This window comes from Ictidomys tridecemlineatus, chromosome 2 (genome assembly GCF_052094955.1).
Source record: "Ictidomys tridecemlineatus isolate mIctTri1 chromosome 2, mIctTri1.hap1, whole genome shotgun sequence".
In the NCBI taxonomy this organism is placed as follows: Eukaryota; Metazoa; Chordata; class Mammalia; order Rodentia; family Sciuridae; genus Ictidomys; species Ictidomys tridecemlineatus.
Genome location: NC_135478.1, coordinates 153,593,895 through 153,738,073, shown reverse-complemented (window position 1 = coordinate 153,738,073; position 144,179 = coordinate 153,593,895). Strand labels below are relative to the sequence as shown.

Below are 144,179 nucleotides of genomic sequence, written 5' to 3'. Positions count from 1 at the left end.
GCATCAATAAAAGCACAAAGGCAAGCCAAAATGGAAAGGTTTTCTCTCTGTTTGGGACTGTTTTTCCAACTATCTACAAGTGACTCAAAAGCTTCATGCCTCATAACAATAGTGATTTTGCTCATGAACCTGAAATTTGGACAGGACTTGGTAAACTAGATCATCTATGCTTTGGCTGGCATCATCTGGGATAGCTTTAAGGCTGGGGGTAAGAATCCACTGAAAACCCTGTGTGTGTGAGCTGATATTGGCGGCACGCTGAGACCTTAGCTGATCTGTAGCTGATAAACCTTCTTCTGGCCTGTCCATGTGGCTTGGGCTTACTCACATCATGGTGGCTGGGTCCCAAGAGCGAGCATCCTGAGAAAGAATAAACTGGGTAAGAGCTATAATACATTTTTGACTTAGCTTTGTATGTCATGAAATGACACTTACACCACGTTCTGTTTGTTTAGATAGCCACAAAATGCCACCCAATTTCAAGGGGAGGAGGAAAGACCTCATGCCCTGAGGAAATATGACAGTGTTTTAAAAGAGCCTGTGGTAGAACATGGAACTGGAACGATAGTTTTTTGATCATTTTTGAAATATATAACATAACTCTAAACATGAAAAAAATATATAGAATGCAAAAAGAGCCATTTCTCATAACTACATTGTCTGTGCTGTTCTAGTTACACTATTAGCTGCACAAGATCTTCAATTGACTCTTTGCTCACTCGAAGGTGGTTACCAGCACAAAGCCAAGAAAGGAATGTTATTCACAAGACTTCAACATGAGTTCAACCCATACAGTAGGCAAGGTACAGGGAGATGCTGTCATCACTGCACAAAATTCTTTTTGTGCTATCTTGGCCACATAGCAAACAACACGTTCGTAGTCGATAGCAAAGACTTAACTAGAAATTTCACCCAAAGACATGAATTCGATCCCTACAATTGAAAGAGTATTTCAGGCTGCCATAGGGACCTCTTTTTCTACATGTTAATGAGCTTTGACCAAGAACCTCTGATGATTTTACAGAGCCATTTCAAGAAAGGTTCTTATTTATTTGTGGAAATATCCTCAGACTAGTTTGAATTCCTTCAGCTTCAATTATCCAGGTATGACAATCATAATTCCATGACATTTCATTGTAACTGACTGTAAGACGCTACTGTTTCACCTCCTACAAGGACCAGAATGGGAGTAGCTCAGTGTTGCACATCCTGCCAATGAACACATAGGTGCTTCTCTTGGGCAACTTGGAGCAACATTAACATGACAGAAATCCTCTCAGCTAGAGTTATTTTACTTTGAATTTTCAGCTACTTCACCATCTCCCCTCCTCTTCAAGGGATCATCAGAGACACAGAGTAGAAAAGCAATGATTCTCTTCTGTCTCTCATTTCTCTGATGAGAAAGAAGCAATGGAGAGCAAATACAAATGTGAGCCCTGTTACCACAGAAGATGTAGTAGGAGTGATAGAGGTTAATTGATCACATAAATATAGATAACATTGAAAAGGGTTAAGTCCTATGAAAGAAAAGCACCTGATTCTATGAGAATGCTGTGACTTACATTTGGTGCCCCTTCAGGTTTCAGGAGTTGCATCTTTGGTCAGTTGAGTAGCAGTTGATGTGAAACTTTACCAGGTGGAACCTAGTGGGAGGTCCTTTGGTGAACTAAGGGTCCTGCCCTCTCCCCTACAGCCCTGGGTAGTTCTTGAGAGAAGGGTGTTATGAACGCCTGACCTGGCTCTACCCAGCCTCTCTCTGACTTCCTCTGCTTAAGCTGTGATCACGCCCTCATGCATGTGTTCCCACCACTGCCATCTTGCCATGATGTGACCCAGGTAAGAGGACCCTCACCAGAGCTGAGCCACTGCCAGCTCCGTGTCCTTGAACTCCAAAACTGGGAGCTAAAAGCTAGTTTTTTTTCTCCATAAGTAGCTGTTGTGGTTTGAATATGAGGTGTCCCACAAGATCTCTTGTTAATGCAGGAATATTCAGAGGTAAAATGATAGATGAAGAGAGCTATTACCTAATCAGTCCAATTCAGTTTGAGTCACTGGGTACAAGTAACTGTAAGCAGATGGGGCATGACTGGAGGAGGAAGGTCACTGGAGGAGTGCTCCCCAAAAGGCACATCTTCTCTGCACCTCTTTACCCTCCTCTCTGCTCTTTACCCTCCTCTCTGCTTCCTGACCCCATCATAAGCTGAGCAGCTTTCCTCTGCTGGGCTTCCCCCATGATGTGCTAACTCACCAAGACTCAGCCATCTACCGACTGAGACCCCTGAAACTGGAAATCCCAAATACACTTTTCCTCCTCAAAGTTCTTGAGGGTTATTTTGCTCATAGCAATGCAAAAGCTGATTAAAAGAGTATCCTGCTCCAAATATTTCATTATAGTGGCAAAAACGGATTAATAGAGCTCATTATAAAGAAGCTAGCATATACATAGAAAGGGCTTCCCTGCGGAAGTGACAGAGTGTGAGTTCGTCTGGGGTCACAGGGAGAGAGGAGAGAGTGAGGAGATTTCTAGACGGAAGATAACATGAGCAAGGGTTGGGAAGCAGGAGGTGACACCATGAACTCAAAGAACTGAAAACAGGAGAGAGGGCACAACACACAAGGTGCTTAGAAGTGTGGCACCTGGCAATCTGGAGGTCCTTGTCCTGAGAACAATAAAGAGCCATCAATGAGTTGTTTTTTTTTTTAAGTGCATCAACTTTTATTGAGAGTTAAAATGATGATTAAGAGAACATTAAGTGAAAAGCTCTTAGTTTGCTAACTGAAACGCATAAAGCCTAATTAATACCATCAATTAGTTTTAAGCCTCTAGGTTCCGAAGTTCCTTCCTCCGGGAGCATGAGACTGTCAACTAGAGAACTTTGAGCCAGAGTGGTATCTCTGCTGTGACAGTGTCACTTGGACACTACAGCTGATCTCTCTTTAGCCAGACAGGTTCTCCCTGTCATGATTCCATCTCCAAGACCCTTCCATCTGCCACTAACAGTTAATCATCCTGAAGAGCAATTTCAACCACATCGATGTTCTCAAACACTTTTATAAACAGATCCAGCATAGAAGGTTAGTTTGAAGGTTCCCCTGACTTTTGTGGTCCTCTACAGTGCCTCCCACTCTTTCTCAGATATATGTCTTCCACTTCATCCAAACTACATTTACATCCACCTCTATCCTAAGGTCACGCCTCCTTCTTAGATGAATTTGATCTTTTCCTACCCTACTCTTACTTTTTCATTAAAACATCAAACAAGTCTCATTCTGTTGAAGATTCTGTGGTCACTGTAGTTTAAATGTGTTTTTTCTCTCTTAGACCTTAGAGAGATTTGCAACTTGTCATAAATTAAGGCACTCTAGTGATGTGCTATTACTGCTCATACAGATTTATCTTGCTTGGGGAAAATACAAGTTTCTTGTGGAGAGGAGCCATGAATTTTACTTCTTTTATATCACTTATATCACTTACAGCTGTCAAAGGTAAACTTCAGAGACCAGGACAGAATCATTCATCAGAAACACCCGAGTTAGCAGGAGACTGACCAGTTCTATTTCCTAAGCAACAGTGACATCCAGTGGTTCGATGTTTGCACAGATTCTAACAGTTGAATAAATAAGGCCATTTATAGAGTTGCAGACGATTTAATGAACCCAGATTATTCCCATTAACTATGCTCTCTTATGAAGGGATTTCAAGTATGGATTTATGTTCTCTGCCACTCCAGTGGCTTACCCACCCTCCTGTGGTCCAACGGTCCACAAACTCCTGCTTGTGCTTCTTGCAAACCACAACTTCCCTTTCCTGTAGGAAGATCACCAGAAGCTTTTGTGGTAATTATGTGACTTTTAACTTTGTGCTTCCTGTGAAGATAGAAGTTTATGGGAATAAATATTTATCTTGGAAATAAAATATGTAATTGAGGAAGAAACTTGAGATGGTAAATATGATAGCCAGAGTAGAAGCTCCTTTCAAAGCCAAATGTGAGAAAAGCAGGGATGCAGAGGGAGACTCGTGCACTTTGGCATTTGAGGGACTTAGGATTAGATGGCAGCTCTTCCCACTAAAGTCATCATGTGGAATTTATGATAGACTAATATCTCTGGGGCTCGGTTTTCTCATCCTCATTTCAGTGAGGATGATATACAGCTTCCCAGGCTGCTGTGGTAAGAATTGAATAGAACCCGTACAATGAAAGTCTGGCCTGGAGCAGGCCGTCAATATAGATTGCTATTATTGTTATTTTACATTTTATTAGAGATAATTAACCACATCTTTCCAATCTGATATTTTAAAAGGCGAAACCCCTTGTTTTTAAACTTGGAATTTTCACTGTTTCTGCTCCTAATTTAAATTACCTTATCTCTCCTTGTTTCAGATGTTTATGCTGCAAAATAATGAGTTTGGGGAAACCACCTAAAAATCTCTGAAAATGAAATAGGAATTCTAACCTGCTGTAGACCTCAAAATGTGAATAATAAGGAAGGGTTTAGAAGAACTGGAATAAACTACAAATGTCTTTATAGAGCAGCTGTAAAATGAGCTTTTAAATGCAAGAAACCTAGATTTGAGGAAGAAGAAAACAAGGCTAAGAAAAAATAAATAGTAAACCAGTTTACACAAGAAAACCTGTGAAGTGCTGTGTTGATTTGTGTTGCCCCCCTGTGGGTTAAATGTGAATCACAGTCACCCTTTCAAAATGTATATATTACAAAACATCTGAATCTTTTACGTTTTATCCAAAAGCAAGAGCTTGTTTCCAAAGTTTGCCTTTTTTCCTTTTTAACCTGTAACTTAGCAAGCTTCCTTTTCATAGAAGGAATATTAGATACAGATTAATGTTATTGATGGGTCTCAACTCTATCACTCCACAAATAGCACTACAATAGAGGTAACAAACCATTTTAACAGAATAATATAATTATTCTATGATAATGTCAAGGAATAATATAATTTGGGGGCTACAAAAATTTTGAGATCTTTATTCTAGATTTCAGCTGAGTATAGTTAAATCACCTTCCCCATTATCAGCTCCAACAATAAGATAATGATCCTCTCCCCACCTAAGACAAATTCAGTGGTCTTGCTCTCTTGATGAGTGATATTATAGAAAAAGCAGGGCATGAGGGGGAAGACCTGGATTCTGACTCTCATTTTTTCATTTATTATCCAAGGTTTTAGCCAGACGAAAATTTCAGGAGATTAATAAGTCAACACAAGCCTACCTTATGCTCACATGAATGATCATGGCAGGTTGGTTGCAGCTAAAGTCCAAGTCCTCTTCATTCTGGGATCCAGGCTGAAGAAGCAATTGCCACTGGGGACATGCTAGTCCAATGATGAGATAAAACTAATGGACAGATGAGAAACTCTTAATGCCTCTTGCTTGGCAGTGACACAGGCCTGATGCACACATACTGAGCAGACAACGCAAGTTACAGGGCTACACAGATGACAATGGCACAATACATACCCTCTGGTCACGGAGAGGGGCTCTAGATAAGGGCAGGAGGAGCAGCAAATATTTTGAACAAGTAATGAATGATGCCATATTTTGTGAACTTAAGCAGATCATTTAGGATCTCTCAGTTTAAGACTCAGAGATAATCAACCTCTCCAGTCTCAGCTCAGGTCTGCAGTAGAGTCAATTATGATGACTTAGGCCACCTCTCCAGGAGATCCTGTCCTTAGTCTTGTGAAGTACCCTGTGCCTGTATTTTTTAAATGCTCCAGGTTGAAGAGGCTCTCTGATGAAGTTCTGGTCAATGGTCTTCAAACATGGCCACATCTCTCATCAAACAAAAAATCTCTTAGAAAATGCCTGTTCTGGGCCTCATCCCAAAGATTTCTGATTCAGCAGAGCTGGGATGACATTCCAGATTCTGTATTTTAAAAAGTTCCCCAAGAGATTCTGATTCACAACTAAATAGGGGATCCCTGAACCCTACAGTCCTTTCGGGCAGTGACATTCTACAGCCAAAAGTCAACAACTTCCCTTTTTTGTAGAGAAGGAGGAATTTTTGTTCCATCGCTTGTGAAATTTTGTTTGAAACTTTCTTATCTATGTCCGAAGCTAGTGAAAATTTCACTGGCTGTAATAGAAGGGAAAAATAAAATAAAAAACAGGTACTGCCTTGCTCAACTTGTTTGAGTAATAATGAAAGTTTGTCCTGCTAGAGAAAGAGATGATAGAAAACTAAAGGGCAAAGATGCTTAAGGTGACTATACCATACAGACCGCAGTAACAATGACATGGTAATGAGCAAAGCTCCTGTTTATTCTGTGATCATGTGTTTAATGTGAAATACCATTTTGAGTCCTCAGGACAGCTTTATGAAGTAGAATATTGTACCCAGATTAATGATGAAGGAGCCGAGTTCCAGTAAAGTGAAGTCACAGACAGCCAAGAGATAAAGCAAGATTCAAACTTCCATCTGTCTATCTTTAAAGCTCAAGGTCTCAGCCCAGACATTAGTGCCCCCTGTGCTTTCCATGAAGGTCCATCGTCAAGGTCACAGGAAAAAGAGAAAAGAAAAGGATGATAGTAATGACAGTGTCAGCAGCATTTCACTCTTCACAACAACTCCCAGTTGGTGATATGTCACTGTGTCCTCACCCCCATTGCTGTGACTCAGCCAACTCTGCCCCCTTGCAGACTTCCCTCTCTGCTGTCCTCCCTGCAAAGGCAAAATCTGGATCAATGACCACAAATGTCACCATACTTTGTCACTTCTTGTGCATTCACAGCTCATCTACTAGCTGAAACAAACAATACTCTCATTTAACTAGTAGAGAGGCCAACCAACATAAAATTCAGGTGATTTGTCTAAATTAGGGCTCCCCAACCTAGATATTATTGGGCTGGATAATTCTTTTTTGTAGGGTTCTGCCCTGTGAAACATGAAAGAGCATCTGGGGATTCTGCCCACTAGATCCACCTTCCCACACTCTCCCCCCTGCCAATCGTAACAACCAAAAACACCTCCAGACATTGTCAAGTGTCCTCTGAAGGACAAAATAATCCTTAGTTGAGAACTACTAATCTAAAGTGATGTATAAACAAGTAGAAAGTGTGATTTTCTGACTATAAACTAGACTGCACACCATTACACCCCTGAAGTCAACCTAGAATCAGCATTTTAAGTGTCCAGGGTCATCTAGGCAATGACTTTATTTTGCTGATGAGCAAACCAAAGCCTAGAGAGGTGACTATGTGAGGTGACTATAACAATTTCATGGTTCAAAATTCCTTAAAACTAATTACAAGCATTCCTAAGATTTTTTTTGAAAAAGTCTTGTGGTTGATAACCATCATGTTAGGTACGGGCACATCTTGTCTTGTGGTCACACCTATTATCCATCACATCTCTCAAGAGAATGCTTCTGAAAAATGCCAGGTTTTGAATTATGAATCATTTTCACCCACCTATCTCCAAACTCTTTGTAAAGTCTGTAGAAGTACGGATTGAGTTATTAAATTAGAATATCAATTTCTATGAATGACCTTTCATAAACTGAGTTATTTTTTAATCAACTGTTAAATAGACCATTTCATAACAACAAAATAAAACAGCAAAAAAAAAACAGTTAGAGAATGTCTTTACGAAACCCAGGGATCTCTATTGGGCTTGTGAACACCAATGTGTTTTAACAGTTGAGAAGTCAGGGTCATTCTCAAAGGGGGAAAGTTCCACCGGGAGAGCAGACTAGTGCCAAGAGACGTTATCCTGTTCCCACCGTCATTGCCACGCTCAGGGAGTGCCTGCCGTGAAAGGTCATCTAGCCACTCTGTGCCCTTAGAATCACTTTTGGCTCTCTGCCAAGGTCAAGATGCGTTCTCTTCATTTTAATATCTAATGTGGTCTTTATGAGCCTTGGAGCAACTTGGGGGCACTTTCCCTTGTCGTTCTCTTCATTTTAATATCTAATGTGGTCTTTATGAGCCTTGGAGCAACTTGGGGGCACTTTCCCTCGTTTGCACAGTACCATATATATCCTCAGTGAATCCCACAAATTAGATGACCCATTAATAGTTATTAACTGAAAAGCAGGTGGAAGTTGGGGATCCCTGGTTGAGTTCCAGGATCCCAAGGTCCACCAAGAAGTGTTTAACTCCTCTAGTCAGCTATCAGAGTCCTACCCTGTTGTGTGCCCAGAAGAACCTGTAGGGGAGGCTATCCCAATGCCAAGAGTGCCTTAGGACTTCCGGCAAGTGCCTTCACCCCCTAGAGCTTGGCATCCTCCAGCAGGTAGTGGGAGACGTGGACAAGTGTAACTCCAGCCTCCACATCTGGCTGTGTCCAAAGCCGGCAGGCTTCTAAGATTTTGTGTTTTACTTAAGCAAGCCTGCGTTGAAATTCTGTCACTTAGGAGCTTCAAAAGTCCTAGCTAATACACTCTCCTCAGAAATACTCAATTTCCTTGTTGTTGTTTAAAATATTAAAAAGTTGAAGGGTAAGCTAGCCTGGAAATCTTGTATAGACTACCAATGCTAAAACCTTCCTTGCCATATCACCACTACCCTTCGTCTTGAAGCCTTCCAGTCACTCACAAAAGCTTCTGCGGTTCTAGAAGCCAGACTTCCAAAAAGACATCAAATCTCCCTAGGTATTTCAGGAAGTTAAATGGAAAACCACTGATCTGACCCGATGAGGCCATTTGGAAAATGAAGTAATTCTGTGCTCAAAGAGCTTTCCTTCTAGGCATTCTGTGACTGCCCCTCCAGTGTCTGGAGAAAGGATCACTCCTTACCCTGTGATCACTCCTTACCCTACCCAGCCATCTTTTCTCAGGAGTTCCTCAGACAGCTTTAGATCTGTATGCAAATGTATCTCTTTCATCAAGAAAGCAACAAAACCTCCGCTAAACCCTCATCCCCAGGACTACATTGGCAAAGGTTGAGATGCAGCTCTTGTTCGGATTGGCACTTCGGTTCCTCCATCCCTGACTCAAGCCATCCCAGTGGTTGGTGCTCCAGGGAGGAAAAGCAGTTACACTTCTCTTTGGCCACTCACACAGAATTTCAGACCACATGGACTTGGATGCCAAATGTTGCTACAGAGTTTAATGCTTTCTCCCTCAACATGAAAAGTGTCATGATAATACTGAGTCTGTTAAGTATTTAAAGCTGCTATTTTAGAATGCTCTTGAACTCTTAGAGAAGTGATGGAACATGAACATCTTACATCAGAATAGACCTGGTATGTAAGAAACCACATCTACACATGCAAAAAGTCAAACTTATGCAAGCTTGTGCCTTGTTTTTTTAGTGATAGTAATAAAAAAATAAATAAAACTTCCCCTGTATTAACTATATTTTTAGTTTTTGTATTTTCTGAGTGTCCTGTAGGGGCTCAGCTCCTGGGAAACAGGTTCAGGATACCAAAACGTGAAAGAAGATGAGAGTCACATTGGGATAGTAGACAGACTTTATTCAGAGGCAGCAGCAGCCCCCTGAGTCTTTCCTTAGGCCTTTTTATACGCAGGCCAAACAAAGCAGGCACATTGTCAACAGGTTATATAATTAGGCACCTGCTCACAAGCAAATGTTTATGACTTTGAATACATTTGCTGAATCAGGGTGTTTATGACTTTCACTATGTACTAAAAACATAGCTGGATAGAAATCTTGGTCAGGGAACTTAACTAATAGCAACTTGGGCCTGCCCTAAACTGCGGCTTTGACATCTTGGGAACTTGCTGATACTGAAGGGACTGCCTTTACCAGGGTAGGCTAATTCCTAGAGATTGGAAACAACTCACTCCTCAGGAAACACAGCTTTGTATTCAAGCCAGGCACTCCAAAGCCCATGTGCTTAACCACCTTCTTAACCAGGTGCTAACCCTATTCCCCTTCCCTAATCACCCAGGGCCAGGTGCCAGACCTCTAGAAACAATCCTATACCTCAGAGCCCACTGAAATTGTTCAGATTAGCCATTCCTACACCTGCTTACCCTACCTGTCTTGCCTTGCTTTCTTTTCTTTTTTATTTATATATGACAGCAGAATGCATTACGATTCTTATTGCACATATAGAGCACAATTTTTCATATCTCTGGTTGTATACAAAGCATATTCACACCAATCCATGTCTTCATACATGTACTTGGATAATGATGTTCATCACATCCCACCATCATTTATAACCCCCTGCCTCCTCCCTTCCCCTCCCACCCCTCTGCCCTATCTAGAGTTTGTCTATCTATTCCCCCCTAGGCTCCCTCTCCCTATCCCACTATGAATCAGCCTCCTTATATCAGAGAAAACATTCGTCATTTGTTTTTTTGGGATTGGCTAACTTCACTTAGCACTATCTTCTCTAACTCCATCCGTTTACCTGTAAGTGCCATGATTTTATTCTCTTTTATTGCTGAGTAATATTCCATTGTGTATATACACGACACATTTTTTTTTATCCATTCATCTATTGAAGGGCATCTAGGTTGGTTCCACAGTTTAGCTTTTTTGAATTGTGCTGCTATAAACATTGATATGGCTATGTCCCTGTAGTATGCTGTTTTTAAGTCCTTTCTTAATGAAACACTCAATAAAGGTTCTTGTCTAAGTTTTCCGCATTTCCTCTGCCTTTAACTAACCACGCAGCTTCCTAGCATAGATCTATTTCTAAAGATCTTTGAGTATAAACTTCTGTATTCATGACAGTCATTTTGTGTCTGTGTCCCTTACCATACCTACTTATAATAAATACTGGGTTCATTTTAAAATATCCCCTAATCCTATTATTTACTTAGTAAAACAATAGTTTCTATTAGTAAGTATATTACCACTCTAATATTTTTTTTTACAATATTGAAAGGTATCCTCAAGACAAAATACATCTTTCTTTAAGTAGCTCTTCAGGAGAGGAGGAAAAAACTCCATTAAAACTTTTTTAAAATGAACCACTTTCATATTCTTGTGGAAAGACTTAGTAATAATCAAAGTTTAATCCATGGTGTGCAGACATCTCTATAATGTTTTAAATACAGACAAAATATGTCAATCAGCTAAGGAACAGTAACTTTCCCTCTTGTATATTAGAAATTATTTCAGAAACTCAAATAGGAAGTGTTTTGCTTCTAAAAACTTGCTTAATTGCTCAGGTAGATTCAATGGTTCAACCTTAAAATTTATTTACAGAAGACTCTATTCACAAGCAAAGGACCCCTGCATGTAACTAGCTAATGTTTCCTCACCTGGATGAAATTAATTTTGTGACCAATTATAACTTTTTTTTAACTGTTTAATTGAGAATAAAGTTGGTGACCTCTGAGTGTACAAAATATGTCTACGAATGCCTGGCTGGCTGGGAGATTTTACACACTATAGCTATATTAATGTAATTCTTTACAATTCATTTTATGAAATAAAAAACATCACAGTCCCTGAAAAGTTATATTTTTTCCTCTGAGTATAAGAGGAACTTATTAATGACAATAGAAAAATTCATGTTTAGAGGCAGAGTGCCTACTACCTTTAGCAATGGATTTCAATAAAATCACTTGCAGAACTTGTTTTTATTTATTTATTTTTTAAAAATAGAATCTTTGAGATGATTTTCATGGAATTCTTTTTTCCAAAGACTTTTTAAAATATTTTTATTTATTTTATTGTGGTGCTGAGGATCGAACGCAGAGCCTCACACATGCGAGGCAAGCACTCTACCACTGAACCACAGCCCCAGCCCCAGAACTTGTTTTTGAAATACGTACCTGTGGACAAACTCTCCAAAGATTTTGTTTCAATAGTCTGACAAGGACTCAAGAAATTAATATTTTTTCATGCATCTTGATAAAGCTACAAATTAATAACACAGATAAAGAAACAACAGGCCAATTTGACCTATTCTTATAGACTCACAGATTCTAGCCCTAAAGTAGCTCCTACTTCAGTAGCAGCTTTCTCTAAACCTTGGGCTGACGAAATGAATTTTAAATATATATGTATATAGTATACATGTATACTGACATTTACATATAGACACACACTTAAATATCTATATTTCTATAGCTGTTTATCCATCTGTGATTAATGACCCCTCTTTCCATTCAGATATACATGGATAAAAAAGTTCAGCTTGGTTACATACTGACTACCCAAGTTAGGGTAAATGAAAAACTGGAATCCAGTTCCTCATCTTTAAGATGGGGCTACTTGCCACTTCATGAAATCATGAAGACAATTGATTGAACAGGTCTATGTGATGTACTTAGCCCAGTCCAAGGAAACAGTAAGGGTCCTGTACTATTAGTAAGGAATGGGGTGGGGCTGGGGAAACCCCTTGATGTGTTACATTTGTGAAGAAATTGCTATACAGTTTCCAGAGCTCTTTCACACACATCATTTCGTTACAATCTCACAATATTCCTTTGAGGTAGATGATACAGGACATTGTTCTAATTTACAATGAGGTTCAGCCTCAGCCTGTGACCATGAGCCTTTGGCTACAAACTCAGTGGGAATAACAAAACCTCAAAGCAGCTGGAAGGGCGAGTGTTTCCTCTGCCTTTGAAATCCAGGAATGTGTGCCCCTAGAATTCTCCCTTAAATTTAGGAGCTTGTGGTGAGTTTCAAGTTTGTAGAAAGGCAGCAGATCACAGTGGCAAAGAGCTCAGATTTTAGAATAAATGACTTTGGCTCTGCTGTTTTAATGGCTGTGTTAACTAGGCAAAGTCACTTGTATCCTCTAAGTCTCAATTGCCTGTTTAAAAAAAAATGGGGCTAATGAATCAGTGATTAATCACTTTATTAAATATTTATTGAAAATTTCATGAATTTTTTCACAGTGCACAGTCTAAGCACTCATAGTGGGAGCCGTTATTACCAGTGCTAACTCTAATAAGAGTAAAGCAGTGAACTTTTTCCTAATATAAACATATAGCTAATGGATAAAGGATTAGTCTCCAACATAATTGCTTACTTTATTAGGAAACAGAGTAAACATGAAGAGACTATGTAGCTAAGCCCACATCACAAAATGACTCCATGGCAGGGTCAGATTTCTGTCCTATCCAAGACCCAACCCTTCTCTAGAGATCACTGAGATTCTTTCATTTCACTTGAAAAAAAAAAATTTTTTTTAATTTTCATTTGGGGAATTCCCTTGTACTTTCATGGTTTTGTCCCAAATTCTCATGGGTATGGAAAATTACTTTGTGTTCTTATGTTTAACATTCTGAGTTTCGGTTAAAGATGGCTTTTTGCTGAGTTCAAGGCCCACACAGGTTCCAGTTTGGAACCAACCCTCGTCTTCTGTGGTTTTGAGTTAGTCTTGGCAGAAAACTTCCAGGGTGGGAGGATTTTTAATGGACTGCTTTAAAGAGATTCTTTAAAGAGTTCATTTAGGCTCAAACCAAAGTAAACTGACCATTCTATTCCCATGGATTTTGAGAGAGACCAGGGTTAGAATTCTGGGGAAATGTGGTAAGTAAAGCCTGCTGAGAATTTGGTTGACAGTGTGGCCCATGAACTTGTGGCAAGATTACAGTGTCACTAAAAGAAACTTTCTCACAAATACTTTTTTTTTCCCTTTTTGGAACTGGTGGTTGAACCCAGGGCACTTTGTCACTGAGCTACATCCCCACACCTGGTTCTTTTTCTTATATTCTTATACATAATCTTATATTCTTTTCTTATTTTTTTTTCTTAGTTGTAGATGGACACACCACCTTTGTTTCATTTTATTATTTATTTTATGTGTTGCTGAGGATCAAACCCAGTGCCTCACACATGCTAGGTAAGCGCTCTACCACTGAACCAACAACCCCCCAACCCCTGGTTATTATTCATGTTGAGATAAAGTCTCTTTAAGTTGTCCACGCTGGCTTCCAGCTTGCTATGCTCCTGCCTCAGCCTCCCAACTTACTGAGATTACAGGTATGGGCCACCAAGCCTGGCACAGACTCTTTTAAAACCTTTTATTCCTCTATGCTCCCATGATTTCAGAGGTGTTTTGAACACAGCACATAAACACACGGAATAAAATTGATATTGTACTGAATATCAGATCATAAAGATAACTTTCTATATGAAAGCATATCTGTATACTCTTACTGAAATGGTAGAAAAAGTTAAAATTCTAAAATAGAATGAAGAGTCTCAATTTTCCACACACTGTCAGCTGATAATAGCTCCTATAGTCACTGCAGTACATCTCTGTCTTAAATAGACATTTATCTGAGATAAGTGGAAGAGAAAAATAGTTACTCTGATATTTTCTCCTCTTCTTCATAGTTTTTATATTTGTTATTGTGTCTGAAAATGTATATAATTGGGGATGTTTTCATCCTCTGGAATATTTGAAGTAGCAAACTTATACTCTGCTCTTAAGTATTTCTCATAATTGTGAAAAATTCCAAATAGAATTTTTTTCTTGAATGAACACTCATGGCGCAAATACAGTTTAAAAATTTAAAATAAAGTATTTTTTTTATTATGGTGAGATAGTTTACTATCATTTAACCAATGAGTCTATACAAAATAAAATATCTGTTTTTATTATATTTTATCTTTCTAATTATGTAACAATTATTTTTAACAATTTTTGTAAATCAACGTGGCTAAAGTAACCTGTTCTCTATTTATACTCTATTTTCTATTTATACTCTAATTCATTTGAGCCCTTTTGAATCATTTAAATGCTTTGTATTGAGAATCACTGTCCTTCATAATCATCACTACTTCAGCCTTCTCTGTTCCAATAACAGATTTTAACTGACATAAAAATGGTATAACTACTTTGAAAACACTTTGGTAACTTCTTCTCAGTATTTACCCATGAAAAATGAAAATGTGCACTCAACCTGTACTGCCATGTTCATTGTGGTACTACTCACAAAAGCCAAGATATGGAATCAATCTAATTGTTCATCAGTGGACAAATGGATAAAGAAAATCTGCTGCATATATACAATGGAATACTATTCAGCCATGAAAAACTTGAAATTCTGCCATTTGTAACAATTTGGATAAACCTACAGGATATTGAGTGAAATAAACCAGGTACAGAAAGAGAAACACTATAAGACCATATAATCTAAAAATTTGATATCAGAGAAATTAGAAGTAGAACAGTGGTTCCCAAAGATAGGGGAGAGTGGGGTATGGAGTGTAGGGGGGAAGACAGTGAGACAATAATCAGTGGGTACAACTTTACTAGAAAGGGAGAATGAATTCAAGAGTTCTATGGGACAAAAAGGTGAAATAATTCACTATATATGTCAAAAGAGAAGAGAGAAATTCAAATGTACTTACTGTAAAGAAATGACAAAATTTAAGGGGATAAATATGCTAATTAAAGTGGCTAGATCATTATCTAATATATATATGAATCAAAACATCCCACGGTTCCTCATAAATGTCTATAAGTATATGTTGATCTAAAAATAAAAGGAAAAAAAGAACACAATGTACTAAAAAAAAAAAAAAAAAAAAAAAGTATACAGGAACTGCACATGATTGCAATCACAGAGACCCAGGAGCCTGAGGACAGAGAATCGCAAATTTGAGGAAACCTCAGGAACTTAGCAAGACCCTATTTCAAAATAAAAATGTAAAAGGGACTAGAGATATTGCTTAGTGCTGGTTTCAATATCCAGAAGTGCCCCCCCAAAAAAATTGTACAAAAACATTCAGAGTAGCTTTTATTTATAATAGGAAAAAATAGAAATAACCCAAATGTTCAATAATAGATGATTAAACAAAGTTCAGTAATATTTTACATAAAGGGATATTATTCATCACTAGAAAGGAATGGACTGCTAATACATGCATCAACATAGTGAGCAAACTGCAAGATAAAAAGAGAATACACACTAGCCAGGCACAGGGGTACACACCTGTAATCCCAGTGGTCAGGGAAGCTGAGGCAGAAGGACCGTGAGTTCAATATCAGCCTCAGAAAAAGTTGATCTCTGATCTCTCCATACCCAGACACACCTCAAGTCTCCTAAAAAGGTTGGTTCCTTTGATTCTCTTATCCCTCTACTTTGCTCCTGGGGCTATGCTGTGGCTGGCGCTGGTGGTAGTGGCAGTGAGGCATGGGATTTATTCGTTATTTTATTTCATTCAATCTCTTCAGTGCTGGATATGTTTTTAATGTCCAGTATTAATTCCCAGTAGAGTCTCCTCCTTTTTTTACCTTACTCAGAGGTGCCTATCTGCTTTCTTGGTTTCATGCCATACAGAAGCCAAGAAAGTGACCTTCTGTTCCAACATCTTGGTCTCCCTCCTTTATGAAATTATTAAAATACCACCCTGTATATTATTATAAAAAGCAGGGCAGCAGTTGTCTAGCGCTAAGGGTGAAAGGGTCTGACTGGAAAAAAAATCACAAGAGGAGTCCTAGGATTGATAAAAGTGCTCCATATCTTAAATATGGTGACAATATGGAGATGCATGCTTTTCCCAAAACTCAGTAAATAATAGAATTAAAATTGATGTATTTTGTAATATATAGTGTACACGATATTTCAAAGGAACTGATACAAAAAATATTTAATTTTTCCTCTTGAAAAATTAGAATACAATCTAATGAAGGTAGAAGAGAGAAAAGGAAAAGAAAAAATAATGAAACAGGGAAAAGATGGTAAAGATGAAAGTGGACTCATTAAAAATCAAATAGACTTTGCTTGAAAAGTACTCCTAATTGAGACCGAAAAAGAGACAAAGAATAAGTCATCAATGTCAGAGATAGAATGTGTCCTTCATACTTTAAAAACATAAAAATGGTTATTATCAATAATTTTAGGTAATAAAATTGAAAATTTGGAAGAAATGCACAAATTTCTTTTGAAATGCAACTCACCAAAATTGACACAAGAAGAAAAAAAAATTGAAATAGCCAATGTTATAGAAGAGCTATATTCCATAATTGAAACTTCCACAAAACAAGTCCAGACCAACAGGGCTTTATTAATACATTCTTCCCAATATTTAAGAAAGATTGCTCTGCTTTTCTATAATCTATTTCAAGAAGTTTCTTTAAACTTTTTCAATGAAACAGTGAACAATTCCCAATTCTTTTGTGAAACCACTATAATTTGACAAAAACCTTACAAGAAAAAGACACATAAATCTCTTTCATTAGCAAAAATTATAAACAAAATAATAGAAAATCAAACATAGCCATATATAAAAAGAATAAATATTTTGACCATGAACAATTTATTTTAGAAATGCAGGAATAAGTTTATACTCCAAATCAATTGCCCTGATGTTAGATGTTAATAATAGGAAACTGGATAAAGGTTGGTCAGAGTCTAAATTAGTACGACCTTCATGGAAATCAGTATGGAATTTCCTTTTTTAATTAATTAATTTATTTATTTTAATTAGGTATATATGAGAGCAGAATGCATTTTGATTCATTGTACACAATTGCAGCACAACTTTTCATTTCTCTTGTTGTGCATGATGTAGCTTTGCACCATGTATGCCATCATACATGTACCTAGAATAATGTAATCCATCTCGTTCCACCATCTTTCCTGCCCCCATGCCCCTTCCCACCCCACCCTCTCCTTTGCCCCATCAAAGTTCCAGTATGGAGGTTCTTCAAAACACTAAAAACAGAACTACCTACCATATGATTCAGCAATCTCACCACTGGGTATATATTGTAAGGACTTTAAATTAGTATGTCAAGAAGATATCTGCACCCCCCACAGTCATTACAGCATTATTCACAATAGCCAAAATAAGGAATCAACCTGAATGTTCATCAATCGATGAATGAATTAAAAAATGTATAAATGAATAGTGAAATGCTGTTCAGCTTTTAAAGAAGGAAAACAACATGGATGAATTTGGAGAACATTATGCTCAATAAAACAAACCAGATGCAGAAAGCCAAAAACCTCATGTCTTCACATATGGAATCTGAAAAAAATAAACTCATAGTAGTAGAATGGTGGTCACCAAAGACTGGCAAGGGCAGGGGATAGGAGGATGGTCAGTGAATACAATGTTGTATTTAGAGAAGAACAAGAAATTCTGGTATTCTGTTATAGGGTAACTATAGATAACAATTTTACACTAGATATTTTTTAAAGCTAGAACATAGGATTATGAATATTTTCACCATAAAGAGATGATAGTGTTTGAGGAAATAGAAAATATGTTTACCCTGATTTGAGCATTACACAATGTGTGTGTGTGTGTGTGTGTGTGTGTGTGTGGATCTCAAAACCTCACATTGGCACTCCCAAAATATGTACAATTTTCATATATTAGTTAAAAATTTCTAAATAAAATAATTCAAATTAAGAAAAAATTAAAAATAGAACAACTGTGTGATCCAGAAACCCACTTCTGGGAATACATCCAAAGGAAACTAACGCAGTATCTCTGTACAAGAAGACTCTGTACTCCCATGTTCATGGCAGCATTGTTCATAATAGCCAAGATATGGAAACAGGTAACCTAAGTGTGTGTCAACAGATGAATGGGCAGAGAAATTGTGGTATGTGTTGATGTAGAGGAACCCTAAGGGCACTATCTTAAGTTAAATTATTTCACTTATATGTAGAACCTAAAAACATCAAACTCAGAAAAGCAGAGCAGAATGGTGGCTGCCAAGGACTGGAAAGTGGAGGAAAGGGAATGCGGTTGGTCAACCTGTACAAACTCTCAGTTATAAGGTGAATAAGTCCTACCGTATTTTCTATTTGCTAAGAGAGTGGATCTTAAGTATTCTCAAGACACACACATACATAAAAGGTAACTATGTTAAGTGACAGATGTGTTAACTAACATAATTGTGGTGATCATTTCATAATGTGTGTGTATCAAATCATCTTGTTGTATATCTTAAACTTACACAATTGTGTCTGTCAATTATATATCAATAAAGATAGAAATTAAATCAATGTTATATAAAAATTCAAAAACAAGTACCACATCTGTGGAAGCTAAAAAGTTTACTCTTACAGAAGAAGAAAATAGAATAGTGATCTATAAAGGCTAGGAAGGGTAGGAAGGAGATGGGGAAGACAGGGTGGATGATAGGTACCAAAATATAGTTAGATAGGAAGAACAAGAACTATAATGTTTTATAGTACATTAAAGTGAGTCACTCCAGTTTTCAACAATTTATTACATATTTCAAAATAAGTAGAAGAGAAGTTTTTGAGGGCTGGGGATGTGGCTCAAGCGGTGGCGCGCTTGCCTGGCATGCGTACGGCCCGGGTTCGATCCTCAGCATCACATACCAACAAAGATGTTGTGTCTGCCGAGAACTAAAAAATAAATATTAAAAAAAATTCTCTCTCTCTTTCTCTCTCTCTCTCTCCTCTCTCACTCTCTCTCTAAAAAAAAAGAGAAGTTTTTGAAGGTTCCCAACACAACAAAATGCTAATTATCCTGATTTGATCATTATATGCTATATACATATATGGAAGGATCACACTGTATCCTATAAATATGAATAATTATTGTGTCAATTTAAAAACAAAACTAGATATTCAATTCTTGGAAGGCACATTGCAAGTGGTTAATAGGCTCATATGCCCAGTGGCTACAATATAGGCCAGTTCAGAGAATATCTCCCCTAATGCAGAAAGTTCTCCTGCTGCTCTAGAAGTAACACCCTCAACCATGTGTTACATTACTCCCCTGTGCTTTACATAGCAGCATCCGATTAGCAAACAAGTTCAGATTTTCCTTATGCACAGATGACCACTGCAAGAATATCTCTAAGTTGGCAATTTTCCTGATTATCAATGCTACATTTCCATCTACATAGTAGATATTTTCACCTTGATGTTAATATCAACCCAAACAAGAATATTTCAACCAAATGTCACCTTTTCCCCAAAATGAATTCTCTTTCCTAATTCCCCATTTTTATCTTTGCTATTCTGTTATTCCAAGTTTCTAAAGTTTAATCATTGAACTTTTTACCTTTTATTCTTTCTTGTCCTCTAAATCTATCCTGTCAGCCTTCCCTTAAAATCTCTCTCAGATATGTCCATCTCACTGCTATTAAACTAGACCATAATGAGTCTACTTGAATCCTATCTTTCCTCTTGTTCTTCAGTCTGCCACTAACATCAGGTTAATTATACCAAATACCAATGGCTCTATCCCTCTCGTTCTCAGAAATTATAATAGTTGCTCTAAAAACTGGATCAATGCTTTCTACAATCTTAATTCATCTGTTTCTGCACGAACTGTTCACTCTAAACAGATGAAGCTCATTCTTCTGCTGTGAGATAATTCACCTTGCATTCCTGAAACTATGCCTCTGTTCCTCTTCCATGAATTTCCACTTCTTGAAACCTTAACCATCCTTCAAGGATTAATGTGAGGGCCATCCTCATCTGTAGGCAAAACCATTTTAGGTCTTAATGTTCTTGCTCAGTGTTCTCAGAAGCTAGAATAGTCACTCTTTGTACTATTCATCTCATTATTTCATTTCTTGCCAGGTATATTAGTTAGGTTTCTTTAGAGAAACATAATCAATAGAATGTGAAAGGGGTGGTATTTTAAAGAACTGGCTGATATAATTGTGGTGGCTGACAAGTTGACACTCGACTTTGAAGGCTAGAAGTCTGGAAATACTAGTCTTAATATCTTGAACTTGAAAGTAGTCTGGAGGCAGTATCTCTCTCTCTGGGAGACCTCAGACTTTTTTTGTATTTTATTTAGAGATACAGTCTCACTGCGTTGCTTAGTGCCTCGATTTTGATGAGGCTTTGATCTCGTGATCCTTCTTCCTCAGTCTCCCAAGCTGCTAGTATTACAGGTATGCCCCACCATACCTTGCCTTACCACAGACTCAACTTAAACCTCTAAAATCATGGGCCAATATATAAATATTGCTCATCTCAAGTCATTTGGATGATATATTTATGCAAAAATGCTCAATGGAATACTAGCAAACCATAAGCAACATATTAACATGATTAAATACCACTACCAGGTGGAATTTAATTATAAGATTACAGATATAGTTCAACAAATGAAAATCAATGTGATAAACCACACTGATATAAAAATGATCATATCAATTGATGGGAAAGGACATTTGACAACATTTAACAAAATTTCTTGATTTTAAAAAAAATCCTCAACTATGTACAAAAGGAAAAATATGAAAGAATATGAAAAACTTATAGCAAATATGTCACTAAAAATGTAAAGATTTGGCCTTAAGATTAGTAACCAAAAAAAGATGCCGTCTCACCTCTGCTACTCAACATAGTGTTTGAGATTGAAAATGAGAGTACTTGGTCAAGAAAAAGAAATTAAGAGTAGACAAATTGGAAAAATATGTAAAACTATCTCTCTTCACAGACAACATTATATTCAGAAAATCCTACAGAAAAAAATGCAGACACACAACTGTTAGCACTAATGAACAAATGTCAGAGTTGCAGGATAGAAAATCAACAAGTAAAAATCATTTGCCTCTCTAAACAATAACAATGAAAGATTAAGAAAGTAAACTAAGGGGTAAAGTCCATTTATAATAACATCAAAAGGAATAAAATTCACAAAGAAGGCAAACACTTGCACACTGAAAACACTGATGAAAGAAATTAGACAAGAAATAAATGAAACGCCTTCCTATGTTCATGGACTGAAGACTTAATATTGTTAAGATAGTAATATTACCAAAAGAGGTCTATGATCCAATGGAATCTCTGTCAAAATCCCAATGACATTGTGTGTGTGTGTGTGTGTGTGTGTGTGTGTGTGTGTGTGTGTGTAAGGGAGAGGGGGGATACTTGAATTGAACCCTGGGGTGTTTTACCACTAAGCTATGCCTCCAATCCTTTTTATTTTCTATTTTGAGTCAGGATCTCATTAAGTTATCCAGCCTGGCCTTGAATGCCATCCTCCTATCCCAAACTCCCGAGCCACTGAGATTACAGGCATGTACCACCACACCTGGCTCAAATGACTGTTTTTTCTTTTGACTTAAATGTAAAAATCTATCCTAAAATTCATATGGAATCTCAGGGGAGCCATAAGAATAAACAAAGAAATTTAGTAAAAGAACAAAATCGAAGAACTCAAACTTTATGATTTCCAACTCAATACAAAGCTGTGGTAATCAAAACAATATGGTATGGGCATTAGGGCAGACCAGCCAAAGGAACAGATTAGAGAGTACTGAAATAAATTCTTCCACATATGGTAAATGACATTTAATATGGAAGCCGAGACAACACAGTGGAGAAAAGATAGTCTAGTCAACCAATAATAATGGTAAAAACTGGATATTTACACAAAAAAGAATGAAGTTGTACCCTTACCTTATACCCTATATAAATATCAAATCAAAATGGATCAAAAGCCTAATCAGATTTGTCTTCTTGAGTTTGTCTTATTTCACCTTACATGATATTCTTCAGTTCCACCTGTTTTCCTGCAAAGGACATAATTTCATTCCTCTTTAGGGATTGATAGTACTCCATTGTGTATATATATATCACATATTCTTTATCCACTCATTCACTGATGGGATTCTAGGCTGGTTCCTTAACTTAGCTATTGTGAAGAGTGTTGCAGTAAACACTGGTATGCAGGTATCTGACTTTTGTTCCTTCTGGGATAGAACCAAGCAGGGAAAAGCTGGATCCTGGATCTATAGTAATTCTATTTTTAGTTTTTTGAGCCAAACACAGACAAGTCTCACATATTTACTCTCCAATGTGGAATGAAAAAAAAAACTACATGAAAATAAAAGGGCAGTATTTAGGGAGCGGGAAGGAGTTGGGACATGGGAGGGTGGTATGAGAGAGTGTTAGGGAGGGTGAACACAATCAAAGTATATATCACAACAAAACCCATTCATTTGTATCAATATGCACTACTAAATAAATTAAAATGTAAATTCTAAAAAACCCTAAAAATAAATGTGAAAACTATCAAGCACTTAAAATAACACTAGGGGATTAAGAAATGACTTCTGAAATAAGATACCCAAAATATAAACTGCAAAAAAAGTTTCATTTTTCCCTCAAAATGAAAACATCTGTGCATCAATGGACACATTCTAGAGAATGAAGAGATAACCCATAAAATGGGAAAAAATTGTATTGATCCCTTATCTCACCTCTGAGAGAAGAGATTAATATCCAGAATACATAAAAAAAACTTCTAAAATTCAACTACAAAATAAAACACAATTAAAAATAGGCAGTGGACTTGAATAGACATTTCTTCAAATAAATCATTTAAATGGTCAATAAGCATGTAAAAGATGCCCAAAGTCACTATTTATTATGAAAATGTGAATCACAGTCACAATGAGATAGCACTTCACACCTACTAGGATTACTGCTATCAATTAACCAGAAAATAAAAAGTGTTAATTTATGGAGATTTTGAAACCCTTCTTGTTGGCCATGAGCATATAAAATGGTCAGCTGCAGTACAAAACTGAATGGTGAAGCTGGGCCTGGTGGTGCATACTTAATCCCAGAAGCTTGGGAGGCTGAGGCAGGAGAATCTTGAGTTCAAAACTAGCCTCAGCAAAAGCAAGGTGCTAAGTAACTTAGTGAGATCCTGTCTCTAGATAAAATACAAAATAGGGCTGGGAAAGTGGCTCAGTGGTCAAGTGCTCCTGAGTTCAATCTCTGGTACCAAAAAAAACTTAGAACAACCAAATGATATAGTGATTCTGCTTATAGATATATAACAAGAATTAAATATTACTCAGATACTTATATACCAATATTCACTGCAGCACTATTCACAATTTCCCAAAAGTAGAAACATCTAACAATAGGTTAATGGATATACAAAAATGTCATATATATATATATATATATGTATATATATATATATATATATATATATATATAGAGAGAGAGAGAGAGAGAGAGAGAGAGAGAGAGAGAGAGAATAGAATTCAGCCTTAGCAAAGAATTAAATTGTGATAAGTGGCTGAACCTTTGAAAATGTGAAGTAAAAAAAGACACAAAAGGACAAATATTTTATAACTCCAGTTACATGAGGTACCTAAAATAGTCAAATTTGTAGGGACAGAAAATATGATAAAGGTTACAAAGGCTGAAACTGGAATGAGAAATTACTGTTTAGTGGATACAGAATTTCACCTTGGAATGGTGTAAAATTCTGGACATGAATAGTTGTAATGGCTGCACAACTTTGTGTTTTAACTTAATGCCACTGCATTATGGACTTAAAATGATTAAAACTCTTAAGTTTCATATTATAAACATTTTGACAAAATTAAGATACTTTTAAAAAAAAATCTTGCATTTCTATTAATGACCGGTATAATGACTATGCAGGTGACCCTGAGACCATACTGAATAGTAAGACTGTAGCATAGAGAAGAAAAATAAGATGTAAGTTCCTTAAGAAAAATAAACATAACTTTTGATTGCTATAAACTAATAATTGGTATATCATATAACTCAATACTTTCTCAATTCAAGAAGTGAAGAAATATAGGCAAGTAGGATCTGTAATACAAAGCAGAATGTGTTATAGATGTAGGAAAACAACAAAAGTAAATCAGAGAAAGATGATTTTTTTCCAGAGAACAATAATGAAGCAGTAGAATCAGTGCCTTGCAGAAAATATTTCTCAATAAATATTTGCTGTGCAAATGTCCCATTGACCTATTAAAGGCATTTATTTTACCCATCTTAATTACTAAGTCAGCTAACCAAAAAGATTTTATGGGACTGAACAATAGAAAACTAGCTATAGAGACACTACCAATTTTTGCAAAAAAGAATGTTTATTTGGTTCAGTGCATTTTCTTTGCTGGTGTTGTTTCCCAAGTTCAGTTTGATGTGAAGAACACGGTGTGCTTCACGAGGTAACTCATCAGTGGTTATAATCAGATATGACACCGGTGTGATCAGAAACCAAGTTTGGTAAACCACTGTTACAGAAGTACAGTTGGTTCTTTGTTGAAAGAAAAACTACACATGACTTGATGTAAGTGAAAAAAAGATCATGCACTTTCCAAGGTAAGTCTTGTTTTGATTTCTTTTTATAAATTTATGTTGTATTGTAGCATTGATAATTACTATAAGATGCAAATGATTGATATTTACCAATTGTTTTATGACTTCTCCATTTTTTCACTTTTCTTACATATATGTCAAATTACTGAGATGGTATAATATCAAATAGTAATAAGAAGTACTTCCTTCCAAAAAAGCAAGAATAAACTGATGGGTAATTATTTGTATCATGCCTTCATTCTGGGCGCTGAAAGCATTTCTGATCCACTGAAATCCTTCATTAAGAAGTTTAGTTCTTGAAAACTGAAATCCACATCTTTAGAATCATCTCAGCATAGGGTAATATATGGCCTAACGAGTGAAGTCAAGTCATAGACATTTGTATACATCCACAACAAACTAATAATGTCTGAACATAATGGTGATTCTAATATAAACCAATATCCTGAAGTATCATCCAAAGGATGAATGTATTGTGCATAATACAGTTTTAATGATAATAGATTTTCAAATTATTCTGGTTTGTAACTACCCATGTATCATGAGAATTTTTAACTTGCTTATACTTGATAAACAAGAAAGCTCTACTTCCTCAATCTGCTAGTTAACAGAAACTTACAACATCACTTTATTATTTTATAGAGAAAACTAAATCAGAGGTAGCTGAAAGTTTTTTGTTAATTATAATCAAATCAGTGGCAGAAGAGAGGTACAATACAACATCCTAGAAAACCACATAGTTTTCACTTTCATTTTTCTCCTTTTGTTTCCATGCCAAAAATTTTATTAACTCGAATCTAAACCAAGAATGAAGTGAAGAAATTAAAAATTTCAATGAAAAATTTCAATTCTTTTAGAGATATACCTAACTAGAGGAAACTGCCTAACCAGAAACATGGGTTAGAGTGAAAGTGTAGGTAGGTCTTAATTCTGAGCAGCTTGCTTTTTCAGAAACTGGTAGGGATGTTAAGAATGTTGTATATCAACCAAGAGAAAAAAATTCCCATGGTCATGCTACATTTGACAATATTTTATTTCAGAACAACTAAATTGTAGATAAGATGGCAAATTATCAAAGAACTGAAGAGATGCAAGAAAATTTCCAGAGAAATGGGTAAGCTGTCCTTAAATCCTACAAAAAAAAGTGTTAGTGTGCAACTAAAACTACACTTTATTCTTTTCACATCCATAGCAAGAGTGTCATAATTTTTTCAAATATAGTAATGCTGCTTACATTTTGCAGTACTTTAATATGGTCAGTATTAAAACTGGTTTAATAGTGATTTTAGGACAGGTAGCAGCAACAGAAATAGCAGATTTATTAAGTAAATGCACAGGAAAGATGCCTGCAAATTTTCATTTCAATTTCTGCCATCCTTCCTTCCATGGGGTGCATTAATTTTCTACTGTGTATATGTATTTATACATTCTTGTGCACACATAACTTATTTATAGATGTAAAATGAAAATAGTTTAAATCTACTTTGTTTTAACTTTCACAATTACAAGTGTTACAATATATATACAATTATATATTGGATATACAATCTATAAAACTGGAGAGGACTCCTCTATGTCACCTGGTTTATTAATGTAGGAAATAGCCCCCCAGAAAGTTCTCCCTGCATACCATTTTCCTATGGGTCAGAATAACTGTATCAGAAAACTTTTTTAAATTATTATTTGTTCTTTTTATATATACATGACAGTATAGTGCATTTGAGCATGTTGTACAACATGATGCCTAACTTGTTCTAAGTAGGAACCTATTCTTGTGGTTATACATGATGTGGAGTTACCCTGATCATGTATCATATACAAGAATAGAAAAGTTATGTCCAATTAATTCTATAGTCTTTCCTATACCCATCTCCCCCTCCCTTCCCTTCACTCCCCTTTGTGTAATCCAATGGACTTCTATTCTTCCCCTCCCCACCCTCCTTTGTTGTGGGTTAGATTTCACATATCAGAAAGATATGGTTTATTGGGACTGGCTTATTTCACTTAGCACAATATTCTCCAGTTTCATTCATTCACCAACACATGCCATAATTTCATTCTTCTTTAAGGCCGAGTAATATTGCATTGTGTATATATGTCACATTTTCTTTATCCATTCATCAGTTGAAAGATACCTATGTTGGTTCCACACCTTGGCTATTGTGAATTGAGCTACTATGAACATTGATGTGGCTACAACACTGTAGTATGCTGCTTTTAAGTCCTTTGGGTATAAGCCAAGGAGTAGGATAACTAGAACAAATGATGGTGCTAATCCAAGTTTTCTAAGGAATCTCCATACTGCTTTCCATAGTGGTGGCACCAATTTGCAATCCCACCATCAATGTATGAGTTTGCCTTTTCCCCCACATCCTTCCCAATATTTATTGTTGCTTATATTCTTTTTGTTAGAGCTCCCTCATTTGTTTATTTTTTATTTTTATTTCTTACATACATGACAATAGTGGAATGCATTACAATCATAATTATCCATTCACAACACCATTTTTTGTAACTCTGTCTGTAAAGTATGTTCTCGCCAAATTATGCCGTTATACATGAGGTCTCTTATTATTATCATCTTTTTTGCATCAAAATTCTTTTTTTTATTTTTATTTTTTATTTATTTATTTTTATTGGTTGTTCACAACATTACAAAGCTCTTGACATATCATATTTCATACATTAGATTGAAATGGGTTATGAACTCCCAATTTTACCCCAAATGCAGATTGCAGAATCACATCGGTTACACATCCACAATTTTACATAATAAAATTCTTAATACACCTTTGTACTACAATTTATCATATCTTTGATTGTATATAAGGTATGTTGACACCAAATTCACATCTTCATACATGTATTTTGTATAATGATGAGAGTCTCCTTTCACCATCCATGCTATTCCCCTCCTCCCTCATTTTCCCTCCCACCCCTATTCCTTATCTAGAGGTAATCTTTCTCTCCTACTCTCCCTCCCAACCTCCTTTTGAGTCGCCTCCCCTTATCTCAGAGAAGACATTCGGCATTTGGGTTTTTTTTCCAGGGTGGGGCAGGGGGAGGATTGGCTAATTCACTTAGCATAATCTGCTCTAATGCCATATATTTCCCTGCAAATGCCATTATCTTATTCTTTTTTATTGCTGAGTAATATTCCATTGTGTATAAATGCCACATTTTTTTTTAATCCATTCATTCACTGAAGGACATCTAGGTTGGCTCCACAGTTTAGCTATAGTGAATTGTGCTGCTATAAACATTGATGTGACTGTGTCCCTGTAGTATGCTGTTTTTAGGTCCTTTGGGCATAGTCCCAGAAGAGGAATAGCTGGGTCAAATGGTGGCTTCATTCCCAGCTTTCCACGAAATCTCCATACTGCTTTCCAAACTGGCTGCACCAATTTGCAGTCCCACCAGCAGTGTATGAGTGTACCTTTTTGCTCCGCATCCTTGCCAGCACTTGTTGTTGTTTGTCTTCATAATGGCTGCCACTCTTACTGAAGTGAGATGGTGTCTTAGTGTAGTTTTAATTTGCATTTCTCTGACTGCTAGAGATGAAGAGCATTTTTTCGTATATTTTTTGATTGATTGATTGATTGTATATCCTCTTCTGAGAAGTGCTTTTCAGGTCTGTGGCCCATTTATTGATTGGATTATTTGTATTTTTTTGGTGCTTATCTTGTTGAGTTCTTTATATACCCTAGAGATTAGAGGTCTATCTGATGTGTGAGGGGTAAAAATTTGTTCCCAGGATGAAGGCTTCCTATTCACCTCACATATTATTTCTTTTGCTGAAAAAAAAAAAAACTTTTTAGTTTGGATCCATCCCATTTGTTGATTCTTGGTATTAGTTCTTGTGCTATAGGAGTCTTATTAAGGAAGATGGGGCCTAGCCCCACGTGATGGAGATTAGGGCCTATTTTTTCTTCTATTAAACACAGAGTGTCATTCTGACTGGAGTGAGATAAAATCTTAGAGTAGTTTTGATTTGCATTTCTCTAGTTGCTAGAGATGTTGAACATTTTTTCATATATTTGTTGATTGACTGTATTTCTTCTTCTGTGAAGTGTCTGTTCAGTTATTGTGCCCATTTATTGTTTTGTTTGTTCTTTTGGTGTTAAATTTTTTGAGTTCTTTATATATCCTGGACATTAATGCTTTACCATAATGATGTTGGCCTTAAGGTTATCATATATAGCTTTTATAATGTTGAAGTATGTTCCTACTACTCCTAGTTTTTTTAGTGTTTTAAATATGAATGGATGCTGTATTTTGTCAAATGCTTTTTCTGCATCCATTGACATAATCATGTGATTCTTGTCTTTAAGTCTATTGATGTTTATGTTTATTTATTTCCTTATGTTGAATAAATCTTGCATCCCTGGGAAGAACCCTACTTGATCTTGCTGCATTTTTTAATATTTTCATATGTGATTTGCCAATATTTAATTAAGAATGCTCATCGGGAATATTGGTCTGAAGTTTTCTTTCCTTGATGTGTCTTTGCCTAGTTTTGGTATCAGGGTGATACTAGCTTCATAGAATGAAAGGTTCCATTCTTTTACTATTTCATGAAATAATTTGAGGCATATTGGTGTTAGTTCTTTTTTGAAGGTCTGGCAAAACTCAGATGAGAATCTATCCGATCCTGGGCTTCTTTTTCTTGGTAGGCTTTTGATGGCATCTTCAATTTCATTGTTTAAAATTGATCTGTTTAAATTTTCTATGTCTTCCTGATTCAATTTGGGCAGGTCACACGTCTCTAGAAATTTGTCAAGGTGTTCAAGATTTTCTATTTTTTTAGAATACAAATTTTCAAAACAGGTTCTTATTTTGTCTGAATTTTACAACTGTCCATTGTAGTATTTCCATTTTCATCACACATTTTAGTAATTTGAGTTTTGTCTCTCTTTCTCTCTTTTAGCTTGGCTAAATGTTCATCTGTTTTATTGATTTTTTTAGAAAACCAATTTTTGTTTTGTTGATTTAATTTTTTTTTCTTTTGTTTCAATTTCATTGATTTCAGCTCTGATTTTAATTATTTCCTGTCTTCTATTGCTTTTGGTGTTGATTCATTCTTCTTTTTCCAGGGCTTTGAGATGTGAAAGTTTACTTGGTGGCTTTCTATTTTTTCAATGAGTGATCTCAATGCAATGAACTTTCCTCTTAGAACCTCCTTCATAGTTTCCTAGAGATTTTGATATGTTGTATTACTATTCTCATTTACCTATAAGTTGTTTTTTTTTAAATTTCACCCCTATTTCTTCAGCTCTTCATTGGTCATTCAATGGCAATTGCATATTATTTAGTCTTCATGTGTTAGAGGGGCTTCTACTTTTTATTTTTATTTTATTATTGATTTCTAATTTCACTCCATTATAGTACGATAAAATGCAACATATTATCTCTATTTTTTTTTTTTTTGTATTTGCTAACAGTTGCTTTATGGCCCGATATGGTCTATTTTAGAGAATGATCCATTTGTTGCTGAGAAAAAAAGTGTATTTGGTCATTTGATGAAATATTCTATATATATTTGTTAAGTCTAAATTATTAACTGTATTTTTAGTTCTATAGCTTCCATATTTAGTTTTGTTTTGAAGATCTATCAATTGGTAAGAGAGGGGTGTTGAAGTCACCAAGTATTATTATTGTGATCTATTTGATTCTTGAGATTGTGAGGAGTTTATTTCATGCCTATAAATGGTAGAACTCAGCTTCATTGTTTGGGGCATAAATATTTAAGATTGTTATGTCTTGCTCATATATAGTTCCCTTAAGCAGTATGAAATGACATTCTTTGTACCTTCTGATTAATTTGAACTTGAAGTCCACTTTATCAGATGTGAGGATATAAATCCCTGTTTGTTTATGAGATCCATGTGAATGGTAAGTTTTTTCCACATCCTTCAGTCTGTGAATGTATTTGTCTAAGAGGTGAGTCTCTTGGAGACACTATATTTTGGTTTTTGTTTTTAAATTCAATCTGCCAGTCTATGTCTTTTAGTTGAAGAGTCTAAGGTATTTACATACAATGTTTATAATTCCCTGTCATTTTGAATTATTCCTGGTTTTTAATTTAAATTAGTTTCCCTTTGATTGACTATTCTGTTAGTGTAGTTCCTCCATTTACTGGTTTTCAGGTTTTTTTTTATTTTTTTCATGAAATACTTTGTTGATAAATTTTTGTAGTGCAGATCTTCTCATGAATTCTTTTAACTTTTGTTTATTATGGAAGGTTTTTATTTCATCATCAACCCTGAAGCTTAATTTTGCTGTGTATAGTATTCTTGGTTAGCATTCATTTTCCTGCACAGTTTGGTATATATTATGCCAAAACCTCATAGCTTGAAGGGTCTGGGTTGAAAAATCAACTGAGATCCAAGTTGGTTTCTCTCTAAATGTGGTTTTTTGATTTTTTTTTTTTTTGGCAGCCTTTAGATTCTAAACTTATTCTGTATGTTAGGCATTTTCATCATAATGTGCCTTGGTGTGTGTCAATTGATATTTTGTATATTTGAGTCCTATATGCTTCTTGTATTTGATTTTCCATTTCATTCTTAAGGTATGGAAAATTTTCAGATATTATTTCATTAAAAAAATATGCATTCCTTTGTTTGGTATTCTGAATCTTTATCTGTCTCAATAAATCTTAAGTTTGATCTTTTCATGTTATCCTATATTTCTTAGAAGTTTCTGTTCATGGTCTCTTAACATCTTTTCTCCATAGTCAACTTTATTTTGAAGATTATGAATCTGACTTAATTGTCTGAAACTCTGCCTTCCCACTGGTCTAGTCTGCTGGTGATACTTCCCAATAATTTTTTAATTTGATTTATGGATTTCTTCATTTCAAGAATTTTTTCTCATTTTTTTTAAACTCTCTCTTTATTGAGGTGGTATTTCACTTCCTGTATTTTCTCTTTGATTTCACTCCTTACATTATCCTTTACCTAACAGATTAGTTTAACTGTGAACTTTTTAAACTTCTCTGACACTTTTTTCATGGTGGTATTATGGATTCTCTTTTTGATGTACTTTGGTTTCTTTGGGGTGGATTGTTCCCTTGCTTTTTCGTGTTGTTTATGTGTCTACACATCTAAGAGTTGGTTTTGAGGAAGTAGAGTTTCTACACTGTTGACTTATAGTGTCCCTAAAGGTTTCTCATACCTTACAAAGTTTAGGGGGAGACAGATAATAACAACAACTGATGCAAACAACTTATATCATTAGACCAAATAGCCCTTGCTATAAAATCTACAATGTTTATTGTCACAATAACCAAAAATTATATGACCAGTTATTGTCCACCGTAAAAACAATAAATTTACAAAAGGTTTTACAATTTCAGTTGGTGACCAGGGATTGAACAGAAGTGATATAGGGTGTGATGATTGTGAGGGAGGAAGAGAAAAAAAGAAATAAAAATTTAAAGGAAGAGTGTAAGAACAATAGAGAGTGGATATTAGCAGAAAAGAGAGAAAGACAAAATCATGGAATTTGCAGGGAAATGGATGGCATTAGAGCAGATTATGCTAAGTGAAGCTAGCCAATCCCTAAAAAACAAATGCCAAATGTCTTCTTTGATATAATGAGAGCAACTAAGAACAGAGCAAGGAGGAAGAGCAGGAGGAAAAGAATAACATTAAACAGAGACATGAGGTGGGAGGGAAAGGGAGAGAAAAGGGTAATTGCATGGAAATGGAAGGAGACCCTCATTGTTATACAAAATTACATATAAGAGGTTGTGAGGGGAATGGGTAAAAAAACAAGGAGAGAAATGAATTACAATAGATAGGGTAGAGAGAGAAGATGGCATTATGTAAAAATGTGGATGTGTAACCGATGTGATTCTGCAATCTGTATTTGGGGTAAAAATGGGAGTTCATAACCCACTTGAATCTAATGTATGAAATATGATATGTCAAGAGCTTTGTAATGTTTTAAACAACCAATAAAAAAATTAAAAAAAAAAGAAAAGAGAGAAAGAGTTGAGGGAAACTGAGAAGTGAGAGAGAAACATATATAAAATAAAAAGTGAAAAAATATTAAAAATAACTACAAAAAGAAATAAAAGATACAAGAATGTAACCAATATATACTAATCAAACACCTTAGTCTTCAAAGTATTGATCCAAAAAAAACCATCTTGAAATAAAATGGTAAAAATGAAAAAAATAATGATATATGAATAAGTATCCAGTTAAAATAGAATTCTTTTAAAAGAAAAGAAGAGATAAGGTAGTAAAAATGGGTTTGTAGATTCAATAAGTGAATAGGACAAATGAAGAGGCAATGTAGGATATGTTTATAAGGGGAGAGAACAAAAAATATGGAAGTAAAAGAGTTAGAGGAAAAGAGAGAGAGACAAAGAGAGAAAGAGAGAGAGAAGCACACAATAGGTTTAGCTGTTAGAAACAAAGAGAAATAGAAACAAAGGAAAACAGAGTTGTGAAAGAGACAACAGAAAATCAATCCAAAATATACTAATCAAAAATTCTAATCCTCAAAACACAGAGCACAAAACACAGCTACCTTCAAGAAATGCTAAAACCGATAAATCAGAAACAAATATGTCTGCGTACAAAGGTCCACCATGGATCAGTCATTAGTCATTCAAACAAAAACAAAAACAGAACAGTTAGTGAGAGTATTTGCCCACTGTCTGTACCAAACTGTCTTTCTGTTTCTCAACTTTTCTTCTCACTGGGATTGTGTGAGGGGCTGTGGAAGATGCTTTAGGCTTCACTTTCTGGGTGTAGCTGCCTTTGTGTTCTGTGAGATGAATTCCTGCAAGTGAAGCTCCCAGTGGCCGGGGTTCAGTCTGGTATGGCCTCAGGTGTTTTATCATGTGGGGGGTTTTTAGCCACTAATGAATCAAGCACTTTAGGATTGTACCTCACTTCTCTCCTTAGGGCACCACTTGTGGGAAGTGGGAGTGGGTCCTTCACTGTTCTGTGGTTCAGAGATACTGCCTTTGTTTGGCTTCTGAAGCACTCTTTCCCAGCTCTGAGCTCAGGCCCTCCACCCTGTTCAGTTTCTCCCTGCCCTTGTTCAATGGAGTAGGGAAGAGGAGGAGCCAGCTTTCTCAGGCCTCTCTAATCTGTATTTCCCTCAGGCAAAATGGTCTCCCCATGCCAGAAATTCTCTGTGCCAGAGATTCTCCTGATGTGCTTGGTTTACTTAAATCTCACAGTTGGGGTCTGCTGGTCATGTATTGGTTTCATTCCTGAACTCAAGGATCTAAGTTCCCAGTCTGAGTTCCCAGTCTCATGGAGGTATTAAAATGTTTCCACCTTGGCCTCCCTGTACCCAGCTGGCAGACCATGACTTTCAAGTACTAGTTTATTGGACTAAATAGCTTCTGGGTTGGCCCAGGCCAGGCTGCCCCTTCAATCCTGAGATTCCCCATTCCAAGATCTTCCCACCACTTTTTGATCTTTTTCTGACTTTGTGTATTTTCTGTGCTCCAATTCTATTCCTTAGCTCAGCTCCAATTCTATTCCTATAACCTTAGTCTGATATACCCCAAATTTCCCAGTATCCAAGGCTCTCTGTCCAATATTGAGTATCAGTAGATCAATGGAGTGTTTTATTTTGTTTCTTTTTTTTCTTTTTTTACTCACTTTCCAGAGAAGTAATTTTCTTGTTGTTTGAGTCCTGAGTCACCCAGTGGTGAGAAAAGCCACTTCCCACTAATCCGCAATCTCGCCTTCAGAAAACTCTTGAAAATAAAGAAAATTTCTCTTTGGAATTGTTGTTGTTGTTCCACAGGGATTTTTTTTGCTGTTGTTTTATTATTTTATTTTGAATTGGCTAATAATTATGTATATTTATGAGGTACAGTATGATGCTTGATACATGTGTACATTGTGGAATTAGTAAATCAGGCTAATTAACTTATCTGTCACTTCATGTTCTTATCATTTCATTGTGGTGACAAAGTATAAAATCCTATGTTTTAGCAATTTTGAAGTATATCATATTATTAATTAAAGTCACTATGCTGTGCAAAAGAACATTGAAACTTACTCCTCCTACCTAACTGAAAATATGCTCCTTTTGTTCAGCATCTCTCTTTCCTCAAATTATCCACCTCCTCAGCCTCTGGTAATCACCCTTTTTCTACTCTATACTCTTGAGAGTTTAACTTCTAAGATTTGAAAAGAAATAAGATCATATAATATTTGTCTTTTGGTGCATTGTTTTTTTTAATTTGTTTTTTTTTCCAGTTGGCTAAGTTTTCTTTTTTTAAAAGGCTGAACAGTATCCCATTGTATATTCACATCATGTCATCAATTCATCCATTATTGGGCAATAAGGATGTCCCCCTATCTTGGCTATTATGAGTAATGCTGAAATAAACATGAAAATGCAAACAACTCATCAACATATTGATTTCAATTCCTTTGTATATATAACTAGTAGAGGGATTGCTGGATCATATAATTCTATTTCTAGTTTTTTAAGGAATCTCCAAATTATTTCCCACAGTGGCTGCACCTGTGACTATATAAAAAAAAAATCAAATATTGGGAACAGAGCTACATTTCACACCCTGTACTGCTTCAATTTTGGTTTTGTTGCTTATTATTATTTTCCAAAGGTAAACTAAACTTTCCTATAACTTTTTGCCATACAGTCTAAGCACCATTACCTCAAAAATTCAAAGCAGATTCTTTAAATTCTATGCCCTAGAGTGATGGTCGGAGGGAGAGATGAGGAGAAAAATTTATTTTAGAATTCATTTGTACATTTGAACATTATTTTTGGACTGAAATTATACCATCAGTATGTATTTCACAAGCAGCATTATAACTCTGTAGTTGAGTTTAAGCTCTCGGGCTGGGCAGGTTGGCACAGGCCTGTATCCGGGCAACTCCAGGCTAAGGCAGAAAGATTGTAAGTTCAAGACCAGTCTCAGCACCTTAGCAAGAACCTGTCTCAAAAATAAAAATTTAAAAAGGACTGGAGATGTGGTTAGGTGGTTTATCACCCCTGGATTCAATCCCTAATACCAATAGATAGATAGATAGATAGATAGATAGATAGATAGATAGATAGATAGAGGAAGGAAGTTCAAGCTGTGGATTCAGACCTAAGTTTAATCACACTTTGTAGACTTGGGTGGTTTACTCTGTGACTAGTTTTCTCATTTTTAAAGTGGTCTACTAGCAACTTCATTATGTTTGTTTAGATACAGTGGTGGACTCCTACCCCCACCCCCCAAAAAAGCTAATAGATCAGTGGGAACACAACTGCCACATCTGCCTTCCCACAGAAAACTAGACTGGGAAGTGGGTAATTTTGCTAGTTACCACGAGGAATTGGGGAAGTACATGCCTGATTTCATTTGAATGATAGAAAAAGACTAAAGAGGGGATGACTACCATCCAAAAAGAAAGAAAAGAACAAGTGTTGGTGAGGAGGTTGAAAAACTGGAATTTTTATACACTGTTGGTGGGAATGTTAAATGAAGTCGATGCTGTGGAAAAGTGTGGTGGTTCCTCAAAAATTACTAGAAATACCATAAGGTTTCACAATTATGCTTCTGGGTATATACTCAAAAGACTTGAAAGCAGGGCTGGGGTTGTGGCTCAGTGGTATAGTGCTTGCCTAACATGCATGAGGCACTGAGTTTGATCCCCAGCACCATATAAAAATAAACAAATAAAATAAAGGTATTGTGTCCATTTGCAACTAAAAAAATATTTAAAAGAAAGAATTGAAAGCAAGGAGTCAAAGAAATACTTGTATGCCTATATTCGTAGCAGCATTATTGGCAGTGGCCAAAATATGGAAGAAATCCTAGTGTCCATCAATTGATGAATGGATCAACAAAATGTGGCATTATATATGCAATGGAATAGTATTCAGCCTTGAGAACGGGGAAATTTCAACATGATACAATGTGAATGAAAATTGCAGACAATTTGTTAAGTGAATAATTCAAGAATGATCCTTGAAAACATTAAGCCAGTTGCAAAAGGAAAACTATTGTATGATTCCACTTATATGAGATACCTATCATAGTCAGGTTCATGGAGACAGAAAGTAGAATGGTGGCTTCCAGGGGCTGGGGAAGGGGACAATACAGAGTAGCTTAATAGATATAGGGTTTCAGTTTTGCAAGAGGAAAAAAGTGTTGTGGATGAAAATGATAATACAACAATGTGAAGATATTCAGTGCTCTGGTTGTACACTTTAAAGTGATTAAGTAGATAAAGTCTGCTGTTATAGTTTGGATGTATGGTATCCCCCAAAACCTAACATGTGAGACAGTGCAAGAAGGTTCAGAGGACAAAAGATTGGGTTGTAAGAGTCTTAACTCAATCAGTGACCTAATTTCCTGATGGGAATTATCTGGTGCGTGGAGTGATAGGTATGGCTGGAGGAGATGGGAACAGGGGCGTGGCTTTGGGTATATACTTGTATCTGGCCAGTGGAGTATCTCTCTCTGCTTCTGGATCATACGTGAGCTGCTTTCCTCTGCTACACTGCTCCTCCATGATGTCCTGCCTCACCTCGAGCCCTGAAGAATGGAGCCAGCCTTCTATGGACTAAGACCTCTGAACTGTGAGCCCTCAAATAAACATTTTCTCCTCTACAGTTGTTCTGGTCTAATTTTTTAGTCAGAGCAGTGAAAAAGCTGACTAAAACATCTGTTATATAGTTTCGTCACAGTTTTAAAAATTTTTACTACAGATGCATGTCTTTGTCTTTATTTCTACTTAGTTAACAAAGTTAGAGACAGCCAGTGACGACTTCCTTTCCTTTTCAAGAAATATTTGTACTCTATTGTTAAATTTGGTTTTGAAACTTCAGTGTTTGTAAGTGTCTAAAGTTACCACCAAGGGCAATATTTGACATTTAGCAAAATGCTAATTGGAAAATTTTGCAAATTATGTTCATACTGTAACTTTTCTATTTTCTAGAACACTACAAGAACAACTTCCTAAAACAAGAAAGCAAGCTGTTGGAGCTATTGAGATAGTAAGTGATATCAAGTAGAAAGTGCACATATCAGAACATTTTAGGGAATTGTCAGTGGTGCAGAGATTATATCTGGTGGTTTACATCCATTGGTTAGGGGAAAGAAGAGTTTACAGAGGAATTTATCAGAGTGTTAATTCCAATAAGAAAAATATAAACAAACATTAAGTCCCACATTAAAGGATAAGAAAAAAATAGCACAATATCTACACATTTATGAAGATGAAAGATTATGAGAGACTTTTAATTTATTTACATTTAAATATTTCCCAATAATCCCACTTTGATAATGTGAGTTGCAGTTATCATCTCAAAAATGTTATAAATCTTTTTTAAATAAAAAATAATTATCTTAGTATTTCATAAAGCTTACATATCAGAAAATGTATCCGCACATTTCTTCGGAATATGTGCAAGAAACATTTTCATGCATACATTCTCAGACATTCCCCTTTACCAACTCTCATCTCTAGGCCTGGCTGTCAATGTTATTAGAAATATATAGGAAACAGTTGTTTTGAAAGTTAATTTTTTTAAATATGGGAAGTAGCAGAATATGATAACCTTTATCAAGGAGATAGCATACTATTCTGGGGGACAGCAAGGGAGCAATACCCTGTTATCATAGGTAATATTGACTAAAATGCTGCAGAAGCCACTCATAAATCCTGATTAACTATTGCATGAATGAACAGAAAAACACAACATTTTTTTCAACTCCACCCAAAATAAGAACTAAGTTCCTCTTATTGTTGTTCCAATATAATTACACTACTATGCTCTTTTATATTCCATTTGATCTCTCACTAAGATAAATAATCCATGTTTCCAAATTTTGTTCCCGGTTTGGTTTTGGAATGGTGTTGTAGGAACCAGTACAGAATAGAATATAATGCTTTGAATACTTATCTAAGCTTTCAGGCATTTCTTTTTTATTCTAGTCATGCAAATTATTATAGATCCTTACTCACAGGCTAGACACTGTTCTAGTTACAATGAATCTCAGGAACTCAAAAAAGTTAGAAATATAATTTCTTACATTTTCACTAATTGGTTTCTGTTTACTGCATCTAGTGGTGACAATGCTGTCATCCTGATGAGTCTAGGGAATTAGAAATTCCTCAGTTAACTTTTCATAGACTAAAATATTTTCACTGCAGTCTTTGAAAATATCTTAACCTATTCCAATATTAACTAAGTAGAAAAAAGCTTCTGATTCATGTCCACATCTTATCTGACTTATGCAATCACCTACAGTTTATACAGATTTAAATGCTGTATTTTTTCAAAGAGTTCCTCAAAATCTATTGTAAAGTCTTAATATTGGATTTTGGGTTTGGTTTGGTTTGGTTTATATATAAATGCATATTCCTGATTTTATAACTTTTTAATTTCAATCAATTTGTAAAGTTGCATTCACTTGCTGGCAAAAGCTCTGGGTTGTGATGTTTGTTTTACAGCCATCACAGTACCTTGCCTTGTTTTCCTCAGTTCCGCTTTGCTGATGGACTGGACATCGTGCTCATGGTCCTGGGAATATTGGCATCACTGGTAAATGGAGCCTGTCTTCCTTTAATGTCTCTGGTTTTAGGAGAAGTGAGTGATCACCTTACTAGTGAATGTCTAGTCCAAACCAACACAAGTGAGTACAAGATTTATTTTTCGGGATTCCTGGGGACCCAAAATCATATAATAAATAAAACAGGAATTAAGCTCATAGTGCAGATTATTGCATTATAAACAATAACTGTATAATATGTACTTAAATCATTTATTCTTCTATATCACTAGATACTAAAGAACCTAATAGTTCTTGCTAAGTTCTCCAGAGAAACACAATCAATAAGTGTGCATGTGTGTAGATACATCTCTGTGTGTATGTATATGTATACAAAGAGAGAGAGATAGGCCAATGTGCATATGTATACATATGTAGCTACTTGGGGTACTTTAATAGACATAGACAAGCTTGGCACTGTAGAACACACTTCAACAAGGAAACAGCAAAGAATACGCAGAAAATAATAGTACAAGAGACAATATCCTCAATAAAGATAAGGGGGAAACCTACCAATTGAGTATACAAAAAAGGTCTCATTCTACTCACTTATAGGCATTTTAAATATTACTCATATTTGTAGGAATCTTTCTGTGTGTGTGTGTGTGTGTGTGTGCGCGCGCGCGCGCGTGTGTATGTGTAAAGAGAAAGAGATTTTAAGAAATTTACTTACGGGCTGAGGATGTGGCTCAAGCGGTAGCGTGCTCACCTGGCATGCGTGCGGCCTGGGTTCGATCCTCAGCACCACATACCAACAAAGATGTTGTGTCCACCAAGAACTAAAAAATAAATATTAAAAAAAATTCTCTCTCTCTCTCTCTCCTCTCTCACTTTCTCTTAATAAAAAAAAAAAAGAAATTTACTTACATGATTATGGAGTTAGGCAAGTCTAAAATATGCCAGATACTGGCCAGTCTGAGCCCCAGGAGAGAGCTAGTGCCACAGGTCAAGTCCAAAGGCTTGTTGATGGTGCACAAGAATCCTCAGAAACCCACTATGGTTAGGCTTGTTTTTCTGAAAATTCAAATATTGCTCTATCAGAATTTGTGATTATAGCAGGATTTAATCAAAAGTTTGGGCCATTCCATTCCACTTATCAATAAAAAGAAGAAATCAAGAAAGTAAGAATGGCTAAATCTTTCTGGCTTCTTGGAGTTATTCAATAGACATGACTTGTGTGGCACTATAGGGCATAATTCAGACAGGAAGCAGCAAGGAACATGCAAAAACTTACAGTACTATAGACCAATATCTTGATAAAAGATAAGGAGGGAAATTTAGCAATTGAGTGTGCAAAACTCTTTTCATATCACCCGTAGACATTTGCTCCTATTTCCTGTGCTTGAAGGCATCTTTCATGCATCCTTTCTACTGTCCTACTTCACAGCCATGTCCTACAAGGTCACATTATTCCTTAAAATGTAAATTCTAGTGATTCTCCTATATACAGTCTCTTTTATCAAGTATATATTATAAATTTAAGTAATTTCCTGATTTACTTACATATTTGTCGCCAAACTCCACACTAGGAAGTATCCTTACAGCTATTTTTAAAAACTGGGGCAAGTAACACATTAAAACCTAAATGTCTTGTAGATACTGGTCTAGCTTTGTGTACTTTTGTCAGTGCCCTATACTAATTTAAGCCTTTTTGTTTCTCACCTAAAGGTTAATAATCTTTCAGGTGTCCACTTTTATTTGAATGAAATACATCTACTGCTTCCATCTCTATATCCATCCAGATGATAGTTGCCTGCCTAATTGTTAAAAGATTTTAATAATATAAGTAAAATTGAGGATATAAGTGAAATTAAAATTTTATATTTTAATAATGTAAGCTAAGTTAATTGTCATTTGGAAGGACCCAGCAGTTCATTAAGAAAAATGTATTGATTGCCAACTATATGAATCAGTGAGTGGTAAACCTAGCAACAGAAGGTAGTCGCTTGAGGGTGCTCCTTTTGTTAGAGATATTCTATAATTGATTGCCTTACAAGTCTTGGACAGCAATTGTCAATGCATCTCTGACTGATATTGCTTCGGTGAATTTTAGCAAATATCATAATCATAAAAGCAGTTTTGATAAGGATTTATATACATTTGTGATATTATTGGTATATTATAACAGATTATTAAAACCCTTTAATAATAACTTTATTATTTATTAACATTGATTTCCTAGGAGAATAATATGATTATTTTCTCCTACAAATAAAACATGTATAATAACCATCATTCATTGGGTGCTCATTTTGGTGCCAGAGCTGAATTTCTTTACATATTATCTCTATTAATACAATATCCAAAATTAGATTTTGTTATTTTGATGTCATTGTGATACCATTTTAGAAATAATGTTTATTCTATTCATTAGCTCAGTTAAATCTCATTAAAATTTTTTACTAGGTTTTAAAATCTTCACTTCTACCATGTCAATTCTGTTATTTTTGGAAAGCCTGCTCCAAAAATTTTCCTTCCCACAATTCCACAAACAGAATAAGGGAGAAATAATAATTTCCATATAAATAAATTCATAGACATTATTATAGAGAGTGGTGTTATGATTATATAAGATATGAAAAGTCATGATGCCTTTATAATGTTGATTATAGAGTTTTAAACACTAAAATTATGGCAGTGAATATTGACCACATTTGTGTTGTTGGTAAAGTCAGGACCATGGTATAACATTATTGTACAATGAATTTTTTACAATATATATGAAGTATTTTCTACTAGAATATTTTACTAGAACTATATTTTACTAAAAATTTACATGAAAGACTTGTAACCGAAGGATTATTTGAAACATGGGTTTATTATGTGACTATTCTGGTTGTAACCCCACATATTTCAGTGAGTTTCCTTTCAGCATTTTCCATGACTACTAGTTTTAGAACTTCCACATGAGTTCTGGCTTTTCTTGAACTTTCTAAATCATTTGGGGTGTATCACACTGAATTCTAAATGTATGATCTCAATACTTTAGAGGAGTCCTAAAGAATTCTTCCTGAATATGAGCTACATTGTTAGTGTTTCCTTGTATTTTTACCCATTGCATGAATATTTCTTGAGAGCAGAAATAATTATTTCAACTACTAGTTTGAAGAATAGAAAATAAGATGATCCTAGGCCTGTGTTAGGCATGAAGTCCATTTTTTCTAGAAAGTTCTATGTTTAGTTTGGAGGAATACCTATGAAACAGTATGGCTAATTGAAAATTGATTTCTTTTATAATTAAAAAAAAAACCTTTTTTTACAGCAATTTCTCAGAACTGTACTCAGTTTCAAGAGAAGCTGAATGAAGACGTGACTATGTAAGTCCAAATGGAGTGTTGATATCATACTGCATGCCCTCTCTGCACGCCATTCTATTCCACACCTACAATAAAACATAGTAAAAAAATTAGTCTGATTATTAATTTTATATAATAGCAATTAAAGTAAATATGTTCTTCTCTTTTGTTTGGTATTTATAACATAATTAGTGAATAATTCTTCCTCTATTTGAAAAGCATGCATATCATATGTGTCTTTGAGAAAATTGTCATCAGTAGAAAAGTTATGACAATTTGCATTTTTATAGCAATTTTGCCTTCTAGAACTGAAGGATCATGTCCTCAAACATAAAGGACTTGTCTTTCTTTAAAAAAAAAAAAAAAACTATTTTCTTTCAAAGTCTTGTAGGAAATGCTCTTTATATAAATTGAAAAGATTTCTATAAATTTAAAAATTGAAAAGCTATATGCTATAAATAAATAGTTAAAAAAAGTAAGGAGTAAGGTTTTGTTCAGTCCAATTTTAGAAACTAATTATTTAGGTTATTATAATAAATTATATCCAGAATAAAAATAGTAAAATCTGAATAAAAATAACTTATAAAGACATTCTGTTTTTATTCACATTTATTCACTCTGTCCCATATTGCATTGGTTAAGAAGATGCTTTTTTACTGAGCATGTTTGCTGCCCCGGACCCATGTGGGCAGCTGAACTTAAGGTTGCTCGTGTGAATTTCCAGAGACACCAAGTAAAACAGACACACCCTGCACCTCTAAACAAGTTTCAGGATGGCTTCTCCATTCTTGGCCTCAGGCTCCCCAAATGGGAGAGCAAGACAAAGTCATGAGAGCTTGATGAGAGAGAACAAGCAAATTCGGAAGTGGGCTTTTATTGGGGGGACACTTGTTCTTAGAAAGTTCCATCCAAAAAAGGCCAGAAGGGGCAAGGTTACAAGGGACAGGTGAGGGTAGTTCAACCCAAGGGGCAACATGCCTACATCTGAGGACACACCTTCAACTTCCTGAACCAGGACAACACCCAGATCACTACAAAATGTAGTGATGGTCAAAGCCTCTTGCTTCAGGATGGAAGGCGCAAGTTATTCAGAGTGGCTCCCTACATATTTCCCCTTCTTTCTTTGAAAAAGAAGGTGATGGGTTACTATTTCGGGTCCCGAAATCACTGTTTTGAAGTCTCACCATCCTGCAATTACAATTCAAGAGAGAATTAGTAGCAAAGAGAACAATATAAGGATATATCATGAAGAATGTTTAAGAATGTTTCCAGGGTTAAAGCCATTCAATTTTTTAAGTATTTGATTGGCTAAAGAAGTAGGACCCAAAAAATCAATCTTACTTTTTGTATATCTTGAATATGATGATGGAGCTCCAAAAGATCCGAGATGTTATTATTATTTTGCCAAATACCCAATAAATGGTTTTTAATCTTCTCCCAATCCCATTGGGAAGCATTGTATTTGGCAGCAGTAACATGCACATATTTATAGCTAGCATGACATTTAAGTCTTTCCTTGAATTTTATAGACACTTTTAGACAGCCAAAGTTCATTACCAATATTTATGACAGTAGCCTCTAAGGCATTTAGCTTCATCTCAATCCTCTCATCAATATTTATTTGATGATGAAGAGCCTTGAAAGTATTCTGAGCCAGATTATTAATAAAATTTGTGTGTTGAATATTTTGAGATACAGCTGTGACTGTTGAAGCAATAAAGGAAACTAAGGCAACAACTCCCACTATTAAGAGACCAAGAGCACTTTTAGGTCTTGATAGCTGGGCATGTATTTGTTGTAAGACTTGAAAACCAGCATCAGCATATCATGGCTCTGAAATAATATTAGCTGACAATAAGACAAAAGAGGGCTGATAAAGTATCAGCGTTCCTTTCCCTCTATTATATCTGGTGATACAGGTAGTTAAATTCCATTTATTACATGTTACAAGATATCTATCATCTTTCCTTTTAACTTTTACATTTCCAGTAATTAAAATGTAAGGAGATTGAACGCAGGCCCATAAGCCATAACAAGAACCTTCTTACAGTTTTTGTCTACAAAGTCTGGTAAAGGTGTATCAGTAAAATGTAAGAATTCTGAGGCAGCAATTGAGCACCAAACATCTTTCTGAATGCCACCTTCGCTGAAGGTCAAGAAGTTACTAACAAATCCTCCAGGAGTCATGGAAGTACCCTTGAGCAATTGCCTTTTGTCAATTTTAGGAGACCAGTCCAAAATATACCCACTATTTCTAGACACCTTATGTTGTACTGGAAAAGTATTTATACAATCTATCTACATAGTAAAGGTGTCAATTTCTATCGCAGAATGGTTAGGACAATGAAGTATTCATGGACGTTCTGCTGAGATGACTGGTTGGTTATGAGAAAGTCCCATTTTAATAATTGATCTGATATAAGGTTTTGAGTCACCAGGAATTGTACCATTAGTTGATCTAGGTCTCCCAACTACCGTCTTTTCCTTAAATGACACTTTTAGACAGACAGCCTGTTTATTGTGGGACCAACACAAGATAATTGAGCACTATAGCCAGAATAATTAAATCCAGTCACATGGTTGGGAGTAATGTGGGTCTTGTAAATAATCCCATCATATATAAGTCATTAGAAATACTGGGATAGATTCTCTAGTCCACACTGCTGAGTGTACTAAAGGTAGATCTTGTGTCCAATAAGTTTCTCCCTGATTCCCATTTACCTGACAGCTCAATAGAGCTAATATTGCAGCAAGCATCCTTGTTAAAGATTTAACTTTTCCTTGCTGTCGAATCATTTGTGCACCTGCAGCATCAATTTCCTCAGATCCTTCCATGAGCGTAGCTTTCTCATTCAATCTCTCTGAGCCCTTTTTCTTCTTCTCTTCCTTCAAGAGTTCCTCTTTTTGAAGGAGGTCAGGTCTGGCATCTCTGGGTCAATCTTCAGTCACTTGAATCTTGGTTCTATGTCCTCCATGCCTGATGGAGGTACCAAAATAGGACGAAAAGCACCTTCTGGGAAAATACAAGCATGACCTCTTCCCCACATAATCACTGGATCTGGTCCTTTCCATTGACAGGTCTGCAAGTCTTTCCACCAAACTCAGCCTTAAAGGGCCTGTTGCTATGGAAGACATGTGTCACTCAGCTGCAGTGCAACCTTCTGAGTCACAATTTAGAAAATTTAAAATGAACAGAGCATGATTAAGGTTATATTGGGGAGTCCTAGTCCTATCTTCCCCTTTTAGTTCTTGTAATTGTAGCTTAATAGATAAATGAGCTCATTACCATGGCTTGACCTTGAGGGTTGTAAGGAAGACTTGTTTCATGGTCAATATGAAACTCTTGGCAAAATTGTTGAAAAGAACGGCTTACACAAGCTGGTGCATTATCAGTTTTAATCTGTAAAGGACATCCTAATACTGCAAAGGCACTAAACAATGAGAAATAACATGTTGAGTATTTTCTTTTGCATGGGCTATAACAAAGTAAATCTAGAATAAGTATCTACAATCACATGTACATAACATTGTTTACCAAATTGAGAAATGTGAGTTACATCCATTTGCCATAATTGATTTGGTTTTAATCCACGGGAATACCCCATGGTAAAGATGGAGTGTGTATAACACATTGGGGGCAGTGACGTACAATTTGACAAGCCTGTTCTTTAGTAATATTAATTTTTTATGTAAACTAGAAGCATTTTGATGATGCAAAGAATATGAAGCTAGTGCACAGTCATACAAAGACATTTTCTGACAAACAGCAACCAATTTATCAATCTTATCATTACCTGATGTTAGAGGCCCTGGAAGATTAGTATGGGCCCATATGTGGCCTATAAAATATGGGTGCTTTCAGATTTGTACTGTCCTTTGTGGGATATAAAATAAATTGAATAACTCTTGTGATGATGTATACCCAATAATTGAAGTTTCAATATTTTTTGTAACTCCAGCTGCATATAAGCTGTCAGAATAAATATTAATGGGCTCATTTGCAAAATCACTTAAAGCACAAATGAGAGCTTATAGTTCTGCTCCTTGGGCAGAAGCATATGAAGTTTGTATTATCTATGTATGAGCATGACTATAAAAACCTGCTGTACCTGAGCCTGAGCCATCAGTGAATACTGTTAGTGCACCATCTATTGGTTGTGCACGTACAATCCTGTAAATATGAATGGAGTTACCAATACAAATTGAATAATTTTATCACAATGATAATGACTATCTGACCAGGAAAATTAGCAAAAGCTACTTTCCCAGTATTAGAAGTTTGAAAAAGCCAATCATTCTGTTGAGCAGAAAATGGAATGATTATAATATTAGGTACTGATCCAAATAGCTGTAAAACTCTTGTTCTGCTCTTTATCACTAATTGAGCAATAAAATAATGAAAAGGAGTTAATGACTTTTGAGGAGAGTGGGCTAAATGAATTCACTCAATAACTCCCTATGTCTGCCACATAACCCCTGTAGGGACGTAAGCAGTTGGAAATATTAATAAATATATAGGCTCTTTGGATTAATTCTAGTAAGCTGAGCATTCTTAATAGCAATTTCAACTTTCCTCATAGCTGTTCTCGCTTCTACTTTGAGCTGATGAGAAGAAGTTGGAGAAGGACCTCCCTGTAATATCTGGAATAAAGGACTTAAATCTGAAAGTAGTTAGCTTTAAAGATGGCCTCAGCCAATTAATATTTCCTAATAATTTTTGAAAATCATTAAGGGTGTGCAGCTCCTTGATTCTTATTTGTAAGTTTTGAGGACAGATTGTATGTCCTTCAATCACATAACCTAGATATTGAAAAGGAGATGTCTTGCACCTTCTCAGGTGCAATGCAGAAACCCATTGCTGTGAGTGAAGTCTATAATTGGGCAAAAAAAAAAATGTAAGAGTACATCTGAATTAGCATGAGCTAAAAGTATGTTATCCATAAAATGAATAATATATGCATCAGGGAATTTTTCCCTTATAGGTATGGTAGCCTGTGGCATAAAATTTTGACATAGGGTAGGACTGTTACCAATTCCCTGAGGCAACACTTTCCAGCAATATCTTTTAACTGATTCTTTAAAATTAATTGCTGGGACACTCACTAAAGGCAAACTTTTTACAGTCATCTGGGTGAAAAGGTTTAGAGAAAAAAGAATCTTTTAGATCTACTACTATTAAATAATAATCTAAAGGAATAGCTGTAGGTGAAGAATGCCCAGATTGTAACACTCCTCTATGGGCTCTATAATACGATTAATAGCTCTAAGGTCTTGTAATAATCTCCAACTACCAGATTTTTTTAAGTACAAAGACCAGTGTATTCCAAGGGCTGAGCATAGGCTCTAAATGACCAGCCTGAAGTTATTCCTCAACTAACATGTGGGTTATTTTAAGTTTTTCCCCTCTTAGAGGCCACTAAATAACCCAAATTGGCTCTTCTGTGAGCCAATCAACTTTTTCTGCTGTACTTTGGGTCAGGGAAAAGGTCAGGGCCCCTACCAAAAATTTTGGTTGGGTGCATTAATTAATCTCTGTTGGGAAGATTGGGTTATAGGTAGGTACCCCTTCTGTAAATTTCCCTAGGAGTAAGTCCTTGATTAAGTCCTTCAAATAACATGATAGAATTTGTAGTTGCTAATAATAATCCTAAGCTTCTTAAAATATCTCTACCCCATACCAGGCACTCTGAGCAGGTTGAAATATCTGTTCTATGCCTTCTAAATTGGCAGGCGCAATATGTAAAGGCCAGCTTTTAGGCCAAAATCTATAAGATAAAACAGATTTATCTGCCCCAGTATCTTGAAATTTTTTAAGATTTATTTTAAGTTCCAGTAAGGGGCACTCCTGCCAGATTAACTGAGCCCAGTACACTCAGCCCAGGGACCCAGAAGTTGAAGTCTAAAGCGGGCTGTCTGCGTAACAACAAGGCAGAACTAACAGTCCTGACTGTGCCAGTACGTCTTTGGTAGAGAGCTGAATGGCATTTTCTGATTACACAGTGATTTTAATCTCTAAAATCTGAATCAATACCCCTGGTATTACCTGAATTCCCTCTTTTAAATTATTTTGTCCCAAAATTAGGTGTATGGTACCTGGGGGTAATGGCCCACAGATTCCAGTAGAAATTTGCTGTGGTCCCATTTCAGATGTTAAATTTTCTACCATGGCTGGTCATAAAACTATCCTCTGGAAGGAGCTGACTGGTAATAATGACAATCCGCCATGGCCGCCTGAGATGATGTCAAAACCTGCAACTCTGACTCCTCTTTCTGCGCAAACTGCAGAGCCCCCATGGTTTTTAGGGCCTGGGCTTGGCCACAGCCTGAAGGAGGTGGGCCAACACCATACCTGTCCCCATCCCCCTTTACCATGCAGCTTTTTGGAGTGCCACCGGCGCAAACTGGGTGAGGTCTCTGCACTACTGTGTGGAGATTAGCAGTCCTGTGCCAAATGACCAGTCCTACCACAATTGAAACACTGCCCTGGAGAACGAAGTCTCTGTGATTGGGGCTGGAGTACCTGTTTTAAAGCCACAGCAAGTGTAAAACCTTGTGATTGTGTTAGACCAACACCCACAAGAAACAAATAAATTCAGAAACCGTCCCTTTCTTCCCATGGGGTTGGAGGATGTCCTGACAAACTTTATTGGCATTTTCAAATACTAGCTGTTTGACTATGAACCCAGAGGACTTTGAGTCTCTGATCAATCTGTTCACTGCCTGGTAACAGGCACACTACGAAATCAGAGAATTGTTCTTCTGATCCCTGTTTAATTTAATCAGATGAAGACTAACTGCAATTTAGACTGATCCCAGGAAGATATCTCGTGCCACGTCCTTTTGGCACATGCAGTGATCTGATCACAAATGGCTAGATCATAGTTTGTCTCCAAAGGTCTACAAATTCCCCAGTTCCCGTTAACATCTCCAAAGGGGCATCAAAGCCTTGCCTTCTGTTCCTCTCAACCTGTTTGGTGCAATAATCAGTCTAGTGAGATCACCAAAGGATATAATCACCCCGGAAAGGCAAGATTTTGCCATAGAAATCCAGTTATTTGGGGGTAAAGGCTCATGGCATAATGAATCAAGTAGGCTTTGCAGAAAGGGTGAGTTTGGACCATAGCTATAGCAAGAATTTTTGAGCTCCTTTAGAGTCTTAAAAGAAACTGCAACGTGAACGTGGACATGCTGGTTTTGTTTGTTAATCTGCCCAAAGACTGGGAAAAGCTGAAAACGTGTAATGTCTTCCCCCACTTCTTGCACTCTTCTAAGGCCACATTATAGAGGTATTAGCATAGCGACCACCAGTTCAGAGTAATTATTGAACTCCATTCTCCCAGGAAAGAGCATCCGAATTTTAATGGGATGTGCCGGGACAGCTAGATGTAATTTAGCAAAACCCTCCTCCAGGTCTTCCTCATCCTCTGACTGAATCCCCTAAGATTGTGACTCTTTTGTCTGTATCTTCCTGTCCATTTTGTTCCTCTCTATTTTGAATCTGCATCACAGAAATCCTATCAGGGATAGTTTCCACTCTTCAATACACCCCTTAGTGGTCCTCTAAACAGCTGCGTCTGTCTGGCTCAGAGGAAACTGAACTTTTGGTCCTAGGTCTTGCCCCAGGCCGTCTGTTCCTGGTTTGCAAGATGAAGACTGATGGAAAATTGACTCCACCCTCAGTCCTGCCACAGAAAGAGAAAACCACTTGGAAGCAGCCTCAGGCCATTTCTCTTGCTCCAAATTCCTAATGGCTCTCTGAAGCCCTTTCAACAGGTGCTTGGGGGACCACTGGTCCTATTCTAGATCATCAAAAAGACACATTTCTAAAGCAGTCCAGACCTTCTGGATCCTCTCTATTGTACTTTTAGATAGCTTGACAGAGAGGCAGCCTTTATATGATTTTCTACCTAGCCTCTCCCAAGTACATAAATCTGGTGATTCTTGTTCACAAAACCACGAGCATATGTCTCTAATAGTTTTCAGAAATTGAGCCAGCTGGGCTCTACTGACGACTTGTTTTCCTCTCAGGTTGATTATCATCTCCAGAATTATTAAATACATTTCATTATCTGAAGACATGGAACTTCCCATGATAATTCTTTAACATCCCTGGCTCTGAAACTGCCTGCTTCCTCTGTGACCCCCCAAAACATGGTTCACTAAATTTCTATAGCTCGCTCTCTCATTCAACCTTTAAATTCACCCCAAGTGGTCCCTGGTTCCAGACACCACCGACCCCCTGCGGGCAGCTGAACTTAAGGTCACTCGTGTAAATTTCTAGGGACACCAAATAACACACAGACACACACTGTACCTTTAAATAAGCTTCAGGACGGCTTCTCCATTCTTAGCCTCAGGCTCCCCAAATGGGAGAGCAAGCAAAAGTCCTTAGAGCCTGTCGAGAGACAGCAAGCATGTTTGGAAGTAGGCTTTTATTGGGGGGGGGGGAGGAACACTCTTGTTCTTAGAAAGTTCCATCCAAAAAGGACCAGAAGGGGCAGGGTTACAAGGAACAGGTGAGTGGAGGTCTTTAATATTTTGTGTTAGATTGATTCCCAAATATTTTATTTTCTTTGAGGCTATTGTGAATGGGCTAGTTTTCCTAATTTCTTTTTCAGTTGATTCACCACTGATGTATAAGAATGCTATTGATTTATGGGAGTTGATTTTAAATCCTGCTATTTTGCTGAATTTGTGCTAAAAGTTTTCTGGTGGAGTTTTTTGGGTCTTATAAATATAGAATCATGTCATCAGGCAATAAGTATAGCTTGAGTTCTTCTTTTCTTATTTATATCCCTTTAATTTCTTTTTTCTCTGTAATTGTTCTGGCTATAGTTTCTAGGACTATGTTGCATGGAAGTGGTGAAAGAGGCATCTCTGTCCTGTTCCAGATTTTAGAGGGAAAGCTTTCAATTTTTCTCCATTTAGAAAAATGTTGGCCTCGGTCTTAGCATATAGAACTTTTACAATATTGAAGTATATTTCTACTATCCCTAGTTTTTTTAGTGTTTTGAACATGAATGGATGCTGTGTTGTGTCAGATGCTTTCTCTGCATATATTGATGTAATCAGTTGATTCTTGTCTTTAACTTTCTTGATGTGATGAATTACATTTATTGATTTCCATATGCTGAGCCAACCGTGCATCCCTGGGATGAACCCCACTTGATCATGATACACTATCTTTTAAATATGTTTTTGTACGTGATATGTCAGTATATAATTGAGAATTTTTGCACTTATGTTCATCAGGGATATTCATTTGAAGTTTTCTTTCTTTGATATGTCTTTTTCTGGTTATAGTATCATGGTGATACTAACTTCATAGAATGAGTTTGGAGGGTTTCCTCCTTTTCTATTTCATGGAATAATTTGAGGAGGATTAGTGTTAGTTCTTCTTTGTAGGTCTTGTAGAACTCAGGTGAGAATCCATCCAGTCCTGGACTTTTCATTCTTGGTAGGCTTTTGATGTTATCTTGAATTACATTGCTTGAAATTGATCTGTTTAAATCAATGTCCTCTTGATTCAATTTGAGTAGGTCATATGTCTCTAGAAATTTATCGATGTTTTCATGGTTTTCTATTTTATTGGCTATAAATTTTGTAAAATAGGTTCTGATTATGATTTATATTTCAGTACTTTCATTATAATATTGTCTTTTTATCATGTATTTTAGTAATTTGAGTTTTTTCTTTCTTTCTCTTTGTTGACTTTTATTGATAATTTTCAAAGATCCAACTTTTTGTTTTGTCAATTTTTTGGATTTTTTTGTTTCAATTTCATTGATATCAGCTCTGATTTTAATTATTTCCTGCCTTCTACTGATTTTGGTGTACATTTGTTCTTGTTCTAGGGCTTTGCAATGTAATGTTAGGTTACTTATTTGTTTACTTTCTATTCTTTTAATGAATGAGCTCAATGCAGTGAACTTTCCCCTTGGCACGGCCAGGAATTGGCTCCCTCAGCTTCTGGCCCCCACACCATGACTGCAAAATGGTTCCTTCCTTTGTCCTCTACATATCGCCTGAAGAGATGGTGACTTATTTCCCACACAAGGATATTGTGCAGGGCGCCTTTCATTTTATTCCAGAATGTCCTTGATCTCTGAGGGATCCAAACCCAGAAATGTCTCGGGCCTCCTAAAAATGCAGGTTCCTTTAGTTCCCTTATCCTTCTACTTTCCTCACAGAGGGATCACTCTGGCTGGTACTTCTGGCTTGGCCATGATAGCAACTGTACTACTGGGAATTTCTTCCTTATTTTATTATATCCAACCTCCTGAGTCCCATTATGCTTTGGATATCCAATATTAGATTCCAACAAAGTCCCTCCCCTTGCTTTTTTTTTTTTTTCTGTATGTGAGTATGTGGTGTTGGGGATTGAACCCAGGGCATGTGAGGCAAGCACTCTACCAACTGAGCTATATCCCCAGCCTCCCTTGCTTTTGTTGTTGTTGTTGCTAAGAGGCTGCCTGTCTGCTTTCTTGGTTTCATGCCACAGAGTAGCCAGGAAAGCAACCTCCTCTAGTCCACCATCTTGAAAGCCTGCTTTTCATCTTCTTAAAAGTTTCTTTTGCGACACAAAAGTCTTAAATTTTGATGAATTCTAATTCATCAAGTTTTTCCTTTTTATGGATTTGGTTTTAGATTTAAAAATACTTTGCCTAACCCAAAGTCATAAAGATTTTCTATTACTTTCTTCTAGAAGTTATACATACATCTGTGATCCATTTCAAGTTAATTTTTGTGAAAGGTGTGAAGTAAGGGTCTAACTTCATCTTTTTCACATGTGACTATCCAGTTGTTTCAGCACCATTTCTTGAAAAAGATATTCCTTCTCCACCATATTGCCTTGGTACCTTTGCTAAAAATCAACGGTCCAATAAATATAAAGGTTAGTTTCTATTATCTCATTTCTGTTGCCTTTATTAATGTGTATATCATTATGTCAGTACCATACTATTTTGATTACCATACTTTTACAGTTTAAATAAATAAGTAAAATCAGAAAGTAGAAGTTTCCCAACTTTGTTCTTTTTGAAAATTATTCTCGCTCTTCTGAATAAAGGTATCTTACCCTTATTTCTACAGAACTTTTAGAATCACCTTGTCAATGTTTACCAAAAAACTACTAGGGTTTTTTTTTTCTTTGCAGAATTGCATTGAATTTATAGATCAATTTAGAGAGAATTGTCATTTTGACCATATTCCGTTTTCCAATCCATGAACATAGATGTGTCTCCTCTTTGATTTAGATCTTTCGAAATTTTCACAGTAATGCATTACAGTTTTCAGTACACAAATTTTGTATTTCTTCTTTTTATTTGACTTTAAACCCAATGTTCTTCTTCACTTTTTATTAAACTTGTACTGCTCTATACTATCCTTGAACAGTGATTCTTATTAGAAAGTACTTATAGTTGATTCTTATTATTTGCAATAGTTGTGTTCTAACAAACTCACTAGGAACATTGAATTTGCAAATACTAGACATTATTACTCTTTGAAAAAATATAGGCTAGGTCCTGTGAGCCTTTGGTCACATATGTTTCATCAACTAATCAATTAGTAACCTAATTTTATGTATGTCTTTGTTTAAAGACACCTTAGAGATTCAGTGACCTTGAACTCACAGTCAACAGCACTGCAACCCATGCCTGGATGAAGCCTATCTAACACACTTTTTCTCCACAGGGCACCTCACGACCTTCTTGCACTTTGGAACACTAGACAGCACTTCATCCTGATTCTTGGAGTCATTACAAACAGCAAAATCACCAGCAAAAAGCACAAAAATTAGAAAAGCCTGAAAATTGACCTTATTCTTAGAAATAGACCATGAAAATTATACTTTTTTATAGTAATAGAGCTGAAACAAAAATGCAGAATATTACTCTATGGACCTCAGCTCTGAAGATGTGCATTGGGCAAATCAATTTTTTTTAACTTTGGACTTACCAATTAATTTTAATGCCTAGTACTAAATACATAATCGTCAAATAATAAGCATCAATTTTATTTCTTCTTGTGTCTTGTTTGGTACTTCACTCTCCTAGTTTTCAATCACTCATTGGCCACTTCTCAGTCATTTCTTTGGAGGCTCTTTCTCTTCACCCAAAATTCAGCATGTTTGCAGGGTCCTTGAGATCAATCTTTGGCCCTTTTCTCTTTTTTACATTTCATTACCTTTTTCAAATGTAACTTTCTTTACATTTCATTCTCCCTCTCCTTGGGTAGGTAGTCTCATCCTGGCTCTTTGTTTTATTTTTTTATTTTATTTTATTGTTGAGGGAGGGTACCAGGGATTGAACTCAGGAGCATTGGCCACTAAGCCACATCCCCAGCCCTATTATATATTTTATTTAGAGACAGGGTCTCACCGAGTTGCTTAGTGTCTCGCTTTTGCTGAGGCTGGCATTGAACTCATGATCCTCCTGCCTCAGCCTCCGGAGCCATTGAGATTAGAGGCATGCACCACCATGCCCAGTGGCTCTTTGTTTTAATAACTGCCTGTAAGCTACTATTTTTCAAATTCTAGTCTAGACCCTTCCCTAGTCCTTCTGACTCCCATTTTCAACTTAATTACCATTTTGAGGTTTAATAGCCATCTCAGACTTGGACATCTCATGCCCAAGTCCAGCCAGAATTCTTGAATTCTCTCCTCCTTCCTCAGTCTCCTACATCTGTAAATAGCACCCCACTCACCCTGCTGCCCAACCAAAACCTAAGGAGTTATCCCCAATTTTGCCCATTTCTTTATTCTTTATATCCTCTATATCAGTAATTATTTTTAGGATGAGTGTGTTGAATAAAGAAGTGCTTTATTATTACAATCATAATCTACAGAGCGCTAAGAGACGTAAATATCTGTGTCATAGCAAATGAATATGGCAATTCAACATTCAGGGTCAGTAAAATACCTAAAGATTAGACTCCCATGGTGAACAGGACCCTTTGGGCCAGCTGTAACAGATTTTCAAGTTCTCTCTCCCCACCAAGGATCTCAGAAGATACTCTAATCAAGGGGAAGCATGTAATGGGGTGCTCTTCAAGCAGCTTAAAAACTTACATCAAGGGGACAGAATGGGAAGAAATTTTTCAAAACTTTTATTGGCAGATAATCATATAAAACAATGGGATTCATTGTGACATATTTGTACATGTACATAACAGAATTTAGTCAGTTTCATTCCCCAGCATCTCCCTTTGCCCTCCCCTTGATCCACAGCCTTTACCTTTTGGCTTTCCTTCTGTTTTCATGAGATCCTCCGGTTTCTTTCTCTTTGTCGCTCTCTCTCTCTTTCTCTCTCCAACTTCCACATGTGAGAAACAACATATGACTCTTGACTTTCTCAGTCTTGCTTATTTTGCTTAGCATGATGTTCCCTAGTTCCATCCATCTTACTGCAAATGACAAAATTTTATTCTTCTTTATGATTGAATAAAACTCTGTTGTGTTTCCTTTACGCATTTACCTAGGCTGGTTTCATCACTTGGCTATTGTAAAATGTGCTGCTATAACTAAGGTATGCTTGTATCACTAGAGTGTCACCAAAGGCAGGAAAAAAGGTTTTTGCGCTAACGGTCTTCTCAGTTATCTTTTTGGCATAGAAGGTTGGCTGATTTGGTTTGAGGGGTTCAATAGCTGACAATTTTTGTTTCTTGGAATAACATGTGAACAATGCACTGTAACTGCAAGCCACATGACATGCTGCATTTATCCAGCCTCAACATTTCACACCACTTTAAACTCCTTCAGTTCCTGGAACATGTTGAACTTTTTTTCTGCCTCACTGTCTCCTGGGAGAGAACTTTTCTCCCTCCCTTGAATGCTTTTCATGCTTTTTATGGATGACCCTATGTCACATTTTGGATGCCAGCATAATATCACTTCCTCAAAGAAACTTTTCTTAACCACTGTATTTATCTGCATTTAATCTTCCAACCCACATTTACCCACTAATTATTCTATGACCTATCACCCAGCCTATTTCCTTCATGGAACAACTTGAAACTCTTCCTCATTGTATATTATCTGTGTCCTCCCATGAGAATGAAAGGATTCATTATCTTGCTCATGGTTGTATCTCTAGAACCTCATGCATGCTGGGCACCCAGTATGCATCTGTTAAATGACCACATTTTTTATCTGATATTCCACTTGCTATATATTTAGACTGTTTTCATCTTTTCTGTATTATTACAAATACCACAGTGACCTTCCATATAGATTAATTTTTGCATATATTACCTTAGTTAAATTCCTTAAAGTTGAATTTTGGATTTAGCAATACATATATGTTTAAAGCTTTTTATCAAATGCTTGTGATTATTAACATTTTCTTTACCCTTCTGTTCCATATACACCTATTTTAATCACCCCAATGTAACTTTTTTCCATGAAAGTATTAAAAATACTAAAGAAGATAAAAATAGCAAGTAAGTTTTAAGATGCTAATTTCTAATGTAAAAAGAGACAAACATACTCCAGATGTTTTACCAAGGAAATACAGATTATTCATTACATTCCATGTATATACTTTATTATTTTAAGTTAATTTTAGTTATTTTCTAGATCTAATATAAATTCTCTCAAATATTATGACAGATGTCCTTCCTTCCTTCCTTCCTTCCTTCCCTTCCCTTCCTCCCCTCTCCCTTCTTTCTTTCTTTCAGAAGCAAGGAAAACAAGTTATGCTTCAGTCTAACATTTCCAATAATCTTTCTTCAGGTTGACTATGTATTATGTTGGAATAGGAGCTACTGCCTTGATTTTTGGCTACATGCAGATTTCCTTTTGGGTGATAGCTGCAGCACGGCAGACCAAGAGAATTCGAAAACAGTTTTTTCATTCGGTTTTGGCGCAGGACATCGGTTGGTTCGATGGTTGTGACGTCGGGGAACTGAACACTCGCATGACTGAGTAAGAGAATGGACAGATGGATGTGCAGTGCGTCAACTTTGTTTTCACATGTGACATGGACACAACTCAACTATATTTGTTTGTTTCAGTGACATCAACAAAATCAGCGATGGCATTGGAGACAAGATTGCTCTGTTGTTTCAAAATATGTCTACTTTTTCCATTGGCCTGGTAATTGGCTTCGTGAAGGGCTGGAAACTGACCCTGGTGACTCTGTCCACATCGCCTCTTATCATGGCTTCGGCAGCAATGTGCTCTTGGGTAAGCAGCATGGCTCGAAGCTGAGGTTTGAACTTAAAGCCTTACTGAGTTGGTCAAAAATGATGTTTCTATTCATTTTCCACAACCCAAACTATGAAGGGTGCTGTCATCCACAAATTCTTCTCATTTTGTTCATTGTGGATCACTTTCCTGTCTTCAAAAGTTATCTGACTAAATTGAAGTTTGTTTTAACATCTTACTAACATTAAAAAATATCCCTTGCTATTGTGCAGCCTAGTGCAGCTTCCCAGGATATAGCATGGGGAGGTGTGAGACATTACACACAGGCTGCTTAGTTGCTGCTACTAGAGGATCATGAGTTCTGAATTCCCAGATAAATGTGTGCTGCTTTATTTCACTGGGTAGAACCAAAGGAAAAATTCCAAAAAGGATAAACTCCTAAAACATTTTTTTATGTCAGCCTCTTCAATCTTATATTTTTAATACATAATTTGAATAAAATTTAAAAGGTCTGCTACTGCCTTTTTTTGTATTATATAAATGTGTTTCTGTTTTTCAGCAGTGTACACCACTAGATGTTAATCTTGTCTACAGCCTGGTTTTGAAACCAGTGCTCTTTGTGAAGTTCAAAAACAAGTATAATGCTACTATCCCTCTCCAAATTGAGCCTTTGGTAATTCTACCAGTGTATATACCCAACCACCAGATTGGAGGGATAGTGCTTTTAATTTTGAAATACTAGTTATTCTCTTGGGAAATCAACTCCATAAGACTTCAGAAGTTTATTTGCTAATATGGAATTAACCAAAAAAGAATTTTTGGCAATAAAAGTATTCTGTGACTGATTCCTTAAGAATAGGCATGGCTGTTTAGACAAAAAAAAAATCTATATTTAGTGTGACTTCTAGTGTTAACCTTGTAATCTTGACAAACTCTGTATCCCCATCTTATTTGAAATGAGGATCTCTTGGTGGGAAGATTGCTTACAATGTGTTACTATGATCAGAGTTTTCACTGCCCAGGGAAGAGAGATGAGTTAGAAACAGCAGAGGGCAATCTAAGTTTTATAACTGTATGAACTGAAGAGGAAGCCACTGAGGACCTGTGTTCCCCAAATGACTAGAGCTACCAGGGTGGGTGGTTTCTATCTCTTTTCAGTTCAGTTTAATTTGGCAAGCATTCATTAAATACTATGTCCAAGGCTTTGCATGAGGATGTGTTTTCCCCTAAGTGATGTATTATAGAAATAACTGTCTTTATTCAGTGAACTCGGAAAACAATGAATACTACTCAGCTCATTCTACCCTGAATTTAACAGCCACCCAAGCATGACATACAGAAAATCAGCCCTAGTCCTTATAGAATGCACTTTGAAACTGGGTAGATTTGTTAGGAGAGGAGGCAATATTGCAAATTCACAGTTCTGAAGACAGTGTTCCTGCTGTTCCCTTTCACTGAAACTGTTGTGCTGGTTGCTAAACTAGAAAGGATTAATAAGGAAAAAGGCACATCTGTTGTCAAATTTTGAGAAATCAAGTATACCTGCCTACTCATATTAACACTGCTATTCTCCCCTTTTGCTCCAAATATCACCTCTTGGAGTTCAAATACAAAGCATTTCCTGGGCAGCCTACACTATGCAGTACAGTTCCAAAGGACAGACCCCACACATATGCAGGATCATGTTCTCTTTCTGCCACAATCCTGTGACCTGGAAGTCTTGCTTTGTACATAATAGTAATTAATCATACCGAGTCAAATCAGGCTCACCAGTTTCCAGAGTACCTTAAAAGAGCAGTGTCCCTAATATCCTTCTATGAATCAAATCTTTTCAAATTATACCAACATCTAAAATAGTTTTTTTTAAAACCACAGAGAGAAAACAGTGAAGTTCCACTAGTAGACGAAAACAGACTAGATAGATACTAGATACTTGGCAACTAGATACCTGGTAACGTTAACCTACCTAGAATTCTGATTCCACCTGAATTAAATGTTTTGCATACTATTACTATCTCAGATCCACTCTTTGTGGTTAATTTATTACAGATGGTCATCTCACTGACCAGTAAGGAATTGAATGCCTATTCCAAAGCTGGGGCTGTAGCAGAAGAAGTCTTGTCATCCATCCGAACAGTCATAGCTTTTGGAGGCCAGGAGAAAGAAATCCAAAGGTCTGACCCTTTAATTATGACAAAATATTCTTGATTTTATTTTCCACAAAGGCTGTTACATTGTGTTTTATCTTTGTAAGGTATACACAGAATCTAAAAGATGCAAAAGATGTTGGCATCAAAAAGGCTATAGCTTCGAAACTCTCTCTCGGAGCTGTGTACTTCTTTATGAATGGGACCTATGGACTGGCTTTTTGGTATGGAACCTCCTTGATTTTTAGTGGAGAACCTGGTTATACCATCGGGACCATTCTTGCTGTAAGTCTTGTTTGGGAACAAAGGAAAATGACCTTTTCTTACTTAGTATTAAATGAAAATTCCAGTTTGAAGATGAAAATTCCAAGATGTTTTTGATAAACAAGTATTGGTCTTGCTCACAAGATTTGTTAGATATTTTCACAGTTTTAAGCTGATGGGGTTTATTCATCCAACATGCTTTGGTGTCCTCATGTGCCAAGCATTATGCTTTTGTCTGAATTACCCACTAAGAGGGACGTGGTTTTCTTGGTTAGTCTCTAGGGGCACCTGACCTTTTATGCTTATTGACATAAGATGGCTCTCAACATTCACTAAACGTCCTTCCTCTGGGCATACTCTGTCCATGGGAGTCACCTGCTCTTCCCCTCTCATTTAAATATACAGGAATTTCAAAAACAAACTATTATAAAGCTCTGTTCAACATTGAAATTTTGAGTCTTTTAAATTCCTAGGGGTTATTAATTTTAATTTTTTTCTGTTATCCTCTCAAGTTTCAACAAAGAACAATTCAAGATCCACAAACATTTGTCATAGTGAACCAAATTGTTCTGCTCTGCATACTTCAGTTCTCATTTGGCCTTCCCATTGTGTACAGATTTCTCCCTTCTCAACTACAATCATCTTTTGGATTTGAGACTTTCACACTTAAGACTCTAAGCTCTTTATCTCATATAATGTGAAACGTGAGCATGAATTTGGGGCTAGTCCTTTTTCTTCTAGCTTCCTCATCTGTTTGATAGGGAAAATAGTACCTAACTTAGGAGTTTTTTTCCTTATTTGGCTTTTTATTCAGAGTTATGTTGGCCTGAAAACAGGCAGCTGACAATGATAAAATAATTCAAACAATGGGAGAATGGAAATAGTATACCGTCTCTTATCGAGTGACATCTATTACCACTCCTCCTGTTAAAGCACAGGAGGTGAGCTACAAGGAGAGGAGTGGGACGGGAGACTCACTTTACCTCTTACCCAGAAGACCATGAACAGCCAGAAAGGTTCTATTAGCAGATGATGCTGCACAGTTCTCCCAGTAGGTAACCACCACAAAACTATGGGACAATCAAAAGTTGTTCTGTATTAGGAAAGGGCCAAAGATACTTGGATTAAACTTGCATTTCCTGTTTATTTGATCACATCTTCCACTCTGAACTGCTAATTCCTGTAATATTTCTCTATGAACCTAAACTGACTATATACTTCATCCTTTTGTCTGAATAACTGCAATGTGTAACTATGATTTTTGTGGTTGTTGTTCCTATAGGTGTTCTTTAGTGTAATCCACAGTAGTTACTGCATTGGAGCAGCAGCCCCTCACTTTGAAACCTTCTCTATAGCCAGAGGAGCTGCCTTTAATGTTTTCCAGGTGATTGATAAGGTAAGAACTCCTTGCTTTGAAAGCTAGCTATCATTACTACAGGAAGGAGACCAAAACTCATGCACATTCATTTCACTAAAGCCAAAGAATGGCAAAATCCACATTAACCAGCTGCCTAATAGAAATAAAGACTGCTTTCAACTCTTTTTTTATGAGGGGATTGTGTTTTATTGAAACCTCTGTGTCCACATCTAAAGCAGAAAGAAAAACATTGTAAAAGAAAACCATCTTTAAACTATTTTTAGGATATAAAGGGTATTGTCTTATTCCTTTGAAGATTTATAACATTCTCTTTGTTTTTCTAAGAAACCCAGTATAGATAACTTTTCAACAATTGGGTATAAACCTGAATGCATAGAAGGAACTGTGGAATTTAAAAATGTTTCTTTCAATTATCCATCAAGACCATCTGTCAAGGTAAGTTAAATGAAGTAGTATTCTACCATTTTATGATAATATCTTTTTTTGAGATTATTTAGGATAATTTTGACTGATTTTGACTACTTTGCTTACAGTCTTGAGTAGGCAGACAGATAAGTTATGGACAAATAACTCAGAACGACTATTTATATTTTTCAGGCTCTTTATTCTATAGGTAACTGTGGGTCTCACATTGTGGGTCTCTGGGACATATTTTCAACTCCCTAGATTTCCTCCACTCCAGATTTGGGAGCACACCAGCATGCCTTGGGTTGATGGTGCCACCTACTGGTGGTCCCTGGACATCATCCCTGCACTCCCCCCCCCCTCCCCGCCAGCATAGTAACTCACTTTAACCTTACAATTTCTAACTTGGGACACTATGCACCTCTTGTTCAGTAACTTCCCTGCACTTTACATGTACACACAAGCATGTGCACACGTACACACACACACATACACACACACACACACACACACACATATACACATTTCTTTACAAATGATCAGCAATAGAGTCTAAGAAAAAAATCCCATTGTTTGGGCTGAATATATTATAGTTTGCAAACATAGGTAGGTGAGGGGTACTCAACATGATTGCCACTGTCATTTGGAGAGGGTTATAATTGTGAGGCTGCTCTCACATTGTGGGTCTCTGGGACACTAAACACTGGAAGCTTGGGGCTGGGGCTGCACTCGGTGATAAAGCACTCGCCTCACAATATGAGGTACTGGGTTCGATTCTCCGCACCACATAAAAGTAAATAAATAAAGATATTGTGTCCATCTACAACTAAAAAGAAAAAAAAAGCAATACTGGGAGTGAACCCCAGTCATTGAGAAAAAAATTTAAATGTTGCCCCATGTTAAAATGTCCACCTGTGATCCATCACCAGAGAGGGACAGTTTCTAATGGTGAAATCTCATTTGTGGGGGTTGCTGAGGAGCCTTGCCAGTTGTTCTTTGGAATATGCTTTACAATAATATTAAGTATATTCTAAGGAAGAACTTCCTTAGCAAATTTAAAAAGGTATCTGGCAAGATTTCATTGACTTTTTGAAAATTAAAATTTTTACTAACTGGGTAGTCATGAACTTCATATAAGATATTTTAGCTCACTATGGGAACAGTTTGATGTGGTCGTTGATATCCTATGAGTACTCTTAACTTAGATCTCTTCTTTAGAGGGATAATGAGAAATTCTTTTATTTTCCAAAACTATGTGGATTATTGTTATACATGCACATGAAACAAACATAAGGTCTAAATTTGTTTTTAAGTGCCATAGAAGAATTTGCTTTCTGTTCATAATTACACATTAAATTTCTGAAAGCAAGTACATTATATTCTAGCTTTTTATAACTTTATGATTTTCTCCCATATGTTCCAATAGATTCTGAAAGGTCTGAATCTCAAAATTAAGTCTGGAGAGACAGTAGCCTTGGTTGGCCCCAGCGGCAGTGGGAAGAGCACAGCAGTCCGGCTTCTGCAGAGGTTATATGATCCTGGTGATGGCTCTGTAAGTTGAGGTTTCTAAGAGAACCACCCACAGTTCATATGACAGGACAAGAAAGTGCCACCAGCACACACAGCTGACAGCAATGTCAGCTTTCAGTTTTCAACCAGAGAACTGAGAGAGAAGCCATGCTGTTTTCCTTCTGTGTATTTATTCATTCCACAAATATTTATTTAGTGCCTGCTATGTGTCAGGCATTGTTCTAGGCTCTAAGAATTCCTTCAGGAACAAAACAGATAAGATTCTCTGCTTTCAGAGAGTTCACATTCTAATGACTAGACACAGATAACAAAATATGTAAATTATGTCATATGTTAAAAGTGAATAGATGTTTTATAACAAAATATGTAAATTATGTCATATGTTAAAAGTGAATAGATGTTTTAGAGAAAAATAACAGAGCTGTTTGTAGTGCCCAGAACTTATCAAGAATTTCATCACAGAAGAATGATGTCCATAGACATCCTCACTTTCTTTGTTTTCTATACCTGTAATGTTGCACTTAACTTTCTCATCCTTATAAATGGCTCAGAGAATGAGACTATAATAATCCCAAATGAGTAATTCTTCGTGCTTCTACTCAAACTTTCCATTGTTATTTTTAAAAGAAAATCTATTATACTGAAGCCTGATTTTACTTTAATTTTACTTCTTAGTCTTTGCAGTGTCTTCAATCCATGTGTCTATGATACTATTTACTAAACAGATTACTAGGAGAGCATTCATGTATAGTGCAGATGCAGAGAATATCCACTTGTGGACAGAGCACCAGGTTGATGAGAAACACAGATATGATCCCATATCTGGGCTTCTGTCACTAGAATATGTGGAGTAATGCAAGCATGTGTGGGGAAGACAGGGTTCATTTACTGTTGTTTATAGCAGTGAATAGAAGACATATTTGTATTTTATGGTTAAGTGAGACATTAAAGAGAAGTAAAGAAGGCGATTTCCTAAAAGAAAAGTCTCATCAGTCTTAAAACAACAAAATTGATGTCCATTACCAGAGTCTACTTAATAACATCAGTGGCACCCAGAGTATGTATCTTATTAATACCTAATTTGTGGATTTTTGAACAAAAATATCCAAGTAGCTTGGCAAGATTTTAAGCCAGTTTTTTGAAGTTTTGTTGGTTCCCATCAACCAGGAAAAAAAAAAGTCTATTGAAAATATGTATGTCATAAATATTTCATCAAAATTTAGTTATAATCTTTGATTCCTAAAATATACTACTTCTCAGTTTGTATTTCACACTAGGAGGTAAAACTAAAAACCAATACTGCCCAAGGCGACATAACATGGTTCAATCTTTGGACTGCAGATCACGGTGGATGAGAATGACCTCAGAGCCCTAAATGTGCGGCATTACCGAGAGCACATTGGAGTGGTCAGCCAGGAGCCTGTGCTGTTTGGAACCACCATTGGGAACAATATTAGGTATGGACGAGACGGTGTGACTGACAAAGAGATTGAGAAAGCAGCAAAGGAAGCAAATGCTTATGACTTCATCATGGAGTTTCCTAATGTAAGTATGCATTGCCTGTGTCCTCAGGGTGGGGTTATAGCACTGCAGGACTCCTGAATAAGATATGAAATCATAACTTCCAAAGAATAGTGGGAGTATGGTAATGAAATATCTGTAGAGAAAAGTGCCTGATATGTCACAAGGAAGAAATGAATCACAGGATGACCAGTTTGAGGAGAGTCATATTTAGTTCTTATTGGTTCTCACTGAAAATGGAAGGAAAAAAGAGACAAAAATGTGTTAAATTATAGCAAAAAAGAATGAAACAAAAATCATCAGCTCAAACTGAGAAAAACATGTATCTGTGAAAATGTTGATTTGTGAGGCCATCTTGTGGCTGAGACAGGTGACTGTCGCACACGCCACGTTCAAGTTGGTTCTCTCAGTGCAGAAGGGAGACTGGTCACTTTCAAAAGCTCAGGAAGCTAATGTGGAATAAGAAATGTGAAATCATGCTTATAAATATATATATATAACAAATTTAAAATTTTTGCTAATAGAACATATCTGATCCCAGTGGATATTTATAATTGTCAGAGTTATAAATCTTTTATTTACATTACCTAAAGTTTTAGTTTATCAGTTTTACCTTTTGCTATGTGGAGCACCTTGTGAAATATAAAAGAATGATATTTGAAATTAAAATATGTATAAAATTTAATTGTTCCAGAAAATCACTTAGGAAAAATTTCCTTTTAATGGACCTATTTTACAAACCACACTCAATGGGTATTAATAATTTTCTTTGGATTTTTAAATAAAAAATTGCATTATGCCAATAATTACCTCTTACCCCCTTATAAGTATTTTTCCAAAAGAAATGAAAGCATAACCACAAAAATATCTTTTATATGAATATTCATAGTAACTTTATTTGTAATAGTCAAAAATTGGAAACAAGCAGCTGAATGTCTAAACAAACTGTTTCCAAATGAAATACAAGTATTCTAAGTGAAGTCTGAACTTCAGAAAAACAACTTTTTTTTTTTAGTATAAGTATGTACCATATATAGGACACACTTAGGTTGAAAATAAAATTAGTTGTTTTTCTGAAGTTCAGATTTAACTGAGCTCTGTGAGATTATTTTGCATGTTTTCATTTGGTTTTACTAAATCCAGCAATGCAAGGTAGATTCACATTGAGTGGAACACTACTCAGTAAATGGAAGCAAACTTTTGACAGATCATAGATGAATCTCCAAAACGTTTTTCTAGAAACAGGAAGCCAGCTCCCACAGAGTATATACTGTATGAGTCCACTAATAGGAAGTTCTAGAATCAGTAAAATTGATTTATAGTGATAAAAATCCAATCAGGTCAGGGCTGGGGGATATAGCTCAGTGGTAGAGTGCTTGCCTCATATGCACAAGGCTCTGGGTTCAATCCCCAGCACTACAAAATAAAACAAAAAAAACTCCAATCAGTACTCCGGAGGCAGGTCTCAGACTGGAGAGAAATGGAGCATGAGAAAACTTTCCAGATAACAGCTGTGTTTTATCTCTTTATTGAGGTGGTAGTAATATGAGTGTACTCATTTGTCAAAATTCATAGACATGTTATCCTTAAAGTAAGTGCATTTTATTGTGTATAAACTTTTCTATGATAAAGTTTATATTTTAAAAAAACATATGAAGCCTCTAGAAATAAAGGTTTAGAAAGAATCCTTAACTTTGTATCCTTGAAAAAATAAACTTTGCATCAGGGATGTCAACAACAGAAGATTATCAACACTGCTTTATTGGTTCTACAGGTTTATCTAACCATAAATATGTAACAGTATCATCTTTGTTCAAGATGCAATTAACAAGAATAAAATATTTTAAAAGACAGAAAAAGTCTCCCAAGACTGAAAAAAGTTTTAGGGAAAAGTTGGCTTTTGCAATAATCTTTTTTTTTATACTCTTTTTTCATAATATCCAGAAAGAAAATTGAAAATAACATCAAGTTGCTCATAAGCATTTCAAATGATACTTACATATGTGCATTACAATGATTCTTTTAAAGATTTTAAAGCATTCTAAGAAAGTGTAAAAGAAATTTGAAAATTAGTTCCAATTATTAATTTTTCTAAAGCCCATGTTTGTTGTGTGTTCTAATCTGTTTTAGTCCTGAGTATTTCTTATCCTCTTTTCACCAGACTCCACCTTTTTAATTATTGTTTGTTTTTACAAGGAAAAAAAATCAAAGGTTGAAATCAGCCAGCCTAAAGTAGTGCTTAATCTGGTATTAAAACACAACTGTGTCTGTCATTTCCTATTCTAAAGTTATTCTGCCTTCTACTTCTGTGCTTTTTTTTCTTTTTTTGGTATGTCTATTTCATAGAAATTTAACACATTGGTAGGAGAAAAAGGAGCCCAGATGAGTGGAGGACAGAAACAGAGAATCGCGATTGCCCGAGCTTTAGTTCGAAACCCTAAAATTCTGATCTTAGATGAGGCTACATCTGCCCTGGATACAGAAAGTGAATCGATTGTTCAAGCTGCACTGGAGAAAGTAAGTGAACAGAAGCATTGCTTATTTCATATTCCTGGTTCACTGTTGATCTTAAGTACAAGAAAGTGCACATCTGTGGTGGATTACTAAATTCAGAGCTCTTCTTAAGATTTGGATGCAAGGTATGATTTGGAGGGAGAAGTAAATGCTACAGGTGTTGCTAAGTATACATACACACATGGATGTATACTTACACACACACACATACACACACACACACATACGCACTGATATGCCGTCATCCCATTAATCCCTCCATTCCAATGAGTATGTACTTTGTAATTCCCCATAGTCACCCCCACACCACCATCAATCACAACAGTCCATACACACCAGTGCAATTCTCTGCTTTGACCACTTTTCTTCTTTAGAACAGCCCTAGATTAACATGATTAGTACAATTTCACATGGAGTGAAAAGCACTGACCTTGACCTACTCTCCTCCAGCAGTCCCAGCCCTCACACCGCACACTGACCTCTGGCTCACCACAGATGCACAAACTGAAAGCCTAAGTGCAGCGGTGGTCCTGCACCAAATTACACTGCAGCTGGAGGGCAGTTGAAAAATCTTTGAGTGGCCAAATACTCCTTTAAATTATGGTCTTCAGATCCCTCAGAAGGCTAATGGCACATTCTATTTTACACTTGCTTGGAAATGTATTAAGTGTTTTTCTCTAAGAATATAGCAGGCTTCTCTTTCAATACTGACTTTATGGGTTAAGAAATGGCAGCCAGAATGCCTACTGCTTATTAAAAAATCTATTAGTTACTATTATTTACTCACCAATGAGGTTAGAGGGTTTTGCCCTCCTTTTCCTACCATGATGACAGTCCACATGTTGCTTATATGATATGGAAATCCATGTTTATTGCAGACACTTTGCCAGTTGAGGACATCTTGGTAGAAAAGCAATAAGGGCCAGGCTGAAGATTTATTCATTTATTTATACTTAATAATTAGGACAGGGGTCTCTATTTGATAACTTGTTTTTAATACCAGTGATGTTTGGATAATTAGGGCTTGAATGTACTAAAGAATAATTACACTTAACATACCTGTCTCTTAATTTACTTACGATATTTTAAAATGAAATAGATGCTCTAGCAGTTTTGAGATTAAATGTTGTGCCCATTGTCTTTTCATCTGTTAGTCATTTCAGGCAATGAAAACAAGTTCAGACTTTTAAAATAAATGGTTGCTTGACAACATGATAAATTAATAAATATTCTTTTTTTAGTGGCTGAAGTAAAATCTCTGTCCTAAGAGAAAGAAGGATGCAAACCATTTGTAAACTGTGATTCCAATTACATAAAATAGATGTATGTACTTGTGAACAAACATGATGGCAACGTATATATAAACAGTCAAGAATTGCTTAACAATGGGGGTATGTTCTAAGAAATGTGACATTAGGTGATTTCATCCTGTGGGAGCATCATAGAGAGTATAGTTGGTATAACCTGCTACCCACCTGGGCTATATGATATAGTATGTTGCCTCTTGGCTATGAACAATATAACTGTGCTGAAAATTGTGGCCATTGTAACATAATGTATATCTAAACATAGAAAAGTACAGTAAAAGCTATGATATAAAAAAATTTTAAGTGGTACACCTGTATAGGGCACTTACCATGAATGAAGGTTGCAGTGGGTGACTTTGCTCTGGGTGAATCTGAGAGTGAGCAGGGAGTGAATAAAAAGGCCCAGGACACTATGCACACTGCTGGAGACGTTATGAACACTATGCACCTAGGCTTCACTACATTTATATTTAAAACCTTTCTTAAACAATAAATTAACACGAGCTTACTGTAGCTTCCACTTTATAAACTTGAATTGTTTTTAACTTTCTACTCTGGTAATAACAGTCAGCTTAAAAACACAAACACAGGGCACAGCTGTACAAAAAATATTTTCTCTTCATATTCTTATTGTATAAGCTCTTTTTCATTTTAAAAATTTTTTACTTTTTAAACTTTTTGTTCAGAACTAAGACACAAATACACATGTTGACCGAGGCCTCTGTGTGGTCAATATTCCCAATGTCACTGTCTTACACCTGTGCATTCGCTCTGGAGGTCTTCAGGGGCAGCAACAAATGGAACTGCCATCTCCCATGACAATAGTGCTTCTTCCAGAATCTCTCTTGAAGAAACTACCTGACCATTTAATAGTTAACTTTTTTTTCTATAAGTAGAAAAGTAGCCTTTCAAATAATGATTAAAAAAAATAGAGTTAGGTTAACTTATGAACCAGTAACAATCAATCACTCATTATCACATATTGTATGTTGTACATACCTGTGTGAGCTTTGCTTTGGTACAACTGGCAGTCTAGTAGACAATGTTAACACCAGCATCACAAAAGAACACATGAGTAACACTTTGCACTGTGACATTACAGTGGCTGCAACATCACTTGGGGACGAGAATTTTTCAGCTCCATTATAACCTTATGGGACCACCATCATATATTCAGCATGTTTTTGACCAAAACTTCTTTATGTGGAACATGTTGGTGTGGGAGAATTATGGAAGAATTTGATTCATTTTTTAAAAATTATTTTTAAATAATTATGTAAATGTTAATTTACATATATTTAAATATAAATTTAAATAATTATTTTTTTTAATTATGTATTGTTTTTCAGTTCTTCAAGGGGGATATTAAATCAGTGCTGTAGTAATGGGTGTAGAACTGTTTTATGTAGGGACTTCTTGGCCTTTTGTGAGGTAAAGAGAAGGATAAGCAATGGGATAAAAGGCAACATTTGGAATTGAATTGATTATATACTCCAGTTTAGTGGAAAATGGCTTATGGCTGAGGGGAGAGTTCAAGTCAGGCACAGAGATCAAAGCTCTAGTGCCACCAGCATCCTGTCCACCTGCTGCTGTGGAGGTTGTGGAGTCTCGTCCTTGGAGAAGTCTCTGCCTAGAAAGGACAAGTCATCTAGCAGATCTCATTTCTGCTTATCTAAGAGCCCCCAGACCCTGCTACTGATTCAGCCTAGCTCACAACAGGTAGCAGAATTTTGCAGCTCTAAATGCTATCCAAGCCACCAAACAAGAAAGCAAATACAGTGAAATGCATCCCTTCTCCCAAGTGAAGGCTACAGCACCTTCCTCCACAGCCTCACATAGCCTCCCATCCCAGTCCCCTCATTACCCTAGTAACTTTCATTTATCTGAAGTTCTAGAACCAGTGAAACTCATCAGTGGCTATGAAAATAAAATTAGTAATTTCTTAACACTAAGGTGAGCTTGAAGGAACTATCGTTCTTGTCCTTGATCAGATTATTACTGTAGCTAACTCCTGGCTTTAGCCTCTCTTTAGTCTGGTCCCTGCACAGCAGCCTTGTATTGCTGTTACCTTGTAAATTTGATGATGTCACACTTCTATTGGAATGCTCCAGTGGCTCCTCAATTCACTCCTAAGTAAAAGCCAAATTCCTTATATTAAACTACAACGCTCTGTGGAGTTGTGTCCTTTGGAACTCTACTTCCCTTCACCCTCCCTCACTTAGGCTGCTCCTTAGACACGTCATGTTTTCACTGGCTGACACACTCTGTTATTTGGTTACTATCTCTCCTCTGGAATGTAAACTCTTTGGTGGCAAAGGCTTTGCCTGATTAACTTCAGCATCCCCACCCCCAGCAGTGGAGCAAGACCAGGCACTTAACAGACAGCTAAGAAATACTAGTTGCATGGATTTTGGATGAATGTGATACAGGATAATTTTGAGACCTGAAGTGCTCTTTTCTGGACTTCTTGATTTAGGATTAATGAAAACTAGTTTTACATGGTTAATCTTGTTCAAGGAAAGATCTAGGATTTGTAGATAAGGATTTATGCCACAGGGAAAGTGCTACTGCTCTGTGATTAGTTTGGACCTGACATGCCACTACTCAGGTTTCCAAGCCATCCCTTACCCGACTCCTGGGTTGATGGCATAGCAGTGAGCATTTGCAGTTCCCTGGGGAAGTCACATTGCTCTTGTGATAAAAAAAAAAAAGCCTAGGAAAACCCTTTGAAATATTAAATGCAGTATATAAATCTAAGGAATGTTAGTATTAAGGAATGTTCAGCTTTCAAATCAGTGCAGAACCTCTAAAAAAGACTGTTTGCTAATTTTGAAGGAAAGGATTCCACCAGTTTTATTATTTGAATAGACAAAGTTGCTTTGTTGCCATCCTCAGGGACATCTCTGCACATCCTCATGGCCACATGTACACATCTCTGTACATGTGCATCTATGATACAACCTATTGGTCTTCCTCCAAGCCCTCTTACATTATATGGGTACTACTTAGAGAGCTGAAAAATAGGGGAATTGCATTAGACTGTGGCCTATTTTATTAAATTAAGCTCCAAGAAGTAGTTAACAAAAGTCAAAGTGAAGCCAGAGTCATTTTTACCCATACACCACACACACACACACACACACACACACACACACACACACACACACACACGTGTGTCTGGTCTGCATCAGCTAAATATCTTACTCTGTATTTATATATGGAATTGGAAGTTTTTAAAATTTATTTTTAGTCATTAGTAGCAACACTTCAATAATTGGAAACAGAAAGGGGATTTCTGCAAGGGGGTTTTCTTGACTGGAACTTAGCCAGAAGAGCAAAGGTAACACACAAAATACCTCACGCTAAAAACCTCATGGGACATTTTGGAAGCCTGCTTAATCAAGCTCACATTTGTAAGGCTTGGTGTTAAACATTAAGCCATTTGCTTCTTTTAGGGTAGTAGTTCTCCGCTTTGTTCCATAAAGAGTTGCATTTAAAAAGGAAAAAATAAAATAGTGTAATTCTTTAGCAAAAATGTATACATACACATGTACAAGATTTATTTGTAATAATGAGAGATTCAGAGAAACCCTGAAGCCATTCATGGGTCATTATTTTAGACATAACAAAGATAATAGAATGCATAAGAACTCTGGAGATATTTATTCTCTTATTTAACAAAGCACACTCTGAAGAAGCAAGAGGTTAATTCACAGCTGGGCAGTACTGAAGCCAAAGCCAGACCCTAGACAGTGGGCTTCTACCTCATTCATGTAACCACCATACTACCTTGCCTCAAGTTTAGACATCAGAGTCAAGACGGAATCCATATTAGGCTTCCTATAAAAAAACAGAATTACCATATGATACAGCAATTCCACATCTGGGTATATGCCACAAGTAATTGAAAGCAGGATCTCAAAGAAATTGTGTTCACAGTAGCATCATTCACAACAGCTAAAAGATAAGAACAACCCTAATGTCTGTCAACAGATGATAAACAAAACATGGTAGAGACATACACTAGAATAGCACCAGTCTTCAAAAGGAATGAAAACTGATACATGCTACAACAATCGTGCCCACTGAAGACATTACATTAAGCAAAATACACCAGAGAAAAAAGGACAAACATTGCATGATGTCACTCATATGAAGACCTAAAATAGTTAGATTAACAGAGACAGAAGTAGACCAATGGTTACCAGGGGTGGAAGAGAAAGAAACATTGGGAGTTACTGTTTAAAGGGTACAGTAACAGTTTCAATTATGGAATGATGATTCAATTATGGAATAGTAGTGATGGTTGCACAATAATGAACATACTTGTGCATGAAATTGAACTTTTAAAACAAAGTTATAAATTTTATGAAATGTATATTTTACCCCCGAAAGAATAGTAATCTAGACCTGAGTATAAAAGAATAATTTTTAAAAACTTAAAAATAGGGGCTGGGGTTGTAGCTCAGCGGTAGAGCGTTCACCTAGCATGCATGAGGCACTGGGTTTGATCCTCAGCACCACATAAAAATAAAAAATAAAGATACTGTGTCCACCTAAAACTAAAAAAATAAATAAATATTTTTAAAAAAAACTAAAAAATCAAAGAATAGTGAAATAGAGGAATTTGACCTCTCAAGTTCAGAAAGACCCAGGAAAGAGAAACCCATGCCTCAAACCATAATCCAAACTGAAGCTCCTTTATGAGTTTATAATAGCCTTACTTTGTCCCTGAAATTGTTTATTTTGGTCCTATTGTATATATAACTAGTGTATTTCTCTTTCATAAATGAATTTAAATCACTCCTACTTCGAAAAACATTTCAAAGTCTTAAAAGTCTTTCAGAAAGGCTTTTAAGTATTTAAAAAAGAATGTTTTTCCATTGTATAGATGATAAATATCTTAGTAACTTCCGTGTATTTAACTTATTCCTAAACCCCGTCCTCCCCAACAAATAAAGAAAATACCTATATGATATATTGATTTACTAATTGTTACCAAATGAGATATCTGTATTGTTTAGCCTTCTGGGCTACATGTATAGCATCCTTTCCTTTTGCAAGAAAGACAATTTATTATTATAGCATTTTCTCTTCTGGCCTGCCATTTACTTCATAATTTTTGTTGTTGCTGCTGCTTTAAATTTTCAACAAATACTTAAATTAGGCATTTTTAATAAAGTACTAAAAGTGAATAAGTAGTCTTATATTATCTCCAGTTGTTAACGTGTTTGTTAACTTATTTAGAAGTAAGAATGAAGAGATTCTAGGCTATAAAAAGAAAGCATTTCACTATCGAATATTATTCCATGTTCCCAATTAGATAAGAACAATGATTCTTAACATTTCTTAGCTAAGAGGCCTTAAGCTGAGCACACAGAATATTCACATAAGTAGATTCCTTCAAGTAGAAAGGAAGGGGTCAAGAAGGAGGTGAGTCACTTATTAAATATGGCTTCTACGTGCCAATACTTTGCTCTTTGTCTTTCTTTTGACAAAGGAGAAAGCATTCTCAGACAGGTGATATGGCTTGACAGCAATCACACATTGTTGAGCCCGGGAACCAGTGTTAACCCAGAATTCTAACCCAGTTGGCTTTCAACATCCCAGGGAGGTAGTTAAGAAATCAAAAAGCCTGGGTTTTCCTTTTAACTACCCTAATGACCTTCTTATAAGAGATGGTCAGTTAAAATTTGATAGTCTAAAGGAGAGGAAAATGTAAGAGTAGTGGGATGTTTTAGACTTTATTCTCTGAGCACCAGGAAACTAGGGTGGTTTCCGAGGCCTCTCAAAGAGGAGAGAAGGTAGGGAAATGAGGAAGACAAGCAGGCAGGGCTTCTCCCAACTCGACTGGCAGTTCAAACAAAGCTATAACCCAATTGTGTGGCTGCTTTAAAAAAAAAAAAAATCAAGTTCCCACATTAACTTTCATCTGTCAAAAAGATTTTGAAGCATAAAAAGAAAAATGTTAAGACTACAGGACCGTATCACGGAGGGAGTGTCACAGATGGGCCCCAGTGCAACTGAGGCAACCTCCCAGGAGCCAGTGAGAGAAACTTGTGTTCTCACAGATTTTCCACACCATACTTGTCACCAGGACACCAGAACTCTCTGTTTATGGGCTTTACCAGAGTATGGTAGGGCTGCTAATTCACCCAGGAGTCAAGTAAAAGCAGGCCTTCTGAAAGGCAGGAGGTTTTGTATTATTCTTTCTTTTCCTATTACCCACCTTTAGTCAAAGTTTGTGACCACCACTGGTTCTCACCAACTATTATCCTCAGATCCTTTATCTGTTCCAGCAATTCTGTGAGGGATGTTTTAAAGCACCTTCTATTCCAAAGTCCAAGCCAATTACCTGGTGATTTATGGCTGGGTGTGGAATTTTGAAGTCATCTGAACAAAGCTGGCAAAGTGTGAGGTAGAAGCCTATCCTCCTGTTGACCTTTGTTTGGCCAAATACCTAATTGTTTGGCTTCTGGCTTTGTATAATCAGTGAAATAGAAGAGGAGACACTAGAAAACTCTTTCAAAATTGTAGTAGCAACAAAGACATTGAAAATCTACCACACCTTCTTTGAAGCATGTAGAAAAACGGAAGAACAACTCACATTACCTCACCTGTCTTTTCTGTAGTTCTGGCTAAAAAACAAAGTATCAGCTCACTTTGTTTTTTGATCAGTTTTTCCGGTGGCCTTGACTGCCATAATCTTTCTTATGTTTTAGGTCTGAAATTACTGTTGAATTCTTTTTCGTCTTCACTGTGACTAATATTTCAGTTTTAGGTAACATTGATGATAGAGGAGAGATGTGTTTTTCTAGTGCATTTTATACTACAATACTTGTAGGTCACATACAATTGTTCACTTTTGCACATTAGATAAACCTGCTTCCTATGGAATGCTAAAAGGTAAAGACAAAATGAGAAGAGATGTGTATTAAAATACTTGTAACATGGACCCTCTCCAAGGAAGGAAGCTGTATTATACCATACACCTCCATCCTGAAACCTTGTGATTCTGATTCTGTGAAGCAATGTGTGTATTCAATTTTCAGACCTTTTTCTAGGTGCAGCCTCTTAACTATTTGATCTTAAAACAGTCTGTCAGCATCCTTAGAGTATGTTGTGTTGTATGTTCCCTTTTATATTTTTAAACTAAATTCCATACACATTCATTTGATTTTAGAAATATTTGATAGTATTGTAAAATCAATGAGGTTTTTTTTTTTTTTGGTGTGTGTGTGTGTAACCTCATATAGGTTCATCAATAAAGTCTGAGATCTGTTAGCTTGTAAAAAAGAATATTTGTTACCCCAAGGGAATGTAATTGACCAAATGGGAGAGGCTTAGGCCAGCAGCCAGGACACCTGTTTTCATACTATTGTGGTCACCTTTCTAATGCATACCTGTTCAACAATAGTATTCTTACATTCCCTTTTAAAGGGTTATAGGCAAGTCCCAGAGTCCCCAAGACCCAGAATAGAATTCATACTTGAAGTTCAAGAAGAAAAATGAGCTTAGTATAGGCAATATGTCTTATATCTAAAATATAAGTACATCAGACAAACTAAATTGACACGTTCTACAAAACATGTGACTAGTATTCCTTGAAACTATTATGTTCCTCAAAAAGTAGGGAGATCTGAGAAACTGCCACAGCCAAGAGGAGGCTTAGAAGACATGATGACTCAGTGGAACATGACATTCTTTGAGGATCCTAAAACCGAAGAAGCATACTGGATAAAAGATAGTAGAGGACTTCACATAAGCATGGGGTTTAGATAGTAATGATGTACCCATACTACTTCAATATTTGTGGCAAATGCATTATTTATTAGCACAGGGGATGATATATTTGCAGAGTACGTGGAAGCTATCTATAGTATCTTTGCAACTTTTCTGCAAATATAAAACTATTCTAAAATAAAACTTTTATTTTAAAAAACTAGTTTCATTTTTACCAATTTTTGTTCTATCATTTATAAAGATGCTTCTACATTAGCAGGCTTAGAATTACCAGATAAAATTAAATGAGAGACAGGGAAAAAAAAACAAAAGGCAAATAATAAAAACAGTTTCCCCAAATACCCTCATCTACTAATTCATTTAATAAAATTTCTCCATGTTTGGCAATATAAAAAATAAAGGATACAGTACATTTTTGATGGTCACTATAATTCTCTGCTGAAGATGTATGTTGTATAAAATTGCTAAAGAAACTTGAATATGCTAATAAGTGCTAATTAATAATATTTTAATGTGTTTATTGTCAGACCTTCATGAAATTAAGAAAAAGAAATCCTCCTACAGATAATACTACATCAGAGTTTCCCTAATCCACTTGATTATTTTGTCTGAGGGGCATTCATTAAAATGTCTCAGCACCATTCAGAATTTCTGCTGAATATAAAAAGTGACCAACCAGTGTGCTGTATACAATATATTATTTTGCTTGACTTTTTTTTCTTAGCAGCATTTTTTGTTGTTATTGTTTAATTAACCTACACTTAACTGCATATTAAAACACACAGCTGAAAAAGGGACATATATGCACACCTGTGAAACCATCAGCATAATCAAGATTATCAACCATGTTTTTTAGATGTTTGTGTAACCACTCCATCTGGACCCTCCCCCACCCTCTTCTGACATTTGGCAACCACTGATTTGCTTACCCTCACAAAAGATTAGTTTGGATTCTCTAGAATTTTATAGAAATATAGTCATACAGTATGTATTCCATTCTGCCTGGTTTCTTTCACTCAGCCTAATGTTTTTGAGACTCATTTGTGTTGTAGAATCCATCAATAATTTCTTTTTTATTGGTGAATAGTGCTCCATTGTGTGGATATACCACAGTTGGTATACATAATTGCTCTTTAATTTTTTTGCTCCAGAAACACATATTTAAATGTTTTTTAATTGTAATTACATGACTCCATCTCCCAGTTTTCCTGAGAAAGTTACAGTCTGCCTGGATTGTCCCACTCAAGAGTGTCTTATTTTGAGAAGTTTTCCTCTCTTATAGATTTGGAACAGAAGATTTATTTTTAAAAGTACTCATTACTTCATTAAGTATACCTGCTCCAACAGAGAGATCTTTACAGAGAATAACTAAACTCTCAACATTCTAGTGCCAATCCTTCCAGTGACTGGCTGAGGCTTTGAACAAACTTCTTCATTTTCTGAGTTCCAGTCCTTGTCTTTAACAGATAAGAATGAGAAGAGTAAGATAGAAATAGTATGAATAGTAATAGTAACTATCATGTTGAGTCCCTACAAATTTGTAGTGTGCATACAGAGTGCTCAAAGAATTTGTAAAATGTGCAAAGCATTTAGGAAAAAATACATTATCTCGGGAGTAAGGGGTGAAGAATAGAAGTTCACTGGATTAGACAAAGAGGGGTAAAGGGAATGAGGGGATGGGAATAGGAAAGACAGTAGAATGAACTGGACATAACTTTTCCTATGTTTACATACGAATACACAACCAGTGAAACTTCATATTATGTTCAACCACAAAAAATGGGAAATTGTATTCTATAGATGTATAATATATCAAAATGCACTGTACTATTGTGTATATCTAAAAAAAATCAAAAAAGTTTAAAAGAAATAATTTTTTAAAAGAAAAAAAGATGCATTCTCTCAAAAGTGGCCAAAGTCATCAGGTGGAGGAAACAGTCAAGCTAGAAGATGTAAATTGATAATCTCAATATCTATTTTGCATTCATGCAGTGATAGACAAACAGAAGAGCAGAATAGTATACAAACTATAAAAATATAAAATACTGGTTGATGAGCAGTGGAGAAAGGATAATCTTCCCAAAATTTGATGCTGGGACACTTGTTTAATTACATAAGGGAGAATGTATATTGACTCCTATTTGATATCACACAAAAAACTCAACTCCAGGTAGATCTAACTACAAGAGGCAAAGTATTAAATATTGTAAGGTAAAACAGAAAAACACCTGTGTGGTTTTTTTCAAGATTTTTAAAACAAGACTCCAAAGGCATAAATTATAAAACAAATTTATGATAAATTGGACTTCCTTAAAACTTTAAAATTCTGTTTATCAAAAGACATCATTAGGGGCAGGGGATATAGCTCAGTTGGTAGAGTGCTTGCCTCGAACACACAAGGCTGTGGGTTCAATCCCCAGTGCACACACACAAAAAAACACCATTAGGCTGGGTGTGATGGGGCATGCCTGTAATCCCAAGCCGAGGCAAGAGGATGGCAAGTTCAAAGCCAGCCTCAGCAATTTAGTGAAGTCCTAAACAACTTAGTAAGACCCTGTCTCAAAATTTCAAAAAAATTAAAAAGAGCTCAGGATGTGGCTCAGTGTTTAAGCACTCCAGGGTTCAATCCTTGGTATCAAAAAAAAAAAAAAAGGAGAGAGAGAGAGAGAGACACCATTAAGAGAGTGAAAAGACAACCACTTAAGCGGATTGTAATACACAGTATTTGACAAAGTCCTCATAGCTAGAATACATAAACAGTTCTTGAAAATTGACAAGAATAGTTCCAGTAGAAAGATGAGCAAAAATAAATAAATAAATTAAATGGACAGTTCATAAGAGAGAATATTCAAGGTTTCAATAATGACATGAAAAGTTGTTCTTCATTAGTTATCAAGGAAATGGAAATAAAAGCCACCATATGACCATATTCATTTATCAGGCAGAGAAAGTACCACTGTTGGTGAGAATATAGTGCAACCTGACTCTCCTGCACATGGGGTTTTGTAGAGGGGACAACCATTGAAAAGCTGGCAGAGGCTAGTGAGACAGAGCATGTGCACACCTGGTGGTGCAGAGCTAGTAGGACTGTATACGTATACTCACTAAGTAAGCATGTGCAAGAATCTATATGTAATAGAAAAACCCTGAAGCCTACCATCCCGACTACCAGTAGAATGTAAAAATTGTGGTGTATTCACACAGTGGACTGCTGAGTGACAAGAATGAACAATCTGCCACTACATGCAACAAAATACAGGAATCTCAAAATAATGCTATTTAGCTGGGGACTGGGGCTTTGTGGTAGAGTGCTTGCCCAGTGTGTGTGAGGCAGCACCAAATAAAAATAAAATAATAAAATAAAAATATTGTGCCCACCTATAACTAAAAAGTAAATATTTTTAAAAAAGAATAGTATTGAACAAAATATACTCACACCCAGAATAGTATTTTGCTGTGTAATTCCATTTATGTAAAAAAATATCAATCTGATCTATGCTCTTTGAAGAAGGATAGTGGTTACCCTTGGTGGGCAAGCAGTGATGGTGACTTGAGAGGCATGAGGATGACTTCTGGGTACAGGCAATGATCCATTTCTCCACCTGGTTATTCTAATCTGCATTCAGTTTGAAAACGCACTGACTATACTTTAATAATATGTGTACTTTTCCATATGTTAATGATCTTATCCAAAAATAAAGATTCTTTTCTATTAAAATAATACTGCAAAAAAAAGTTTTCTTCACTATTGCAGAGGTTACATCTACTAATTTTATATTTATTTTCTATGCTTTCTGTTGTATAGGCAAGCAAAGGTCGCACTACAATTGTGGTAGCACACCGACTTTCAACTGTTCGAAGTGCAGATCTGATTGTGACTCTAAAGGATGGGATGGTGGTGGAAAAAGGAACCCATGCTGAGCTCATGGCACAACAAGGTCTATACTATTCACTTGCAATGTCACAGGTAATGTTTGCACAGCATGACGTTATATCAGCAGGTTTTCTTAGTCCAAAATTATAATCTTAAGGCTTAAAATTTAGCTTCAGAGGCAAGATGCAAAATTGTTCCTGCAGATGTTTCAAGCTGTAGAAATTAGAAACAAGATAGATGGGGAGAGAGAAAGTGAACTATATTGTCCATAGAAGGTTTTCCTGGAAGAGTCTTTGAAGATCAGAACATGGGAGACGAAAGAGGAGAAATCCAAGTAGTTGGGACAGCAGCATGGGGACAAAAAGAAGCTTAATGTACAACTAAAACAGAAAGAAGATCAGCCTTCCCTGCATAAAGACAAGTATTGGGAGAAAAAGGGAAAAGAGTTAGATAATGAGGATCAGATCGTAGAAGATCTTGGAGCCAGGCAGAAGGGTTGAGATTTAATATGTAGAAAGCATCTAACACAATGCCTCACACATAGTGGACATTCAATAAATATCTACTGAATAAGAGATCACCCACAAATCCATACTATGTGTAGACCACACCCTCACAGGTAGACTAGAGAGCTCAATTGGGCAATCAAAACAAGGTATTCTAACGTTGGAGGCAAATGGCAAGTTCTCTTTATTTATTTATTTTTTTGGCAGGGGTGTTACTTGGGATTGAACTCAGGGACACTTAACCACTGAGCCTCATCCCCAGCCCTATTTTGTATTTTATTTAGAGACAGGATCTCACTGATTTGTTTAGTGCCTTGAATTTGCTAAGGCTGAGCTTAGAATTCTTGAACCTCCTACCTCAGTCTCTCGAGCTGCTGGGCAAATTCTCATTCTTTAGGGTCCAAGTTTCTGCATTCTATGAGATCCATCCTACTTACACACTTCATTAGGACACATGAATGCAAATGAGAGCGATTAGGCCCTAACCATTGCCTTCACTCCAACCCAGCTGTTTCTTCTTAGCCTGGAAGGCAGTCTTTTTCCAGAGGGTCTCCTATACATAAGTAGTTTCAATCTTTTTTCTGTTCATTTTACTTCTTCAATTGTCTGGTCATCTCTTTGATGTCAATATTATTATTATACAAAATTTAAAAATTAGGAATTTATGAGCCTCTCTGTCATCATCAAATTTATAACTTCATTGAAATCCTACCTTTCTCACTATGCGGAAATATTTTTGAATGCGGTTTATGAAGGAATGAGAGCAAGACAAAGGATTAAAAATGTAATCTTACATTGATTTAAAACTACCTGATTCTGATTTTATTTCATATTGTTTCCTTTAAAAATGAAAGTGAGGTATTATTTGATAGTTTAATTAGCATGATATTAATTCCATAGATGAATTAACTTATAAAGTTATTAAGTTCATTATTTTCAAACCAGTGTAAGTAGCACTAGAAGGAAATAAGTGAGGTCACAGTAATCCTATTTTGAGATTTGAAAAAACTATTATAATCAGATCTTTCACTGGAGAACCACATCTTTTTTTTCATCATAATTAAACTAAAAATCCATTATGAGGACTAGAGTTTAAAAATCTCACAATATAAAAAAAACAGATGATAAGTTTGTATTATAAATATGTAAAAGTTTTTAACACTTTGTTCAAAATGGATTGGTGTTCTCCAATTACCTAAAATTATATCCATTATAAATGATCATTTTAAATCTTAATGCTCAATAAACAACTATTCATATTCTGCACATTGTAGAATAAACATAACATATATAATATCTACAGAAGCAGCTCAGCTTTAAACTCTGGATAGGCTTACTTGTCAGGCTTCCTTGTGGTGTCAAAATAAGTGAAGTTATAAGAATTCATGACAATCACAAGAATTGCAAAGTCGGTGCTGCTAAGAGAAATCTGAGAAGCAGTGTAGCTAAGATCATAAGCTCTGGAGTCACAGCAGGTGATTCTGTCTCCTTACAGTTTTAGGACCAGAAACAAGTTGTTTAAATTCCCTGTGCTTTAAGGACTCAGTAGGTAGAGTGCTTGTCTTGGATGCTCATGGCCCTGGGTTTAATCCCCAGTGCCACACACACAAAAAAAATTTCCTGTGCTTTAATTTTCTAATCTCTTCACATGGGGAAAATAATAGTAAACTACAAACTGTTGGTGAATTATTATATTAAGCTAAGAATCATTGTTGGCAGAGTAAATGATATTACATTGTATCACTTGCATTAGCATTATCCAAACTTTTCAGAAAAGTTCAAACCTTGGAGATTAATGTTGTAATTATTTATCAAGACTGTACCTGATAATAAACAGACATATTTCTTTAGTGAGATTCTATGTGAAAATGAAGTAAAACAGAGAATTATACACACCAAAACTTACTGTCATTATTATTACATTGTCTAGCAGCCTTCTCAGAAAAAATGAATATTAAACATCTTCTTAGAAAAATTTATTATGAGAAGGGGTCAAAGTTTTACTCTTTAAACTTGTCAGTCACAAGCAGGTAACTCCTGGGGGACAGGGAAACCCAAATAAATATTTCTTTCATAGTGGAGAAATTTATAGAAAAGAAAGTGAGAGATAAGGGAATATCTGACTCAAGGTGTTAATGGTAGGGCTGAGGTTGTGGCTCAGAGGTAGAGCACTCGCCTAGCCTGCATGAGGCACTGGGTTCTATCCTCAGCACCACATAAAAATAAGATAAAGGTATATGCCCACCTACAACCAAGAAATATTTTTAAAAATATATGTTAATGATAGCAAGATTGTTTTAGGGTTCACTGCACATTTATGTAACTGCTCAACAGTTGCTAAGCTTGTCAACAAATTAGAGGCCCTGGAGAGTCTCCATGTGCACTCTCCAGTGCCCTAAATCCACCCACATCTTTCCATCTCCTGGTGGTGTTCTGAGCTGCTGTATCCTAACTTCTGTCCTGTCCTCCTCCCACCTCTTCAGGGGAAAGTTGCAAATCTATTTACATCACAATCAGATGAACAAGAGATCAGTCATTTCACTAAAACTGGTCTCATTTCTCCAAATTGCAAGAAAAAGAAAAAAAGACCTACAGCGATTGACTTAGAACTTCATTCTAATTTACAATTTCAACAGTTCCTTGAAAGTTAATTTGATTTCTTTGCATTGTCTTATTCTTATGCAGCCAGCACCTTAATTTTGCTCTGTGGTCAACTTGGAATTGGAAACAGCAGAGCCTGGAAAGCTTGTATCTCCTAAGATAGCTCTCAGGCCCTGGACAGCCACACAAACAAGGGGCTAATTAGATAAGTTGATAAGCTCCAGAAAAGGCCTAGAAGAATGATTGGAAAGTATATCATCTGTCTCAAGAAGCTACTTTTACTAAAATCTGTTGCTGCCAGTGGCATAATTGTTTTGGACTAAGACATTGTTTTCTCCAGTGAATTTATACATGTCTTTGGAAAAGGCACAACAAGCTATTGTCAATCACTAACATTTGAGTATGAATTAGACTTATTAGCTCTCAAGTCTGGAAATGGTTGAGCAAGAACTGCATAAGAATATTCCAGTTTTAATAGGAAAAGCAGTAAGTTTTAAAGAGATACTTAATAAAATTCCATTGAATTTTTAAGATATCATTCTGATGATAATCTGAATATTCTTCATTTAAGGACATTAAAAAAGTCGATGAAGAGATGGAGTCAATGACATACTCTACTGGAAGAAACACCAGCCCTGCTTCTCTGTGTGCTGTGAACAGCATCAAGTCAGACTCTGATGATAGGTCTGAGGAATCCATCCAATATAAAGAGGTAATGATTCAACTACCAACAAGTTTGTTCCACATTCTCCACTTTTGACTTTAGCCTTTTATGAAATTTAGAACTTATTTACAATAAAACATCACTTTAAGTTCACAAAATGTGTCCTTCCTAAACTTCCTGTAGTATTGCTAATGAGACTGTGTAAATGACAGAGGTCCTTGTTGAAGGGGCAAAAAGTCTCTGTTAGGTTCGTTTTTTTCCTAAGAGGCAGACCATGGGTTAAAACAGTGCCTTGGGAAGTGTGGTGCACACACCAGCAGCAATGCTGAAGATTAATGTGTGAGTCCCCTAAGGACATGAATGCACGTCACTTCCCCAATGCAGATAAGCCCCAGCATATACTGTCCAGCTCTCCAGTCCCAAGGCACAGCCCAAGGAGCCTTGCTCACATGGACAGGGAGGCTGGTTCCCAAGCTTATGTTCCCTCTTCCCAGCCCCAGGTTCATCAGAGCCGTAGACCATCCTGCTTTGACCCTCCTTGCAGCTTATAAACCCTAGGACCTCTCTTTAGTCTCTATGCAACGTCAAGTCTCATTTCTCTCCCCTGATTCAGCCCCCTTCCTCTTTGACCAATCACTCATCTTGGGCCTCAGCTGCCACTCTGAATGTTCTCCATAGCATCTTGCCATAAACATCATTCCTTCTGGATTTCACCTCAACCCACTCATTCCCCAAGCCCCAGCCCTCCCCCACCCCCAGTGGAGCTCCATTAGCCTCTGTGGCTTGCTTTTCAGGTGTAACCTCCCACACCCTGCAGGCCCTCACCCCAGCCCCTTCGTGTTGGATTCAGAATCCTTAACTCCAGCTTCTGGGTCCTCCAGCACCTATTATGGACCCCCTGTTGCCTCCCACACTGGAACTCCCTTGTTCTCCTTGAAGCTGACAGATAATTCAGATTGGACCCCCTTAGGGGTTTCCACTGTTTTCCTGCCCACTCTTTTCAGTTTTATCTGTCATTTATCTGCCTGAATTCCCTGGGATTATCTGCCCAAATTTCTTCTTCTTCCCTTCTCTGACCCTGCTGATCTATTACTTTTAATTTTAGATACAACACATTCCTTTTTGGTATGTGGTCTTCATAGCATACCTATGTATGCTTTTTTCCCCCTTTTCTACTAGCTTTTTTTAAAAAATCATTTACATAAACAAAAACAATATTTCTCAATTTTTAATTCTAGTCTTGTTATAGTTAAAGTTTCACCCCAGGGATTCATAAACTGACTTTCAGACCACTCATGTGTAATCGAATCAAGCCTTTATTGAAGCACACTAGTGGCGGCTGACCAGAACATAAAGCTGTTTCCCTGATCAGCCCCGAAGATTTGCAAGGGCACTCCTTATAAGCCTGAAAACCGCAAAAGGCATTTTCAGGGGTCTAACCAATGCAAGCAAGCCAGGTTACAGAAGCAGGAGAGTGCAGTCAAGCAGAGGGAAGCCTAACCAATCACAGTTAGCCCAATCACCCCAGTTACAGAAGCAGAGCCCCGTTACCCTAGTTATAGAAACAATGTCCCATTAGGTGGTTCCGTTTTCTTAAAGGTTTCTAGGAAAAGAACATATTTCCCCAGTCATGACCCTTCCACTTGGCATGGTTGTTTTACATAATGGAGTCACAAAACAAAATGGAGTCACATTTGCTTTTACTATCACAGTCTTCCTTCTTCATTCCCTTTTAACCGAGGGTAGAATTTTTAACTCATGATAGAATTCAGAGGCCATTAATCTGAATGTGTTTAAAAAAAATTCCCACTAATCCTTAAGAGAAGTTTAATATTTACCTTAATTATTAATACAAACAACAAAGTACAATAATATTACTAGTACCTATGATATCACCAGTAAATATCACAGAAATTTCCATAGCAGGCCTCTTACCCAAAAGAGTAAAATCGACAATATCTGGCATTCAATCAAAAATCACCAAACAAAAAAAAGCATGAAAATACTATCAGAAATTAAAAGAAAAATCAATAAATAGAAATATTAAAATAAATAGAAATAGACTCCAAAATGATACATTTTGTAGAATTAATGGAGACATTGAAACAGTTATTATAACTATATTTCATTTGACCATATTTCTGCAAAGGAAAGGAGAAAGAATACCTAAAACACTTTAAGAAGTAAAGGTAAAAAAAATTTCCAAATTTGACGAAAAACTCAGGACTGATTGAGCAACTAAAACGGATAGAATATACAGATTACCAATATCAAAAATGAGAAACTGGGCACAGAGGCCAGCCACATCTGTAATCCCAGGTACTCAGGAGGCAGAGACAAGAGGATCTCAAGTTCAATGTCAGCCTCAGCAACATAGTGAGACCCTATCTCAAAATACAATAAAACTAAAAGGGCTGGGAATGTAACTTAGTGGTAGAGTATCCCTGATTCAATACCCTAGGCTATAAAGAAAAAAAGGTGGAGGAAGACAGGGGAGGGGGGTGGGGGGAAATGAGAGCCGGAAAGCAACTCAGTGGTAGAGCTTTGCCTAGCATGTGCAGGTCTCTGGGATTAATCCCCTGCACTATAAAAAAGAGAAGGAAAAAAAAAAAAAAAAGAAGAAGAAGACATCACTGCAGATTCTATATGTATTTAAAAGAATAATAAGCTGGACATGTGGCACATGCTTATAATCCCTGTGACTCTGGAGCCTGAGGCAGGAGGATCACAAGTTTGAGGCCAGCCTCAGCAACTTAGTGAAACCCTGTCTCAAAAAATTAAAAGGACTGGAGATGTGGCTCAGTGGTAAAGTGCCCCTGGATTCAATCTTCAGTACCAAAACAAAATAATCTTATAAAAACAATTATGCAAACAAATCTTGAAACTCAACTAAAATAGGCAAATTCTCTGAAGGACACAAACATCAAAGCCCACTCAAGAATAAATCAGGGTTGGGGTTGTAGCTTAGTGGTACAGCACTTGCCTGGCACATGGAAAGCACTGGGTTCGATTCTCAGCACCACATTAAACAAACAAACAAATAAACAAATAAATAAATAAATAGACATAGTGCGTTCATTTATAACTAAAAACAAATTTTAAATAAAAATAAAAAATAAATTCAGAACTTTTATGAATATTTTGGTCGCAGTGACACACCTATAATCCCAGGGGCTTGGGTGGCTGAGGCAAGAGGATCCAGAGTTCAAAGCTGGCCTCAGCATTTTAGCAAGGCACCAAGCAACTCAGTGAGTCCCTATCTCTACATAAAATACAAAATAGGGCTGGGGATGTGGCTCAGTGCTTGAGTGCCCCTGAGTTCAATCCCCAGTACCAAAAGAATAATAAATAAATAAATAGATAAATAAATAAATAAACAAATAAATAAATAGATAGATAAATAGATAGATAGATAGATACTTTGAATAATCTTGTATCTATTAAAACAAAATGAAATTTATGGTTAAAAATCTTTTCCATGAAAAAACTCAAAGCCCTGGTGGCTTTACTAATGAATCCTAATGAACAGAAAGTTGAGAATATTGGTCTATAAGACTGACATTATCATTTTGTTATTAAAATTAGACAACTTAAAAGAAGAGAAAATTATTGCTATACCCCCCCATGAACATATAAGAATTCATAACAAAATTCAACGTTTAATTCAACAGTGTATAAAAGGAATAATACATCACCAAATAGAGTTTTTATGAATAGTTTGAGGTTTAATATTCAGAAATTAATATACTAAAAAAGAAAAATCATTTCAATAAATGCAGAAAACCCATTGACAAAATGTACCATCTATTCCTGATAGCTCTTGGCAAATGAGGAATTGATACACTGTACTTTTTATTTTTTCCTTTGGCAGTGCAGGGGATGCAACCCTATGCCTCACAAATGTTTAGGCAGGTGCTCTACCATTGAGCTACATCCCCAACCACTGTAAACTTAAAATTCTTGTCTCTCTCTTTAGAAAATGCCAATTTTATATGTTTTATGTCAGATTATCTTAAAACATGCTACAATCTGTAATATATTTAGGTAGCACAGCATCTTTCATGATTTTACAGAAATAGTTCATTTGGGGTTTGTCTTATTTTATTCTTCTCTATCTTGATTTCACTCTTTCAGTGATACCCATTTTTTTAACCTGTGCTTGTATATTATGCCAGAGGCAAAAGGACTTTGTCTTTACATGATCTATGTTATGCAGATTTTTCTGTAGAAGCAAGACAACCCTTAGGTATATCCTGTCCTATAATTCACTGGTATCATGTCCTGGAACATGCTAATTCTTAGTTTCATCACAAAATATGGTGATTTTGTAAAACATTTAGCTCTATGTTTAGTACTTGATAAAAAGCTGGTTAAAATTTCACATAGTCTCTTGGACAGTCACCTAACATAAATTGAATCATCATTATGATGAGCCTCAGAAAACTTTGGAAGGAAAAATTATACATACATACATACATACATATTTTTAAAAATTTTTTTAAAAAGTGTTAAGGATTGTGCCAAAGATTCAGAAAAATTCTACTCTACTGTCTAGTATATTTCATATGTTACATTATAGATCTGTTTGTAATTGGCTAACTTTTCTAGGTTTAATTTTACTCTCAAACTGATTTTTTAACCTAGGTATTATATAAAATTAAGCAACCTAATATAATTGTGACTTCACCATTCTGAAAACAGACTTAAAGGCTTCAAGAATTTTAAAAGTTCTATTGTCCAAACAACAGTTTGCAGCATAGATGCCAGACTCAGATAAACTGTTTATTATATTCTTTCCTAAGGAATTCTCTGGTTATAAGTTTCGTAAATATCACTTTATAAGCGAATGTCATGAGGAAGTTTTAACTCATGAAACAGTAGTTCACTGCCTACTTCCTTAGGGAAAATAATTTAAATAAATCCACTACACATCCTAGACAACATAAGGAGAGATCATCATCATGGTGTCATTTATCCTCTGACAACTCCCTGCATGGATCCCAGGAAGGGTTGAGAAACACGTGAGTGGTTGGCATTGTGCTTCCTCTGCAGAAAACCCCAGGATGTGATGTCATGTAATCCTTCCTCTCCAGCAACCTCAGCAACAGCAATGTCTGCTAACCTTGATTGGGTGCTAATGCTGAGCTAATTTTAATTCTAAAAACAATCCTATAAGATAGGAACGGATACCATCACCTTTGGAAAGATAAGACACAGAAACTTGGCAAGTTCAAGCAGTGTTTGAAACTTGGCAAGTTCAAGTTCAGTGCTTGGACACTGCCACATTCTGCTTATAAATAGGAAGCAAGTTTTGAGCTGAGGTATTAAAAAAATTTGTTTTGTAAATAAATGATGGAATTGAAAGACTTTCAAGCTTAAATCCTAATAAAACTTTTACCTTCTGTACTTCCTCTGTTTATTTCCAACCTAGACTTGGTCTCATCCTAGAGTAGAATATTAAATCTAGTTTAACAAGAGTAAAGAAAAATAGGCCTATTATTTTTCCTGTGGTTCTCAGTTACCACAACATGTGAATTAATTGATACTTTCTTAACAATAACAATGAGTGACATACCAAAAAGTGACATTGCATAAATAATCACCTTTGGGTGAGACTCCTTTGTGTTTGTGATCATCCTTAATAATATAGGCAGTGAAATTTTTCTAAGAGAAGTACTATTTCTACTCTGCTGTCTAGTATATTTCATACGTTATATTATAGATCTGTTTGTGATTGGCTAACTTTTCTAGGTTTAATTTTACTCTCAAACTGATTTTTTTAACCTAGGTATTTTATTTCTAGACGAGTCTTCCTGAAGTGTCTCTATTGAAAATTTTTAAATTAAACAAATCCGAATGGATTTTTGTGATTCTGGGGACACTGGCTTCTGTTCTAAATGGAACTGTTCATCCGATATTTTCCATCATCTTTGCTAAAATCATAACTGTAAGTAAAACTCATTTGCTAATATCTTTTAACAATTTAAATGAAGTGTAGTGTGGTAGAACAAACTCGTTGGACCTTGATCTGTAAGGGGGAAAGTGAAGGACTCAGGCGGGGTCACCCCTGGGTTGGTAGTGAGTGGGGGGTTCTGGAAGGAAAGTGCACTAATTTTGACTCCAGTGTTGTATGAGCATTCTAAAGCACTGAAGTAGTAAAGCAGACGAATGCAACTCCCTCTTTTCAACTAGTCAAAACAATGGGCCATTGATAATTTGGTTTTGTTTTGTTTTACAATGGCAATTTTTTAATATCAGCCAGCTCATGGAGAGGAAATAAGAGTTGGGACCTTGAATGCTTGTTTGAAGATTCTAGCAGGAGAGCATAGCTCAGTGATTGAGCTCTTACCTAGCACGTGTGAGGTACTGGGTTCAGTTTATGGCACTGTACATAAATAAATAAAATAACAGTGCATTGTAAAGATATTTTTAAAAATTTTTTAAAAAGAGTTAAGGATCGTGCCAAAAATTCAGAAAAATTAGTCGGTTCAATGATGTTACTAGATCCCTGTTAAGTTCGTTGGTTCAAAGATGTTATTAGATCCATGTTAAGTCCTCATTGTCCCTGGTTGCACCACTATATTTCACTAACATAAATGCCAATATAAGTATAATTACTAACTTTAAGAACCATTTCCAGGGGCACACCTAAGGGCCTCATATTCAGGTACTTTATAAACAGAGGCATATTAAGTAACCTGTGTTATTAAAGTGATTGGAAATAATCATTGAATCAAACTCGTGATTTAATTGAAAATACACTGTAATAATAATAGCAGATAGAAGACTCACTTACCTGATGTCACACTTCCACAGTTAACAGGAGAAAATTATAAGTAAAATTTTTTTATCATTTGTATTAAATGCAGGACAGTGGTGGAATATGGCACTTTCTCTTCCCAGAATTGGGAGGTCTTTGTTATGTGTTGTAATTCATTTAGAATAATCATGACAATATATAGATTATTTTTTCTGTTTCTTTTATATTTTCTTCTAAATTCCTGATGCAGATTCTATTTCTTTTCAGATGTTTGAAGGTAATAATAAAACCACATTGAAGAACAATGCAGAAACCTATTCCATGATATTCTTCATTCTGGGCATTATTTCCTTTGTCAGTTTCTTCATGCAGGTAAACTTTTAATAAATGACCCTGAGCAGTTTTATTTTTTGATGTTGTTATTTGAGTTACAAATACAATAGCTAAATGTTACAGAGACATAGAAAAGAGAATTAAAAATAAATGTAGATTTTCTTTCTGTTTTCCAGGGATTGTTTTATGGCAGAGTAGGGGAAATTTTAACCATGAGATTAAGACATTTGGCATTCAAAGCCATGTTATATCAGGTCAGTGTATTTAATTGAATTTGTATTTTATTTGAAATCTATTATAAAATGTCTCAATTCTTAATTCCTTCTCAGGCAATTTCTGAACATCATCTTTCCTTTAAGTCATTTAAATGGATGCTTTTTGTTGTTCTGAGGAGCAAAAATCTGACATCAGAATTCATACAGTGCTGGGCGCGGTGGGGCACAGCTATAATCGCAGTAGCTAGGAGGCTGAGACAGAAGGATCTAGAGTTCAAAGCTAGCCTCTGCAAAAGCAAAGCTCTGAGTAACTCAGTGACACCCTGTCTCTAAATAAAATACAAAATCGGGCTGGGGATGTGGCACAGTAGGCAAGTGCCCCTCAGTTGTTCAATCTCTGGTACCAAAAAGAAAAGAAAAAAAAGAATTCATATAGTATATTTTCCTAATAAAAGCAAGTCCAAAAATTGTAATGTTTGAAAGTAAGACTTAAGGGAACGAGGACTGAGCTTCCAGTCCCAATCCTTGCATTCAACTTAACAAGTCTCTATTTATGCATGATTGTGGTGCTCCAGGATGAGAATGGAAGACCAAATTAAAACTGAAAAGCAAGAGCCACAATAGACTGGGAACATGCTTGAAAGGAAGGAGTTTGATAATTTGTCCAGCTCTTATCCATTGGCCAGTTTAAGTGTTTTTACTCCACACTTGTTAAAACAGCCAGTCTCCCTGCCCTCCTGGAAAGAGTCCTGAACTCAGATACCATCAGTGAGAATGGCAGGTCTGCCTGCCTCATACAGATGATCAATTGCACCTGAAAAATAACTAAAACTAGGTGGATCAAGTAGTAATCTTGAAAAGTGAGTCTTGGGGGCAAATGGCAGGAATGTCTCAGATTGGCACCTCTAAAATTCTTTCATGAGGCTGAGGTGTATTGGGTTACCCTGAAAGCCAGTAATCATCTGGAGCCCTTTGCCTCACTTTCTGTCACCAAAGCTCACCGAGCAGGAGCAAATAGCTTCCTGCCAGGGTAATTTCTTTTCAGAAATAGAGTTACTGTCACTCCAACTGAGTCGTCAAAACCAGTTTCTTTTTTTTTTTTTTTTCTCCATCTTGTGACTTTTAGAAGTGCTCCTCTAAGGCCTGCCACATAACAGAATTCTGTAGTCTTTGTGCTCTTGGGGAACTGCAGGATGTTACAGTGAAGTGACCTGGAGGTTTCTGAGAGCAATGTGATGCTCTGAAGCAAAGGATGACCTAATCCCCTTGGCTCAAAAAGGTCCTGTGTCAGATGTTTTGCTCCAAATTTGGAGAAACTCCTTGATCTAGAAAAAGAAAGTCTACTTGATTGATTACGAAGTCCTTCATTGCCTGCATGCATCTCTCATGCTAAATATGTAATACCTTTCATTAAAACTTTTTGTTCTTACTTTCATGTCTTCATCTTTTAATTTAACTGATAATAATATTTTGCACTTGAGAGTTTCCACTTTTTTTAACCTTTATTTTATTTGTTTTTATGTGGTATAAGGGATCTAACCCAGTGCCTCACAACTGCTGGGCAAGTGCTCTACCACTGAGCCACAACCCTAGCACCATTCTGCTAAGTTTTCGTCTTGATGAATTTATGGTTTTCCCTGTTTGAGTGTATTTTCCCTGTTTGAGTGTATTTACTTTATATTTCTAGGAATTTTTTAAAAATATTTCCTGAATGTCTAGCTACTTTTATGCAGAAGATTATAAATTTTAACTTTTTCCAAAGCATACCTTGAACTTCCCCTTTTTTTCACAGAAAGCTTTTAGTGGAAGAATCTTAAGGCTGTGAACCAGTTTAACCAGTAGAACTGTTGTTAATCTAATAGTTTGGTGGTTAATATTGGACATGAATTCTTTGTCTAGCATTAGCTATGTGAACATCAGTGCAGTAATCCTGTCTGATAAAGAAAGCTTTGCCCATAAGAATGTTCTAACCTACAAGCCATAAACTCTTTTAATGCATAAACTCTTTTGATACAACAACACACAGAAACCCTGTGCTGTCTAACACATATTATTAAATTCAACTCTGTCCCTTTCAGTACATTATTTATTTTCCATCATCATCCCTCAGCATTCTTTTTGTTTTGTGTATTTGCTTTGTAACTTGGAGGAAAAGTTGTAGTTTAGTTAGCCTTTTCCCCTGTAAGTATCTTCACAGTTTTGCTCTGTCCATTGTGATATGTGTTTTTACCTAGCTTTTGTCACCTGGTTTTGTCCTACGATAAGACTCTGTGAGGTGTGTAAAGCATGCTAAGGCTTGCAGTGCTTTTTATAACCATTTTAAAATCTCATGTGAGATAGAGGTACTCATAGAATCAGGTGTGGTTGTTTTGTAGGTATAAAGTCTGTATTTTATGTGATTACTTAAAATCCTTCCCAGTTGAAAAGAATATTTAATTGTTACTGACTTCCATGCTTGTAAATAATTTATTGTTCATTGTGTTTCAAAGCTATGCTCATGGTATGGCAGGATCTAGACTGGGATTGTGCTTTCAAAGAGGCTACTGTGCAGTGTGGATTGTGATCTCCAGAGGACATCCTTTGAGCATCTAAGATCCTAAATTCCTGGGGCACCTTCCCAATGCAATGACTCAGAGTGGTCCTACCATGCTGGGGTTGTACCCACCCTGGTTCCTGCCATATTCCTCCACAGGAGTTTTCTTCTAACACAATTCCATGCATAGCCTTCAGTCTGTTAGGTTTTTGTTTTCTTAATTGTCAGTAATGTGCAACCTGAGCCTCAGAGCCCTGGCTGTGTTGCAGTAAGCCAAGAGTTTGGGGGTTTTTTGTTTGTTCTCTCTCTCTCTCTCTCTCTCTCTCTCTCTCTCTCTCTCTCTCTCTCTCTCTCTCTCTCTCTCTCTCCCTCTCTCTCCCTCCCTCCTTCCCACCCTCCCTCCTTACTAAAATTAAACTATTTATTCAGATACAATCTCCATATGGTTTTAATCCACAAGTGATACAAGGGGATTGACTTGTGGGAGGAAACATTCAATTGCTAATAAAGGAAATCAAAATTTCTCAGGCTGAGAAGTACTAAGAAGTACTGTCTATTAGCCATTGAAAATGACATTGTTTCTTACATTATGCTTTTATTGCTTGCATTTTTGACCTGTGTCTTTTAGATTGCATGCTTCTTAGCTGCAGGAGTTTCACAGTCTTCTGCCTCTTGACCATCTCACAGTACTTAGCACATGTAAGATCTAGGGAGTAATATGTCAGGTAAAAGCTTGCCCATGTGGATCCTAAAGAAAAGAGATAGACTTACTATCCATAGCCAGTTTAGGTAAAAAGATCTGAAAATATTTCTAAATTGTGTTATGCATTGATTTACTAGCTAAATAGAATCTGCCCTCCACAGAGTATTATTTTGTCGAGTAAAATTACGTGATGTCTCCAAATGTCCAGTTTTAACATCATTTATTATAAAATATTATAACATGTTAATGAGTCCAAACTGTGGGCTTAAGTTTTTCAGTTTATATCTAAATACAGATCTTTATAAAATAAGAAGCACACATCGGTTGATTATCAGTACTTATAAGAATTAAGTACCAGTGTGTGAGGAGGTGGGTCAATGCCTTCTAAGTTACAACAGCAAAATCATAAATCAGCAAAGAATGTTTTTGATAAACTTAAGCACATTTCCTGTTTCTCTAGGATATTGCCTGGTTTGATGACAAGGAAAACAGCACGGGAGCCTTGACAACAACATTAGCCATAGATATTGCACAAATCCAAGGGGTAGGTATATTGTTTTTATTTTTAAATGGTGTATTATGTGGTGTGAACATGGGTACCTGCGTACATGTCTTTGCCTGTATGCGAGCTGGGCTGAGATGAGCCATGTCATCAGGAGGACTCGTCAGTCTCCTGAATAGCAGGGAGTTCCTAATGAGATGTGGGGAAGCCCTTTAGATTTGTGTATGTTTAACCAAAAATAAAGAAGCTTTAGCACATGAAATAGGACAACTGGAGGACTAAAGAAGATAGCAAGAATTAATTTGAGAAAAGAACTCAGAATTAAATAGTAAAAAAAAAGATAATAAAATGAAAGAAAATACTCTCACTTAAGAAAAAGGACAAAAGTTTTGTTTCCTTACCCCAGACAATAATTCTTATTTAAAGTAATATCTAACAATTTATATTCACGCATGCCTCTGGAAATGATTCTGTGCTAGCTGTTATACAGACCAGTTCTGTGTAAGCAACATGTTTATGTATCACAACCAAAATCATTAACACAATGGCCAGCATAATATATGTAAAGCTAGTGCTTAAATAAGTGTGCGGAGTAGGCTAATCTTCAAGGGATAAAGAACTTATTAAGTTTCTTCCAGTTACTTTAATACAATTAATTTTTATATAATAAGTAAGATTCTTACTCTGAGAAAAAGAGCACAAAATAACATCTCTAACTTTTGAGATAAAGTACTCAATCTCTTTGTTAAAATAAGGACGTCTGCAGAGTTATATGCTTTCCTTTTTCCTTATGCATGTGGAAAAAAAAAAAGAAAAAAGAAAGTGGTCCACCTCTCAACAACAAGGTTTTAAACTATTAGAAATACTAAGATGTCAATTACAGCTTTTTTTTTTTTTGTACCAGGTACATGTTCATCTCTTTTTATATTTTATTTAGAAACAGGGTCTCACTGAGTTGCTTATGGTCTCACTAAGTTGCCAAGTCTGGCTTTGAACTCATAATCCACAATCCTCCTGCCTCAGCCTCCTAAATCACTGGGATTACAGGCTTGTGCAACCATGCCCAGCTTTAATTACAGCATTAGTAATAGAGCATCAGATTGTTATCTAAGACAACTCATCAGAATTGCATGGGTTTTTTTTTTTTTTGAGATTTTCACAAAAGATGCCAACTATTACAATTTTTCTAACTTTTGCAAGACCTCTGTTCAATATATATCACCAAGGATAGATTTATATGTTGGAGGCTAGAACAAGTTAGTTACAATTGCAGATGTCCTCACCCATCCATTTTAGGTTGAGAAAGCTAATTTCATGTTGAGAGAGAGATGGAGAGAAAAGATGGCAGCTGCATCTCTTTCTGAGATTCTTTCTGTTAATTTTGAAGGCAAGGTTCTAGAGTTTCATCAGATAATATTTAAATTTTTAACAGAGGCTGAGGAGCTTGGCATAAATGGAAAAAAAAATGAAGGGTGAAATTTTGCTTAGTAGAAAAATAATAAGGGCAACCTGCTATCTCGCCCTGTGAGAGTTCTGTTTCTGTTTCTATTCTTAAATAAATCCTTCTCCTTTCAAAAAACAAAATAATGAATATAGCATTTATTTACACAACACAATAGATTTATACTTGTGCATTTAGAATTCCATGATTTACAACTCTGCACTGAAATATCAATCCTTATTATTCCATTTCAATCCGAATTTCATCTAATTTGCTATTTTTTCTTTACTGTACTCTTTTTCTTTTACTACCTTTTTGGGAATCTTTTGATTGAAACAAGGCATTCATACCAGCAGTTATAGATTATAAGTGAAACACCTCTTTTAACAAGTATTTGCTTCACTAAAAAGCCAAATGAATACTGAAAGGGCAACATTACTGCCCTTACATTCATTAATTATTTCTAATATAGTATTGTCTCTGATTGAGAAAAATTAATGAGAATATTACTTTGCCTGACTTTTTGTTTGTTTTGTTTTTTTTTTACTAAAGATCAAACCTAAGAGTACTCTACCACTGAATTAAACCCACAGCCTTTTTATTTATTTATTTATTTACTTACTTACTTATTTATTTTTGACAGGGTCTCATAACTTGCTGAGACTAGCCTCAAACTTGTGATTCTCCTATTGCAGCCTCCCAAGTCACTGGGGTTACAGACGTGTGCCACCATTCCTGGCTGCTTGACTTTTTATAAGTATCATATTAACACCAAATGATCTTTTGAAACTTTCTTGTTGCAATTAGGAAATGCTGATCTCCTAATAACTTCTGGACAAGTAAAATCATTGTCACTAACTCAAAAGTAATAGCTAAAAAGTAATGATTGGAATTCTGATGGAAGAACTTGAACTTGCTGAATTTAAACATAAAATGACCAAAAAAGATTTCTAAGGGTGAGACTGTGTCTATTAGTAAAGTTATGTAATTCATATAAACCTTGAAGAGTTTTTTTTTTAATCAAACAAAGAAGTATTTACCAATCCTATTTGTCTACAGTTCCTTTTCTCAAAGATGCTTTAGACAAGAAATGAGTTAGGAAATAACTTTCTATTATATCAACTTAATTAAACCACACTTCATCTTAGTTTTTGGTTTTTTTTTTTTTTTTTTTTTTTTTTTGTAACCAGGGATTGAACCTAGGGGGACTTAACCATGGAGCCATATCCCCTTTTTATGTTTTATTTAGAGACAGGATCTAGCTAAATTGCTCGGTACCTCACTAAGTTTCTGAATCTGGCTTTAAACTTGTCATCCTCCTGACTCAGCCTCCCAAGCCAGTGGGATTACAGGCATGTGCCTCCACGGCCTGCATCTTAGTTTCTTTACCATGTAATTTCAATTACATTTTGTCTTATCAAATGTAAGAGAGTGAATATTCATAAGTTAGCTCTAAACATTGATACATCTCAGTCTGAAACCTTTATTGGCCAAAAATATATGTCTCGGGATTTTTTAGAAGCTCTGATACTTTGAGAGTCATGATAAAAACATGTTAATGAAGACAATCCTAGAAGAGTTGAATGAATATAACCAATCTGACTGGTATGGTTTTAGCCCAAGGTAGTGACTTATTGCCAGTACATCTGTCAACACACTGTTTTCAGTGTAATAGGTAGTTTTAATAAAGGTATAAAACCATTTTAGATTCTTTTGGAGACTAGAGTTTACAAAATTACAAGGTATTATTATTTCTGCATATTTTAGTAACCCTCCCATCAACCAAAAGTCTTACCTCATTTTTGTCCACAAGAAAGTGTGTTGTTGACACCACAGTGTAAACTTCATTTACAACTGACAGACCCCGTGCTAGTGCCAAGAACTTCTCATCAGAGCTATAATTGTATTGCCCCAAGAAATAGTAAAAATTTATTACATTTATTAATTCCAAAAGCCCAACAAGCTGATTAGTTAGAACTAGAATATTATTACCTAGACAATAATGACCTCATTCCTTAACTCAACTTTTTGACATGGGAAATGTACAAAACAGCTTGATATTACTTTTGATTCAAACAATGTTAGTTATTCATTGAAATGACTTTACCACAGTATGAAGTTGATATATAATTATTTTTGCCCTGCAGTTTGAGATTGAGTAAATTAAGAAAAATTATCAAGTCTATAGCAAAAGCTATATCTAAAGTCATGAAAATGCCTGATATATTCGATTGTTTTCCATAAAATGCATGCTGATGGATAATAACAATGAATAACTGTAAGCTTTAAATATTTTACATCTTCACAAGATTTTGTAAATTCGTCCAACTGATTCTTTTTTCTGTTCACAAATATTTTCACCACCATCAGTTATAATGCATCTTAACAGATTCCACTTTGGGTTGCATTGACTTAATTTTTTCTTAAGTTCTTTGAAAGTGTTCTTATCTGTAGTTATCCCACAGAGACTATTCATGGCACCTAACTGTTCAGTCACTTAAAACTCCACAGTGGTTCTCAGAAAAACAAAAACCAACACTGAGCAAAATCATTACAATCTATCAGCTTATCCTGAGCTAGAAAAACTACTCAAGTTAATCTACCTTACTTTTTAATTATTGACGTTGCTCTCTGTGTCTTCATTGAGAATAAATTTTCACCAAATGGCTAGTAGTCTTAAATACAAGTCATCACTCTGAACATACTTCTTCCCATTATAATCAAACATGATTTAATTAGCTCATTTCCTGAAAATGATGTTCTTTACTTGGCTGGTAAATGAGTCATACAGAAAATTACTTTGGTTTCAGCCTCATTATCACATTTTAATTTTGTGAAGAAATTCTGCTAATAGATTCTATTTTAAATTTTCTAATTTTCCTGAATCTTGTTTTCTTATGAACTGGGAATATTATAATAAATAGTCAGTCTGGTAAGGTTTATATATTTTGTTAGTTTTCATCACTACATAGTGTCACTACATATAAAGTAAAATGTTTGTAATTAGAATACAAAACTAGGGGATGGAGTTATAGCTCAGTGGTAGAGCGCTCCCCTGGCATGTGTGAGGTCCTGGGTTTGATCCTCAGTACCACATGTAACTAAATAATTAAATAAATAAATAAATAAAATAAAAGATCTAAGGACAATTAAAAAAAATTTTTAAATGAAAAGCTGTTCAAAGTGCACCGTGCCTTAAAAACATTACATTTGAAGTGCACTTTTTCTTTCTTGTTTTAAGATGATGGATATACAATGGTAATTTTAAAAACTAGGATAAAATGTCACAATATAGCAGTACAAGAGGTGCTTAACATGCTATCAAATTATAATCACATCACTGAGATTTGTAGCATGTTGAACAAGCAGTGCAATGTGATGAGGGGCCACATATGATTATCTTGCATCTATTGAACTCTATTATTGAAACCTAAGACTGCCAAAAAACAAAAAGTAAACAAAACAAGACAGTATTCTAATAAAACTTTATTTTTGGACATAGGAATTTGCATTTATACATCTATCACATAATGCAGCATATTTTTCTCTCAATTTTTTCCCAGTCATTTAAATATATAAAAAACCTTCTTACCTGTGAGCAATATAATAATATGTAATCAAATGTGGACTGCAACCCATGTTGTTTTGACCTGTACAATAAAAATAATCCACAAAAGATTTCAAATGGTATTTTACAAAGAAATCCAAATGGACAATACCCTTATACATTTATTCTATTTTGTGTCTTTGCATTTAGAGTGTGATTCTTATAGGCAACCTATAAGTTGCTTTTAATTGGGTTACTCAGCCCATTTTCATTTTTCTGTGATTATTAATATTAGGCTTAAATATTTCATTTTGCTATTTTCTGCCACATTTGTTCTTTTTACAGTTTTCCTATTTTTCTGCCTTCTTCTGGATTAAAATTCTTTATTATTCTGATATTTCTCTCTCTCTCTCTCTCTCTCTCTCTCTCTCTCTCTCTCTTTCTCTCTCTCTCTCTGGAAAGGGAGGTGATATTACTAGTTGAGGATCTTTGCTTTATTATTATAGTGGTTACAGAGTGTTAATAGTATACATCTTTCACTTATCACAGTCTACCTCCAAATATCAATCTATAGTTTTTTGAGTTTTTTTATATGACAGCAGAATGCATTCAATTCAATTCACAATATCAAAACTGTGGAACCAACCTAGATGCCCTTCAATAGATCTGTAATCCCAGCTACTATGAAGGTTGACAAAAGAGGATCCTAGGTTGAAGTTCAGCCTATACAATTTATAGAGACCCTGTCTCAAAATAAAGTAATAACAATTTTTTTTAAAACACTGGGAATGTAGCTTTTGATAGAGTTCTTGCCTGGCATGCTTGAGGCTCTGGGTTTAATCCCCAGAACTGAAAGAAAAAGAAAAGAAATTGACAATAGTGTACCTCCCTTTTATCTCAATATTTTGCTATTATTATCATACAGTTTCTTTCTACATATGTACTACACATCATATGTAGAATAAATACTCTTAAACAAAAATGGAAGAAAGTTAAATGTTTAAGAGTATTTATTGATCAACTCTACATCATGATTATTTTTATTTGTCACTTGTCTCCTAAAGAACTTCAAATAAACATAAACAGTTATATATTGACTCACATAGTTAACTTTTCTGGTCTCTTCATTACATGTTCTAGATAAACATTTCCATTGTTATAATTTGCCGTCTGCCTCCAGGTCTTCTTTCACATTTTTTGTAGTTCAGGTCTGATGGTGATTAATTATTTTGGCTTTGGTATGCCTGCAAAGTCTTTATTTAACCTTCATTTTTTAAATACATTTCCACTGACTACAAACTTTGATGTTGACAGATGTATTTATTCATAGATTAAAAACATTGCTGTACATTCTTCTTCTCCCTATTCTTTTGTCAATAAACTATCTGTAATTATCTGTATTTTTTCCCCTCTATATATTTTTTGGTTGCTTTTAATGCTTTTCTTTTTTGCTGACTTTGAAATTGTGATGGACTTTCATATAGTTTCTTACTTCTTATGCTTGAAGTTCACGATTATCTTGGATTTATTAACTTGTGGATTTCACTGTTTGGAAAATTTATTGGTCATTAATTACTCATTTTTTTTTCTCTTGCCCTAGTCTCTCACCTCTCTCTTCAGGGACTCCAATTATACATGTATTAAACTGTATAAAAGTTGTGCCATATATCATGAATGCATTAATAACATGTTCATTGCAGCTTTAATAGCAAAATAATAATAATAAATTATTTGCCTACATAGCTTGCATGAGGTTCTGGGTTCTACCCCCATCATGGGAATAAAAACAAAAATGGAAGAAAGTCAAATGTTTAAGAGTATTTATTGATCAAGAAAAAACTTGTAGTATAATGTAAAGCAATAAAAACGGAATACACAACTGCATACAAACAATAATCCTAATCTGATGTCAGTATATGAAGAGTGTTAATTTTAACATTATTTAAGCTTTTTCTAATGATCACATTTTCATGGTAAGAACAAAACATTTATTTTGGGGGGGTAGGGGGACAGAGTACTAGGGATTGAACTCAGGGGCACCTAACCACTGAGCCACATCCCCAGACCCATTTTGTATTTTATTTAGAGACAGGGTCTCACTGAGTTGATTAGTGCCTTGCCATTGCTGAGGCTGCTCTGAACGTGCCATCCTCCTGCCTCAGCCTCCTGAGCTTCTGGGATTGCAGGCGTATGCCACTGTGCCTGGCCAAAACATGTATTTTTAAATGTAGTCTATTATAACTGTGTTTCTAGGTAAATAAATAAGGGTTCTCATTTTTCCATCCCAGCACTAAGTGTCATGTGTCCCAATAAAATAAGATTCATAGTCAGGCATGATGGTGCACGCCTGTAATCCCAGCTACTCAGGAGACTGAGGCTGGAGGATCCCAAGTTCAATACCACCTCAGCAATTCAGCAAGGCCCTAAGCAACATAGTGAAACTCTGTCTCAAAATAAAAAATAAAAATGGCTAGAGATGTAGCTCAGTGGTGGCCTTGCTGGGTGTACTCTTCAGTACCAAAATAATAATTACTATTTTAAAAATTTGAAAATTAAAAAAAATCAATACAATTAATAAAATGTAGTTTTTATAAAAACAAATCTGCTTATTTGAAGTTTTTTTCTAGAACATCTTTTATCTTACCTCATACTATGATGTTTCTACCTTTTCTATCCTTTACACATTTACTTAGACTAATTTATAGAGACCAAAAAGGGAAATAAGAAATGTCATATCTAATATGTACACTTTAATGAATATATTTAATTTTTCAATTGGACACTACTATGATGAAGTAGCTAAGAGTGCTAGCCCTCCATCAAAGTGGAAGAAGGGGAAGAGCTGGGTTTTGGAGCCCAGCCATGGTTTGCTGGGCATCCATGTGTCACCACAGCCCATTACAGGGATGAGCAGAGCCAGAGCAAAGTCAGAACAATATTTTGCAGAGGAGTGGCCAGGGCCAGATTGGTTGAACACAGAGAGATTAATCACATAAATGAATCTATTAAAGAAAATGGAAACCAGATTTTTCACTTGTGAAAAGGAGGTAACAAATTATGGAAATGGAGAAAACTGAAATTAACGTGTAGCCTTGGACTGAAATCACAGTTATTGAATAATTGATAGTTAAATATTGTATTTGTTTTTCAGATTTGATTTTTTTAAGGTAAGACAGGTTACTTAGTCATGGAGGAAAAATAGTTTGTTGATGAAAACCTTTATACATTTATACATTTCAACATAAATAGAGAAGAAAATATAAATATAAATGTGTGCATGCATCCATCCATGCACATTTACATAACTTCACAGTCCTGCCCAAAAATAATGAGCATAATTAGTTTCATATTTTGACAGCTAAATAACATCTCCACTAAAAGGAGTCAGAGGTATATTGAGAAATTATTGATTCCAGGGGTAGGGCAGAGGTAGTGCAAGATGAATCTGAAAAATCAGTCTATGTCAGAAAATAAGAACATATACAAAGATTGATAAAGACATGTCAAAAGACAACAAAACTGACTTGAGAGGACTTGTGGTTACATCCTGGGACAATTTCTATATCAAAATGAGACTTAGTTGAGGGTGATGGCTCCTATCTGTAACCCCACATCCTGGGAGACTGAGGCAGGAGGATCATAAGTTCAAGGCCAGCCTGGGCAACTTAGCAAGACCCTCAGCAACTTAGTGAGACCCTGTCTCAAAATAAAAAGGACTTATCAGAGAGAACATTTGGCCTTTGCATGGAAAAAATGGAGGAACTTTGATTGGGCAAAGGGGAGGGAGGGATGGGAAGGGTGCATGGGAGCAGAAAAGATGGTGGCATGAGATGGATATCACTACCCTAGGTACACGCAAGACTGCACATATGGTGCGACGCTACATCGTGTACAACCAGAGAAATGAAAAGCTGTGCTGCAGTTGTGTACAATGAATCAAAATGCATTCTGCTGTCATATATAACTAATTAAAAATTAATTAATTAATTAATAATTTTAAAACTTAAAAGAAAAAAATAAAAAGGACTAGGGATGTACTCAGTGATTAAGTGCCTGTGGGTTCAATCCCCAGTTAAAAAAAAGAAGAAAGAGAGACTTACAAACCACTTGACAAAAATAAGAAACCATACCAAGAACCTAGTTTATACTACAAAATAAATAAAGTTTAATGAGAAATTGAATATTAGTATAGCTCCAAAGAAACTCACCTCAAAACACTTATGAATTAACAAAAGAAAAAATAGCTTAACAATGGAGAAACATAGAAGACACCATTTAATTAATTATATAAGTAAACACTACCAGAATAGGACCTATCAAAGTTGCATGCCACTTGATGAGATGCAATGAGAAGAAAACAGAATCACTCCTGTGTTATGCATGCCAAAAATTCATCATCTGAATCTAATCATGAGGAAATAGAGGATAGGCACAAATTGAGAGACAGTCAACCAAATAACTGGCCTATAATCTTCAAAAAATTGAAAGTCATGAACATCAAGGTAAGGAATGAGGAACTATGCCAAATTGAAATGGGCTAAAGAGACATAATAACTAAATGGAGTTTGCAATTCTGAACTGGATATCCTTTTGCTATAAAAGGATATCATGATTTAGATAACTGACAAGACTTGAATGAAGTCTTAGGGTTTGATGGCAATCATGTATCAAATATTAATTTTATGATTTTGATTAAGAGAAAGAATGCTTTTGGTCATAAGAAATCATCCGTGAGTATGCAAAGGACAGTAGGATTTGAGGTCAGCCCTTAATCTCAAATGACTTCAAAGAACAAAGAGTTCTTTATCTTTTGTTAGAAATCAAAACGACTGAGGGAAAGTTATTTTGTCTTTCTACCTCAGTTTCTCATTTACATTGCAGGCATAGTAATTAATTGCAGGCATAATGACAGTATCTATCTCCTAGCATTGTTATAAGATTGTTATAAGGGATGGGGATGTAATTTGTCAGTGGTACAGCATTTGCCTAACATACATGAGGCCCTAAATTCAATCCCCAGTACTGCAACAAAAACTAAAAAGAGATTGTTATAAGGCAGTGAAGGTGAAGTGCTTATTTTCTGTTCAGTAAGTGTTGGCTGTTCTTTGAGCACCTTTACATATTAGCTACAATAACAGTATGAAAATTATGGTGACTGACATTCTCATTTCATCCTATTTTGGCCTCTTTCAATCTGCTTTCCCTTCTGCTCTCCTTTCCTCTCCATGTTGGCCTTTCCAGATCAACTCTTGCCTCTCCAACACAAAGCACTGTACTCCAAAGAATATTCAGTGTGAACCCAGATGGCTTAAGTTATAGTTCCTTGAATGATTATCATATCTTCACTGAGAGAATTTATAAATGAAAAAACAAATGTACTAAAAGTATACAAGATCTTAAGAAGAATGAAATTATGGCATTTGGCAGTAGATGGATGGAATTGGAGAATATTATATGACATGAAATAAGTAAAATAAGCCAATCCCCCCAAAAAAAACAAAGGCTGAATGTTTTCTCTGATATGCAGATGCTAGTTTTCACAATGGAGAGCAGGGAGAACAGAGTACTTTGGACTAGACAGAGGGGAGTGAAGGGAGGGAAGCGGGTATGGAAGTAGGAATGACAATAGAATGAATCAGACATTATTACCCTGTGTGCAAATATGATTACACAACCTGTATAACTTTCCATCATGTACAACCAGAAGAATGAGAAGTTGTACTTCATTTATGTATGGTGTGTCAAAATGCATTATATTGTCATGTATAACTAATTAGAACAAATAAAAATTTTTTTAAAATACAAGATCTTATTTTTATAGATTCCATAAAGCAAAAATTTTTATTAAGAAAAAAATTAATTATTTACCTTAGACTATTACTAAAGATAAATTAAATTCAATTTTAGTAGATATATAAGCTAAAATATAACATTCTCTTCCTTTTTATTCTTTATGAAATGGAATATGTAAAACACTCAAAGAATTCATACATAATTCAAACCATCTTTTCTAAACCCTTAAAATTTAAATACACATCTGTTTTGCATGTAGTAAAACTGCTACTTTCATGTTACTAATTATTAAGATATTTATTGTCCAATAACATTCCCAATACACGGGACCACAGCTTTATACATAGTGAACAGTGAAAAATGCTTAGCTAAAGATTGTTACTTTTTGTTGTTGTTGTTGTTAAATTTTTTTTGAACAGCAACTGTGATTCTGCTACTTTCAAACATCAACCTTCTCTGTAAGAGTTTCTAAGTTAGGATTTAGAGGTAGGGTGGGAGTGTATGTGTGTACACACTGTGTAGATCTCACTGAGAAGTCCTGTAACTCCAAGTTTCAATAAATACACTTAACTCAGATTGAAGTACAAAATTCTGCAGAACTATTTAAAGAAAGATCTCAAATGAAGCATCAGAAGTGTCTTCCTCTAAGCAGGTCATAGTTTCGGATAGCCTGCTTCTTTCATGCTTTTAGACATTGTTCTATACTGTGGTCCACTACACTGAAAGCTAGTTCATGTGGGGTCTTAATATTGGAAATGAGGCAGAAAATAAAACATGATTCCTAAGTTAAGAGCATTTAAAAATATGTCTCATTTAATATCTGAGTATAAATTCAAAGTATAAATCTAAGTACAAATCCTAAAAAATAAATAATACAGCCTTCCTTATTTTGCAGGAAATGCTAAGAGGAAATCTTATAAGTTTAAAGCTGACTGACTTTTTTTCCCAAAAATATGTCTAATTCTAGGCAACAAGTTCAAGGGTTGGTGTCTTAATGCAAAATGCAACCAACATGGGATTGTCCGTTATCATTTCCCTTGTATATGGATGGGAGATGACACTCTTGATTCTGAGCATTGCTCCAGTACTTGCTCTAACTGGAATGATTGAAACCGCAGTAGTGACTGGATTTGCAAACAAGGATAAGCAAGAACTTAAGCGTGCAGGAAAGGTAAAATGAAGGCTCTTATTACCAGTATAACATTTAAAAATAATAATCAGAGCTCCCATCTTTATAATATATCAACCTCATCTTTTAGGAATCTGTAAAGTGGTATGTGGTAGGTATGTGTGTATACATGCACACTCATACATATAGATAGATATACACACAAACACAGAGACCAGACCAGTATAGAACAGGATATAGACAGGGCATGGTGATAGGGTCCATTACAGCACAGGATCTGGAGTCAAATTGGCTGAGTTAGAATTCACTTTATGTCACTAAAACGTGTGATATGAGCATGTTATGTGAACCTTTGTGACCTTTTGTTTTCTCCCTTGTAAATGGGAATAATAATAGTATCCACTTACAGATTCGTGTATCACATAAAATAGCATTAGTATATGGAAAACACTTAGAATAGTGGCTGGAAGACAGGAAGCACATAATGACAAAGGATATAATTAAGTACCGGCTCTTTCCCTCAGTGGTAAGCAAAGCATTACTTTCCCAGTCTACCTTTAGATAACCCTGGCAGTAGGCAGTAATGGATTTTTGTTGTTGTGGTTTTTGTTGTTGTTGTTGTTGTTGTTTTGGTGTTAGGGGTTTTGTGAGGTTTTGTTAGTTTGGGGCTTTTAAAATTTATTTTCGATGCCTTCTATCCTGCTCTTCTTAGCTTTCATCTTGGAAAAAGTCCAAAAGCTGAGTTTCATGACAGCCTTTCAGAAGCTGTATCATGAAGATACTGAGTCTTCTCTAAGCCACATATTCCAGGGCTTAGGCTCTTCCTCTCATGGTCTGGATACACATACCGTAATCATTTACCACAGTGGTGAACACCTTCTGAATATAAAAATGATTTAGACGTCTTTATGGTCAATATCACAGAGACTGGAACAAGGCTGGAACAGTATAAAGACCATGAATGAGCAGGAATGCTGAGCACATGAGTCAGCTAATCTGTTGTGCTGACCCTTGAACCTCTCCACTTTTCTTGTACTAGATAAGGACCCTGGAATGTCAGCTGAGTTATGCAGACTCAACTACTTACCAAATAATTGCCTCAGAGGCAGTAAGCAGTTATTTAGCCTAAATGGTATGATTTAGAAGTTGCACAAGTTCTAAATTCATGAAACATTAATTAGATTGTCCTCATCTTATTTTTGGTACCATGAGCTTTAGTTACATATCCCCTTGACTTTTCTTTTGTGTCATTAGAGTAACCTCAAACTATGCCACCAATAACACCAAATAGTCAATCTGAGTTGTTTCCCTATAGCTTTCAGTAAGTAGTTTACCAAAGACAAATTTAGAATATAGACCAATAAAACATATTGGTTCTTCTTTAATTATGTGTATAGATTTGAATAGGTCATCAAACATTTTATTTTTCATACTTAAAATGGCTTTATTTTTAAAGAGTACAGTATTTTCTAGGTGTCTGTAAGGATCTTTCTCTCTTTGTCAAAATTAATCACAAAGGCTTTTCGTAGTTGTTCATGTATTTTCCCCCTCAAAGGAAATTTCAGCATTCGTATCTATCTTCCTTTGCATACTATACAATGTGTTTTTAAAAAGCACTTTGCATTCATTTTGAAATCAATGAGAATTTTAAACAACTCAACATCAAAATTGAAAGCAGAATCCGGGTGTCCTAACCACAATTTAGAAATCTGGTTCTCTCCTGCAATCCAAATTGTCCTTCAAATAATGCTGGGTGGGGCTGGGGATGTAGCTCAGTTGGTAGCATGCTTCCCTAGCATGCACAAGATCCTGGGTTTGGTCCCCAGCATCACAAAATAAATAAATAATGCTGGGTATTTACCTGTCCCACAACCTACAGAACCTACAGAGCCAGTCTAAGAGAAAATAGGAAGTTTCTCTTTCTAGCCAGTCTGTGTTTTCATATTCAAATAGTTCTTCTAAGCCAAAAGCCTCCTATGTTTGAGATCCCATGCTATTACACATTCTTTTTGAAAACTCTATAAATATGGGAAAGCATTAATTATATTTGTATTCAATATCTTTTTAAATTCATAGACATGAAAATGAGAAATGGCTTTATCTTATAAATAATTGTATAGCCACATCGCATGATACTATTATGAAATGTTCCTGAGTCCTTTTTAGTTGCTATTTGCATTTCTGTTCTAGAATAAAACAATTATTTCTTTGATTCTCTCTGCTATCTTTTACTTGAATTGTTTCAAAATTTATAAGAAGCCCCTTTGCATATGAACATAAAGCTCACTAATGTTATATTCCCCAGCCCATGGAACCAATTTAAACTGATATTCAATAAAGACTTGAGGAAGCTAAACTTGGTACACTAAATCTTTTTTAAAAACTTTGTGCTTAAGCTTATTACCTGAAATGTAATTTTTGGATCTTATTTTTGGAGATGGAGGGAGGAAGGTAAGAATACTTGACAGAAAATCTTATTGACCCGATATACTTATAATGTCCCCAGTGTACATGACTAGAATTCACTACCAAGAAAAGTATAAGAATTACTAACTTTATGTCCTTATTGTATTGTCCTATTTTATAAGATAGCAATTGAAGCTGTGGAGAACATACATACTATAGTGTCATTAACAAGAGAGAAAGCCTTTGAGCAAACATATGAGGAGACTCTTCAGACCCAACACAGGTGACTATCCCGACGCTGTTGACTGTGCTATCCTGTAACATCAGTGCTTCCCAATACTCTGGCAGTTTGCCTGGCAATCCACCTGCTCTAGAATCTTTCCTGAGAGTGGCCTATCATAATTTCTCACACAACTTTACTAAGAAGACATGAAGAAAACTCAAGGGCAAACACAATTAAAAATAAACATTTTAGATCTTCCATGTCACTGAAGTATACACATCTGTCTTATTATCCAGAAAAAAGACTCCAGGAAGTAACGTATTCAAGAAAGAAAGAGTGTACATCCCTTTACTTTAAATCTCTAGGATAGTTTATGTTTTAAAACAAATGTATAGGGCTGGGGTTGTGACTCAAGTGGTAGAGCACTTACCTAGCATGTGTGAGGTGCTGGGTTCGATTCTCAGCACCACATATAAACAAAAAAATAAAATAAAGGTCCATCAACAACTAAAATAAATTTTCTTAAAAATGGATTTACAGCAAACCTGTTTATTAAATTAGCCCCCCTTATCACACTGGCTTAGCGACACTGTGATTACTTTATACACTTCTGCACTTGTGCCTGTGGTTGGTATCACCCTTTAATTGCCTCTATGTATTCTATTAAAGCAAGATTGTTGTAGATAATTAGAGAATATTTATTCATTTCTCTAAACTAAATTTCTTTACTATCCTTTCACAGACTTTATCCATTCATTTGGAAGTAAATGAAGACATCTTTGTTAAACCATAGAGTATATCACTATAGAGAAAATCATTTATCTCATGTCTTCTCTATAATAATTCTCAGTAGTAAAAAGAAAATCTCATTTATTTAATACTTAAAATATATATCCACTAAATGATAACGTTTCAAAGTGCTATATTCATTATGTTACATGTATTAAGTTGATCCAACTATAACTCATGTACCATTGTTTGGTAAATCACGCATTTCAGAAATACCTTGAAGAAAGGACAGATCATAGGAAGCTGTTATGCATTCAGCCATGCCTTTGTGTATTTTGCCTATGCAGCAGCATTTAGATTTGGAGCCTATTTATTTCAAGCTGGACGAATGACACCAGAGGGCATGTTCATGTAAGTTGTGCATATACAAAAACCCTGTAAGTGGGTCATATTAACCAAAGGTATCTAGTTTATACAGAGAATTGTCATTTAAATCACATATGTGGGCAAGGTGTGCTTAGAAAACTTAAATATATACATATGTGTATATATATATGTGTGTGTGTGTGTGTGTGTGTGTGTGTGTGTATGTAAAAATATATGTATATATATATATGTTTGATTTTTAACTGGTCGAAAATTACTGTGCATATTATAAGTTTATGGGGTACAATGTAATATTTTAATATATGTTCACAATGTGGAATGATTAAATCAAGCTATTTTTGTTGCTTAATAGCTGTAAAAATATTAAACTTTCTTTAAATATTTAATGGTAAGTGGGGGGATTGGGGTTGTGGCTCAGTAGTAGAGTGCTTGCCTAGCATGTGCAGGGCACTGGGTTCAATCCTCAGCATCACATAAAAATAAATAAATAAATAAAGGTATCATGTCCAACTACACCTGAAAGAAAAATTTTTTTTTAAAATTAATGGTAAAATACTGATACCTATATAATACTAATAATCTAAATTGAATCCCCAAATGAATCACTCACAGATTTTATTTTCTAGAATGTGGGAATGCAGGAACAATATATGTCTTCATGATATCCACTCCTCAGGGAATTTGCAAGACTTTATGGAATTCCCAGAATAAAGATATCTTAATAATATTAAGTATGACTACAAATCAGTAAGGCTGAGTTCTTTGCTAAGTAAACACTTCAGAAAACAAAGCATATAAATGAGTAGTGTTCCCCTTCAGAAAAGTCACAGGTGGGAATTAATCATGATTGCCAGTGAGGCTTTCTTTCACAACACATTGGTTGAAGGTGATAGTTTAGAATTCGGTTCACCAAGTTATGAATTTCTTTACTTCATAGAAATAATCTAAATACAACTAACTGAAATCATAAATTCCAACTTTTAGTGTTCATTCTGAGTTTCCTACGTCTAAAATGTCAGAAATAGGGGCTGAGAATGTAGCTCAGGCGGCAGCACGCTCCTCTGGCATGCGTGCGGCCCGGGTTCGATCCTCAGCACCACATACCAACAAAGATGTTGTGTCCGCCGAGAACTAAAAAATAAATATTAAAAAATAATAATAATAATAATAATAAAAATAAAATAAAATGTCAGAAATAGGAAGCTCAGAATGAACGCTCCAACTTAATGGCTAATTTTATTATAAATGTCATCGTTAAACCTTTAGAGCTAAAGAAAATCCCCATACAATATTTGACTCAAAAAGTGGCATTATGCTTTTTCAAAAAGCTCACTGAAACATGTGCATCCAAGCAAGAAGCATCTTCTTCTGAATAATGACTTGGGACATTATACCTTTCCCAAAAGGCTGCCACTTAGAAAATACCTGGGAACACCTCTCTGGGTGCTACCTCTCATGTCTCAGGATGTTCCTTTGAATACCTTCATTGGTGGCACATGTTTGTGTTTGTGGTCATGTTCCATTTGAGGAAATGGCCTGAGCTTGTTTGAAGCCAAATAATTTCAGAAAAACTTGGAATCAGTTTTACTTTCTAATCACATGAAAATATTTTCACTTATTAAGTGCAGACTAAGTTTCCCAGGAAGTTTCTTTACTAGGCACTGATAAGAAAACAATCCACAGTTCACCAATCCAGTTTTCCTGAATCTTACCTAATGATGAGGTAAGATTAAGCAGTTTAGCAGAAAACAGTACTTAGCAGTTTCCTGAAGGGAGATTTTCTTGTACAATGGGATATCTGTATTTAAAACTTCAACAGAAAAACACAGGGTCCCTGTTCTACTTTGTTCTCCTAGCCTCTGAAACAATGGGCAGTTTCGCTGGTGTGAACCTATAAACAATTATGGCATGTAGCCCCGGGCTTCATTCTGATTACATAGGCTAATTAGTCAGATTAGGAAGAAGCAAAATCTGGCATCACATAAATTAATTTATTCAGGTCATAGGCCCCGATTTAATCAATAGAATTCCCTTGGTTGTAATGTCGTGCAGACACTCCCAAGCTTATAAAAGTTTGATTACAAACCCATTGCTTGAAACTCAGAAAAATGTCCTTGTGTTGCTCTAAATTTTCATACCTTCTCACATCCCCAGGGAACCATTCATTCTTTGAGCACAACTGATCTTGGGGACTAGAAAACAAGCCAGTTAAACAGTCACAGCAATGTAGGATGTCGTGTGATTTTATAAACTCTCACAGATGATGTTCAAGTCTTCTCTTCAAGTTCTCTGTCATTATGCTCTCTTTGCTTTATAATCACGTATCTTCAGAAAGAAAAAAAGAAAGAAAAGAAAACTCCTTCCCTTAAGGCTCCTCTTACCTATCTCCAAGGTCTTTGCTGTCCTTTCAGCCAGATCCCAAATGATTGCTTGTTCTTGCTCTGGACACCTTCTCATCTCTAATCTCTCCTAAACTGCTTCTGGACAAGACTTATTTCCCACCACGGTACTAGAAAGACTCATGGCCAGGGTCATCACTGGCTTCAACCCCACTTCAGCCCTCAGGGGCTTTTCACGAATCTTTCCTGAAACACTTTTCTTTCTAGGCTTCACTCCTTGCCTTACAGGCTCCTGTTCTCTGTTGGGCTTCTTTGTATTGGAGGGTGGAGAGCTCTCAGAATTTTCATTCATACGTTCTCATTGATGGTCTCACCCAGTCTGACAGTTTACCACAAATGTCCCAGTAACTTTCTTCTCTTGTAGTTCCATCTCTGACCCTGTCCCTGAACATTAAATTCGAATCCAACTACTTTCTAGACACCCCACATGAACGTCTAAAAATATCTTAATGTGTCCCAAACAGAATTAAAATTCTTAAGCCACAAAACCAATGTCTTGATTCATTAAAATAGTGTCATGACTTTCAATTAAAGCTTGAAGAAAACAAAATTCCTTACCATGACCTAAAAGCCCCACATGATGGGGCTTCTGCCTTCCTTCCAACCTCATCTGTCACTGTCCCTTTTGTGAAATACATAGCAGCCCCACACTGTCCCTGAACTCTCCACCTCAGCATCTTTGCACTTTGCAGGCTCTTCTGTTTACCTGAACCATCACTCCCCAGGTCTGTGCCAGGCCTCTTTATTACCAAGCTTCCACTCTCACATCTGCTCCTCAGAGAGGCTTTCACTGATGAACCAAAGTGGTCCCTGTACCATTCCCTCCTCATCTTTCCCATTATTATGGTTTTTTAATAGCACATCACAATTTGAGATTGTCTTTTTTGCTTCTGTATTTCTTGTGGTCTTAGACTATCTTATTATTAAGGATATTTCCATAAATCACACAACAAGTGGTAGACACAGCACATATTAAATATTTATTAAATGAATAATGGAATCAGAAATAAAGGGAGAGGGCTGGGTATATAGCTCAGTGGCAGAGTACTTGCCTGGCATGCTTGAAGCCCTGGGTTTGATCCCCAGCAACAAAAATTAAAATAAGGAAAGTAGAAATATGCCTCCAGGATCAATCTGACACTGCTCCTATTTTTCACAGATTTAAACTATTTTTTTTCTTTCTGTATCCATACATATAACACCAGGTGTGTGAGCAGGAAGACTGATCCTACAGTTATTTACATAAAATTAAGATGTGTATAACTGGGAATCTCCTTCTTCTTACATTGAGATTTCTCTGTGTTAAAACTAAGCAGAGACTTTCTTAATTCAAAAGTGATATGACCTCAAAATCATGCCAATCACTTTCTTTATAAATTTGTTTATTTTGTAAATGATCCATAAAACTTATGCATATTAATGTTATAGAACATGTATTCTTTGCATAATGTTTAAATTAGGTTAAATATACTCATCTCCTCCAATATTTTCTATTCATTTATGGCAAAAAAATTCAAAATTCTTTCTTCTAGCTTTTTAAAATGTACAGCTCATTACTGTCACCCTAGTATGCAACAGCACAAAACTTCTTTCTCTAACTGTAACTCAGTACGCATTGTCCCATTGATCAATATTTCCCTGTCTCTCCCCATTCCCCACCTACTCCCCCATCCTCTAGTAATCAGGTTTGTCCCAGATAACCTGGTGATGTGTTTTCCAGAAAGAAACAGGAGAATACCTAGAACAAGTAGTCTGTCCCCACAATCCTCTCCCTGAGGCCAAGGTAGACCAGATGCATCCTCTACAGTGACTGGCCTTTGGTCAGGTGCTGTGTGATTCTACCTGGTTCTGGTCAGAGTCACCATGAGTGGACCAGCCCCAGCCATCTCTGGGCCAGCAGTGACACCAAGCTATGTCACATGTGACCTCATAGCCTACCAAGACCAGCATAACACTGGAGTGAAACCTGACTATTGCTGAGATGAACTAATGGCCCAAGCCTGCAGCAGCCAGTCACAGGTGATGGTGGCCAGAGCTGAAGTCCAGTGAACCAGTGCAGATGACTTCCCTGGCACTGGAGCTGTCTCAGACATTCTCTTCCTAGGTGGGCCTGGTAGTGGGGGCTGTTGGAATCTGCCCACTGCTATATTTTACCAGCCCAGCATTAAGTTTCTTGGCAAAGTTTTGTGGTCATACCCTGTTCTACCCCCAGTAAGTGGGATCTTTACCACTCTGTGCTGCCTGAGTTTGGGTAGTTTTGGTAAAGGCAGTCTCTTGGCCACCCAGGCTGAGACTAAGCTGGGTCATACCTGAATCTCATAGCCCTAAGGACATGCACAGTTTTAAAGGTGAAAGGACCACACCACAACTGGCAGTGATAAGGTCAAAATACAAGCCTGTCCCACAGAAGGGCAGGTGCCTGGCCACTGGGTACCAGGGAAATTCTAGAGCTTTGTCTATGAGGACAAACCTAGTGTTAGTCGTGCTGCCTGAGGTTAGGGAACAGGTGGTAGAGAGAGTCCCTTACCATCAAGGTTGACATTAAATTGGGTTGCACTGAGTCTTATGCTGCAGGACCCTATACATTCACAGGAGAGCAGGTATACCCCAGGGCCCACTCCAAGGCTGGAAATAATGCAGACCAAAACTCAAATCTTTCCCACCATTGCAAAGATCTGCCTAATGCCATGGTCAGTCTAGAGGCTCCATTGCTAAAGATCCCATAGGCAGGCTAGTCTAGAGCTGGCCTCCCTACAGGGCCTTCAATTTCTACTGGATACTTGGTCTCACCACAGTAGACCTGGCACTGGGCTCCAAGACAAAATCCTATGCTAGCTTTCATTCCCTGCCTCCCAGCGGATAGAATCCTGTGGCCCAGCCACCCAAGGCTGGAGGAGAATTGGTGACAGTCAGCACTTGGTCTATCAGTTGTAGCAGCTCAATCACACACATTCCCCTAGTGGTAGGGCCATGCTTGGCCTCGGGCAGTTGAGGGAGAGGTAATACAGTCAGCGCTATCCTTCCTGTTTTCTTCAATAGTATTTTCATTTTATTAGGTGGTCTCTCTCCTGATTTTCTTAGCTCTTGTGAAGTTAGTTTGGTACATGAGCTGTACAACTTGATATTTCTGTGGGAAGAGATCCTCTGGCAAGAGGATCTTAGCTACCATATTCCTCCACAGCCAATCTGTTTCATGCCAGCCAGCAAGGCCAAAGAGAATGTTTCCTGAAAGGGGACTCTCAAGACTCCAACCATTCCATTGCCCACAATAATCACTATTAATTAAACCTTTGTTTTTGATCAATATCAAGGATTTCTCATGCATTGCCTGCTTAATCCTTTAAACTACTCTATGAAATATAATTATTCCTACTTTGCAGGTAGGAAAAATTAAGACTTAACCAGTGCGCAGTGGCACATACTTGTAATCCCAGCAGCTTGGGAGGTTGAGACAAGAGAATTGCAAGTTCAAAGCCAATCTCAGCAACTGCGAGGCACTAAGTAACTCAATGAGACCCTGTTTCTAAATAAAATACAAAATAGGGCTGGAGATGTGGCTCAGTAGTCAAGTACCCGCCAACCCCCGGCACCAAAAAGAAAAATTAAGACTCAAGACTAAACTTGCTCAAAACCACATAATCAGCAACTAGCAAAGCACAAATTCAAGTTCATGCCAGTCTTTGTTTAGTATGTATTTACTATTACTATTACTAATGCTTAGCCAAATCTTAAAAGAATATATCCACACACACATAAAAATATTTTTTTCAGTAATCCTTTCTTAGTTTTACAAATATTTTAATATCCAGATCTGGGCTGATTCTTAACAGAAATGAAACAGATGGCTTTCTTAGATTATTCTGTAGCCCAGAAATATAGGAGAATAAAAAGGCCTCAATACAACGTGTCCCCCAATCAGCGCGCGCGTGCACGCGCACACACACACACACACACACACACACACACACATACACACACGCTGGCCTAGTATACTTCTTTTAATTAAATTCATTGAAAAGATCATCTTCTAAAGACATAAGCATTTTAGCTGTCAGAACATATGTAGGACAATTAACATAAGAATAATTATTCATGAATTATATCCCAAGGGAAGGAAGAAACAGGGAGTTGTCTGAGCTACAGCAGCTAGTATCGCTGTTTTTTTGTTTTGTTTTGTTTTGTTTTGTTAGTTTCATTCAAAAAGCCTTCAGAGTAACAATGCGCATACTATTATATTATGGACAAAAAAAGTTTCTCTGGGAAATAAGAGTATGGTACTGAGTATAATGGAATAGATGAGATTTTTCTTCAACACCAAATCTTTATTCTTCTTAGACACCTTATGACCTTTTCTATTATGAATGTACAAAAGCATCCTTTAGACATACTGCATTATATCTGGCCTAGAAGATTCTGTGACTTACAAATTCAGAATGAAATATAACTTCCTTTCTAATCAACTAATTGAATGGAAGAGGTTTACAAAAAAAAAAGTTCCATCCTACTAGAATTCTAGTAGGATTTTACATAATTCTTTGTAAGTAAAAATATCTTTGTGCCATTCTCCAAATAAATGGTTTCCCAACTCACGAATCAAGAAACCGGTAAAAAAAAAAAAAAAAAGAAAATGTGGATGCTTGGAACTCACACCACAAAGTCTGATTCACAGTTCTGACATAAGGCATTTAAGAAAACATCCAATATCATTCCAAGGCATAAGATCTGAGATTCACATTTAAAGAAATACGAATGAGCCATGTGTGACGGCACACACCTATAGTCTTAGCAGCTAAGGCAAGAGGATCCCAAGTTTGAAGCCAGCCTGAACAACCTAGGGAGACCCTGTCTCAGAACAAAAGAAAAGAGGCTGGGGATGTAGATTAGTGCTAGAACACTTGCCTAACATGCATGAGGCCCTGGATTTAATCTCCTATATTGTGGTACAGAAAAGTAAAAGGGGGAAGTCATATTTTAGTTTATTTTTAAAAATAAAGATTTTTCTCAATACACTATGAATGTATTTTCAAGGTTTATACCTACAGGTGTGGGATATACTATCTCTCTTTCAGAAATGACAGTGTACCTTAGAAAAGGGTGACACAGGGGCTGAAGTGGAGGCTCAGTGGTAGAGCACTTGCCTTGCATGTGGGTTCGATCCTCAGCATCACATATAAATAAATAAAATAAAGGCATTGTGTCCTTCCTTAACTTAAAAAAAAATGACACACACCAAAGTTTTAACATCAGAATCTCTTAATGTGCTCATAGTAGATTATCAGAACATCTGTTTAGAGAAAGATCCTCAAAAGAAAAAAAAAAGTCAACATGTATGTCTTAAGATAAAAGTGGTCTCTGTTTACCTTCATTATTGTACTTCTACAACAATCATTGTTGATTATTGTAGAAGTTTCTCTGAAATGAGCATTTATATAAGGTGATAACATTTTTAATCTACAGCCTTGAAGCCAGGGATTAGGCAATTAGAAAATCTCTTGTCTAGGTTCCTATATCCATGTGTGAAGCAAAACACATTACCTCTCCCTTTCTTAAACTGGCAACATTGGATTTGTTACTTTGCTATAAATGTATAATGTTTTGAAAATACAAAATACCTTTATTTTCTCCTGTTCCATTTTATATTGGTGCTATCAGGCAGGACTCTGACTTGCCTTTTGTAATGTAGTTCAGCAAGCACCGGTGCCCAGCGTAGGTTTCTGTAACTCTCCAAACCCTATTTGGTGGCCTTCCTCTACTTCTGTGAGTAAGAAGCTAAATACAGTAAACACATAGGAGAAAATCAAAACATGACAGTAGGTACAACAATAATAAAAGCCACGCCTTTGAAAACTACCTGAGAAGCAGAGACAGACAGCCCCTGTGTTTCTGGCCACTCCTCCTAAAATCTAAATGCAGTTCTTGAGAGGAAATAATATTGGAATTTTGTTATTAAGTGTGGTTATCAGTCAAAAGAGCAAACATAAGTGAGTTGACATCTTGAAATATTAAGGCATGGAAAGAAGAACTCTGGACCTCCACCACCATCTTTGCTCTTGTAGGCCATGTAGCATGAAAGAACTGTGCATGTCATCATCACTATTTGGAAAGCAGACGTAGTTAGCTAAAGCAAAGAAAATAGTAAAGGCTTCTTGCCCTATTCACTACCATGGCAGCCCAGCTCCCGCCTGACTGCTCCTCAGAGGTTTTCAGAAAGATAGAAGAACAAAATGGAGGCCAGATCCATCACCAAAGGGATCCAAGTAGAGAAACCAAAGGAGAATAGTTGTCTAGGGCCTGTGAAGATCCCAAGATGGGGACAACATGCCAGGAAAGGTCATTGGGTCAGCTTTTCACTGGAAGGAGCACTTAGTAGGAAGACACACAGCAAGGAGGCTTGTGTTCCAGCCTAAGACTGGCATGACTGAGGTCCTGGGCCAATTGCATAGTTTTTCTGAGCTGGAGTTTCCTTATTTGTTCAGTGATATGAGTTTTTGCTCTAATTATCTCCTGCGTGATCAAATGGTATCATGTATATAAAAATATCTCATAAGATCCAAAGTACCAGATAACCTCAGGGACTTATTTTTTTTCCACCCATCTCTTTTGGAAAGGACTTTCCACAGAAGAGGATCTCTGAGCTTGTATGGATGGAGGGGGAAAAAGAGAATGAGCATGGGAATCATTTACAGACCATTTCTGGGAGGAAAGATAGTCTGCCTTCCAATCCATGAGAGAAAAACTTACTGAGTGGCAACTTCAAAAGCTGTGACTTGATGGGCTATGTTAATATTTCTACTAAAGTGTGAGGGCTTATTTTGTAACAGAAGGTGTCTCATTGATTCTCATTCCATGAGAGGAATAATAAAGAAACTTACATTTGCTGAGCACTCATGTTCCAGGCTCTGTACTAAGCACTGTACATTATTTATGTATTTAAGTGTCTTAATAACTCTGTAACAACTTAATAAGATGTAGATATTCATATCATCTGTTTGCCAATATGAAAACAGAAGCGCGGAGAAGTACTCCCTAGGTCACACAGATAGTAAATGAACAGTGAAGATTGGATGTAATCTCAATGGTCTGGCTTCAGAGCCACTAAACTTTCTATTAGGATAAGTCACCAAAGGCCTACAAACTGGATATGGGGGTAGGGTTCAGGGAATACAAATCTATTGGAACTCATAACTATGCAGCTTATTCCTGGGTCAATTATGTTAAAATTAGGATTTTTCACTTCTATACTTATTTTTTATGTTGTTCCTATCCCAAGGATTTTTATAAAATTCCAGTTTTATCTTAACAGCAAAGATAGGTGACAGGATTTCACCCATGGCTCAGACAGTTTGAAAGGTTCAACATAGTGAGGATGAGTGACCACGCTCAAGTTAGAGAACCCGTATCACCAGGGAAGACAGGTGGAGCATCTGAAGATGCTGGGCTGCTCTTAACCAGACCTCTTACTTCTCTCAACCCTGTGCCAACCCAAAGGCTGTGATTCAGTGCCAGATAAGTATAAATTCTAGGTAATATTTCTTCTTCCATGATAAAATTAGCTTATGAAAGTTTCAAAAGTTAAATTTCAAGTTAATTCCTGTTTGACTTATTTACTTCAAGAGTTAGTTCAATGTGCAAATCATTTCTGAACTGTGGAATGTTTCTTAAAAACTTATTCATAGGTGTGAAGGGGACACATAAGAAATTATAGATTAATATTAAATGTATTATTAGTGACTTTAAAATATTTGCCAACCTGGTGAATTTGTCCTTGTTTTTATCCACAATGGGCAGAATGCCTGCAGGCCCACAGGGGCATGGAGAGCTGGCCTGTGCATTTCTCTGGGGGTGAGGTGGCTCTCAACTCAGATGCTCCAGGAGTTTAAGCCAGATTGGAAGACCCTGTTAAACTCTGTTATGGAGTTTGGTATTAGTTGCTGTATGATAAACATTTGTTGAGTGGGAAAGAATTTCAGTGTAGCTCACTCTACTTGGGTCTGTCTAGGTTAAGACAGGTTCTGTAGCAAACCAGGTTTCTAGCTGCATGGCTCTTGGCCTGCCTTTATACGGAGTCCATTTGGGAGAAAAGAGTGAAGATTAGTATTCCTGACTCAACCCCCAGATAGTCAATCCATCACCACACAGTTCACTCTCCCCCTCTAGGCTCCTCATGGCCTCCATAACATCAGCACCCACCCCTCTAGACCTCCCTCAGTACGTACATGATAAAGGCAATGGCAGGGCTTTTGCAGGTGCTGTCCCTTCTCTACTGAAACCTCTTCCCCATCCTTTGGGTCATTTACCTTCCACAGGCACAAGGGCTAGATTGAAGCCTCCACCCTCACAATTATGTATTTAGATGAATGAATAAATAAATAAATAAATAAATAAATAAATAAATAAAAAGATACTGTGTCCATCTACAACTAAAAAAATTTAAAAAAAAACTTTTTGAGTTACTTAACTTTGATGTTTACAACCAGGTATCAAGCATTTTGAATGGCATTTTGAGATCTAAACAATTTCTATAAATATTAGCACTAAAAATGCCTTACCATCATAGCATTATTGACTATAATAATTTTAGCTTCAGACATACTAGTAAACTGGTTGCTTTTATGTTTTATGCTGTGTTTGATCTTTGTAAAACCAACAAGATTCAGGATCTAAGGTCCAGGTTACCGAGAGATTACAACACCCAACCCTTGGTAGATACTGAGTGAGAAATTGAAAAGGGAGGAAAAATTCACTAAGGTATGTACACTGAAGGAGAAATTCACTAATAGCCCAGACATGTTTACCTTGCTGGAATCCAGCACAGCAAACAAGCAAGTGGGTTCAGTAATGTCCTTTTATTGTCTAATATTGAAATATTGCCAGTGAGTCTTGTCCAGCTTTAGCTGAATTATTCTTTTAGTAGTTTCTGGAATGCATTGTTTTTCATTCCAGATGTGTATTTTCATATCTAAAATGAAATAGAAAATATGAGGAAAATATTTAACTGTAGTCACATTATATGGCATAACTGAATATTCTGTATGCTTCCAAATATGACTTTCCTGCTTACCATTTTATAGTGAGCAAATTTTGAAATTGAGATCATCATCTATAGCAAACCTCCAACCTTTGATAAGATATATCTTAGGTTTTGATTGGGAGACCTAAGAAAGTACAACCCCCATGATTTGTTCTTTAAAAAGTGCAACATATCAGGCAGATAGTCATTTAGCTTCAGTGATCAGTTCTCACTACATGATATGCAAAACAAGAAAAAAACCTACATCATATCTACTGTGTCAACTCTCATCTCACAACTGGAGACATTCTTCCTTTTGTCAGTTGAATTCTCTGTCAAATCTCCAAGCAAGCAAGCCTTACATTAGGGTAGCTAAGAAGTTTTCCAATCAGTTGGGATCTTTGATCTGTGTCTCTAACCAGAAGAGACATTTTAAAATTACCCAAGCTGCAAAGGTTATTTTGGCATACCAAGCACATGGCAGAAAAAAAGATACCTGTTGGTCCTTTGGCATTCATGGTACTATGTAGTCATAGTACTGGAGTCCTGTGCCTGCTTTTTCCTTTGTTTTTGGAGTTCTATTGTCTTAAGATGGACCTAAGATTCAAATGCTTTATCTTTTGGCAGAGTTTTCACTGCAATTGCCTACGGAGCTATCGCCATGGGAGAGACACTTGTTTTGGCACCTGAATATTCCAAGGCCAAATCTGGGGCTGCTCATCTGTTTGCCTTGTTGGAAAAGAAACCAACCATAGACAGTCACAGCCAAAAAGGGAAAAAGCCAGTAAGCACAACTATGATTTTAAGTGTCTACTTATTATATGAAGGCACTTGTTAACTTTGCAAAAGATAGTTAACAGTAACTTAAGGAGTTAAAAGTTTGTGTAAAATAATTTTATCATGGGGCTGGGGATGTGGCTCAGGCGGTAGCGTCCTCACCTGGCATGCGTGCGGCCCGGGTTCGATCCTCAGCACCACATACAAACAAAGATGTTGTGTCCGCCGAAAACTAAAAAATAAATATTAAAAATTCTCTCTCTCTCTCTCTCTCTCTCTCTCTCTCTCTCTCTCTCTCTCTCTCTCTTCTTAAAAAAAACAATTTTATCATTACAAAGGGGGAAAGGAGTCTTGTCTTAGGTTTTTTTTTTAATCTACTACTAAAATATATTCTTGTGTTAAAAATAGGTGGTTTTAGTTTATTTGCCTAATGCCATGAGAATGTTCTTATTTAGACAGCAACAGTGTTAGTCTTGGATGAAGATTTGTATTAGACTTTATTCATTTTTTTTCCTCTAACAATATGTGCAAAGTAAATAGTGTCCTATTGTTTCAGGTTCCATGGGAAGTATACCTACAAACATAGGTGGACAAAAAAGGAACTAGCCAGGTGCAGTGGTGCACACCTATAATCCCAGCTACTCAGGAGGCCGAGGCAGGAGGTTTTCAAGTTCAAAGCCAGCCTGAGCAACTTAATGAGGGCCTACACAACTTATTAAAACCCTGCCTCAATTTTTTTTAAAAATTGTTAAAGGGCTGGGAACGTAGCTCAGTGGTAGTCCTCCTAAATTCAATCTCTGATTACCACCATCAAAAGAAAATAAAAGGAACCACTACACAAAAATTTAGCCAAAAACTCTAAATGTCTGTGAATATTAGAAGGGAGATAATAGAAACTTAAATAATTCTAAAATAAACCCACCAATAATAATCTTTTATGACAAATATTATTTCTTAAGAACTTTCTAGACATTTTAAATTCATAGATAGGAATTGCCAAGGAATAGCCAATTATAGATATATATTTAAAAGAAATTTTTCATTTAAACCTATCTCTCTCTAGAATTTTAATAGTAGATGTATTTGCAAGACACTTTTAAAACAATACAGTATCACTTAAATTACATAATTATCATAAGGAATGCCCATTGTTACTAAGAGAAATAAAAGAATCTTGAAATTCTAAAAAATAGAAAGTTCAAAGATAGACCACAGTTAAAATAAAATTTCATGCTTGTGTTTTGGAAAGTAAAGTACCCAGGAAGCTTTTTGTTTTTCAATCTTAGGATGTATATGTATAATAGTATTAAAACTCTTGTTTCTTTCTAAAATTACGATAGAGGAATTGAGTATCTCACAAATATATTTTATTATGGAACTGTATGCTTGGCATAGGATGTATACATTTTTCTTCTAAAGACTATAAAATTAACTTATTATCTTATTTAATCTTTTTTTCAACATGTAAATACTAAATATCATTTCCTCTGCTTTTCAAAATTAAAATCCAGTCAAACAAAACTAGAAAATATTGATAAGTGCTGAAGGTGAGTGATAGTCATCTGGAAGACCATTATATTCTTCTCTCTACTTTTATATATGATTGAAATTTAACATAACAAATACAATTTAAAATAGTAAGAATACATTTTTTTTTAATATTTATTTTTTAGTTGTAATTGGACATAATACTTTTATTTATTTATTTTTGTGTGGTGCTGAGGATCGAACCCAAGGCCTCACACTTGCTAGGCAAGCGCTCTAACGCTGAGCCACAACTGCAACCCCAGAATACATTCTTTAGAGTATTAAAGTCTAGGAGATTATAGAATGTCTCTGGATGCCTTTCCCAAAGGCATCAAAGCATACAGAGAAGCAATTGCACTCTATTTTTCTGAATTTATTTTTAACTTTTTTTGTAGATAATATTTGTATGTTGTACAGGCAAAATGGAAAACAGTGAACAAGCTAAAATTAAACTATATTACTCTGCACTTACATTTTGGCATATGTCATTCCAGATATTTTCATCTCCTGCTAGAACTCCTGATCATGTTAACTTTTCATTATATTGATAACCAGATAATATAATGTATATTTTGATGGTTCCCCTGCCTGGTACCGTATGCTGGACTCAGAATTTGCTAAACCTGACTGTTAAAGCTGATTGTAAGAATCCATGTGAAAGTCCAACTGTCACTACCACCCCAACACACCATATCCACATACACCTTCTTAGTTTATGTTTACACTAACAGCAAAAGTTTATAGTACTTAAAGTAGAATCAGGGAGGGGCATGCTGGGGATGTAGCTTAGAGGTATAGCTCTTGCTTTGCATGTGTAAAGGCCTAGGTTCAATCTTCAGCAACCCACCCACAAAAAGCAACTGGGTTCCGGAAGCATGGAGTTCAAAAGAACCCCAAATCTCATACACCAAAAATATAAAGGGAAAGTTAATGATCAGTTTACTGATAGTTCCAGAGATTAAGACATCCTTATTATACTTAATATTGGCTTACATACAAATTATCAATCACTAAAGAGATTGAAACATAGATAACTAAACTTTTAGGCAAGTGTCTCTGACTATTGATCAACTGAAAAGTGTCTCTGTCTAATGATCACCTGAAAATAAAGAGAGGGCTGAGGTTGTAGCTCAGTTGGTAGTTTGCCTTGCATGTGTGAGGCACTGGATTCGATCCTCAGCACCACATAAATACAAATTAAAAAAATAAAAATTATTTTTAAAAAAAGAAAATGAAGAGAAATTCAAAAATATTATATGTATTATATGTATGTAAATACAATCTACATATTGTAAAACCTAGCCCAATTTACAAAATAATACTTATAGTTTATGATGACCCAACTCTTTGGATTAGCAGTAAAGTTCTATAAAGCACACATCAAATGTAAAAAAAGATTATTTATTCAGAGCATCTGACCAAACAGCTAATCTGCAGAATGGATTGTTGTTTGAATAGCCAAACTGAAGGAAGCTAGTGCTTTTTAGAAGTTCAGTGAATTCCAGTGGTGAACAGTACAAGAAATATGGGCATAAAAATATAAACAAGGGCTAGGGATGTAGCTCAGTGGTAGAGTGCTTGCTTAGTATGCATGTGGCCTCAAGTTCAAACTCTTGCACTGCAAGAAAAAGAAACATTTATAACACCACACACACACACACACACACACACACACACACACACACACACACACGTGAAAGAAACCAGCATTTGTTTAGGAGGTCCACAGAGATGGATGTGATGTTTAAAATTTAAATGCACACTTTTCAGGAAATGCTTGGCCAATGTGCTACCATGTGTTAGAACCTTTCTAAGTCACCCTTCCAAAATTCCTTTCGTAGGACACATGCGAGGGGAACTTAGAGTTTCGAGAAGTCTCCTTCTTCTATCCATGTCGCCCAGATGTTTTCATCCTTCGCGGCTTATCCCTCAGCATTGAGAAAGGGAAGACAGTAGCATTCGTTGGGAGCAGTGGCTGTGGGAAAAGTACTTCTGTTCAACTTCTGCAGCGATTTTATGACCCTGTGAGAGGACAAGTGGTAAGACTGCGCTTAAATACGCCTAATCTGGGGCTTACCACTACTATTCTTAAACATTCACTTGGGCTTAAGCATCTTTACTAGTTTGGGTATGGCAAACAATGCAGAAGTTAAAAAATAATCATAAAATCTCTAGCCCAACAAGACTTAACTAAGAAAACAAAGCAAATCAATAACAGAAATGATGGTTAGGACTTTGAAGTTAAATACAATGACCTAAAGATTCTTCAAACCATTCTGGCAACAGAATTTTGGTCTTAAAAGTCATGGAATTCTTTTAGAATATGGGTGTGGAGAACAAGTCTCATGTCCACATCAAGCCTCTTTATTCTGCTCTGGTTTAAAACAGAGATAATAGTTTCCTTGACCTCCTTGGTCAGGCTTTGCTGTTCTTGCTGGCCATCCCCATCTCCCAGCCCTCAAATACTTAGGCAAGATTAAGGCTCATTTGAATCTGCATTTTTATATTGTAGGCCCTGATCTCAAAAAGATGGAACCTCTTCCTCCTATGAACACAAGGCTTACTTTTCTTACCTTGCACTTATCTTACTACACCTTATGTATGTTATATTCTAGATTTTCATGCCCTCTCTGCCACAACCACTACTTCTTCCTCTCTCTCTCTCTCTCTCTCTCTCTCTCTCTCTCTCTCTCTCTCACACACACACACACACACACACACACACACACACAGCTTCCTATCCTACCTCTCCCTCCTACAAAACACCATTCGGTCCTAAAGGCCACAGATGGTCATGTAACTCCTTACTCTCCTGCAGTGTAGTCTTTTTACCATCACAGATTCCCAAATTCCCAAAATGTAGTTTGCAAAATGTAGTTTTCCTAAAAGGACTCCTTCAAACCAGGTTATCAGTGACCTATTTGGACACAGTATAGCATACTCACTCCCTGAAACCCTCTAATGGTCTCCCACTGCAGTGAAAATACACAAGGGTCTAGCAGAGTAGTCAAAGTCTTTCATGATCTAGCCTCTGCCTCTCTCTCCCAGCTCCTTTACATCCCTCATGGTGGACTGTATGCCAATATGTTCTTTAAACACAGATGTGAGCCTTTCTTCTAGAATGTTCTCGCCCTAACTTCCTTGCTGGCTACTTCTTGTCATCATGTCCCAATTCTTCATCCTTTCCTGCTTCCCTTCATTTCCCCTGTCCACACCCTCTTCACAGCCTCAGTCCTGTCCTGTTACCTTGTCTTCCTGGCACTTTCTTTTTCTGAGCGTATTAAGTAATTTGTTCATGTGTGGTCGGTTGGTTGGTTGGTTGGTTCTGCCTCTCTGCTAGAATATGAGCTGTAGGAGGGCAAGAGCTTCAACTTACATGATTTCCCTGAAGAATCCCCATCACATAATAGGCATGTTATGATGATAGTATATATCCACGTGAACACACATGGCTATGTGCAGAATGGCACGTCTCTACAGGAGGACTGCTGAATCAGTCTACACCCGCTCTCTCACTGGACGTCAAAGGGGTCCTGTTGAGGTGGAGGAACACATAAGTCATTTTCCATCTGACTTCAGGACAGAGCACCAGGGTTTACTCCAGACCCCGGCATATCTCTGCAATATGTGGCCAATTCTAGAAATGTCAGGAAAGTTTGGAGTTGTCATTTCAGTGAGTTATGGGTTTGCTTCTTATACAGCATATGATTTATGAGCCTTCCAAGGTAATCTTATTCTTTGAAATAGCTTGAATTCCTACCTTTCTTGTTATGATTTGTATATGTTTGAATACGGTGAAACGTAACATGATACTGTTGTCAGAGCTTAACATGCCATTCTCCATTCTGCTTTTGGCAGCTATTTGATGGTATAGATGCAAAAGAGTTGAATGTACAGTGGCTCCGTTCCCAAATAGCTATCGTGTCTCAAGAGCCTGTGCTCTTCAACTGTAGCATCGCTGAGAACATCGCCTATGGTGATAACAGCCGCGTTGTATCATTAGATGAGATAAAAGAAGTTGCAAATGCAGCAAATATCCATTCTTTCATTGAAGGTCTCCCTGAGGTAAGAAAATAGCTCAGATTTTGAATTACCAAATTGCCAAGGAGGCCTACATAGTTATCAGGCTTTAGTGGTTGCTTTATGTAGTCCTTGAATTATACAACTTATTTATTGCCAGCATCTAACATAAAAGTTAGATTAAAAACACACAAAAAAGCAAAGCTTGAGATTTTCATATGACTATTTTTCCCAAGGCCTAAATATATTTATAGTCACAGAATTACCTTTCACATTTTGATTCTTCACCTTCTATCCACCTACACCCTGCCTTGTCCACACTGCCGTCACCCTCCTCTGGACCATAGCAGGACCTTTATACTCTGTCTTCCAATCTTGTTCCTTTCCTCTATAACTTTTCTTCTTTACAGCAATCAGAGGGATTTTTTGGGGGGTGGAACACCAGGGATTGAACCCAGGGGTCCTTAACCACTGAGCTACATCTCCAGCCAGGTTTTCTTTGATTTGTTCTATTTGTGTTGTTGTTTTTTTTAAGAGAGAGAGAATTTTTTTAATATTTATTTTTTAGTTTATGGCGGACACAACATCTTTGCCTGTATGTGGTGCTGAGGATTGAACCCGGGCCGCACACATGCCAGGAGAGCGCGTCACCGCTTGAGCCACATCCCCAGCCCAATATTTTATTTATTTATTTTTATGTGATGCTGAGGATTGAACCCAGGGCCTCACACGTGCTTGCGAGCACTCTACCGCTGAGCCACAACCCCAGCTTTTTTTTGAGACAGGGTTTTGTCAAGTTGCTCAGGGCCTAAGTTGCTGGGGATGGCTTTGAAATCACAACCCTCCTGCCTCAGCCTCCCTCCGGAACTGCTGAGATTTCAGGTGTGTGTCACCATGCCTGTCCAGAAGGATGCTTTAAAAGCATCAAATATATCATGTCCCAACCCAGCTTACAATTACCATGCAGCATCCCTTGGCATTTTTTTTTTAATTTTTTTTTTTTAAAGAGAGAGTGAGAGAGGAGAGAGAGAGAAAGAGAGAATTTTTTTTTTAATATTTATTTTTTAGTTCTTGGCGGACACAACATCTTTGTTGGTATGTGGTGCTGAGGATTGAACCCGGGCCGCACGCATGCCAGGCGAGCGCGCTACCGCTTGAGCCACATCCCCAGCCCTCCCTTGGTATTTATAAGGAAGCCCATGTGCCTTGTGTGGCTGGTGATGCCTCCATAGTCTGGCCCTGCTGCTGCCTCTCATCTCCAGCCTTCGCATCTGCTCAATCTGCTGCAGCCATGCTGGTCTCTTCTCTGTCTCATGAACACACCAGCTGGTCTCCTGCCTCAGGACATTTGCATTTGCTGTTTTTTCAGCCTAGACCTACCTTCTTCTGACCTTTTGCACAGCAGCTCCTTAACTTTCAGGAATCAGATTTGCAGATCCTTCCCTGGATACCCTATTTAAAATAGTCCCCTCTGCTCCTATCCCCTGTCACATTGTCTTCAGGGCACTTATCACATTACCTGGAGTGCGTTTTTACTTGTTTAGTGCCCCCCCCCCAACTACAGTATAAGATCCTTGCCTGCCATCTTTGTCACCTTGATCCCTTGAACTCTGCATTGACTCTGACAGCTGCCACAAAGTCTCAGAAAAGGAAAACCTTTTGGTTGACTGTAGAGAAGGCTTTGGTACAACAGGCACCAAAAGTGCACAGAGACAGGTCATCATAACTTCAAATGCTTATGAGATCTGAGCCTTTATATCTATATACACAAATAAAATAAAAATAGAAATACCTACTTCTAAGTAGAAATAAGTGCTTACAATGCCATTTCTAACAAAGTGTTTATCTAACACACCTTAAAAGGAAATAAGAGTTGAACAATCAGCAGATCAAACTATGAGTCTAGACCCCTGCTGTTTGGCAGAGGCTGATGGGCTCATAGCCTGACTTTCCTTTTGCTAGCCCTTCCCTCAGCCCCTCCTCTCCACCCTAAGTGAGCCGACCGCCAGAAACAGGCCACTGGTGATGCGACCTCTGAACTGTGGAACGGTTCCGCAGTACTAAACATTTTGGAATGATTCACATATTTTTCATCGATGGTGTAATCCCATGATGTCTTTCAGTGGCAATTCCCTTTGTAACCAAGGCACTTTGCATGGTTAATTGACAGTCAGATTGTTATCCACAGAACCCGGACAGTTCGATTTACGAACAGTGAAAGTGCTATACATTTTATATTTGCACCATTTGGCTTTTATTCTTAAATTGTTTATCTTTCATTCTTTTCATGGCCCTATTTCTCAAATTTACCTAAAGCTACACTCTGTAAAGATTTATTGTGCTAACTTTTTACAATAGACTTTGAAAACTAAGATGTTCTTTCCTTAAAAAGAATAGCTTATTTCCTCACTCTAGTTTACCTTTTTATCATTTTTTTCTCCCAAAGCATGTAGAACTGTGAGAAAATCTGATGCCAAAATAAAATCATTTAAAAATTTAAATCAGAGGATTTAGAAAAACTATGTGTTATGAAATGTAGGCTAGTGTTCTGCATAGGACAAGGCTGCCCTCTTATGTTGAGTTGGCTTCAGAGAAGGAAGAAGGGAAAGCAGCCATTCATTTACCCAGCACTTTTTGTGTGTATGTGTGGTGTTGGGGATTGAATCCGGAGCCTTGTGCATGCAAGGCAAGCACTCTACCAACAGAGCTACCGCCCTATCCCTACGTAGCACTTCTATAAACAAAGAACTAAGCTAAATTTTCACCATGATGCAGGAAGGATGGTGTAACCACTCTACAGATAAAGAAGTTCAAGTAAGTTCCCTGAAGTTGAACAGAAAGTCAGCATTTGGGCCTGGATTCTTTGTGATGTGCCGCAGTCTGGCTGGGCACAAAATCATGAGCCACTCAAGCAGGAACAAATTTTATTTTTGAAACTGTCGCCAATGCCCCATACGCTCCCAGGAAGATTGCCGACTGACACACGGGGTGTTCTCCCCACCCCCACAGGAAGCCCCTCCTCCAAAATTCCCTCCTACCGCACTTCCCCAACCAATGGGAACTCTCCAGGAGTCTCAGGCCGAGGTGGACAGCAGGAGTCCAATATCCATATGAATGCAAATCTTAACATAATCATATCATCTCAATGGCTAGCTGGCAACACCTTTCAACCAAAAATGCCATGCATCATATTACTTGGCTGTGGCTCTTAGCAGTGATGTACTGGAGGGAAGTAGAGAAATGACATTTATAGTGGTTCTAAGGTTTCAGAGGTGGGAACCCAGGTGCCCAGGGGCAGCCTGCCGGGATCAAATACAATGTAATAGAAGGGCTCTCCAGAATGACCAACACAGCTGGAAGCTTGTCAGGTATAACAAATACCAACTTGTTACAGCTCTGACCTAGGTATTTGGGGAAGAAAAATAAAAGTGAACTTTGTGCTGGGTGTGGTAGCGCACAACCGTAACCCCAGCAGGTCGGGAGGCTGAGACAGGAGCATCTCGAATTCAAAGCCAGCCTCAGCAATGGCAAGGTGCTTAGCAACTCAGTGAGACTGTGTCTCTAAATAAAATGCAAAATAGGGCTGGGGTTGTGGCTCAGTGGTTGAGTGCCCCTGAATTGAAACCCCAGTGCAAAAAAAAAAAGTCAACTTTGTGATTTGTTGCACTTCTTTCAGATACAATTAATTTCCTAAACCAAGTAAATGGAGCTTAGCATCCTTGCCAAATATAAGGCCACAGTTTCGAAAGGTTGATGGAAGAAGAAAGTCTTCACACATGGCACATAAAGGCACATCGATCTTGGGTTGGGATGTAGTCTAGTGATAGAATGCTTCCTAACATGCTGGCCCTGGTTCAATCCAAGTATTGGGGGGAAAAAAGATATTAATCTTAATCCTCTCTATCAGTTATTTAGCAAACTGAAGTGGTTACCACACTTCTGCTTTGTGAGGATTTATTTTACTTTTACTTTTACCTCAGACTCATGGATTGCTCTGCCATGTCCTGTTCACTCAAAATGTGTATTTCCTGCCTTCCCAACACTTACGCCTTTATTCACTCAACACATAGCTACTGAGCCTTATTCTTTGCAAACCATAATGAAACCATGTTTCATTCAGAGAAAATAACCAAGACCAATAAAATATAGTCCTGCATGGTTGAGATGAACCCAGATCAACACATAGACAGATTATCTTGATGCATGAAGACTGCAAGCAAACTAATGTCTGGGCTCAGAGGGCAGAAGGATCACCTCTGGCTGGAGGTTCAGAAGGGAACTTTAGAGACTTTAAAGGTGACCTGAATAGAACTTCTGTAGTCAAAGATATAGCAGGGCCTTCTCTATAATGACGCAATAGGCATGGTCGGAGCAAAAACATGGATACAGAAAATACTAAAGTATTCACAGAATAATAAGTGGTCAAACTAGGGAGTAGACTATATAGAGTGTAATATTTGATGAGCATGTTAAGGTACAGCTGGGCACTCCAATAGCAAGCAAGGAAATTTTAACCTTGAGAATCACTAAGTAGATGTTTGGAACTGGACACTGGAATTACTTTTCTAGCAGCAATGTAAATGATGATGTGAATGACAAAGAGACAGAAAGTTTGAGATATCAGTTAGGAGTTATTTACAGAATTTAAAGGATTGTAAAAGTGAAATTGCCAGGGCTTGGTTCAAGACTATGAAAAGTGAACAAAGAAATAGCTACTAGCTGGGGCAGCCTGCCGGGATCAAATACAATGTAATAGTGAGAGTACAAAGGAGGAAACCACATGAAGGAGTTTGCTGTGGACTGAGTCTTTAAGATTGAGTAGGAGTTCACCAGGCAAAGAGAGGCACAGCCATCCTTAGCAGAAAACAAACACACAGAAAATGTACCTGTGTAAAGTGTTGAAGGTGTTAGGGAGAAATTTTTAAATCACAGAACATAAGGAGAAGAGTCAAGAAGTGAGAAGGGACCAACACATGTGCAAGGACTAAATGTAAAGATCCTATGTGCCAAGCTAAAAAGCTTGGAATTCGTGTTATTGAAAAGAGGAAGCTACTAGACATTTTTAGAGAGGAAAATGACATGACCATATTTTGAAGACAAAAGAACTGGCTGTTGAGGGCTGGGAATATAGTTAGGTTGGTAGAGTGCTTTTCTTGCATGCACAAGGCCATGGGTTCAATCCCCAGCACCAGAAGAAGAACTGGCTGTTGAGACTTCTGTCTGCTCATCCAAAAGTCCAGAGGAAGGCAGGGACTGGCATTAAAACAGCAAGTCTTGGGCTGGGGATGTGGCTCAAGCGGTAGCGCGCTCACCTGGTATGCGCGCGACCCCGGTTCGATCCTCGGCACCACATACCAACAAAGATGTTGTGTCCGCCGAGAACTGAAAAATAAATATTAAAAATTCTCTCTCTCTCTCTCTCTCTCTCTCTCTCTCTCTCCTCTCTCACTCTCTCTTTAAAAAAAAATAGCAAGTCTGAATGCTGCTCAGGATTTCCTTACAACAGCCTTTCTGACAGGCATGCAGACACCCATCTTCTTACCCCAGTTCCAAATTTCTAAAGCTCTTAACTGCCTGCTGACAGTCCTGGAGAAGTCACAGAGGAGACAGCTAAAAGCTGTCCTCTGTAGAACATTCAATTCAGAAAAGAACTTTTACTGGGCTTTGGTCATTAGTTGCTATAAAGCAAGAAGCTGTGCACTTCAAATTGAAAAGTAGATTTCGAGGTGAAGTAGACATACTTGTTATAAGGTTCTATCACCAGTTCCCTTCTCCACACAACACCTGCAGACAGGCGGATGTGGGGGGAAAGGTGACTCACGTGAACCACACGTGAATCACGCTGCATCTTCTTGGAGACACTGCCTCGGGATTCACCTTTGGAAAGTTACACACTTGGATTTGCTTTCTCATTTCTCATTGAGCGCCTCCATTCACACGTTCTTGTCTGGGTACCAGTGGTAAATATTTCTTAGGCAACTGTCAGCAGCGAGAACCTGCTGACCCCAACTGAATGACCAATCATGATTTAGGGGACCACAATGGTTTCAGGATAGGAATGAAATTTCCCTGGCCCTTCCATGGTAAGAAAAACCAGAGAAAACGGGTAGTAGTAAGTAGGGGAACTATGAAAAAGCTGTGAAGTGCCCAATGTCATCCTGAGCACCTGGTGGCCTGAAAAGGTAAAGAGACTGTTTCAAGATGCGTAACAGATTTCCAGGAAGAGTGTCATATCCCCCTGAGAACTGCATCCTGGCATCGGAGGGAAATGCCCACAGAAATAATGCAGGAGCCAACATGAAGAAACCCTGTGATTCCCTTATTGTTTTTAAATACTTTGAATCATCCAGGCACAATGGCACACACATGTAATCACAGTGGCTCAGGAGGCTGAGACAGGAGGATTGCAAGTTCAAGACCAGCCTAAGCAACTTAGCAAGACCCTATCTCAAAATAAAAAACCCCAGAAGGCTGGAGATGTGTCTTAGTGGCTAAGTGCCCCTGGAGTACATCTCCATTTACCAAAATAAATAAATAAATACTTTGAATCATTTTGACCTGAAAGTAGAAGTTAATATAACTTATTAAAAAGCAGTTTGTGTGTACTGGGAACTTATTTTTGCCAATCATTTTTTTTATGCTTTAATTTGAAAAATTCCTATGTAGAAACATAATGGCAAAGTTCTGCTATTAAGGATCTGATTAGCTATGTAAATGAGATGATAGTGTTTACTAATCATTTAGTATTTATTTGCAACAAAACCCAAGAACAGATCTCAGCATTTGTTGGGACACCAATTTTTAAGAGCAGCAAAATTTGAAATATTTAGACCATTCTTGCCCACAGAGGCCATGCTGATTTAAATAACCAATCCTTCCTTTCTTAACTGCATGTAACAGAAATACAACACACAAGTTGGACTGAAAGGACTACAGCTTTCTGGAGGCCAGAAACAAAGACTAGCCATTGCAAGGGCTCTTCTCCGAAAACCAAAAATTTTATTGTTGGATGAGGCCACTTCAGCCCTTGATAATGAGAGTGAAAAGGTAACTTCCTCTTCCTTCATCTCAAACATTAACACCAAATATGAACATTGATATCACAGAAACACCAGGGACAGTTAAAAAAAAAAAAAAGGCCTGATTGTAATTCTAACTAAGATTTTGTTCTTTGCAAAAAGCTCAGTAGGTGGTAGGGATGTGGGAGAGAGCTGGGACAGATGGCATTTCATGTTCTGGAAAGGTTTTCTCACTAGAATTGTTCTCATTATCTGAACAATTTTTTGAAATATTTCTCCAATCAAGAAAAGAGTCCAAGAAAAAATTATTTTCTATTTTGTTACTACTCCAGTGATGCCAAACATATTAATAATCACATGAAATAAATATTCTGCACTATAGTAAGAGACCTGTTATTTTACTTTCTCCAGACAATTAGCTTGGTTGGAGGAGAAAACAAGGAAACAAAGGCAATATGACAATACACCTACACAGCAAACTCCTCCAGATAGCTAATTTTGCTATGTCCTTGTCCCCTGAATAATAGGCACTTACTTAGTAAATGAACATTGATTAGATGAATAGTTGTTAATATCTATCAAGTGTTTATTATGTGCAGTTATCTCAGTTCTCTCAACAACTTTATGAATTCACTTCTTTTGTTAGAAAGTCCATTTTCCAGATAGCACTTTAAAGTTGAGAAGAGTTAAGTGACTTCCCTATATTTTAATAGAGGGTATCTAAGAGCCCAGGCAGTTACGTCACACATGCTGGCTATTTATACATCATTATCATTTTTGATTCCCAAAGAATGTGTCATGCAAGAAGAAACAACTTTTGGAATCAAACATATATGCTTGTAATCCTGGATTCATTAGTTACAATCACTGTGACCCTGGTCAAGTGACCTAGAATCTTCAAACCACAGTTAACTTTTCTGAAAAATGAAAATACATGGACCTTACAGGTCATTGCAAGGATTCAATGAGATATCCAACATTGGAACATTTTATCATGTTCCAGGTATTGGTTTTCACCCTCCACTCCCATTTCTTCTACACAGTATTAGAATCTCAATCAGCTGAGAGAAAATGAGCTAAATGTGAGAGGTAGCTCTGCTGAGGTATGGAAACACTACTCCTGGCTTTGAGTTTAGAACCATTGACTCACATACATAGCCATTTCATTTTCATTCATCATCACACATATTTTGTCAACTGAAAGTCTTACTAAATGTACCTATCTATAATTCTTTGTTCTAGATTGCTATTGAGTATGGTGAAAATTGCACAAAGCAGAATAGTTCCTTTTGGGATAAGCAAATAAAACAAAGAACATTGTTAGGGGTTGCCTTAATTGATTTGACTTAGGCAAGCTCATTAACTTCTAGCTCAAACTGGTGATCACAGGTCACTGTCTCTTCCAGGTGGTTCAGAACGCCCTTGATAAAGCCCGGAGAGGGAGGACATGTCTAGTGGTGGCTCACAGACTCTCTACTATACAGAATGCAGATCTGATAGTGGTTCTGCACAATGGAAAAATAAAGGAATGGGGAACTCATCAGGAGCTCCTAAGAAATCGAGACATATACTTTAAATTAGTAAATGCACAGTCAGTGCATTGATGCTGTTGATTTGGCACTCTTTTGATCTTTTTGTAATGCAAAATAAATAAATAAAATTATATGTAGCCATTATTTGATGTGCTTTGACCTTTCGTTGTTGTTGTTGTTGTTGCATATATCAATAACTAGAATCATGCTACTCAAGTACAGACATGTTCTAAATTCACACATCTTCCCCTCAGATTTTTAAAAGGAAACAAAAATTTGCTAAATTCATACAATCGAGATAATGCCTGTATCCTTCACTTGATTTATACAAATGTTCTAGCCCATATGCATAAAGCAGTTTTCTGCAAAGTAAATCTATTTTTCCATCAAATTCTACTATAAAATTGGAAATATATTTTTTGGGGAAATCATCCAGTTTACTAGGTTGAAAGGTTGTAGAAAAGACAGTGAGATATAGTTCAACCTATGGAGTTGCTGGGGGAGTGTCTTTAATTTAGACTGCCAAGGATTTTGAGTCAACTACTTGGGAAGTTGAGATAAGAGGATCACTTCAGCCCAAGAATTTAAGGCCAGGCAAGACTCCAACAAGCTGGGCACAGAAACACAGGCCTGAAATTTCAGGTACCAGGGAGGCTGAAGCAGGAAGCTCACAAGTTCAAGGTCAGCCTCAGCAATATAGTGAGACCCTGTCTTAAAATAAAAAAGGGTTGGGGATGTGGTTCAGTGGGTAAGCATCTAGGATTTCAATCCCTGGTACCAAGAATGAAAAAAAAAAAGAAGAGAGAACACACATAAAGACTCAACCTTAAAATATATATATGGAACTGGGGATGTAGCTCAGTTGTTAGAGTGCTTGCCTCATACACACAAGGCCCTGTGTTCAATCCCCAGCACACACACAAAAAATAAAATAATATACATATAAAGAGAGGGGAGGAAGGAAAGAAGGCAATGAATGATACTTTAGCACATTTAAATATAAATTTTAAATTATTCATTAAAGCTCTTTTATATATAAGTATATATTAGGTTTATAACACACAACTTGGTATTAACTTAAGGGCTTTAATCAAAGTATGCCAGATTTTTTAGGGCACCAAATCAATAGACTTTAAGATGTGTTATCTTCTTATAGGGCCTTGGATATAGTAAATATTTAATAAATACTACGTGTATCAGTTTGAAAAGACAGAAAGCATAGCAGGTGTGTATTATTGACACTAAAATGACAAGCACATATTTACTAAAATGATGACCTAGTGGGTGATGACTTCTGCTTCAATAATAACATTTTCCCATCTCCTGTTACACATTCTCTCAGTCATTGGCAACCCATTCATTTATTTTTATTCAAGGTTACTTCAAGTCGATTGTCTTTCCATTCCAAGGGCAGATTTTTATTAAATTAATTCTTAACTAATTTTAGCCATCACCACTGAGCATAAGTTCATTTAATTATTTAATTTTGTGATAATTAGGTAACTGAGTATACAATGTCTAATTTCCCTCAGATTCTTATGGCTTTATTCCCACAGGACTTTTAGCTACACTAAGGTATTTTCCCCTAGTCTCAAAGGCTTCCAGTCTAAGGAAAATATGAGTAGTTTTGCCAATTATGGTTCACAGCTTATTCTGATGATGATCATAATCCAAATCTGCCTGAGCATCCTTGCCCTGTTTTTCCTCTACATGTGGGCTTAGATGTAGTTACAAAAGGAGAAACAAAAAGAATGAAACCAATTTTAAAAAAAGGTAATTCAGAAAATCCAAAGGACAATGACAGCAACTATCTAGGTACAGAGGTGGAACTCTATCCCAGAGTGCTCCTGTTACAGTGCTCTCATCCGCCACCATATTTTATCCTTTGATCCACCTTTCCTTCCTATGAAAGAAGGCCATTCAGTGGTTCCTAAAATAATTGATACACCAATGAGTGTGCACCATTGGAATAGAAACAATTTAACAGGATAAAATATGGCAAAGAGGTCAGTGCAAAAATAAGGGGTCACACCTGTTTATAACTAACCCAGCCAGCCTGTTTATCCTGACACTCCTTAAAACAAGCTGTGTGTGCTCTCAGGTAAAATCAACTTAAGTTGTGAATAAACTGGTATGCTGACTGCTGGCTGGGTCAGTTTCATAGGAGGCACAGTATGTCACATGCTCTGCATGTGAACTATTTTGTGAAGCATTTCCTATGTTGGTGTCAGCTTTTGCATTCATTGTTTTTGCTCTGAGCTCTTATCCCAAGAGGGTTTGTAAAGTAGAATCAGACTGATTGGAGAAATTCAGTCTTAACAGTCAAGGAAGAAAACTGAGAAAATTGGAAATGGGGGAATGGGAATAGAAGGATTGGTATACACAGTAGACTTCAAATTCATATTTATCTCCCTATCATTAATAAGAATTATTAGCAATTTATAAATTCCTTGAAAAGGCATAATTCTAAAAAATGGATCAACCAACATCTTTACACGGTACCTCAAATACCTTTTCTCCTTTTAATAAAACCACATTGATAAATCCTGTATTAATTTCCTATTACTGCTGTAATAAATTACCACAAATTCAGTGACTCAAAACAACAAAATTTATTATCTCCTGGGAACTGAAGACAGGGATGTTCTACCACTGACCTACATCCCCAGCCCTTTTTGTTTCTTATTTTGATACAGGATCTTCCTGAGTTGCTGAGGGTGACCTAGAACGTGTGATCCTCCTGGCTCAGTCTCCCTAGTAGCTGGGATTATAGCCTTGTGCCAACACACCCAGCACAAGTGCATCATCCTTACAGTTCTGGAAGTCAAAAGTCTAAAATCAGTCTCTAAGCTCAAACCAAAGACTTTGGTCCTTCTCTAGGCCAATAAGTTTCTGAAAGAAAGTTGCTTCATGACCTTTGCTTCCTTAATCCCATTTCAATCTCCTTCTATCTCTACACCTCCTCTATCACTCTTTTGTGACCACATTGGGCCTATGTGGATGATCCAATATAATCTTCCTATCTGAAGACTTTTAATCTTAATCACATCTGCAAAGTCTCCCCACTCCTGCTCCCTGAAAGGTAACATCTTTGCAAAGAAAGAGCATGTGGACATTTTGGAGAGATCGTTTCTTGGCATGCCACAGATATTTAAACTTTTATTCCATGTAGAAGAAAAGTCAAAATTTTCACAGATTTTCACTGAGGAAAAAAAAAGAAAGAAAAGAAAAAAACTCAGAGAACACTGAAAACATCTAGTCCAATGTCCTCATTACATGCAAAGATAGCAGAAGGTCATAAACCTTGTCTCCAAACCTTGTGCTATTTCTGTTGGAACAAGCTACCCACTCTCATTGCTGTACCAGTAATGTAAATATGTAAATATGTTTGCCTTTTTTCTCTTCACTTTTGCTATTAGATTCCTCCATTGTTGCTATGTCCTTTTATCCCAAGACTAGAAGTACTAAATAGAAGTTTATACTAAGTTCTATTGTTTAGCATTTTTATTTTCTACTAAATAATTTTATGTGCTATCATATTTAATACTATAAATATATGAGCTTTCATTTACTACTAACCCAGTACTTTGAATTTTTTAAAATCCTATTACTTCTAAAGGTGACTATATGTTTTTGCATAATTTTTCATAAACATAGAATAAGCATTCTGCGTGTGTGTGTGTGTGTGTGTGTGTGTGTGTGTGTGTGTGTGTGTAGTGCTGGGGATTGAACCGACGGCCTTGTGCATGCAAGGCAAGCACTCTATCAACCGAGCTATATCCTCAGTCCATGGATAAGTATTCTATACATATTATCTCATTTAGTTCTGACATAAACTCTACAATGGTAAATATTTATAGTTCGCTTTCTGAAAAACCAGACTCTTAAGGAGATGAACTTGTTAGAGTTGGACTATGGGATTCCACCCTCTTCTTTCCAATGCCAAAGCCTACAGTCTTGATGGAAACAGGAATACTTCTGTCTACTGTTTATCAAGGCAAGATGGCTAGTGTGTTATACCTCACAGGAGCACACCAGGTCAATGTGAGGGTCAAATCAAATTTTGGCAGCAGCAACATGGTCTAATTAAATGCATGATGGACACCCTAAAATCCTCTACCTAGATCAAGACTGAATTCAGCTGAAGGCATGAGATCTGTTTTACTGTAGTGTTTACTTTTATGTATTATTATTGGGGATTCAGACCCTTTTTACATAAGCAAATTTATAGAAATATGTGAATACAAGCTAAGAAAAATGTAGAAAGAGGTGCATTTCTTAGAGAAAAGCAGAGTATCTCTATAATGCCTATAGAAATATTTTGAGAAGCAATGTCAATGTAATTGAATTTGTTGGGCATGTTTTCTTAGTGACTTATTCTTAATTATCAGGACTCAATTTAATCCTGCCCTCTTCTTTTTATACTCTGAGTATATCTGCTTAAAGAAGATTTTTGTTCATTGAGAATTCAGAAAGTAGAAGTTAGACAACTGGGTGCTAAAAACTATAAATGATTAAATTATTAGGCTGGGGGGGGACGGACTGATAATCCGATCAGTTTTGGTAGATATAAATAATAGAACGCTATTATTTATAAACCAAGTCAAAGCTGCTGTTGAATGGAGGTATTCTATTTAATCATCAATTTTGACTACATTACAGTAATATAATATATGGCTAAAAGAGTTTTGGCCCACTTGAAAGTCAAGAAAAGATTGTAGTAAAAAGGTTTAAGTTATTAAATTACCAGAAAATTCTAGATAATTGTGAGGGGAAAAACAAGAGAGGGAGGAAAGAAAAAACAAGGATGAAGGAAGAAAAGGAAGGAAGGAAGGAAGGAAGGAAGGAAGGAAGGAAGGAAGGAAGGAAGGAAGGAAGGAAGGAAATAAATTTTAAAATACTCAAACAGGATACTGGAACAGTGATGCACACCTGTTAATGACAGCTCCTTGGGAAGCTTAGGCAGGAGGAGCACAAGTTCAAGGCCTGTATGAGGACTTAGTGAGCCTCTGTCTCAAAAAATAAACAAATTAAAAGGACTGGGATGTAGCTCAGTGATAGAGCACTTGCCCAGCATTTTTGAAGCCCCAAATTCAATCCCTTGCACTAGAAAAGAAAATATTCAGACAATAAAGAGTGTAATACATTCTAGCAATCAGCTTAGGATTGGAAGGAAAATATATTCCATCATTAAATCCTCAGATAACATAAAAAGGAGAAAAAAATTTTTTCATGGGACTGGGGCCCTAGCTCAGTGGTAGAGCACCTGCCTCGCAGCATGTGTGAGACCCTAGGTTCGATCCTCAGCATCGCATAAAAATAAATAAATAAAGATTTAAAAAAAAAAAAAGGGCTGGGGAGGGGATGTGGCACGCTCGCCTGGCATGCGTGCGGCCCGGGTTCAATCCTCAGCACCACATACCAACAAAGATGTTGTGTCTGCCGAAAGCTAAAAAATAAATATTAAAAAATTCTCTCTCTCTCTCTCTCTCTCTCTCTCTCTCTCTCTCTCTCTCTCTCTCTCTCTCTCTCTCTCTGTCTCTCTCTCTCTCTCTTTCTCTCTGAAAAAAAAAAAGAAAGAAAGAAAATTTTTCAAAATCCCAAATCCCCACTTCAGAGAGAATTATACCTTAGGTGCACTAAGCTAAGACCCCTCTGAGAAGAGAGAGGTTAACGAATGACAAATTAGCCAAAAAGGAAAGCCTGCCTGCCTCTCAAAGGATGGCAAAGAGGCCAGATGAAAACAGGAGCCAGGTGGGTGGGGTACTGGAGACACAGAGGGAGATTGGTATGACTCCCATGGGTGAGGCAAGAGAAAACTTCCAAAGTAATAAAGAAAATGCATTTTTATTAACAGTTTTGGGAAATCCACATGAATACTGAGAAATGCAGAGAGAATTATATAGAAAAAAAATGTTCCTGGTGCTTAAGAGTAGTAATAAGACCAATCATATGAAATAAACTACAACTAAGTTCACGTTCATTGAGTACTCATCTATCAGACTTAGTGGAATGGGTGGGACTTATAAGCATAAAATAATTTTTCAAATCTTACCAAAGTCTGAAAATGAGGTACAGAGTAATTAAGGAGACTGCCCAAGGTCAAACACCAAAGAAATGACAGAGGGAGGATTCAATCCAGAATATCACTGCACAGCCTATATCCCATGAGCCCATTTCCCTCCACTGGGCAAGTACTTGACTTATTTGAATTCTCTTTAGGCTGCAAACGTAAAAAAAGGTACATGGTTCCTCCTTGGTTAACATTTTTGGTGTAAAGCTGGATTTTTTTCTTTACTGCCTACCCACACTCTGAAAAAGCTCTCATACACAACCCCACTGTAAACTGGAGGAGTTCAAAATACAGCAGCTCCAGCAATAGCACATTTTCCCTGCAACTCTTCAGTCTCCCCATCTCCAACACACACAGTCACAAGTGCAGGGGGGATTAGCCCCTGGGATCTACATAGATCATCTTTCACTGCTGAATCATCCCTGCTATCTCTATTTTCAGGGTGTTTATCCTAACTCTTTTGTTTCATCTGCATCCCACTTGCTGATACATCATTCCTCACTCTTTGGTTAAGGGGAAAAAAAAAAAAAGATCTTGATAGCTGTACCATGCAAGAACCAATGCAAATGTACAATGCCATAATGAAGAAGGGTGCGGGGAGAAAGAGAGTTAGTTAAAAAGAAAAAAGGAAGGAAGGGAAAGAGAGAGGAGAGGGAGGCAGAGAGGGAAAGAAAGAAGAAAAAAAAAGGCAGTGATATATATATATATATGGTA

General features: G+C 36.5%; 1 protein-coding gene across 1 annotated transcript; it reads left to right on the top strand.

Moving 5' to 3' along the window:
- The first annotated feature begins 26,019 nt into the window (after positions 1 to 26,019).
- On the top strand, positions 26,020 to 138,562 carry Abcb5 (ATP binding cassette subfamily B member 5). The gene is made up of 28 exons (XM_078027807.1): positions 26,020 to 26,072; positions 37,897 to 37,954; positions 39,446 to 39,596; positions 42,775 to 42,829; positions 57,540 to 57,731; positions 57,821 to 57,992; positions 60,003 to 60,127; positions 60,208 to 60,385; positions 61,647 to 61,760; positions 62,067 to 62,177; positions 63,574 to 63,699; positions 65,019 to 65,222; positions 67,545 to 67,715; positions 80,568 to 80,729; positions 84,315 to 84,455; positions 90,211 to 90,354; positions 91,435 to 91,539; positions 91,677 to 91,754; positions 95,412 to 95,495; positions 107,202 to 107,405; positions 109,952 to 110,052; positions 110,992 to 111,132; positions 123,145 to 123,301; positions 126,663 to 126,860; positions 128,680 to 128,886; positions 135,742 to 135,888; positions 137,267 to 137,455; positions 138,506 to 138,562. Exons 1-28 carry the CDS (start codon positions 26,020 to 26,022, stop codon positions 138,560 to 138,562), a joined length of 3,825 nt encoding a protein of 1,274 aa, XP_077883933.1.
- Positions 138,563 to 144,179: the final 5,617 nt, after the last annotated feature.

Excerpts from the sequence above, each read along its gene's own strand:
- Abcb5 (XM_078027807.1), top strand. The coding sequence starts at position 26,020 with ATGGCAAATTATCAAAGAACTGAAGAGATGCAAGAAAATTTCCAGAGA. Across the intron at positions 61,761-62,066 it reads TTTTCCAGGTGATTGATAAG|AAACCCAGTATAGATAACTT; the intron begins GTAAGAACTCCT and ends TGTTTTTCTAAG. Across the intron at positions 107,406-109,951 it reads AACTTAAGCGTGCAGGAAAG|ATAGCAATTGAAGCTGTGGA; the intron begins GTAAAATGAAGG and ends CTATTTTATAAG.